This window comes from Panthera leo, chromosome B2 (genome assembly GCF_018350215.1).
Source record: "Panthera leo isolate Ple1 chromosome B2, P.leo_Ple1_pat1.1, whole genome shotgun sequence".
NCBI classification, from domain to species: Eukaryota; Metazoa; Chordata; class Mammalia; order Carnivora; family Felidae; genus Panthera; species Panthera leo.
The window spans coordinates 138,236,535-138,380,713 of record NC_056683.1 but is presented as its reverse complement, the minus strand read 5'-3'; the positions used below and the strand labels follow the sequence as shown (position 1 = coordinate 138,380,713).

General features: G+C 42.7%; 1 protein-coding gene across 5 annotated transcripts; it reads left to right on the top strand.

The window, feature by feature from the left end:
* Window positions 1-59,662: 59,662 nt before the first annotated feature.
* Window positions 59,663-143,708, top strand: CNKSR3 (CNKSR family member 3). Of its 5 annotated transcripts, none has more exons than XM_042940104.1 (13): window positions 59,663-60,351; window positions 112,535-112,698; window positions 118,931-119,133; window positions 119,628-119,715; window positions 124,755-124,796; window positions 127,444-127,563; window positions 129,792-129,851; window positions 134,704-134,772; window positions 135,021-135,254; window positions 135,964-136,088; window positions 138,673-138,881; window positions 139,376-139,465; window positions 142,211-143,708. In XM_042940104.1, exons 1-13 carry the CDS (start codon window positions 60,300-60,302, stop codon window positions 142,507-142,509), a joined length of 1,755 nt encoding a protein of 584 aa, XP_042796038.1. In that variant the 5' UTR covers window positions 59,663-60,299; the 3' UTR covers window positions 142,510-143,708. The 5 variants fall into 5 exon arrangements, with proteins under 5 accessions (XP_042796038.1, XP_042796039.1, XP_042796041.1 ...); XM_042940105.1 differs by having other exon boundaries at window positions 60,046-60,351; window positions 135,021-135,167; XM_042940106.1 differs by lacking the exon at window positions 59,663-60,351 and adding an exon at window positions 110,669-110,954 and having other exon boundaries at window positions 135,021-135,167.
* Window positions 143,709-144,179: the final 471 nt, after the last annotated feature.

The following is a 144,179-nucleotide window of genomic DNA, read 5'->3' as shown; positions in this document are numbered from 1 at the left end:
TGGATTTACTTTTGTGTATGGCATAAGAAAGTGGTCCAGTTTCAGGGTGCCTGGGTGGCTTAGTCAGTTAAGTGTCCAACTCTTGATTTCAGCTCAGATCATAATTTCACAGTTTGTGAGATTGAGCCCCATGTGAGTTCTGTGTTGACAGTGTGGGGCCTGCTGGTGATTTTCTCTCTCCCTCTCTCTCTTGCCCCTCCCCTGCTCACACTTGTTCTTGCTCTCTCTCTCTCTCTCTCTCTCTCTCTCAAAAATTAACATTAAAAAAAAAAGTGGTCCAGTTTCATTCTTTTGCATGTTGCTGTCGAGTTTTCCCAACACTGTTTGTTGAAGAGACATTCTTTTTCCCGTTGGATATTCTTTCCTGCTTTGTCGAAGATTAGTTGACCATGTAGCTGTGGGCTCATTTCTGAGTTTTCTATTCTGTTCCATTGATCTATGTGTCTGTTTTTGTACCAGTACCATACTGTCTTGATAACTACAGCATTGTAATATAACTTGAAGTCTGAAATTGTGATGCCTCCGTCTTTGCTTTTCTTTTTCAAGGTTACTTTGGCAATTTGGAGATTGCTTTCGGTGGTATAGATATTTTAACAGTGTTTGTTCTTTCAGTTCATGAGCATGGAATGTCTTTCCATTTCTTTGTGTCTTCTTCAATTTCTTTCATCAGTGTTTTATAGTGTTCAGAGCACAGGTCTTTCACCTCTTTGGTTAGGTTCATTCCTAGGTTTCTTATTGTTTTTGGTGCAATTGTAAATGGGATTGGTTCTTTAATTTCTTTTTTTTAATGTTTATTTATTTTTTAATTTTTTTAATGTGTATTTTATTTTTGAGAGAGAGAGAGAGAGAGAGAGGCAGAGCATGAGCAGAGGAGGGGCAGAAAGAGAGGGAGACACAGAATCCAAAGCAGTGTCCAGGCTCTGAGCTGTCAGCACAGAGCCCAATGTGGGGCTCAAACCCACAAACTGTGAGATCATGATCTGAGCTGAAGTTGGATGCTTAACCACTAAGCCACCCAGGTGCCCCTATTTTTAATTTTTTTTAAAGTTTATTTATTTTTGTGAGAGAGACAGAGTACGAGTGGGGGAGGGGCAGAGAGAGAGAGAGAGAGAGAGGCACAGAATCTGCAGAGCCCAACACGGGGCTCGAACTGTGAGATCATGACCTGAGCCAAAGTTGGATGTTCAACTGAGTGAGCCACCCAGACACCCCAAAAATGTTTATTTATTTTGAGAAAGAGAGAGATCGAGTGTGTTCATTCATACTCATTTGGGGGCAGGGGCAGAGAGAGTGGTGAGAGAGAGAATCCCAAGCAGGCTCTGTACCCTGACACAGGGCTTGATCTCACAAACCATGAGATCATGACCTGAGCTGAAATCAAGAGTCGGATGCTTACCCAACTGAGTCAGTCAGGCATCCTGATTCCTTAGTTTCTCTTTCAGCTGCTTTATAATTGGTGTATAGAAATGCAACAAATTTCTGTACATTGATTTTGTATCCTGTGACTTTCCTGAATTCATATGTCAGTTCTAACAGGTTTTTTTTTTTTTTTGGTTTTTTGGGTTTTTTTGGTGGAGTCTTTCAGGCTTTCTATATGAAATATCATGTCATTTGCAAATAGTATAAGTTTTACTTCTTCCTTGCTGATTTGGATGCCTTTTATTTCTTTTTGTTGTCTGGTTGCTATGATTAGATTTCCAGTACTATGTAGAATAAAAGTGGTGAGTGGACATCCCTGTCTTGTTCCTGACTACAGAGAAAAAGCTTTCAGACTTTCCCCATTTAGGATGATATTAGCTGTGGATTCGTTTTTCTAACTTAATTCCTAAAAACCTATGTGCTCACTACATTTTTTTAAAGTCTTCTTACATATATGATGAAAACATATAAATGAGTCTCAGGATCCAGATATAAGTAACAACATACAAAATATCTTATATATTTTTTCTGTCTTATATATATTGTTTTAATTTCAGAGAGCGGGGGAGAGGAAAGAGGGGGAGAAAGAATCCTAAGCAGGCTCCATATTCGGCAGGGAGCCCGACGCGGGGGTCGATCCCACAACCCTGGGATTATGACTTGAGCTGAAATCAAGAATCCGAGACTCAACTGACTGAGCCACCCAGGCACCCCACAAAATATCTTATATTTTTAATTTAAAAAATTCTTACTTTCTTATATATAACCTGTGTTCCTTTTGGTCAGGCTTGAAGTTCGAATCCCTTTAGACTTGGCCCTGCTAAATCTGGGATCCCATGGACCTCAGTCGTCACAGACTCTGTTCTGGGTGGGTTCACCACTCACTACTTGTGTGCCTCAGACAGCAATCTGTGTCAGTCTGGTGCTCAGTTCCTTATCTATAAATTGAGGGGTTGCATACATACATTAGTGGTTTTCAGATTGTTCTCTATGAAGTCTTGGTGTGACTGTGGCTACTCTTGGGGACCACTGGGTAGGGTAGGGGCAGTGGGCACATGCTGCTGGGGGTCTGGGCTCCCACACCATCTGCCCCAGTGGAGAGTATTCTTTGTGTCTACTAGATTTCCTGGGCTTGTGTGTGCACTTTCGTTTGATGAAAGAGCTGTAAGGCCAAAAAGTAACGATAAATATTTTTTAAAAAAGATTTGCAAACCCCTAAACTGGATAAAAATTAAGGTTACTGTTTTGTTCAAGAATTAAAGTATTCTACTACAAGCACCTGAGTGGGCCTGGCATGAAATGGCTGTCAGTTAAATACCTGTTGAATTAATGAACAGAGTTCGTGGCCTGAAGGGATTTATAACCAAATGAAAAATCTTCATCTTACAAAATACTGTAGTTAAAACAATGCTTCTTTTATCCCATTGCCATTGTTTCTTAATCTTTGAATTTTATAAGCAGCAAAAGAGGTCTATTCTCCATCTTCAAAGGTGCCCACATTAAAATCATCCCATTTAGTTGAAAACAGATAATAAATTGCAGGCCACAGGATTGTTAGTAATTTCCTTATTAATTTGTGTAGCACCTGTAACAGAGGTAGGCTAGAAATACTGACTTTACTCTACAAACATGGGAAATTTTTTGTGGGATTAATGAAAATCTTTCCTTACAGACGGAAAGCTCTTCCAGTGGTGTTTGTATGTTCGCAGGAGTATAAATGAATATATCATAGTATGTTTTCTAAAGGCCTTCAGGAGAGCTCTCGAATGAGTTGGTGTCAGAACAAGAGTAGAAAACCAGGGCTTGAACGGTGTTGCAGTTCATGGAAGGCAGGGGCTCCTCAGTGGGTGATCGTTCCCTTGTTTACTCTGTGTACGTCTGTGGAATCCAGTTATTCAGAACAGGACATTCAGAACCTAACCCACCCCAAGTTTCATGGTAGTTCATAGCGACACCTATTGCGCCTACCTACAATGCCCTTCCCACTTTCTTCACTGATGTCTGTCTTACTTAACCTTCACGAGCATTGCCTACTCCTGGTTCACTTCCCAAGTCCATTTTTATTGAGATACTCCTTTTCCATGTCCCAAATCCTACACGTATTTCTAATTTAACATGCATCTAGTAGCTGTAACCATCTATTTACTTTTCTTTCTCACTGGCCATAGGAAAATCTCCTTTAGGGTAGGGATCATATCTTTTTTTTTTTAATGTTTATTTATTTTTGAGAGAGGGAGAGAGACGGAGCGTGAGTGGGGGAGGGACAGAGAGAGAGGGAGACACAGAATCGGAAGCAGGCTCCAGGCTTCCAGCTGTCAGCGCAGAGCCTGATGTGGGGCTCGAACTCACAGACTGTGAGATCGTGACCTGAGCCGAAGTCGGACGCTTACCGGGCGGAGCCACTCAGGCGCCCCTAGGGATCATATCTTAACTTGAGTTTGTGTTTTCAGTGCTTAACAAAGTGCCTGGCATGTCATAATTGCCCAGTGAATGATTTTTTTCCCTGAAAAGTGATTGATTTTGAGAATATTGTTCAAAGGTCGCTATATCAATCAGAGTCCCAACTGAAAAGCAGAGACCACTCTGGGTGTTTCAAATGGAACACATTTAGTACAGGAAGTTGGTTTCACATGTATTGGAAGGGCGGAAGAATGAAGAGGAAGTGTTGGAAGAACAACAAGGAATAAGAGGTGATGGTCACAGATCAGAAATTGGAAATATCCCTGGGGTGATCTAAGCCCATGATCTGGAGACAACACCTGCTGTTTCACCGTTGCTTCTGGATGTACCGGAGAGGTCTTCTCTACCAGGCTGCCACCATTAGAGGAGCGGTCACTTCCTGTGCTGCCCAAGTAGCTTCCATCTTCCCGATACTTCAGCAACTGCCTAAAACTGCCAGTAGCTGCCACTAAAACAAAAGGCTTCTCTCTCTGCTTCAGATTAGTGCTTGTTTCTGACAGACCTAATGAGAGAGCTGGTGAGAGGGGCACCTGGGTGGCTCAGCTGGTTGGGTGTCCAGCTTTTGATTTTGGCTCAGGTCATGATCCCAGGGTTGTGGGATTGAGCCCCACATCGGGCTCTGCACTGGGCGTGGAGTCTGCTTGGGATCCTCTCTCTCTGCCCCACCACCCATCCCCACTCTCACTCTCTGTAAAACAAATAAACATACAACCAACAAAAATGCTGACAAGAGTTTGCAGGTTGTGGGCTGCAGACCTCCAGCCCCAGTGGTACAGGGAGCTGGGCACAGAGCAGAGAAACAACACTCACTGAGACTTCTAGGAACTCTCAGTGTTGGAATCCATAGTGCTAAATATATTGGAGCTTTTGAGCAAAACAGTACTGCTTGATTAAAAAGCATGAATGTGAATATGTCAGAGACAGTTTACCTTCTGCCTAAAGACATGCTAATCAGATGCCCCCCGGCCCCCCCCCCACAAAAATGGGGGATAGGAGGCAACTTTAAGAAGCTCATCAGAATTAATATTCAAAAGTTTCTCAGTCGACTAGAACTAGGATTCACAAGTTAACGAGATGCAATCTAACAGGAATAAGTAAATGCAAAGTTTTCGTCTGCACTAAAAAAACTCCCAAGTTTTTCACTCATTTTACGTATGGGAGACTTACGAACTATAAATGTGATAGGAGCCATATGAAGAGGCTTCTAAAATAATTAGCTACAACTGCTGGCTACATTAACAAGAATATGGCTTCTATATCTAGGAGGGTAATGACACCACTGTACTCTATTTTGTTTAGATCCCGTTGGTGGTATTACTCATTCCTTTTTAACTGTGACTCTTCTACCCACAAAATACAAATTAATAGAAATGTACCTTAGAATATCATTTGGGCAAGTGGAAGAAATTGTAGCCTGTACCTATGAGACAGTCCATTTCACTGCTGCTTTTCTACCAGACTGTTGGTGAAGACCAGAGGGGCATCAGCACGTTCTCGTTTTTGCTCCAGAGCAGTGACTCTACTCTAGTATGCCCTGTGCCACTTTTTGTAACCACTTTGTAATACGTCTCTGTCATGAGGTGAAATTTCTTAGTTTACACAGATAATTTCACACAGTTCTGTTTGATACCTTATAAATAATCTATAAGAAAAGTAAAAAGCAATTCAATATAGGGACTCAATTGCTATAAAAGAAGACACAAGTAGTTAGATGTTTGCTTCTTGTTATAATGAATACATTCAGATTTATAAATAAAAACAACATTCAACTGAATATTTCCCATACTTTGTCTTTATATTTGATATTTTGAAGTAAGGGCTAAATAAATGTATTTGTTTTATGGTCCAGAATATCATTTATCTTTGAATGTTCTATGCTGGTGTGGAGTGTTCTATAAACGGTAGTCAACTCTGTTTATAGTGTTGTTCAAATCTTCTGTTTTCTTACTGACTTCCTGTTTATTTGTCCTATCAATTACTGAGAAAGTAGTGTTGAAATCTCAAATTATTTTACTTCTTTTAGTTCTATCAGTTTTCATGTATTATGCTGTTTTGTTACTAGGAACATCAGCATTTAAGATTCCATGTCATCTTGATGAATTGGCATCTTTGTCACTCAGAAACGTGTCCTTTGTATTCCTGGGAATATTTTTTGTTCTGAAGTTTACTTTGCTGATATTAATATATCCCCTTCAACTTTTTTTGGTTAATGTTTTCATGGTGTATCTTTTTCCATCCTTTTAATTCATATGTTTCCTTATATTTATTTTTTATTTTTATTTTTATTTTTTTAATATATGAAATTTATTGTCAAATTGGTTTCCATACAACACCCAGTGCTCATCCCAAAAGGTGCCCTCTTCAGTGCCCATCACCTACCCTCCCCTCCCTCCCACCCCCCATCAACCCTCAGTTTGTTCTCAGTTTTTAACAGTCTCTTATGGTTTGGCTCCCTCCCACTCTAACCTCTTTTTTCTTTTTTTTCCTTCCCCTCCCCCATGGGTTTCTGTTAAGTTTCTCAGGATCCACATAAGAGTGAAACCATATGGTATCTGTCTTTCTCTGTATGGCTTATTTCACTTAGCATCACACTCTCCAGTTCCATCCACGTTGCTACAAAGGGCCATATTTCATTCTTTCTCACTGCCACATAGTATTCCATTGTGTATATAAACCACAATTCCTTTATCCATGCATCAGTTGATGGACATTTAGGCTCTTTCCACAATTTGGCTATTGTTGAGAGTGCTGCTATAAACATTGGGGTACAAGTGCCCCTATGCATCAGTACTCCTGTATCCCTTGGGTAAATTCCTAGCAGTGCTGGGTCATAGGGTAGGTCTATTTTTAATTTTTTGAGGAACCTCCACACTGTGTTCCAGAGCGGCTGCACCAGTTTGCATTCCCACCAACAGTGCAAGAGGGTTCCCGTTTCTCCACATCCTCGCCAGCATCTATAGTCTCCTGATTTGTTCATTTTGGCCACTCTGACAGGCATGAGGTGATATCTGAGTGTGGTTTTTGATTTGTATTTCCCTGATGAGCGGCATCGAGCATCTTTTTATGTGCCTGTTGGCCATCTGGATGTCTTCTTTAGAGAGATATCTATTCATGTTTTCTGCCCATTTCTTCACTGGATTATTTGTTTTTCGGGTGTGGAGTTTGGTGAGCTCTTTATAGATTTTGGATACTAGCCCTTTGTCCGATATGTCATTTGCAAATATCTTTTCCCATTCTGTTGGTTGCCTTTTAGTTTTGTTGATTGTTTCCTTTGCTGTGCAGAAGCTTTTTATCTTCATGAGGTCCCAATAGTTCATTTTTGCTTTTAATTCCCTTGCCTTTGGGGATGTGTCAAGTAAGAAATTGCTGCGGCTGAGGTCAGAGAGGTCTTATCCTGCTTTCTCCTCTAGGGTTTTGATGGTTTCCTGTCTCACATTCAGGTCCTTTATCCATTTTGAGTTTATTTTTGTGAATGGTGTGAGAAAGTGGTCTAGTTTCATTCTTCTGCATGTTGCTGTCCAGTTCTCCCAGCACCATTTGTTAAAGAGACTGTCTTTTTTCCATTGGATATTCTTTCCTGCTTTGTCAAAGATGAGTTGGCCATACTTTTGTGGGTCTAGTTCTGGGGCTTCTATTCTATTGCATTGGTCTATGTGTTTGTTTTTGTGCCAATACCATGCTGTCTTGATGATGACAGCTTTGTAGTAGAGGCTAAAGTCTGGGATTGTGATGCCTCCTGCTTTGGTCTTCTTCTTCAAAATTACTTTGGCTTGGGGCGCCTGGGTGGCGCAGTCGGTTAAGCGTCCGACTTCAGCCAGGTCACGATCTCGCGGTCCGTGAGTTCGAGCCCCGCGTCAGGCTCTGGGCTGATGGCTCGGAGCCTGGAGCCTGTTTCCGATTCTGTGTCTCCCTCTCTCTCTGCCCCTCCCCCATTCATGCTCTGTCTCTCTCTGTCCCAAAAAAAAAAAAAAAAAAAAAAAAAAAAAAAATATATATATATATATATATATATATATATATATATATATATATATATATACAAAATTACTTTGGCTATTCGGGGCCTTTTGTGGTTCCATATGAATTTTAGGATTGCTTGCTCTAGCTTCGAGAAGAATGCTGGTGCAATTTTGATTGGGATTGCATTGAATGTGTAGATAGCTTTGGGTAGTATTGACATTTTAACAATATTTATTCTTCCAACCCATGAGCATGGAATGTTTTTCCATTTCTTTATATCTTTTTCAATTTCCTTCATAACTTCCATAGTTTTCAGCATACAGATCTTGTACATCTTTGGTTAGATTTATTCCTAGGTATTTTATGCTTCTTGATGCAATTGTGAATGGGATCAGTTTCTTTATTTGTCTTTCTGTTGCTTCATTGTTAGTGTATAAGAATGCAACTGATTTCTGTACATTGATTTTGTATCCTGCAACTTTGCTGAATTCATGTATCAGTTCTAGCAGACTTTTGGTGGAGTTTATCGGATTTTCCATGTATAATATCATGTCATCTGCAAAAAGTGAAAGCTTGACTTCATCTTTGCCGATTTGGATGCCTTTGATTTCCTTTTGTTGTCTGATTGATGCTAGAACTTCCAACACTATGTTAAACAACAGCGGTGAGAGTGGACATCCTTGTCGTGTTCCTGATCTCAGGGGAAAGCTCTCAGTTTTTCCCCATTGAGGATGATATTAGCTGTGGGCTTTTCATAAATGGCTTTTATGATGTTTAAGTATGTTCCTTGTATCCCGACTTTCTCGAGGGTTTTTATTAAGAAAGGATGCTGAATTTTGTCAAATGCTTTTTCTGCATCGATTGACAGGATCATATGGTTCTTATCTTTTCTTTTATTAATGTGATGTATCACGTTGATTGATTTGCGAATGTTGAACCAGCCCTGCATCCCAGGAATGAATCCCACTTGATCATGGTGAATAATTCTTTTTATAAGCTGTTGAATTCGATTTGCTAGTATCTTATTGAGAATTTTTGCATCCATATTCCTCAGGGATATTGGCCTGTAGTTCTCTTTTTTTACTGGGTCTCTGGTTTAGGAATCAAAGTAATACTGGCTTCATAGAATGAGTCTGGAAGTTTTCCTTCCCTTTCTATTTTTTTGTTTCCTTATATTTAAAGTGCTTTTGTCATAAACAGCTCTGTAGTTCAGTCTTGTGTTTTTGTTTTTTTTTTTTAACCTGACAATCTCTGTCTTTTAATTGGAATGTTTAGGCTATTTGCATTTAATGTAAATATTGATATGGTTGGGATTAAATCTACCACCTTGTTATTTATTTTCTATTTGTCCTGTTTGATTTTTGTTCCCCTTTTTTCTTGCTTCCTGCTTTCTTTTGGATTTTTTTCTGAGTCCATATTATTTTTTGTTTTTTTTTTTAATATGAAATTTATTGTCAAATTGGTTTCCATACAACACCCAGTGCTCATCCCAACAGGTGTCCTCTCAATGCCCATCACCCACTTTCCCCTCCCTCCCACCCACCATCAACCTTCAGTTTATTCTCAGTTTTTAAGAGTCTCTTATGGTTTAATCAGTTATTGTTTTTTATGATTTTATTTTTTCCTCACTGTTGGCTGATCAGTGATACGTTGTATCTTATTTCTTAATTTTTTGATACGTTTTATTTTTTTAGTGGTTGCACCAAGGTTTACAGTCTACCTTCAAATAACATTATACTATTGCACATAGAATGTAAGTACCTTATGATGGAGTGTCTCCATTTTCTTCCTCCTGTCTTTTGCATTACTGTTCTGTACACAGTGTTGTCATACACTGTGCTATTTTTGTTATATATGCCCCATGATACATATTGTTATTGTGGTTTAAAATAGTCATTCTTATTTATTTATTTATTTATTTATTTATTTATTTATTTATTTAAAGTTTATCTTTTTTTATTTTGAGAGAGAGAGCACAGTGGGGTAGGGGCAGAGAGAGGAGAGATAAAGAATCCCAAGTAAGCTCTGTGCCATCAGCACAGACCCTAATGCAGGGCTTGAACTCACAAACTGTGAGATCGTGACCTGAGCCAAAATCAAGAGTCAGATGCTTAACCTACTGAGCCACTCAGGCTCCCTAGTCATTTATATTTTAAGAAGATTTGAAATGAGGAAAAAGAAACTTTTTTTAATATGTTACCAGGCATTGAAAAGAGGTTTCCATACTCTTCATTCCTTTGTGTAGACCCAGATTTTCATTTGATATTATTTTCCTTATGTCTTAAAGACTTCCTTTCATGTTGCTTGTAGTACATTCTTCTGGTGATGAATCCTTTCAGCTTCGGTATGCCCGAATAAGACTTACTTTGCTCTCGTTTTTGATGGCTATTTTCTCTGGGTATAAAATTCTTGATAGAAAGTTTTATCTTCAGTACTTAAGGTGTTACTCCATTCTGACCTGCAAAGTTTCTGATAAGAAGTCTGCTATAATTTTTGTCTTTGTTCCTCTGTATGTAAAGTGTCCTACCATTTGTCCTCCAGAGTTTTTAATATTTTCTGTTTATCACTGATTTTATGATGTCTCCTAGTTTGGTTTCTTTATGTTTATTCTACTTTGAAATCCTGGAGAATCCTAAATTTGAGAGTTTATAGATTTCACCAAATTTTGACAATTCCAGCCACTATTTCTTTACAGATTTTCTCTATTTCTCCCACTCATTCTATCTGGTACTATCGTTATTATCTTTAGACCACTTGATGTTGTTCCATAGGTCACTGATACTCTGTATTTTTTCCAGTTTTTCTTTTTTTTGTGCTTCATTTTAGAAAGATACTGTTGCTTCAAGTTTACATATCTTTGTTTCTGCATTGTCTGTCTGCTGTCAATCCCATCTAATGTCTTTTTTCCATGTAAGTAATCTTATTTATCATCAGTATTTAGTCAAGAGTTTCAAGAGAACTCTTTCACAGATCTTGGAATCTCTCTCTCTTTCTGTACTGCTTCCTCCTTGCCCGTCCTCTGCCTCACAAACTCTAGCTACCCTGGCCTCCTTAACCCTGATCTTATCCCATTAAGACACCTTGGCTCCAGGCTGTGGCTTGGAAACACCCTCCAGGCAGTAAGCTCGGCATCTAGAGCCCTAACCTTATTTGATCTCTCCTTTCAGGGATCACAGTCTGACTAGTACTGCCAGTTGTCCAAGTCTGAAAACAGTTGTTTCATATAGTTTGTTCGGTTTTCACTTTGTGCATAGTAGGAGGATAATTACTGTAGCCAGTAATTCTTCATGAATGGAAGTGAAAGTCTAAATAAGTACATTTGCGTGTTAATTTAGCATCACTGCGAATACAGCAGTTACAAAAGCAAACTGATATAGGTGGTCTCTTACTGATGCCTCCAATGCTAGAAGCATTTTTTGATGGTGATTTTCTTCAGTGGTCATTTACTTTTGGTATATTTCCAAACACAAGCCTCAGTCTTCCCTCAAGTTACATGATACTTGTATTCCTAGAGAATCCCAGATATATTAAAATGGAGAAAAATACTTTGTGTTTACCTGTAAAATGCAGGTAACATTTGTGTTTACCTGTAAAATGCATTCTATTGCACATAGAATGTAAGTACCTTATGATGGAGTGTCTCCATTTTCTTCCTCCTGTCTTTTGCATTACTGTTCTGTACAGAGTGTTGTCTGGGTTCTGGGCTCAGATAATATAAACAGGTTTTCCCTTTACAAAAAAGTCACATAGGATATGAGATCACAATCCCTTGTGTTGACCTGTGGTATGGCATCTTGACCCTTATTGGAAACCATTGCGTACATAATTAGTACTTTTCACACTTCACATATTTTATCTGTTGTATGCATAACCTTGTAGTAATTTTGAAACCTACATGCTATTAGAAAAGCAATTAATAAGTTATATCTTAGCTGTAGCTCCTGTTATCAGGGAGAGGGGAAGATACTTAATGTTGTTTTACCAAGATTATCATGGTACTTTACAATGAGAGAATCTGTTTTTAGTTCTCCTTCCAAAGAAATGACTCTTTCTCTAAAATGCAGTGCAAAATGCCCCCCCCCCCACATCATTGCCATTCATTCATTAATTCATTCAACAAATAGTTATTGAGCTTCCAATACGTGCCAGGCATTGGGACTGTATTAGCGATCCAAACCGATGAGAATGCCTGCCCTCCAGGAGCTTACATGTTTATTAAGGTTCATGACGGAAAGACGGTGGCTACCAAAGGAAATGCTTCATATTTCTCTCAAATTGTAACGACCGTTTCTGCATCACACATTTCCGTTAACTAGTACAACAAGTTACAAGAATAGTGGAATTTACAAAATGGGAGCCAAAGCCTCCAACGAAAGTTTTGGTTAAGACTTCGTACATGAAAGTTGAAGACCAGACCCTCAGGCAAAGTTTGGATGATTTGCTTCAATTCTATTAATAGGTTCGAAGAGATCTCCAAATTATACTGCTCAACCCACACCTTATGCTTTACTGAGAGAGAGGAAGAGGCCTTCTCTCTCACTGAAGTCATTTGCCAGGATCACCTTAGCTTTCGAGAAATTACTGGGTTGGCTGAGATCTCACTTACAGAACACACTTCCTTAGATCTGGCAACTTGAGTTCTGGATCGATGACCACTTGGCTTGTTTGGACTGATTCTCTGGGCTACTTGCTCTCTGATGGGGCCTCAGCCAGAGTCATGGGTAAAACACGTTTTCCACTGCCCCCAGTCAGCTGTAATACCAGTGTGGGATCACACTGAGAAGTGAGAGATCTAAAACTATGGAATGTGCAGCCACAAAGATAAACCTTGGTGTCAGGTGCTCCAGGATAAAATCCCTGACTTGGGATCTATTTCATGTGGGTCCTGGGTTGAACCAGTTAATGTTTTTCTGTGGATCAGTGACCCCAACTCTAAAACAAGGGCAATAATAACCTTCCTGGGGGTTGATAATAAGGATTGTAATGAAAATGTGTATATCAGAATGATTTGAAAGCCACACAGTACTATGTACGCATATGCATTGCTGTTATGGTGTGTGAGTCTAATGTGATTAAGTTTGGTGCCCAAGATACAGTGATGTAGTTGCACACAGTACCCAGCTTCCCTTCATTAGTATGGGAGCCTCTGCCTGGGGCTGACTTCCTGCGGGTTCGGGGAGGTCCCTGTGTAGCTGTCTCAAACTGCCCATCCTCAAGTAGACCCAGGCGCAGCTGTGAGTTACTTACCTTGCAGGGTGGTGCCTGTCCTGGGGCTAAGAGGGCATGCTTGCTCCTGTGTACTCTGCAGCCTAGTAAAGCATGATTATGGTTCTGCTTGCTGTGTGGGAGTCAGTGATGCGATTACAGCCTCCCTGACAGATGGCAGGCATGTGTTCCTGCACTAACGAGAATTTCTTGCTGGATCATCAAAATGCATTTCCCATTTGGGGATCGGACCTTGTAGAACCTTTATTCCTAGGCTTCAGGCTTCTGCATCTGTTTCATTGTCAGTCTGACCTCTCTTTAAAGGAGATCTGGAAAGACACTTTTCCAGGAAATCATCCACATGCTGTTGACTTTTACTTTCTACTGAATCTCCTTCTCATTACCCCAACAGTTACTTACAAATACTAAATACTGGTCTTTGTACTAATTGGCCTAAACTGGTTTATCAGATCTATTGACAGGTTCCTTTCAGTTTGTTTACTGAGCTTCAATTCCACGTGTACTGTTTTAATACTTTTTGTAGCTTAGACAAAAACATACAAATCACAGGGTTTCCAGCATATGATCAATATAATAATAGTAATCCATTTTCCAGACTCTGTTATGAATCAAGTGCTTTGTGTATGTGATCTGATTTAATCCCCAGATTGCTCCAGAGTAGGCATTATTATTCTCCTTTCATATGTGAGGAAATAATAGCTTGTTTAAAGCCACACAGTTAGTAAGCATTAGAGCTGGAATTGGAACGTGGGTGAATTTAAATCCATGTCTGTGTTCTTTCCACCAAACCACCCTGGGTCTTGAATCTTGGGTTAATCGTTGGCATGATGTTGGAAGTCAGTACTATCTGTGAGCTTTGGGTTAGTTAGGTTCTCATTAGCTTTTCCATGCAGAGGTGGAGGATAGGGTACAGGTGGTTCCAATTTTTACAAATTGAAATGTTTCTAAGAAGCATGTTGTGAAGCAGATTGTCATGAAGCACCCTAAGCATCCAGAGCTATGTTGAGATTATTAATGGTGAGAAGTAAAGCATAGCACAATAGACAGTGTCACATGGGAGAGGGACCCTGCCAGTCTTTCTTACAGTAGCCGGGGCAATCATTTGAAAGCACAAATCCAATTATGTGGATGTATACGTTTGTGTTCATCTGTGTGATTGTTTTTTAAGTTAATGGTAGTCTCTCCCAGTCGACACTTAGCTTGACACAGCAGGGAGCATCTCTCTCATTTTGCCCTGGATGCCTTGCTTAACGCAGCACCCGTCGGCGGTCCTTTAAACATCAGGGTTGTTCCTGATTCCAGACCTTTGTGCCGACTGTTCCCTCTGCCTGAAAAGCCATTCCCCAGAATGCCTGCATGCCCCTGTGTCACTTCATGCAAGATTCGGTCAAACGGTCCCTCATCCGAGAGCCCTCCCTTACCACCCTTTCTAAATAACACTCCCTGCTCCTACCCTGGGTCCATCACCTCCCAGTCCTTTGCTTTTTTTTATTTAAATAAAAAATTTTGAGGGGGCACCTGGGTGGCTCAGTCAGTTGAGCGTCTGACTCTTGATTTCAGCTCAGGTCATGATCTCACAGTTTTATGAGTTCAGGCCCCCCGTCAGGCTCTCTGCACTGACAGCGTGGAGCCTGCTTGAGATTCTCCCTTTCTCTTTGCCCCTCTCCTGCCCTCACTATCTTTCTCAAAAATAAATAAGAAATAAATAAACTTAAATTTTTTTTTCCTAGCACAAATCACTGGCATTATACTACTACTTATAAAAATAGTCTGTCTTCCTCTCCTGTATTATAAGTTTATTGAGAGCAAGGACTTTGTTTCATTTACTGTTGCATCCCCAGGCCTTAAAACAGTGCCTGGAAAATAGTAGGTGCTGAGTAAATATGTGGTGATCTAATCAGTTGCTAAATAATTCAGTAAAGAGTTATGGAATTAATGAACAATTCTCAGAGCGTGCCCCTCAATCCCTGTCTGTAGCGGGTGCCCGTAGTGCCCTGTGTCACATTCCCTCGGTCCACCTCGACCTGAAGCTGTGCACAATTTCTGTGTGTGTCACTGCTGGTTCGCTTCATGTGAGGACAGTCTCCTGCTGTGCTGCAACAGGCTTTCTCAGAAGTTGTTTGGAAAGTTGCCCCACAGCCTGGAAATGCCGGGGAGTTATAATCCCCAGGAGCAAGCTCCAACCACTGGAGGAAGGCAGTCTGCATGAATGCTCTGGGTGACCTCCTTCAGAGGGATGATTCTGTACCTTTCACGGAGTTCGTCTTCAGCAGGCCTGTGTCCCCACTGATAAGTAGCTTGTAAACCCTTTTCATGATGCTCCTCTCCCTCCCCTCACTCTGCCTGCTCCTTTGCTCTCTGGCTTCTCTTACGCCATCCGCCTTCAAGTCCTTGCACCCGGGAAACCCGACTGCCCTTTTCAACACTGTATCAATGATCCAGATGTGAGTATCAATGGAATTATTTGTCAGATTCACATGAAAATACTAATAATATTTTATGTTCATATTGGGTTTTATAGTTGCAAATGCTTTCACCCAGGTTGAATAACAGGTTGCCTAGTAGAATCATGTTCCAAATAAAATATTGAAAGTATCTTGAAAAATGATTTAAATTCAAGACATAAAATCAAATAGGAACAACTATAAAAGACAAGCCTTAGTTTGAAAAGAAATCCCACATATACACATATATAGAAGGGAAAGAAATAACCCATCCCTCACTGTGGTGCTTTTTCTTCAGTAAGCAGCTTTGATATTCCAATTCTAGGTGGCAGTTTCTGAATGCTAAGTGGCCCTTGCTTGGTTCTTTACACATCACTTGGTTGCAGCTGTCTAGACAGCCTCATTGTGGCCAGCACACTTTGCATGGCATCAGTTTCACAAAGGAGGCTTAGAACCAGGCTGTCTGTCAGTGCTCAGCGTCCAGCTGTCTAGAGGAAAATCAAGCCCAAATTTGTAGCATATGCCTATTTCTATGGTGTAAATACTCTCACCGTAGTGGATTTCAGGCTCCCAGTGTGCGGGCACTGAATGTGGAGCTGGAGAGAGAGGCACAGCCATGACTCTGGAGCAGGTTGGGGCCAGCCACAGCTCTCTACAGCAAGCGGCACCCTTCTCCAAGTAGAGAGGGGCATTGTATTTTCTCATCAAGTGCTGCTCCGGGGAGTTGGGTGGGCAGTAACACTGGGAAATTTCAATCAACCCATTCAATTAAAAGCTAGCAACATATAGAGATGGAAAAAAAAAAACCCATCTACTGCGTGTTGGTCTATATTTGGGGAGGTTTGCCTTCTGGTTTTGAGCTTTGTAGTTTTATGGATTTTTTTCCCCCTAAAATCCTGGGTCTCTGTGAGATACTACAGATTACAAATAGAGGATTTCACTTGGTAGTCTGATAGAGGAAGGCCAGATCTACTCAAGCAAAACAGAAGAGGCTCTCATTGTACTCCTCACATAGGAGTTCCATGGAAAAGTCAATGGGAAGTTAACACTCTGATTAATTAGAATTTCCCAATGTGCTCATCCCTCAAAGGACCTGAGTTCACTTCAACAAGAGCCCCCAGTGTTACGGTATCACCGAAATACCGAAACGTCTGTCCTAGCAACAGGCTCGCCTCTTACTGCTCACAGATACTTTCCTTGGGAACTCAGGGGGCATTTCCACTTGGACCACACCTCTGTATGTTCTGTGCTCGTGAGCACAAGTGTTCCCTTGAGGATATGGCTGTGGCTGTCACAGGACCCATGTGCATGGGCCCGTCCCTGCTGGGGAATTATCTTTGTGCACCCAGGCATGCCAAGCCCAGTAGTAAACCACCTCTCAGTGATGAAAACTCCAAAGACAGATGTTTCCTACTGAACACAGCGTGCCACAGAAAGTTCCACGAGTAATGTAAATAAGCAGATTTTGAAACAGTATTCAGTTTTTGAAAGGTTTCTCTCAAATAATCACATCTCATTATTAAAATCAGAACATAAAAAGACAACTGTTGCAGTTAATGTTCTAATTTAGAAGTTGCCCCCACTTATTCCAGGTTGAGAATGAGAGCTTATATAAAACAACAAAAGTGGCCAATTGAAAGACCACCCAAATATTGAATCAGTGATTAAAAGGAGCCTTAGGAAAAAGCCTATGAATATTCTTAATTATTATCAGGTCTCTAGGACTTTGTGTACTTCCACTGAATTTGACAGTGAACAAGAAGCTGATTGTTTGAGATACAGAGCTCTCTTGACAAAGCTAATGTTGATTCCCTCCCACTTTTAATAAATCACTTTTCTTCACGTTTGAAACCATAACTCTTCTCTAACACTCTGTTTGATTTTTTTCCTGAAAAATAATCCCAATACAAAACCCATTAATAAATACAAGAACAATAACTCTTAAGATACACTGAGTACTTGCCTTCTATGATGTTATTTATTTCATGTATACACACAACACACACACACACACACACACACACACACACACACAGAGCCCTCTAAGATGGATATTATTACCTGCAGACTCCTGTTTATGGGTGAGGAAAGTGAAGCTTGGAGACGGTAAGTGACCTGCTCACGGGCATCTGGGTAATAAGTGGAAATGAAGTAGATGGGACTCAAATTCATGCACTTATTTCTTTACTGCAAGAAGTCTTCCTAAGAGGGTAAGAGGAACTCTCTCTGCTCAAAAGCACTGTGTGGGAGATCCCTTGTCCACTTCTGACATTTTTATCCTGGCGAAGATTGCTCCTTTGAATCAAAGGTACCAATAGTGGTGGAGGGCCAGCAGGGTAAAAGTGATGGGAAGCTGAGTTGTTAGAGAGGGAGAGCTAAGGTTTGTGTGCAGACAGTTCTACTTGTTATTAATATTTCACTACATTGATCTTGTCACCTTCTTCTGATCTCCCTCCTCCATCCCAAGTTAAGCTATGGCATCGGCTGCTGGGCTCTCCCAGGAGAGCGTGGTCCTTTAACTCAAGGGGCCACCGGGGCTCCCCCTGAGGCTCTGACCATCTGGAGTAGGACTGCCTCACACAGGACTCCAGCAGCAGATACAGAATATAACAATGCCATTATTTCTTCCATTTCCTAAAGAATGTTCTCAAGGGACGAGTTGGCGCAATTAAATAAGTCCACCATTGTTGAAGGCATCACGGTTTAGTCATCAAAAGCCAGATGAAGGTTAAATGTAATAGCTACTTGACTATGATTGTATTTGATGAAGCAAATCTGTTCTGTGTTTCTGCAAAATTTAAGTTCAGTTCTCTAGTGCCTGGTTTTAAACTGTGTAGTCATGTCTCCTAGGCTGGGGTAAGCCTTCCCCTGGTACCCTGCCCAGCATGCCGGTTGTTGACTCAAGAAGCCTTTTCTCACATGACTGAGGTACCCAAACTCTCCACAGGCGAGAAGCACCTCATCTCCTCAACACGCCCCTGAAGGTGCTGCATGGGTAGTGTCAGGCTGTTCAGAACCGGGTAAGAAACATTACTTTCTGTAGTGTTGGCTGTAAGCTGACTTGCTTGTTGTGGCCATGGTCAAATTATGTCCAAAGATTTGCAAGTGCTTTTTTGTGGACTCTGAGGCAACCTGCATTCAGGGAACCACTTCAGCGCATCTGAAACTGACTGAGTCACTGTTGATGGGTATTGAATGTAGAAACCAGCCATCGAGACAGTTTCCCTCGTGGACACTATGCAAGTATCTCTCTTATCTTAAAATTGTTAGAACTGGAGGAGAGAATTTCCTTCGTTGGCCATGTTCCACTTCTTATTTCTTCTTTTTTTTTTTTTCTCCTACATACGTCTGTCCACTTAAAATGATAATTCAGACTTCCAGTACTTTGGCGTTGACAGACCACATTCACATGCATTATCTTATTGTTCCTCGACCTCATTCTGTGAGTCAGGCTGGCACAACTATACCCATTTAATAAGTGAGGAAACTAAAGGTCAGAGATCTTGTGACCACATCAAGTTCACATGATGTACTGAATGTGCCACCAGCTGGAAGCCAGTCATGGGCGTCCATCTTAGCTTGCTTTCCACTTGACTCGGGGCCAAGTGGTCTGTTTAGTGCTGGGCTTGGGGGTTATTGTTTTGTTTCTGGGGTGCTGAGGTTTTGACCCACAAAGTAAGAACGTAGTATCAGCCAGTCATAAAAACAGAAACTAAAAAATAAATACCACTTTCCACGATGATAGGAGAGCAAATGTTCCATGCTGCACAATATAATACTGTGTCCAACCTCATTTGGCACCTAAATGGAAACATATTTTTAACTGATGGTATCATCATTCTCATGACATTTAACTGGCCAGGTCTGGAGTAATGCATTGGGACAACTCCAGATGTTATTCTTCTAGTGGGTCATTTCCCCTCATTGTATCCACAAAGCGGTTACTGAAACACAAAGCTATCCCTGTAGATTTCTGGTACCTGATTGAAATTTTCCTGGACGCTCTTCTACTTCCTGGCAGCAATTTAACTGACGGAGAAATAAGAACTGAATATGCCTTCTGGTTTTGACATGTCCTTAAGTTACAAGATGCTTTCCCCCGATAGCTAACAGCTGGCATATACAGCAAGATCTGAAAATATCGTTCAGTAAAGTTTGTTCGAAAGTGTTCGCCACAAAATGCTATTTTGACAGCTGTTGAAGATTTTGACACCTAAAACAAACCTACTCCAGCACCCTACGTTTTATATTGTTACATTGATAGATGGTACGAATTTGCCTCTCCTGATTTCATTCATTGTGAGTTCACATTTTCAAACTGAAATATTTATCTGGTATTACAGTCACAAAAGTGTACAGAAATGGTTAGTCATGCTTTTCTTGGGAGTTTTGATGAATTATAGAAGAGATGTTGAATTATAATTCTTTTTTGCTGATTCATTAAGGTGACCACTCATCTGTGTTTCAACTTGGTATATACAGTTTCACTCCTTGGTGTATATATAGGTTAAGAATTTCAGCTCCATGGACAGTTCTTTGAAAAATATAATAGCTTTACTGACATATAGTTTAAGGTTCATGCAGTTCACCTATTTCAAGTGTAAAATTCAGTGGCGTTTGGTAAGTTCACAGAACTGTGCAAAAATAAACATCATCAGTTTTAGAACATTTCATCACCCCCCGAAGAAACCACACACCCATTCGTAGCCCGCAGGCAGTTTTTTGTATATGATGATTATAGCCCTGGAAATTCTGCCTAAATTCAGTAGATTAATACATGTGTTTATGTCTGGGGGAAAAAAACCCATGAAACTCAAAGACAAACACAAGAAGAGGGGAGATACCCGCAGATGATTCTAAATGACTGTGGGAACTGAACAGTGAACAGGTGAGTTGTAACTGACTTCGATTAGGGAACGTTGAAAGCTAGGTGTCTGCTGTGGGTGGGAGTCAGTCAGCAACGAGCTAACTCGTATTGCAGAACCTTAAAAGGCTCTCAAGTTGGAGTCACCCGAAGAGCCTGAAAGCAGAGGTATTGAATGGGTGGGCTGCAGAGTAGACTCTAATTTGGGGGGAATTGGTTGAAAAACTTTAAAGGAGGAGGTGATGTTTCAATTTGAGTCTGATGGCAGGAAAAAAACCACTGTCCTTGCTCAGAAACAACTAGGCAGGAAGGGCGCCTGGGTGGCTCAGTCGGTTGAGCATCCGACTTCGGCTCAGGTCATGATCTCGCGGCTCGTGAGTTCGAGCCCTGCGTCGGGCTCTGTGCTGACAGCTCAGAGCTTGGAGCCTGCTTCGGATTCTGGGTTTTCCTCTCTCTCTGCTCCTCCCCTGCTCATGCTCTCTCTCTCTCTCTCTCTCTCTCCTTCAAAAATGAATAAAAGCATTTAAAAAATTTGTTTTTAATTTAAAAAAAAAAGCAGTTAGGCAGGAGAAATCCCCTCTTCTTCAGGAAAGAACCAGCAATTTTGTTCTGTGCAGGTCTTCAACTGATTGGTTGAGGCCCACCCACATTAGGGGGAATAATATGCTTTACTTAGTCTACCATTTAAATGTCAATAGCATCTGAAAAAACACCCTGACAGAAACATACAGAATAACATTTGACCAGATATCTCTGCATGCCATGACTCAGTCACGTTGACTTACAGAACTAACATTATAGTCACCCTATGAAGATGACTTCTTTGCATTAACCCTGCCTTTAAATGTGGGGAATACATTTTATTTTTCAGTCCTTTATAGAATTGTTACATAGTAGTAAGATACAGAAAGCATTTTAATCAGAGCCGTAATTATAGCTTTTTTTTTTACTTTGATCTGCTAACCTTATACATGGTTAGAATACTGTAGAGCATTTTTTGCTGACGTGAAACAAAGAGAAACAGAAAAACTTTCTCCTTCCCAGAAAATAAATAGTGATAATCGTAGAAACAGTTGCCAATTTAAACTCTAGAAGAAATTGCATAAGGATACCCATCTCTCTCCTCTCAGAAGAGCACTTTTGGTGTAGTGCCAGGCCTAGGGATAGAATGGGTTTCCCAGAGTGTTCTGGCTGTAGCTGAAGAATTCAGGAGTGTTAGATACTCAGTTACCAAAACACTAAGCCTGTAGACAAAAGCCTATGCTTTGGAATTTCTCCCTGAACCATCTGACTTTTCTCCCCCACAGTAGCAAAACAAAGTTCACCTTGGGATGGATATTCTAGCTCTTCGGGATTACACATTAATCCATACGACTCAATTGCCTTGCAACAGCTTAGTTCTCTTAATTGTGCTGAGGCATCTGAGGAATTTGACAGTGCTGGTGGTAAGGTTGGCGTTTGTTTATACCAACAACATACATCATTAAGAAGCTTAACTTAGCGAAAGCCTAATGTCTTAGAAATGTCAGGGTAAAAATGAAATCATATCACCAAGCGTATCTTAACCCAGGTAGAAAGTTGTAACTTTTTATAATGAGTAAGAGAGTCATTCCCCTTGGGCTAGGGCATGGTTAAGTTGAACACAGAAATGACATCATCCTGAGTGTGTTTGGGCATTTGATCACATGTGCAGTCCTTCATAATGGAGAGAGTTATTCTATGTCTCTCACCATAAGAAGGAAAAGACATCAGGTTTAAATTGAATTAAATGCATTGTCAAAGTCTTACAACTGTGGCTACTAGAATTGAACTCGAAGAAGTAATGGTCTGTATCTGAACTCGTTTGGGGAAGATTGGAGGTTGTCTACATTTCCCCATCCTTTACCTCCACATGATACTCTTGATAGTACAAAATATGGGGATTCCACGACACAGAGGGATGCTGAAACCCAGAAACGCGAAGTCTCTGAGATAGCATGGTGACACAGTGTTAGTGGAGGATGTTAGGCATATATATGTGGCTGTCAAAGTTAAAATGTTGAGCCTCCATGGGTCACAAATGAAATGCAGTCTCGTTTTTTTCTGATCATGCATTTTGCTTAGGAAGGGAAAGGCATGGGTTATGGAAAGAAACTTGAAGATGAGGCAGAACCCCAGATGTAATCCTGGCTCGCTATTAAGCGGTTCTATGACTTTAGACATAAAATGGAAGCATTTTGGAAGTTGTAAAACATACACAAATTTGCAAGTTTTAAAAATAAATTGTATTCTCTTTAGGGAGATATAAGATGTAGGAAAATAAGTGGTGTTGGCAACAGAGTTCAGGATCTGAATCTTGGCTCTGTGATTGAATTTCTGAATTGTCCAGGCAAGTTTCTTATCTCCTAGGGATTTCATTGCCTCACTCTTAATAATTACAGCTATCTCACAGAGTCAGTTGTGAATTTATGGCACGGTATTTGTAGTGCAACTAGATCATTGCCTAAAACGTGGGAGGAGGTACTCAGTAAATAGTAAGAATTATTATTATCTGTAAAATGAGCAGGTTGGCTAACATGAATCTCTGGGGTCTTGTATAACTTAGAAAACTTCTAAGTAATCTTATCAGCAACTCCTCTGCCCCCTAGTAATGTCTTTCTTACTTCAGACTTCGCAAGAACATCAACCTTTTCCCCACTACTTTGGAAACTCTTTCCATTCGCCATGAATTGCACCACATTTTACCACGCTGTCCAAGCAAATATAATGTCCTTCTTCTGTTTGATTGCCATCCCTCAAATCCATTTCCTTCTCCCTTTATCCACCGCCATGAACCATTTAGACAGTTATCATCTCTTGTATGAATTATTGCAGTTAGTTGCCTTTTAACTGGCTTCCTGCCTTCCAGATTTGTACTTCATCAGTGGCTACATGGACTCCAGGTGTGTTTATCCCCTCAGCCCTCATGGCAGCTGGGCAGGATCTGGGGCCACTTCTTTCTGTTCCACTGTTGTTCTTTATAGTGTTACCATTTTCTATAGACGTCATGGATGAAAAATCTGGGAGACACTGGTGTCTAATTCACTGTCTACATGGCAGCCAAATTGATCTTTGAAGGAAAACATGTAATTATGTTTCTAACAGTCAGTGACTCTTCATATTGCCCTTAGAATCGATCAAAACCCCTTAGCCTGCCAGATAAAGTTCACTTCGTGAGCTTTAATTTATATCAGGTTGCCAGGTTGTGTTGAGAAAGTATTATCCAAATTCTTTTAATTCCTTTTTTAGCATACCAACAAGTTAGCTTGGAGAAGTGAGCTGAGAGATTCTCTCACAGTATCCAGGAGAAACTCCTGCCCCCAGTTATAGATGGAGTCAGAAAGGAAGAGGATAGGATGGGGGAAGGGAAAGAAAAGGCCACCCATTTTCTGGCCCTAGGGATGGTGGGAAGAAAAGGGAGACAGAGTGTGTGAAAGGGTAGGGGGGTGTGGAGAGCCAAACGTCAGGCCAAGGCTCTGAGAGGGTAAGAGTTCATTAAATCGGTGGGTTATACCAAGAGTATAACCTAGCCCCAGTCTTGCTAGTTTGTGGCTTCAGAAAAACATGGCGGTGTGGATACTTTCTGAGGTTCAGCCTCAGTTCCTGGGCAGGAATGAAGCTAATGCTGATGTATGGCAAGGTAACCTGGCCAGGGCTAGATGTAGCCCAGAGCACTCAGCTCAGGGAAGGTAGCTGGTGGGAGCCCAGGTGAGGTGGAATTAGCCACAGAGGCCTTCTGGTCCAGACCAAGCCAAGAGGACCCCATCGCTTATTCCACCAACACCTAGGATGACAAGGAACTCTGGAATCATGCTCTGAACCCCAGTATCTCCCCCCAAACCTCAAAGACACATCTGTCTCACACCTTGGTTCCTATATACCTGGACAGCTTGTCAAGAAAGAAGCAGAAGAGGGGGAGGCTTCTTGAGAGACTAGACCCTTTTCCCCAAGAAAGACGTGGCCTTCCCTAAATAGTCTTTAGATTATTGGATCAGATTATGCTTTTAATTTGCTTTTCTATTTACCAGGCTTAGGAAAAAGACAAACTAAAGACTACATTTTTCCTCATCTGTCAATTGGAGTGTGTGAAACGTTTTGCACACTTGCTATATGTGCAAAGTTCAAAGAGGAGTGGTGGTATAAGGTGGAACACAAAATTCTCAGTCCCTCTTTCCCATGCCCCCCATTTTCTCCTGTTTCTAATGGTTTACAAAGTCAGCAGAGAATAGAAGGCAATGTTTTGAGGTTCTAATTTGGGCAGCCGATTGAGGCTGCTGGTAACACACATGAGACTGCAGTAGATTTGGAGTTAGGAGGGCAGGATTGCGAACTGGACTTGGTGTAATTATGCATTATCAATGTCAAGGTATATTTTGGAAATTGCAGACCTCTGCTTAAGCAAGGGATTGGGATGGTGGGTATGGACTGGGAAGTCTTCGATTTGTGAGTGATAAGAGAAGCTATTGGAATGGATGAGATCTCTCTGGAACGCAGCAGAAAGAACATATATTGCTGGTGGAGGAAAAGACCAATGCAGGAGACTGAGAAAGAACACTTGTTAGTAAAATGGCCAACTGGGAAAAGCAAGACATTGTTTTGAAAGGCAAAAGAAGAAAGAGTTTCAAGAAAGACACTGTGATAATCTGGGTCAGATGACTTAATTATTGATTCATTCAACAAATATTAAGTGCTTATATAACAAATGCATATAGCAAATATTACATAACACATTACATAGCCCAGTACAGGGGGTAGGCTCTGGGGGTGTAAACATGAAAAGACAAGAGCTGCCAGGTATTTGGGTGGAGCATGAGCTGGGAGGAAGGACAGGGGTGCTGCATTTCATTTCATTTCATTTCATTTTTTTTTTAGCTTTTACTGGGATAAAATTGATAAATGGCAGATAAAATTGTAACATATTTGAAGCGTACAAACGATGAATTGATGTATACACATTGTGACCCCCACGTTGAGTCACTTAACAGAGCACATCCGTCACCTCGCATATTTACTTTTTTTATGGTGAGAACGTTTAAATTCCATTCTCTTAGCAAACTTTGATTATACAGCACAGTGTTATTAACTCTGGGATGCTTCTTTTTAGACGTAGAAGGGGAATGTATAAATGAAAAGATGATCTGTGATGCTGGCAAATTACATAACCTCTCTGAGACATTTTTGTGAAACAGAGAATCACCCTTGGGATTAGATGGGCTCATGCTGCTAAAGGATGAAGGCAGCTGCAGGGATACCTTCCCAGTGGTCGTTACTGTCTTGGTGAAGTAGGAGAGAAAATTCTCGGAGAGCAAGGTCCTGGGGGTGGCTGCTGGCACAAGGGCGGAAGGAGAGAGATAACATTTTGAAAGCTGCTGCTGAGGAGGCTGAGGGGGGTCGGGAACTATGACTTCTAAGGTCCTCCTTAACTCTGTGGTTCAATGATATTTTTTCCCCCTGAAGTATTTTTTTAAGCCAACGGTTTCATCCAAAACTGAAGTCTCTTTGTACAGAGCCCAAGAACAACAGAAGTCAGTGCAAATATAAGACTTGACAGGAAAACAGTACCCAAGGGAACTTTCCCCGGGATGGGGAGGAGGCTTTCTTTAGTGGGTTGTCCTTCCCTGAAATCCCCCAGACTGACCTGAGTCTGGTCCAACCTGAACATTCTGAATTGACCTTACCTTGGAAAGGGATGCCATTAGGGAGGTGGGGGTGGGGGCAATGGTGCCTATGCCAGTCTATTTCCAGGTCCAATCCACATGTGGGGCATGGGATTTGGTTGCATCCAGTAAGAGGAGTGAGGGATAGGCATGATACACAATATTTTGATACACAATTTATATGCACAAGGTCCAATTAGGGAATATTTCAATGGATTTAAATACTCAGTTCATTCTCTGTCTTTTTTTTTTTTTTTTTTTTTTTTCCTATTTAAAAAACATATTTCAAGGGATGCCTGGTTGGCTTAGTCGGCTAAGTGTCTGACTCTTGATTTAGGCTCAGGTCATGATCTTTTGGTTGTAGGATCAAGCCCCACATTGGGCTCTGCGCTGGGCATGGAGCTTGCTTCGGATTCTTTCTCTGCCCCCCCATCCCCCGCTTGTGTGCACGTGAGCTCGCTCGCTCTCTCTCTCTCTGCCTCTCTCTGTCTCAAAATAAATAAAAACAAATTGAAAAACCATATTTTGAAAGTATATAATATTCCTACATTTAAAAATTACTTGTTTTCTATTTTCTTTATAGCTAGTTTTCTTTGCTTAACTAATCTCTATGTAATGTCACCATTAAAATATTGTGCTTTTTTTTCTTAATGCCCACCATCTTTGGATGAAGTCACTAAGTGAATTAAACTTCTTTTGTACTTCCTTTTTTTTTTCTATAAGAAAATAAAGTGTAGAGGTAGTTTCATGTGACTATTAACAAAAGAAGTTAATTTAATCCTTAGTGATATTGATTTCACAGTTTTTCTTCTCTATAAATTGCTGGAGCTTGTTGTAATGAAACAACTTGGGAAATTCCCTGAAGTTCTGTTATTTCCCCCTCTTCCTTTTTCTCACATACTTTCAAATTTAATTTAGGAGCTCAAAACATCTGTATTTCTGTGTCTAATTGTTAAGGTTCATATCCTTCAAAAAGCATCCTTACACAGAAATTAAAAACTCAGAATGAATTTTATGACTTTAGACTCATGTCAAAGTTAGGAGACAATGTCTTGCTGATGGGTGGAAAGATCGTAATGCAGCTCTCTTTGGCCTTTTCTTAGAAAGTGAACTTTTTCTGTTAAATAGAGATTATTTGGAGAATCATTAAGAGAGGAAAAGACACTGTAAAGAATTTCTGAATGATGCTTTCTTCTTGATATGAAGTCTAAGAAATACATCAACACTCCAGACGTCAATGTTCTGTACAGCGTCCTGGTTTAAAATACGATCAGAGGTCGATGTAATTATGGTCTCGGACCAGATAACCCTCTCCCTGGTGCTGGGACTCTTGGCAGTCCAGGTGGGTTCACTTTCTGGACTGTTCCATTTCAGTTTAAATGAAGTTGCAAGCTGTTTTGCATAGGTCTATAATGGCACCTGTGTATTGAATGCCATGTCTGTGAACATACGATACCACATGGGCAAACTGAAAAGTAACTATCTTGCCAATTGCCAGAGTCTTAACCTATATTCTAACACTATTTACTTCAAGCATTTAAAAAAATGTTCTCGCTATTTTTGAACTATGGTCAAATCCAGAAAGTAAACTATGTGAATATTAATTCAGACTGAACTTCTATGCATGCTAAATCCCCATTCTTGGGAAAGTTAAAATATCGAGTGTTGTTGGTCAGTCCTTTTCTTTTGATTACTTTTATGATTCCTTCTTTAAATTCTGCTTTGATGACCACAACCAAATCATAGTTGGCATTTGAACAACAGTAGCACATTAGCTATTTTAAAGAATACAGACCTAGGATGGAGGAAAAGTGAAGTCAAAGCCATGGGAATTTGGGTTTTCTCATCAGTCACCAGGGAATGTATTTTTTTCATCTGGCATGGTGACAATGAGAAAAATTATTTAGAAGTCACGGTCAGAGGGGCACCTGGCTGGCTCAGTCAGTGGAGTATGGAACTCTCGATCCTGGGTTGTGAATTTGAGCCCCATATTGGATGTAGAGATTACTTAAAAATATTTTTTTTAAGTCATGGTCAGAGAATCATGAAATTTCTGAGCTAGAGAGAATCTTAAATTCTAATACAATTTTATGTAAACAACTATCTTATTTTTATAGAAATGCAAGCATAAGAGAGAAGGTAGGTGATTTATCTGTACGTAGCTGCTAGAGGCAACTAGAGCTGAATTCCCTAGCGTCCAAATTCAATGCTCTTTTTACTGTATAACAAAATATGAAAGTTGAAGGGTAGAGAATAGAGGGAATTGGGGCAGGATTTTGAAAACAACGGTCACCGAGTTCCCTTTCCTGAACCAGCTTTGTTTGGAACCTATAACTCAACTAGATGTAGCTAACCCAAGTAGTGTCAAGGGGAAAAGGAGTTGAGATTTGTCTGGATGTGTTTCACACCTTCGAAGTCTGCAAGAGATTTGGAATCCAATTCTCATTTTGACACTAACAGTTTTAGGCTCAGATGCCTCAATTGTGAAATAAATGGCTTGGCCTGAATCAGTGGTTAGGAAGAGAATCGCCTGGAGGGCTCGTTAAAACTAATTGTTTGGGCTCAACCCCCAAGTTTCTGGTTCAATAGATTCACGTGGGGCTTACGAATTTGCCTTTCCAGTAAATCTGCGGTTTGACAGAGGACCACGTTTTGAGAACTCAGGTCTAGAGATCACCTTACAGGTTTTTTTACCACACAAAAGATTCTTAACTTTCTTAACCTTAGCAAACTGAAAGTTAACACTTTGTACTTTAATGGCTTTTGGAAGGGATGGAACAAGGAGGTGTTGTATTAATAAAACCAAATGCTGTGAGCTCTTCAAATGAAAGCACAAGTTATTTTTCAGAACGATTTTAAGATGGTATCATGTTGAAAGTCGCAACTGTTGTTGGAACAAGAACGTGAGATATTCTGACAAAAAGAAAATGTGGAAGGACTTTGCGATACCAAGTGCGTTACAGGCCTCTCAGCAGTCCCTTTCCATGGAAGCCGGTCTCAAAACAAACCATATTTATTTAAATTGGAGTCAGTGGGAGTTCCTAATGAGAAAAATAGTTACGAGATCAAAGCACTAAGTGAAAAACCGTGAAACAAGAATTTTAAAAAACTACTGCCTAAAGAATTCTTCAGGTAAGAACTTTTCAGTTACATCTTATTAATGTTCTTTCATAGTTTAAAGTGGCACGAGGCCAAGATTTTAATCTCACTTTACTCCTTTCTTTTTTAAAAAAAAAAAAAGTTTATTTTGAGAGAGCGAGAGAGTGGTGGAGAGGCAGAGAGAGAGAGAGAGAGAGAGAGAGAGATCCCAAGCAGGCTCCACACTGTCAGCACAGAGCCCTACGCAGAACTTGAACTGAAGAACCGTGAGATCACACCGACTGAGCCACCCAGGCGCCCCCACTTCATTCCTTTCTTAATCTTTAACACAAATACGCTCGGTTGTGTTACTGAGTTAAAGGCAGTTCTTTAGTCATACCAAAAATGGGTGAGTCCAAATGTATAGTCAATTCCTCGTTCCTGTTGTAGATCCACAGTGGTGGCCAGAGCAGTCTTCAGGAATGTGCATTAGCTGAGGTGGCTGTGCTGGGGTGTTAGCTCTTACACTTACGTTCTGTAACCCAGTTGCGAAATGGATGCACCGCTTAAGTGTTACACACTGTTTATTTATTTTAGGCCCTGTTGTCAAATACGCATACGAGTTGGAAAATGTGCTTTAAAAAGTAAAAATTGCATTTAAGATGGAAAAATGTAGGGCCAATATAAAAAAAATTTATTATTTTACATTAATTTAAAAGTGACTCCAAATCTGATTTAAGTCACTTAAGAAGAAGTAACTTTTTTTTTTTCTGGTAAAGCTCTAGTGCACTGGTGATCTACTTTTGCCTTAATGAGGGGTCACCCTTGTCAAATGTAAATTTGTAGAAAATAAAGAAAATAAACACATACCTCTCAGTTGGCTGTCTCTTAACAGTTAGTGTTTTCCCTGTTTTTTTTTGTTTTTTTTTTTTCCCCACCATGGGCCCAGCAGGGAGGAAGATGTGTGTCTTGCAATGAAAAGTAGCCCGACTGATCATTGAAAGACCATCTGGGAAACTTCCTCCGAATAGCTGGAGGGTATCCTGGACACTGAGGGCCTGGACAGCCACTGTCCCCACGGAGCCACAGAGGAGTTCTCCTGCTGACATCAAGATTAATTGGAGCTCATTTTTTCTTAATCTGGTTGATTTGTGACATCATCCAATAGTGTTTTAGAAGTTAATTATGTCTGGGGTTCCTGGGTGGCTCAGTTGCTTAAGCGTCCGGACTCAGCTCGGGTCCGATGTCAACGTTCTTCAGTTCAAGCCCCACATCGGGCTCTGGGCTGACAGCTTGGAGCCTGGAGCCTGGTTCCGATTCTGTGTCTTCCTCTCTCTCTCTGCCCCTCCCCCCCCCCCTCAAAAAAAAAAAAAAACATTAAAAATTGAAAAAAGAAGTTAATTACATTAGAAATTGAAAATGAGTCTCATCATGGCTGTAATTAAAAACGAAAGTCAGATAGTACCAGTCGTAGCCAAGGATGCAGAGATGTTGGGACCCACATACTTTGTTGGCGGAATGCAAAATGGTGCGGCTGCTTCGGAAAACAGTGGCACTCCCTGAAACGGTGACGCCTGGAGTTACTGCGGGAGTGGGCGGTTCCACTCCTCTTTCTCTTTCTCCCACTCTCCTTCCCCCTTCTCCACGTGTACTCTCAGACTCCCTGCACTAGAATAACCCCTGTGAGAGTCCAGGTCTGCTGTGTGTGGTTGCTGCTGTGTCTCTCCAACACCTGGAACAGAGTTTGGCACACAGAAGGTGCTCAGCATATCTCTTGAACAGACCAGTAAGACACGGGCATACAGTGAAGTCCTTAAGAGCACAGGCTCTGGAGTTACCCGCCTCTGTGTGAATCTGACTCAGATCTTACCAAGGGACCTCACATTAGTGACTCAGCCTCTTTGAGCCTCAGTGTCCTTATCTCTGAAATAGGATAGGGATCACACATAAGATTTTTGAATGAGAAGCGCTCAAAAACACTTACTAAAAATAAAGAAAATTCATTTAGCAAGGGGTTTATAAGGATTGACTGTAACACTTTGCACCATGGAATATGGGCATCATTTCTGTAGATGCTGAAAATGTGGCCCCTGGCCTCCAGATCATAAGGAACTTTTCCCTTATTAGGAAAGAGATCTGTCTGTGGAGAACACAGCAAGGTGAATGTACCACATTAGCCAAACACAGTAGGAATCACGGATTAGCCAAACTTTACTCCCAGTTTTTCATATTAAGGAGACAGTAACTTTTAAATGACTTGATTTCTCTAAAATATTGTGTTGTTTGTGGAAATATTAATTTTTACATATTTAAGTAGACTAGTCATCAAGAGAAAATTATGTTCCATGTCTGTCTGGCTGCTTTAAAAACAATGAAAATTAGTGTGGTGAACACAGGAGATATTAAAAATACCACTTTATTTTTGTCTCCCACTCTTCTTTTAAAATGTATTCCGTGGCGGGGTGCCTGGGTGGCTCAGTCAGTTAAGCGTCCGACTTCAGCTCAGGTCATGATCTCACAGTCCCTGAGTTTAAGACCCGCGTCAGGCTCTGTGCTGACAGCTCAGAGCCTGGAGCCTGCTTTGGATTCTGTGTGTCCCTCTCTCTCTGCCCCTCCCCTGCTCATGCTCTGTCTCTCTCTGTCTCAAAAATAAATACAAACATTAAAAAAAAATTTTTTAATGTATTCAGTGGGAGTATTTTACCCCTGCCCCTGGATCTTAGCTTAGGCAGGTCCCGTGACTAGGAGGCTTACTTTTAGATCACTGTAGTTCTGTTAGGTGTTGATCACAGTAGTATGTTGTTGTGCCTCTGTTGACTTAAGTTCCTCCTAGACCTAAGTTCCAGCAAATACTATAGTAAAGAATTCACAGTTACGAAACTCAGTGCCTTATAGGAAAACAAAATAGACAATGGGGACCATGAGTTGATATATTCTGTCCTTAGAATCCTCCATTCATAAACTGTAGCTAGTGATGGTCAAATCTGAAGGATTAATCAGCACAAAACAGCACAAACTTCTGCAAGAGTTGAAAGGTCACTGTAGTTGGATAACTATAGTTAGGATAGTTTGCAAAGCTTCTCAGAAGATTATGATGCTATACAGATGATTCCAGATGTGGTGGCAAATGGAATCATTGCAGGATCTGCTGGTGTGGGTGTTCCCCACCTGGCTGTCAAACCACATAAGTGTATCACCAACATCCTTAAAAAAGAGAAGATTCCCCTGGGAAGGGAGAGTAGCAGCATGGGAGGTGGTATATTCCATTTCTTACAGGATTGATATTAGGAACTTCTTTTTTTTTTAATGTTTATTTTTTTGAGAGAGAGGGAGAGTGTGTGTGTGTGTGTGTGTGTGTGTGTGACAGAGAGAGAGAGAGAGAGAGAGAGAGAGGACAAGTTGGGGAGGGGCAGAAAGAGAGGGAGACAGAGGATCCCAAGGGGGCTCAACACTGACAGCAGAGAGCCGGATATGGGGCTCGAACTCACGAACCATGAGATGATAACCTGAGCCAAAGACAGATGCTCAACCAACTGAGCCACCCAAGTACCTCTGGACATACATTTTTTTTTTAATGTGTTGTAGGAAAAAGCTAAAGCAAAAGTTGTTGTTGTTAAGAAAATCACTATAACTGTAGAATGTCTAGATAATGGTTTACTGTTGTTACTATCATACCTAAAAATTATCTCATATATATATATATATATATATATATATATATATATAGTGTGTGTGTGTGTGTGTATCTATTTATAATCCTAATATTGGCTAAGAAGCCAAGGATCAACATTCTGTTTTAAACTTAAATAGTGGAGACCCTGTCACCACTGTCTATTAACCCTGGAAAGTCTGGGCTTGCCGTCTTTATAGGAGAGGCCCAACACAGCTTTTCTGGATAAAGCAAGAATAATTCTGTACAGAGCAGGTCCAATTAAGTAACAATGTTTGTGTGATAAAAATTTACTTAGCCTTTACAAAGTCCTTTATGCATATTTTACAGTCAATAAAAGAGTTCACCACATAAAAATGTTTTTGGTGGCATTCTACACAAGTGAAACTAATTATAATGAGTAATAAACCATTCCTTGTCAAATACTGTAGCTAGAAACTATCTCCCCCTCCTTCTCTAACTTAAATAAATTCATTTTACTCTGTAACAAAATAGATCCCAAGAGTGTCTTTTTTCCCTTTCTGTTCCTTCCTTCAAATGTTCAGTGCCTCTGCTAGGAATTTACCCAAGGGATACAGGAGTACTGATGCATAGGGGCAGTTGTACCCCAATGTTTATAGCAGCACTCTCAGCAATAGCCAAATTACGGAAAGAGCCTAAATGTCCATCAACTGATGAATGGATCAAGAAATTGTGGTTTATATACACAATGGAGTACTACGTGGCAATGAGAAAGAATGAAACATGGCCCTTTGTAACCACGTGGGTGGAACTGGAGAGTGATGCTAAGTGAAATAAGCCATACAGAGAAAGACAGATACCATATGGTTTCACTCTTATGTGGATCCTGAGAAACTTAACAGAAACCCATGGGGGAGGGGAAGGAAAAAAAAGAAAAAAGAGGTTAGAGTGGGAGAGAGCCAAAGCATAAGAGACTCTTAAAAACTGAGAACAAACTGAGGGTTGATGGGGGGTGGGAGGGAGGGGAGGGTGGGTGATGGGTATTGAGGAGGGCACCTTTTGGGATGAGCCCTGGGTGTTGTATGGAAACCAATTTGACAATAAACTTCATATATTGAAAAAAAAATGTTCAGTGCCTCTCCGGCTTCATCACCCAGAGCTGTTGACTCTGGTCTCTTAGGCTTCAGCTCGGCCCCACCAGGAGCGGGCCTCAAAGCTCACGATGGGAAAGTTCAGAGGAACCTTTATGTCAGACGTTTGATAGAATCAAACACATCTCAGTTTCCCAAACGTCGCCCCCACTGCAGCCAGGACATGGTGTTGCATACTCTCAGCTCTGCCTGTGAGAACTGCTTGCCAGTGTGTGCGTCTCCCTGGCCTTCCCAACACGCTAGCAGTTGTGAGTGTGAGTCTGCATTCCCAAATGCTGTCATGTTACTTTCATGCTCTGTACAAAGCTTTCTTACAAAAACTTAGCTCCTCATCTACCTATTTCTTTTTTCTAGTCCTCACTCACAGTATCTACTCTTCTAACTGCTTCCAAAAGAATGTCGTGTACTGCACTGATTTTTTGCCGTCACCTAAATGGCGGATGAAAGTAAATCCGCTGTACCTGAAAATGGCATCGGAAAACTTAGGGCTGAGAAAAGAATTTAGTATGTGAAAGCTAAAAGCAAATTAATGAATGCACACAATGAAACAGAAACTCTCGTTTCATGGATTAGCTTCTTACTATAGGATTTGCCACTTAAAAATGATCATCGATGATTGCTAAATCTGTTCAGTAAATTTTGATTTACTGTGATATAAGCAGGTTTTGCCTTCCTCTTCTGTTTTTTAACCTAAAACCTAAATGAAAGTGGAAAACTTTTTGTCTTGCAGTTTCTCTGTGTTGTCACATGGGCAAAGACCATATATCTCCTTCTGTCATGTTAACAGTACCCACAGCTGCCTGACCCTTGTACTGCATTGTAATGCCTTTGAAATCAGGGCTGGATTTTATTTATTTTTGAATTTCCCCCTGGCTCTTAACGTGTCACATAAATTATTAGGGGGAAAAATCTTTCTCATCATTGCTTCCCCCCAACCCCCCGGAAGATGATAATAAGGTCATTGTCATCACATACCCTCCAAAAAGAAATAAAGCTTCATTTGTGCCAATTAGTCATTCATTTCAGTAGCTTTCTGGGCAAAAATAAGAGGGGTTGAATCAGGACAGTCTCTCTAGATTCCTTTATAGCTAAAACTCACACAAGATCTTTTTGTTTGAATGTTTTAATTTGCTGCTGTCATTTAACTCTCAGATCATGACTCCAGATGCAGTTATCGTGGGCAGGTATTCAAGACTCGCCAAACTTCGCTCTTCTTTAAACTGAAGCTGGTCAAAAGAGAGAAGACACAGAGAAGGTGGACACACACACACACACACACACACACACACACACACACACACACGCACACACACGGGGCTGCCTCTGCGGCTGCCCTCTGCAGGCTCAGCTGGTGTTTTATGGCCTTTGTGGGTCTTGCTGAGGACAGCGAACTGATGACCGTACCTCATGGTAAGTCATGGACACACAGATGCAGCTGGTGCTATATTGTCAAAGAAAACAACAAAAGTGAGCTCACACATCTAGTAACATAAACAACTGTCACAGAGGTGCAAGGCAATTAAGCATAAATGTTTAGCATTTTACATAAATTGCTTTAATCATTATTATTATATTTTTACAAAAAGATAGGCTTTTAATTTCTTGCTTCAGTGTATTTGTAATCAGTCCAGAATGTTCCCTGTAAAGCCTATCATTCCTTTCTGTCATCATCATTACCAAATCTAACTGCATTTACTCACAGAGTATTTGGGATTCCTTTGCCTTCTATGGCATTCCCCGATGTCCCCAAGCCAAAGTCCTGCTTATGTGCTTGGACCCACACCCTGCTTCCTCCATCCTCCCCTACGGTGCTCTGGCCCTCAGAACCAAGGGAAGAGGCATGAGTTAGAGGGCTGTGGATCCCAAAGGAGGGTGGGTGAGAATCAATGCAATGTTGTAAAAGGGACGGGAGGCCAAAGTTGAGGAACAGTCATATATGAATAAGAGGATTCATTGAAATTAAAAGTTGGTTCCCCTTGGGGTGCCTGGGTGGCTCGGTCAGTTGAGCGTCCGACTTAGGCTCAGGTCATGATCTCGCAGCTCGTGGGTTCGAGCCCCACGTTGGGCTCTGTGCTGACGGCTCAGAGCCTGGATCCTGCTTCGGATTCTGTGTCTCCCTCTCTCTCTACCCCTAACCCATTCTGTCTCTGTCTGTCTCAAAAATAAATAAACATTAAAAAAAGTTTTTAAAGTCGGTTCCCCTTAATCTTGAGTTGTGATCAGGTGTGTTGAAGGAGAGGCATTAGGAAGAAAGGAGAGGAGAACAGGTCTGTCACAAGCAACATATTAATCCTCTGGCTCACCACTTCTACCTGCTGACCCAAAGCTAACTTCTTTTCTTTTCTTTTTTTAATGTTTAATTATTTGAGAGAGAGCGTGCACTTGCACACGCACACGTACACACACACACACACACGCACACATGAATGGGAGAGGGGCAGAGAGGAGGAGAGGGACAATCCCAAGCAGGCTCCTTGCTGTCAGAACAGAGCCTGGTGGGGCTTGATCTCATCAACTGTGAGATCATGACCTGAGCCAAAACCAAGAGTCAGTTGCTTAACTGACTGTGCCACCCAGGCGCCCCCCACAGTTAACTTTTCTGTGGCCCACATTCATGCCACACAGGGAATCAGGGCCATCTCTAACACCCTACCTAGTCGGGAGTATGCCTAGTATGAATATTCTATGATGATGGGGATCTTAGGGGGTTAATAATAATAATATACCAATTTTGTTTGGAGCTGTACAATTTATGAAGAGCATTCTCATTTAATCCTAATAACCCTGTGTGTTAAGCATTATTCATCATCCCCATTTTTTAAAAATGTTTATTTATTTTGAGAGAGAGAGAGCGTGCACACAGGTGGGGGAGGGGCAGAGAGAGAGAGAATCCCAAGCAGTCTCTGAGCTGTCAACACAGAGCTGCATGTGGGGCTCAATCCTACGAACCATGAGATCACAATCTGAGCCAAAAGCAAGAGTCTGACGCTCAACTGACTGAGCCACCAGGTGCCCCACCAACATCCCCAGTTTTAGATAAATACTTTTTAAAAATTTTCAGCTTTACTGAGGTATAATCGACATATAAAGTTGTAAGGTATTCAAACTGCCCATCATGGTAATTTGATATATGTGTACATGGTGCAAGGATTCCTTCATTAGTGAATTAACACCTCCCTCCCTTCATATATATGTCCTTTACCCCCCTGGTGAGAACACTGAAGTTCCACCCTCCCAGCACATTTTATTTAAAAAAAATTTTTTTTTATCACTTTTGTTTTTGAGAGACAGAGCATGAGTGGGGGAGAGGCAGAGAGAGAGGGAAACAGAATCTAAAGCAGGCTCCAGGCTCTGAGCTGTCAGCACAGAGCCCAGTGTGGGGCTCGAACCAGGAACTGCAAGATCATGACCTGAGCTGAAGTCGGATGCTCAACTGACTGAGCCACCCAGGTGCTCCCAGCACATTTTAATTATACTCAATTTTAAATGAGTAAATTTGGGCTCAGGAAGGCGATGTCCCACAGCTACCTGGTGGTCCAGGCAGAAGCCAGACTCGGGTCAAGAAAGCCAAGAGCCCTGGGAGATGGGGAAGTGAACTCTGGGTAGAAAGGGAAGGAAAATGGGGAGGAAGACCGTGAAGGTGAAGGAGCAGAGAAGGAAGCCCTAGAGGGACAAACTTGTGTCCCTCCCATTTTGTGGTGCTGGCTTCGTTTATCTCTGCGTGCAGTCAGTCAGGACCTGTACGCACAGTGGTTCAGCAGTCGGGCCTTTTGAGGGCGTACTCCTTCATCTCAGCAAGAATTAATAGCTGCAGTTTTGAAAACCTGTAAAAAGAATCCATCCTAGTTTTGGAAATTGTCTCCTACAGTTTTCATTCTAATCATATTATCAGACTCTGTTTATAATGAATTTGAAGTGACTGTAAAAATCCTTCCGCTGTGCTGACATCTGGCATTGAAATGTTGCTTCTATGAGAAATATTAGGAGGCTTTGTTTCCTTGGAATAGCTGGGTTCTATTGTTTTATCTCTGTGTCACCTATAAAATTATCTCTGTGTCACCTATAAAATATTTTACCATAGATCATTAAGTATTGAGCTGCTTCCCTGCTAATCCTATTCCTTTCTCATTTTATTTTTTATTTTTTTTTTTGACGTTTATTTATTTTTGAGACAGAGAGAGACAGAGCATGAACAGGGGAGAAGCAGAGAGAGAGGGAGACACAGAATTTGAAACAGGCTCCAGGCTCTGAGCTGTCAGCACAGAGCCCGATGCGGGGCTCGAACTCATGGACCGTGAGATCATGACCTGAGCCGAAGTCGGACGCCCAACCGACCAAGCCACCCAGGCGCCCCCTTTTCTCATTTTAAAATAAGAAGAAAAAAAGTTCATTTAGTTTTTAAGTGGCATTAAAAAATCTATTTTGGGGTGGCACAATATTCTTGGGCCACTCTTAGCAGTTAGGGAACAGTTGTTTTTCTTATGGTAGTTTTCTCTTCCTACTCTTGCCTTGTGACTTCCATGTTCAGATCATTTTTCTATAAGTAGAGTTGGGTTTATATGTTACTTACAATGTAGTAAGCAAGCAGGTCTCTAAATTACCAAGTCAGTGGTTCCTGGAACTTTTTGGTCTTAGGATCTCTTTTACTCTTAAAAATTATCAGAAAACCCAGAAAATTCTTATGTGGGTTTATGTGAGGTATATCTACCAATATTTACCAAAATAGAAATTAAAGCCAAGAAACTTGTGAAATATTTATTTATGATTCATTAAAAATAACAGCAATAATGTTAAGTGGCATAACATTTTTTAATAAAAAAGAACTACCTTAAACAAAAAAGAATTTATGAGAAGAATGGCATTGTTTTACGTTTTTGCAAATACCTTCAATATCTGGCTTAATAGAAGACAGCTTAGTTCTTGTATCTAGTGCTGCATTCAGTCTGTTGCAATATTACACATCATGCAGCCTCTGGAAAATTCCACTGAAAAACAAAGACAAATAACATCTCAGTTTTATTACAAACATAATTTTGACCTTGTAGAGTCCCTGAGAAGGTCTTAGGGACCATAATGTGTCCCCAAGCCACACTTGGATAATCACTACACTAAATCATCATGATAAGGTTTAAGGAACCAAAGAGATCATTGCTAACAATCATGGTCATACTTAAACCACTCCAAAATGTTGGTTATCTGAAGGTGTACTTGTAGATTGTCATTTCTTGCCAATGTTATATATGTGTGATTTTTGGGGGGAGAGGGTAGTAAGTTCATTCGTTTACCTATCATTAGAAGAGCTCAACATTTGGAAAGAAGCAATATAATCTCGTGGTTAAAAAAAATAGCTTTACGAGGTGCAGAATATTGTGTGCTTAGTGCTACCATTTGTGTTAGAGATAAAAAGAGTGAGCAAGAGTTGCTTTTTGACCTTTCTAGAAGCATATATAAAGAACTAAAAATAGTGGTTCTCTCTGAAGTGAGGACTGGGGAAAAGGACAGCTACCACCACTTACGTAGCCCATGAGTTGTTTTTTACAGGTGTATGTATTGGTTTCTCAAAATATGTAGTTAATGACAAAAATAAAAAACCCACAAAATCTTTAGATTCAGAAAGATTTAGGTTAGAGCCTTAGTCTGCTACTTATTACCTACATAACCTTAGCCTAATTACTTGACCTGTTTAATACCTATTTTTTTAACCTGTAAATTGGAGTTATCGATAGTTCCTACCTCATAAGATTAGTGTGAGTGCTAAATGAGAAAATCTCTTGTTCCCGTAGAAGCATATGTTTTACTTATTATTATTGCTAATCATACTTATCATCACTTTATAAATCAAAGGCTTATTTTGAAAGTCAATCTTTCCTTAATTTTCCTTTTACCTGATTCTGAAACTTCATTAGATGAAAATGGTAATGCAATTACAATCATGATCTGCTCATTGAGGGGTCCTTGAAAAGTCTAGATTATTCTAGGAGTTTTGGCTGCATCTTATCTTTCTGCTTAAAATCGTTTGTACTAGACTTCCACAATCACACTTCTACGCATCACACCTGTCTTTGGCAACCTTAACTTGGGCCTGGCACATGATAGGTCCATGGTTCGTTGACCCTAAGCTACAATCCCTAGCTCTAGACCAGCCAGTCTGAATTGGCCTCTTGTCCATTTTATTTTGGAATGTGCCTCATTCTGCCCTGTCATTCCTATATTGGATTTGGAATCATCTATTTTTAGTAACCTTTTAATTTCTTGATTATTCTGCTCAGCTAGGATAAATCTGTAAGTTCCAATTCCTCTGGTTTTGACTCTATGTGTGTTTCTGTACTGAATGCATTACTCATTTCCTACTTAACTTAATATCCATATGATTATTTCCTGCATGCTTTTCATCCTGTCATTGGGGTTTGATCCTTGATGGTCACTTCACAAGTGTCTGTCTGAGCTTCAACTGATGATTCTTGGTGCGTAATGAATCTAAAGTCTCCTATATCTATAATGTATAGGTTTATATAAGAAGCAAATTACTTAGCTTGGTGAACAATGGAGAACATAGAAATATTCTCTGATGCCTATGAAATACATAGTGTACTCTATCAGAGATAACTCTGATTGAGAGAACATCCTATAAAGGGTGCTGTTTATTAGATTTTGCCAGAATCTTTAAAAATTTTTCTTTAATGTTTATTTATTTTTGAGAGAGAGAGAGAGAGAGAGAGGGCATGAGTGGGGGAGTGGCAGAAAGAGAGGGAGACACAGAAGACACAGAATCCAAAGCAGGCTCCAGGCTCCCAGCTGTCAGCACAGAGCCCAATACGGGGCTTGAACCCACGAACTGTGAGATCATGACCTGAGCCGAAGTTGGACACTTAACTGACTGAGTCACCCAGGTGCCCCAGATTTTTCCAGAGTCTTGACAGCAATTCCCATGAATTTACCAAGACCAGATATCTGTATAAAATAATAGCTACGACATTATTAGGAAGACAGAAGGATTTATTGGGTATGAAATGAGAAATACGTGCATTTTTCTATAAGCTTATCATAAATAAAGTGTGATGGATTTACAGTGGATTCAGATACTCATCTTCATGTCCTTTTTAATCAGGAATTGGTGATAAACTTGAGCATAGCTAAGAAAATAGCCTCTCTTTTAGACTAGGTCAGTTTCTCAGCATGGACACTCTTGACAGTTCGAGTGCATGATTCTCTTGTTGGGGCTGTCCTGTGCACTGATGGATGTTTAGCGGCATGCCTGGCCCGGCCTGCTAGGTGCCAGCAGCACCTGCTTTGTCATGGCAGTCACAAATGTCTCCAGACTTTACCCAGTGTCCTCTTGGGGGTGGGGGAAAAGCACTCTCTGTTGGTCTAGTCTTTATAAATTTATTACAATGTGTCTAACTTTTGATTTCTTAGCAAAACGAGTGGAAGAATTTCGGACTTAATTTATTTTTTTTATTTTTGTGAAAATATTTTATTATTGTAACTTTTTGTTTTCATTCTTTACTGTATAGTTCCCTTTACCGGAATATTAAATTATTATTTTTAGTACATATTCTTGTGAAATTGTTTTATCATCATTATTATTAGTCAATATATGTCTTCCCCACCAGATTCTAAGCACCATGAGGAACAAAACTTTTTCCGGACCAAATGTATGTTCTTGTCTGTGTTAATGACTGTCATTTGGTAGATAACTTAATAAGTATTTGGGGATATAAGTGAATGAATGAATTCTTATTCTTGAATTGAGAGCCAGTATATTTGTGGAAGACTAGAAAAAGAGTCCAAAGATCTGCTTTCTAGTCTTGGTTGCGCTGTGGTATCTTTGACAGATCTTTTTATTTTACTGGCTTTCGATTTCCTCATAGGGAAAATGATGACCCATGAAAGATCGGATATTAGTTTCGTAGGGCTGCCATAAAAAAAAGTACCAAGTACTAGGTAGCTTAAAACAGAAATTTATTGACTTACTTTGATCTTAGCCTGGAAGTCTGAAATCAAAGTGTCTGCAGGGCCATGCTGTCTCTGAAACCCGTAGGGGAGAATCCTTCCCTGCCTCTTAAATACTGATGTTTGCCTGCAGTCCTTGTAGTTCCTTAGCTTCTAGATGCATCTAGTACTCCAGTGTCTGCCTCTGTTGTCACAAGGTCTTCTTCCCCGTATGCGTTTCAGCTTCTGTGTCTCTTCTTGTCTCATGAGGACACCAGTCATACTGGATTAGGACCCAACCTAATGACCTCCTCTTAACTTGATTTCATCTGTAGAGACCCTATTCCCAAATAAGATCACATTCACAAGTAGCAGGGCGGAGGTGGGTGGGTGTTAGGACTTCAGCATATCTTTTGGGGGGATACAATTCAACCCATAGCGGATTCCATTTAATCTGTATGTTGCTATTATGGTTTCTGCTTTTGTCTATTGCCCTAAAGTTATAGATCACAATCAAGATGGAGAACAGAATTATAATTTGAGTCCAGTTTAGAATTTAGGCCCCTTTGAAAGAAATGGCTGAAATCTAACAGTGCTACAGGAATATCTGGGGAATTGCTGTTGTTTAACTGTAACCTACATGATAATGCTGAGCCCACCAACCACACTGCTTTGCCTCTGTGTTTCGTCAATACCGAACCGTGACCATCAGTAAAACGTCATCTAACAGTGACAATGGCCAATGGCAATTCTATGCTCATTGCCTGGCTGCATTGTAGTCTGCAACAATTTCACCTAAAAATTAATTATAGAAAAGTATATGATAGAATATTACCTGACGTGGTTAAAAATGGTAAAGTTAGAGTTAGCCATATTTTTCTTAATGGCGAGTTATCATGGTGATTAAGAGGTCAAGCTTTGTAAATAGATTACCTGGATTTGCATTCCAACTCCATCATTTACCAAGTGGCCTTGGGCAGATTATTTAACTACACTAAATACACTTGTAAAATAGGGGTAATAAATACTATCTACAACATAGATTGCTTTGAGGATTTAAAGACATGGACATGATGTCAAAATGACTCACTGAGCTGATTTGAAGTTCTCACTGACCAGAGATGGAAAAATTTGAGCATCAACGAAGATAAGAATTGCAAAGTATTCAAAACTATCAAATATATTTAAATCTATGATTTTGAAAATGGGTATAATAAAAATAAATAAATCAGTCTCCTCTTAAAATTGGCCAAAACAAAACAGCAATTTACTATTTTGAAAACGGCTTAAGGGAGAAAAAAATCAAGCTTTTATCTGCCTTACCCATATAAACTATACCACTAAGTAACTGAATAGTAGGAGAGAGGAAGAATCATCTTATATAATTAATTCATTTAATAAATAAAAATGGCAACACTGAAGCATCCCTATTTTATAATTCCAATTATTGAATAGATCTAGGCATAGAGCATCAGTAGCTGCTGACGTAAAGAATGAAAACCAGATAGTCCTTCTAATGAAAAAACACAACACTTACTAGAATTTCCAAAAATATCACATCTAAATCTGAGTTTAATAAAGTTTCTGGATCTGATTTGTAGAAAATGCAGAGGACAGAGGAATGTGTTAAACTGTACCGTGAAAATGCAATCACCACCATTGAGACTGTGGGAAACTCCATGTCAGATGAGCTGAAATGTTGAACAGACACATTGTAAGGAAAAGAAATAGAAAGCAGAGAAAAGTAGTTTGTAGATTAAAAGATTTACCAGGTTAAAAAAAAATGGACAAGACCAAACTATAGTATCTAGGGATGAATGCTTGGGTGATAAAGCCAATGAAGGAAATGATTATTCTACAAGTCAAGATAGTGCTTACTTTTGGAAGGCGGGTAGCTATGATTAGGGTATGGCACAAAGAAGGGGCATCTGGGGGAGCTGGCAAAATTCTATTTCTTGGGTGGTTTCATAGTTTTTTTTCTTACAGAAATTCACTATCCTTCACATTTGTTTAGAGTGGTTTCCGGTAGCTGTTTTATTTTAAAGGTTAAATACCTCTCCAACACCAAAATATCATTTGGAGACCAGATTTGAATATAGAAGTCCTTGACTCCTCAGAATTCCATTGTGGCACAGTGTGGTCTTGGAGAGTTTGCCATGGCCCCTGACTTAACCCACTTCTCTCTCACTCCTAGCCCCATCTCATACTTGAAGGCCTTTCATGCAAGCATGTGAGTACCCAAGCTTCGTCTACACCTACCCTTCAAATTGCTACCCCTTAGAACTAGGGAGGGCATGCTAGTGGCCTGTTCACATGTGGGTGGATGGACTTGAGAGCCCTGCACAGGCACTGACCATAGACTTGGGGCTGTGTGGTCGGTGTATTTGTTTCCTATACTAAGGGCTGCCATAACAAAGTACCACAACAGTGTGGCTTAAACAGCACAAATTTACTGCCTCATAGTTCTGGCGGCTAGAGGTCCAAATCAAGATCTCTATGGGGTCGTTCCTTCTGAGGACTATGAGGCCTCTCCTTTTGGCTTATGGATGTTCATCTCCTCCTTATATCTCTTCACATCATCTTCCTTCTACCTGTGTCTGCCTCTGTCCAGATTTTCCTTTTTATAAGGATACTGGTCATATTGGAGTAGGGCCCACTCTAATGATATCATTTCAATTTGTTTATCTATATAAAGACTTCGTCTCTAAGGTCACATTCTGAGGTACTGGAGGTTAGGACTCCAGTGCATTTTTAGTTAGGGGACACAATTCTACCCTTACCAGACAAGAATTCTGGGATTCCATGGAGCATGGTCTAGAGGGGGTTCCATGGGCTCCAGATGGCCATGTCCTCTTAGCTCCATGGACACCTTCCTCTATAGGGAGGCCCACAGCCAGAGGAGAGCCCTAGGGGTCCAGCTGATAGTGTTCCTGTTAGTAATGTATCCTATAATGTAGCACATATAATTATAAACTATAGCAAACTCTGCTCCACCCTTTTCTCTCAGCCTTACCATTTCAGAGCAAGCTGGACCCATGACCTACTACCAGTATCTACATCCCTTTGCCTGAAGGTTTTCTCTGGCTCAAGGAGCCTGCTCTGTGCCGAGAAATAACACTCCCCTGGGAGCAGCCCTTAATCCATGACTGAAAAGAGTTGGGACATCCAGTTCCCTGGCTTGTTAGGAAGGAGAATTCTGAGGAAAGGGTAAATACGTAGGTCAATATCAAAGGCTTTCCCCATCATTAAAAAATCCCATTAAAAGATACTAATATTGAATTGTCATACATATGTATTTTTCCCTTGTGTATTTCATTTATTTTTTGTGTCCTACACATTAAAGAGCAAACTCCAAGAAGATGGTTTTTTTTTGTTTTTTTTTTTTTAATCTGTTTAGTTGGCTGCTGTATGCCCAGGCCAACACAGGGCCTGGCACAATGCTGTGGGGGATGTGGACCCTCAGAAGAGAAAATGGCAGCACTCATGGGGTAAGGAAGGGAGATTAGGAGGCAAAAAGTTCTGATTACAGGTGATGCTGCATTTTATCATCTTGCTTTATTTTGACCATGATTTTCATGCCCTGTCACAAATACTATGATTATTTGAGAACTATTTGTACTAGGCTTATTTAAATTTCCAAAATAACTGATCAAGGGAGAAATATGATTGTTGCCTGACTGGGTCCATCCAAGTAATCACTCTGGTCACAAATATGTCCCTCAATCTCCTCCCTGATACTTCTAACATAAGATCATTCAATGTTTCTTTTCCTTTTTTATTTTCTTCTCTTTTCTTTTCTTTTTTCTTTTCTTTTCCTTTTGAGTAGGCTTCATGCCCAACACAGAGCCCAATATGGGGCTTGAACTCACAAGTATGAGATCAAGACTTGAGCTGAGATCAAGAGTCAGATGCTTAACCAACCGAGCCACCCCCAGATGCCCCTCTTTTTTTTAAATGGAGGTATAATTGACATTATATTAGCTTCAGGTATACAAAATAATGATTCAGTATTTGTATATATTGCAAAATGATCATCATGATGTCTAGTGAACATCTGTCATCATATATAATTACAAAACGTTTTTTGTGATGAGAACTTCTAATTTACTCTCTTAGCAACTTTCAAATATACAATATGGTATTATTAACTATGGTCACCATGCTGCACATTATATTCCCAGAACTTATTCATTTTATAACTGGAAATTTGTACCTTTTGTGTATCTTTTGACCTCCCTCTCCTCTTTCATCCACCCCTCACCCCTACCTCTGGCAATCACCAGTCTGTTCTTTATATCTATGAACTTGTTTTTTTTAATTCCACATGTAAGTGAGATCACATAGTATTTGTCTTTCTCTCTTTGACTTATTTTTTTTAAGTTTATTTATTTAATTTGAGAGAGATAGAGTGCAAGCAGGGAAGGGGCAGAGAGAGAGAGAGAGAGAGAGAGAGACAGACAGACAGACAGACAGAATCCCAAGCAGGCTCTGCACGGTCAGTGCAGAGCCCGATGTGGGGCTCGAACTCACAAACTGTGAGATCATGACCAGGGCCACAATTGAGTCAGCCGCTTAACCAACTGAGCCACCCAAGTGCTCCTCTTTAACTTATGTTTATTTCACTTAGCATAATGCCCTCAAGGTCTATTTATATTCCTGCACATGGCAAGATTTCATTCTTTTTAATGGCTGAATAATATTCCTGTGTGTGTGTGTGTGTGTGTGTGTGTGTGTGTGTGTGTGTGACATTTTCTTCATTCATCCGTTGGTGGACACTTAGGTTGTATATCTTGTCTATTATAAGTGATGCTGCAATGAAAATGAGGGTGCATGTATCCTTTTAAATTAGTGTTTGCATGTTTTTTAGACAAATGCCCAGAAGTAGAATTGCTGGATGATATGGTAGTTCTATTTTTAGTTCAAAAAATTTTTTTCAATGTTTATTTATTTTTGAGAGAGACACAGAGTGTGAGTAGGTAAGGGCAGAAACAGAGGGAGCCACAGAATCCGAAGCAGGCTTCAGGCTCTGGGCTGTCAGCATAGAGCCTGATGCGGGGCTCAAACTCATGGACTGTGAGATCATGACCTGAGTCGAAGTTGGACGACTAACTGACCGAGCCACCCAAGAGCCCTTATTTTTAATTTTTTGAGGAACCTCCATAGAGTTTTCCATAGTGGCTGCACCAGTTTACATTCCTACCAACAGTGCACAAAGATTCCCTATTCTCTACATCCTTGCTAGTACTTATTATTTCTTGTCTTTTTGATAATAGCCTTTCTAACAGGTGTGAGGAGGTATTTCATTGTGGTTTTGATTTGCATTTCCCTGATGGTTAGTGATGTGAGCATCTTTTCCTGTACCTATTGGCCATCTGCATGCTTTCTTTGGAAATATGCCTATTTAGCTCTTCTGCTCATTTTTAAATTGGATTGTTTCCTTTTTGCTATTAAGTCGTATGAGTTCTTTATGTATTTTGGGTATTAGCCCTTTATCAGATACATGATGTGCAAAGATTTTCTCCCATTCAGTAGGTTGCCTTTTCATTTTGCTGATGGTTTCCTTTGCTGTGCAGAAGATTTTTAGTTTGATGTAGTCCCACTTACTTATATTGCTTTTGTTGCCTTTGCTTTTGACGTCAGATCCAAAAAAACCATTGTCAAGCCCAGTACCAACGAGCTTACTGCCAATGTTTTTTTCTAGGAGTTTTGTGATTTCAGGTCTTGCATTCAAGTATTTAATCCATTTGGAATTAATTTTTGTATGTGGTGTAAGATAGTGGTCTAGCTTCATTCTTTTGCATGCGGCTGTCCAGTTTTCCCAACATCATTTATTGATGTCTTCCTCACTGTGTATTCTTGACTCCTTTGTCATAATTGACCTATTGCATGGGTTTATTTTCTGGGCTCTTTATTCTGTTTCACCGATCGATGCATTTGTTTTTATTTTATTTTTTTATTAAAATTTTTTTTATTCATGTTTATTTTTGAGAGAGAGAGAGACAGAGTGTGAGTGGGGAGGGTGGACAGAAAAAGAGGGAGACATAGAATCTGAAGTAGGCTCCAGGCTCTGTGCTGACAGCTCAGAACCCCTTGCGATGCTCAAACCCACAAACTGTGAGATCATGACCTTAGCCAAAATCCTACACTTAACGACTGAACCACCCAGGTGCCCTGTCGATGTATTTGTTTTAATGCCAATACCATACTGTTTTGATGACTATAGGGTTATAGTTTGAGATCAGGGAGCCTGATGCCTCTAGCTTTGTTCTTTTGTAAGATTGCATTGAAGATATTTCAATAATCCTAATTCTTTCCCAAGGAACTAATAACTCATAAAGCGTCAAGTATCATTTTTCTATGAAGAGTGGAATTCCGCTATTAAGTCAAGCTTTATGTCTCTGATTTATTTATTCATTATCACTTTTTTTCTGTTCATTCTTTTTCCCTTTTTATTTTCTAGGGTTTTTTTTCTTTCAGGACAGATGTAAGCCAATTTGGCTGTAGCTCACACAACCCATACAAGAACTGGCATTAAACTTTTCTCCTGCTGACACGTCTGCCTATTTCTGATTTCACTGAAATCTGATTTCCATCTCTGTGACACAACTCAGCCCGGAGGTTGAATTATTATACTGTTCCCCCAAGTGCCTAACACAAGGCTAGTGTGGTGATCTTGTCTACTGCTGTGACATTTTGGGGGATGGGTTATATATCTTTTAGAAAACATCTACTTTTTATTTTATTTATTTAATATTTTTAAAGTTTCTTTATTTGAGAGAGAGAGAGAGAGAGAGAGCACATGCCAGCAGGGGAGGGGCAGAGAGAGAGTCCCCAGCAGGCTCCATGATATCAGCGCAGAGCCCAACACAGGGCTCTATCTCATGAACCATGAGATCGTGACCTGAACCGAAATCAAGAGTTGGATGCTTAACTGACTGACCCATCCAGGTGCCCCAGAAAACATTATCTAATTTTTAAAAACGTCGTTTTCTTTATGTGACCTAGAACAGTGGAGGCTGGTGGTAGATACTCAACTCCTTGTTGAATTGGTAACAACATAATCATAGATTTTTTTTAAAGCTATCTTGGACCTGAACGGTTAAAACGCACCATAGTTAGTCCCTAAGCATTCCTCTTATGTCCAGTGATCACAAAGAAAGTGAAATGACACAGTGACTGCCACGGAAGGGCACAGAAGAAACGTATAACTTGAATGCAGAGCCAGTTTAGTGGAGAAGGATTTAGTTGGGCACAGGGAGAAAATAATGTTAATTAGACGGGTCTTTAGATGCCAATAGGAAAGCTGCTGAAGGAAAACCAACGGACCTGTCTGGCTCTGTAGTACACACAGGAAAGCAACAGCTTCGCAAGTGTTGAAAATGAGCGCTATGTTATTTATTTTGGCCCTTAGAAGGCTGACCACATTGTACTCATGTTACAGTCTCTCAGCATTTTCAAGTTATCAATAGAGTTAATCATATCCATTCTCCCATACTAGATTCTGGGGAGGGTGTGTGTGTGTGTGTGTTTGGTTATTGTTTTGATTTTTCCTTGCTTTTCTTTCTTTCTCTCTCTCTCTCTTTCTTCCTTCCCTTTTTTTTTTTTTTTTTTTGGCTTGTTTTTCTGTAGAACTCTTCGCATACTTGTTCTTTGGTAGGCACTGCATGGAGAGATTATAGAATTTTATCTCTAGTCTTTTCCTTTTGTCAACAAATAGATTTCACAGATACACTATGTCATAAAATTACCTTAACATTAGAAAAGTTATCCCACCTTTACTATAAATGTTATTACCATCTAGCCACTTCACTGAAGTGGAGTTTCCTAGTGATGACATACTTCAAAAAGGTCTTTTGTGTTTTTTTTACCCTCCACTCTTTATCTGATAGAGATTATGACAGATTCCTCAAATGATCCATACATTGAAGAAATTGAGGCAATGTGGAACCTGCTTGGGATTCTCTGTCTCTCTCTCTCTCTCTCTCTGCCCTGCCCCCACTTGTGCTGTCTCTCTCTCTCTCCCTTAAAATAAATAAATAAAATTTAAAAAAAACCTTCCGTAATTAGTCTTATAATTTTTTTTTTACTCTGATACATTTAAGAACAGATTAAATGGTATGTTTCAGAGATATTTCAAAATTAATTTTGCCTTGTTTTATATACAGCGTAAGTATATTATGCTAGTGTATTATGCCTTATAGCCATTTTTTAATTGTTATTATTTTTGGACAAAGAATCATTGAAAAGTAGGTTTCTCGAGCTTAATTTTTTTCTTACTATTTTGGTTGTTCTGTTACTATGTGTCAATCCTGTTTAGGGTTCCACTAGTGAAAACATTGGAGGTTTCTTTTTTCAGTTATGGGATTAGCTGATGGATTTAAGGTCACTTATTATTACTTCATATTTGTATTGAACACGATTTATCTGAATGACTGAAGCCTGGACTTTCATGACCCAGGGTTAGAATAAAATCCCCTCTGGTTCTCAAAGAAGTTACTTTTGATGGGACATCCATTGCCTATAGAAACAAAGTTCCTGTGTGGCACCCTTAGGCTTGTCTGTTCATAAATGCTGTACAATGGGATAAACATTTAAAACTGTGGTCAGCTAGACTTTAGTTCCAAAACCTGGTGAGAAATTGTGTGTCCTTGTTCAGAGGGTATAAATAACATGCAGAGAAATGAAGGCAAAAGAAAAGAATAATTCTTTGGCTACTTGTCTATAATATTTGCATAATTGACTGCAACACATGAGAGGCTCCCCTTTGTGGCCCGTATTTGATGACAGTTCCTCTTAAAGACTGAAATGGCCAATTTGGAATTCATCAAGCTCAACTTTTCTCTGTGACTGGACTTCCCCTTTGGGCAGCCTTCCATGGGAAGCCTTTATGGAGTCCTTAAAAAGTATGGCAGCTCTACTGGAGATTGACAATGATTTAGCCTCTGTACTTTTGAAGATAAAGGACTCTTGTCGACTATTTAGGACCCCCTTTTCCCAGAAGGGAATGCTTTTAAGTTTCTTAGTGGATTAATTAGTAACTGAAGATAACGCCATTCTTTGAATTGTTCCCAGTTTTACAACAAATAACTACAGAGAGACAAGTGCTATCAGAAGAAGAAATAAGAAAAAAAAATCATATAAAAGATGATCAGATTTCAGACCTTGTCCATTATATGGGGATTTTATTTCTACTCCTAGATCCTACCCTAAATAGAAGAAGCTGGTCATGGAGTCAGATGTTAAAGAGAAAAGGGGGAGTAGGAGAGACACTTTTTCTCTCATTGCACTGGTGGAGGAGTTTAGTGCCTTGAATATCTCAGACTTTATAGTTGTACAGAGACACCGACTGAAGAGGATGGAAGCTCATTGTCTTAGAAAGACATAATATTTTACACAGCAAGTGTGGAATGAAAAAAAAAATCATGATTAAAGCCATGCTTGTATCTGGGAATTCTTCTGGGTAGGAGGCAAACCTCAGATGTATTTATGTTGATTTTTAAACAATGTTAGGCAGTGCTGCAGTGGTTAAATTTATGACAACATAGAGCTGTGCGAGCCTTCATAGATGGCTTGCTTCTTTCTGGTCTCTGAATCCAGAGAGATGAAATGATTTGGTGAATCATAATTTGGTGAAGGGGTATGAGCTAGTATTAAAACATTCCTGTACAAATTTTTTTTTTCCTTCTTGAACTTTAGGGTTTCACTCTTTATAAAAATAGTAACAATTAGAAGTCATCTTGTGGATATGTTTTCACCTGAAGAAAAAAAATGGAAAAAGCCACAGAACTAAATAAAATATAAATTGTTAAAAAAAAAAATCTAGTGAAATGAAAATGTGAACAGTGTTTGCCTGTAAGACCTCCCAAACGGGAGGAAACCAACGTGAAGAGGGCTGGAGATGAGATGTCAGCACAGAGCCCGACATGGGGCTTGACCTCACAAACTGTGAGATCATGACTTGAGCCAAAGTCTGACACTCAACCGACTGAGCCACCCAGGCACCCCGTTCTCTGTGCATTTAATGTTTTTACTTACTTTATTTTAATACTGGCAGAAGTGAAACCCTCAGTTTGGCAACCAAAGTATGATCGGCTGTCATTACATTATTGAGAGCTTCCGACAAATTGCTTATGTTCATTCTGTGGTAAAATCTGTAAATAATATGCAGAATCCTGAGTCTCCTCCTTCGTCTCCTCTCAGCACTATTCTGTTTCCTATTTTTGGAGCCAGTGTCACCAAGTGAATTTATACAGCCGTGGCCAGCCCTCCAGACTTAGAAGAAGTCAGTCAGGTCCCTGGTGGAAAACTGCCTCCCCCTCATCTGGCCCCAACAACCGATACCTCACTATTAAAAAACAGAGAAATTTGAAGCTAAAAGGATTCTTTTTAAAAATTTATTTATTTATTTATTTATTTTGAGAGAGAGAGAGAGAGTGAGCACAAGCAGAGGAGGGGCAGAGGGCGGGGGGGAGAGAATCCCAAGCAGGCTCTGTGCTGTCTAGTGCACAGAGCTCGATGTGGGGCTTGATCTCAGGGAAGGTGGGATCATGACCTGAGCCAAAATCAAGAGTCAGAAGCTTAACTGGGGGCACCTGGGTGGCTTGGTTGGGCGTTGGACTCTTGGTTTTGGCTCAGGTCATGATCTCACAGTTCGTGGGTTCAAGCCCCACATTGGGTTCTGTGCTGATAGTGTGGAGTCTTGCTTTGGATTCTCTCTTCCTCTCTCTCTGCACCCCTCCCCCCCTCCCCCCATAAATAAGTAAACTTAAAAAAAAAAAGAGTCAGACATTTAACTGCCTGAGCCACCCAGGCACCCCAAAGCTAGAAGGATTCTTAAAGTTCCTTTAGAACTAAATCTTCCATATATAGACCCAAAGAAGCTGCCTTGCTCAAGGTTACACAGCTGGCTTTAGACTCGTTAAGAGATTGAGATAATAAAGTTAGTTGGGACCTGACAGAGTTTCCCTTCAAAAGGTGAAGTCTCTGAGAAAAGGACGTTCTTCTGAGGTCAGCATCTTGGAGGGATGAAATTATTGAACCATGAAACATGGGCACAGAGGGAGAGGGGTTGGCCCTTGGAAGAGGAGGCAATACAGAAGGCGAACCTGGCCTCTTTGTGTTGCCTGCATCCTGGCTGGTGAGGCCAGCATCGGAGTCATTCTGATTCCCAGCTTCCCGTGTCTGACCTCCTGTGACTGACCACTGTGTGGCATCCACAGGGGACGTTACATGGAGTGGGACGAAAGTGGAGCCTGCCGGTTCCCTCTGGGGTTGTTCAAGTTACCTCCTTTGTTTGGTTCTGCCCAGCAGCAGGGATTTCCTGGGACTCTAGAGCCCGTATCGCAAGTTTAACCACCAAAGGGCTCTCTCTCTGTTGGCCTCTAAACAGAGGATGCTCCAGCTCTTGGAATCTGTTCTCCCCTGACCCCACAGCTGTTTCTCTGGGACAAAGCTCAGGTGAAAGAAGAAAAAGTAGACAAGGAATGAATTTTAAATTTTTTTACAGTCTTTATTTTTGAGAGAGAGACAGACACAGAGAGAGGCAGAGGGGCAGAGAGTGAGGGAGACACAGAACCTGAAGCAGGCACCAGGCTCTGATGTCAGCCCAGAGTCTGACTCGAGACTTGAACCCACCAACTGTGAGATCATGACCTGAGCTGAAGTCGGATGCTTAACCGACTGAGCCACCCAGGCGCCCCGAATGGGAACGAATTTAACCTCATTCCTCTGTAACTGAAAGAAAAACTTACATGGAGCTCAAATGGAAAAAAGAGGTTTGATCTGGGAGTGCAGTGCATACTATAAAACAATTCCTGTTATTATCACTTGGGAGCTGGTTGTGGGTTTGAACGACCATTTTGCTGACTTTTTGGCAGCAAGTGTGAGTTTTCCTGTTCAATTAGGTCTTTGGGAGTGTTCTTAAAATCCTGTCGAATCATTTGACTCCTACAGGAAAACACTGATTGGTATTAATTTTCATCCTTTGCCTTTTGATGTTGAAATAGACTGAAGCACTTCCTCCTTTTCTGCTGTGTTCTTTTTCTTTCCACCTTTCCCCCATCCCAAATGATTATAGTATTTCCAAATACAAGGGGCCAGTTGTAGAAAATTCAAGAATAGGGTCCTGTTATAAGCTCAAAGGATGAAGGGTCCAAATAGGATCCAAATAGGAGGAATGAATGTGCTGTTAGTGAAAATCTGGTTATGTTGATTAGTAGCGAATGTGGAATTTAAATGCCCTTGGTAGGTTAAAACTTGAAGAAAAAGAAATTGCCGTCCTCTGCATGCAATTGTAGCTACCTAATGAAAGAACAAACATCTTCTAGACTGAACTCCAACTTAATTAAAATTGTTTAATTATAGTTTGGAGCATTTGGATATGTATTTCTATTTGATTTAAAATGTCATTATAAATACTTTTGTTAGGCCAAACTAAAATTAGAAAAATACAAAATACTAAATGGACAGTTTTTTTAATGTTTTTGTTAGCACCTTAAAAATGTTGTAAAATTTTGGGTTAGTGTGTTTATGATATTCAAACCTGTGTTTTCTTTCTCACGTTAAAAGTTGACTTGGCCTAATTCAATTAGAGTTTTATTTTTAGGTTCAAAATGACTTATGTTAATCTTTTTTTTTTTTTTACCCCAAACTTTGGTCTATCATTATCAACATGGAGTTTATATTTGAAACAAAAATCAGAGTCCGAAACTCTTGGTATTCTGTGTACTTGTTCAGAGATTATGAGTCCCACAAAGTTAAAATGAAACCATAAGAACACGTCGCCAATGGCATTCTGTTCTTTTTGGACACTCTGCAATCTGACAGTGGGAATGAAAAGGAGCATAAATCCGTGGGGGAAATGCAGAATGGATGGTTCCTTCTTTGTCTATAGCATAACTGCTTTGTTAGCTGCGGCTTTAGCCCTTGTGGGTAAGGAAGCTCAACTCTTTTGTAGATATTGCTTCATATAACAGCTCTTCAAAAATAACAGCCATAAATCCTGGAAAATAGGATTTAACGGTGTCACTGTTTCTCTTTTGTGTTAGAAAAGTGTAGTCAACACCTCCAAGTCTGATTTAAGATAGGTGAGGTTTTTGAACATTTATCCAATTGACGTTGATCTCCGAGTTAACAGATAGCGTTCAGTAAAAGAAAGCCAAATATCAGCTTTCCTACTGTAGGATGACTTAATTAACCTAACTGAATGATCAAAAGAATTCGAATAAGTAGGGCAGCACTCGTGAGACTTAAAAAAAAAACAACAAAAGTTTGAGGACTTTACTACCTGAATTATCTGATGGGGAGCCTGGGTGTTTAGGAAAATAACTACATTACCGTGGTGCGAAGAATTCAGACCAAATGAAGTTGAACGAAAGACAAGATCATCAACAGCCTGGATAATTTAGTTAACTGATGACTTTGCAGTGAGGTAATGTCATAGATAAGAATGCTTAGCCCTAAATGCAGGATATTTCCCAGGCGGCATTTTGCAGAATTATATGGGATCGCTCAAATAAGAGATAACCCAAGAGACATTCATGAGACAATTATTTGCGAAGGAAACACTGAATAATTTGGAATGTTCTGCAAATAGTAAAGGCAAGGGGATGGGAAGAAAACAATAATTAAGAGGACCTCTGATGGTAAGATAAAGCTGCATTTTTGGAGTAGCTTGTGTTATTTATTTATTTTTTTCTTTCATTCTTTAGAAACAGTGTTTTGGACTGGGGAAGGAGACTGGGTCTTACCAGATTAATAAACTGTTTAAAAGCTTCCTTATTTTTGCTGCTTCCTTGTGTATCAACTAAATTGTAGTGATAACCACTAATCCAAAGAGTTCCAGCCTTAGTTCTCAAATTAAGAAATTAATAAAATATGGGGGTGCCTCAGTGGCTGAGTCGGCTGAGCAACTGGCTCTTGATTTTGGCTCAGGTCACGATCCCAGGTTTGTGGGATTGAGGCCCATGTTAGTCTCTGTGCGAACAGCATGGAGCCTGCTTGGGATTCTCTCTTTACCTTTCCCCCAGTCTTTCTCTTTCTCTCAAAACAAACAAACAAACAAACAAACAAACAAACATTAAAAAAAGAAATTAATAAAATATGGACTAGCTCAAAATGTTAATATCATATCGGCCCTTAAAACTTTCTTGTCTGGGTCTAGCAGTATACTTTCCTTTGATAAAACTACTGGACAAATCTACCCCCCCTTAGAAAATCACATGATGCCTTTTTTTTTTTTAAGTTTATTTATTTATTTTGAGAGAGACAGAGACAGCGTGAGCAGGGGAGGGGCAGAGAGAGAGGGAGACAGAAAGTCCCAAGCAGGCTCTGCACTGTCAGCACAGAGCCCCATGTGGGGCTTGAACCCAGAAACCCTGAGATCACGACCTGAGCTGAAACCAAGAGTCAGACGCTTAACTGACTGAGCCACCCAGTCGCCCTGTGTGGTGACTTTGATCTGTAAATATTACTGGCATCTGTTTCTGATTCTTCCTTGTGCCTAGTTTAGTGCCCTCCAAGTACTGAATAAATGTTTCATTGGTCGAATAAATGACCTCCATGTGCAAGCAGACCCAAAGTCAGAAAAACGAAGGAGCTAGAAGAGAAATCGAGACTTGGGTTTTAGTTATCAGTTCTACAAATTCAGTTCAGTTTAGAAAAGGATTTACTCAGGTACTTGTTATGTGTCATGAACTGACCATAGACATCAAGGCCCAAATGAGTAATTCTGCTTCTGAAGAGGACAGCATAGCTATGCTGTGCAATGCTATAGCAATGCTATGCATTTTGGTACCGTGCATGCGTTTACAGTGGGATAGCATAGCTACGGATTACAGCTGGCAGAGAAGAAGACTTGGCAAATTTATAAATGATCTTTTTGTACCCACTTCAGTTTCCAAGGCTATTTACCTAAAATTCTGCCTTTGTTATGCGCCATTAGTGACTTTGATTGTCTTCAAGTTTGCATTTCAGATAGGAAGGCAGTCTCCCAAAAACTTTCACATGCTAACAGCTGTAATTAAAGTAGAAGGCCTTATTTAAATAGTAATTAGCCTTCAGGACTTGAAATGTAAACAGAACGCTAATTCATTTAGATAGTTAATTGCTCTTCTGGGTTAGAGATCTTAGCATGGCCTTCCTCTTTAGCCATGATGTATTTATGTACTGAGTACAGTCAGTGGGTTGACTCAGTGGGATGAAATTTTGCAAAATCTTGCTTGACTTTCAGAATTTTAGCTTTTAACTTCCCAGTAGTGACTAAGGCAAATGAATTTGAAAACATTGTGAAAAACATCAAGTTAAATTCTATGGCAAAATCATTAACACTTGACTTTTCTTCATAATTACAGGGACCCCATGACCCAATTTTATAGCTCCCCTTTAGAGCTATTTTTTTAAACTTTTAAAAATGTTTATTATTTATTTTTGAGAGAGAGAGAGGAGAGAGAGAATGAGTGGGGGAGGGGCAGAGAGAGAGGGAGACACAGAATCCGAAGCAGGCTCCAGGCTCCGAGCCGTCAGCACAGAGCCCGATGTGGGGCTCAAACTCAAGAACTGTGTGGGATCAGGGAAGTAGGACGCTCAACTGACTGAGCCACCCAGCTGTCCCTGAAAGCTCCCCTTCAGGATTCAGGAATATCCTGGCTTGTAGATAAATTATATGGTCTTCCTAATCATAATTAAAGACGGCACCATACGGCGATCACAGTAACAAAAGGTGTGGAGATGACTGGTTATATCTTCTAGTGACTCTAATGACAAATGTCAAAATCCTTCTCCCTACTTTCTGCCGTAAAGATGGTTCACAAGTGATATTATTAAGTTTAAAAAGGTCATCTTTTTTGAAGGTCATTTACTCTACCAGGAAGCTTGTCATTTCCTTTGACAAGTTTCGTAGTCTGCCAATAACTCTTGCTCAAAAAAAAAAAAAAATCATTGTATCTGATAACTGCATTATCTGTGTGGTTGTGTTTCCTCAGTTCTATAGATAAGTTGCGTGGAAGGTGGGTCTGATGTTGCTTCACTTTTTTAGGTGTTTTTTTCCCTCTTATTCCAGCTCATCGCAGTGTACAACAGAGGCGTAGGCCCGCTGCCGCCACCTTTCCAACATGGGCATCCCAACAGACCTGTATAAATAGTACGTATCACACTAATTCAACAAATATTTAGTGAAAGCAGTGGCTGGCACATAGGCATTCGCAGATATTTATTGAACGAATAAATACTAACCACACCTTGGACTCTGTGTGAGGTGGTACCAGCTAGGTGGTAGGAGGGGAGAGGAGAGAATGCTCTACATAATATTGGGTAGGTTCTGCCCTCGAGGGGTTAAGTCTCCAAGGGGAAGGTGTGAATAAATAATCATAATTGAAGGTAAGAATCATTAAGTGTCAAAAGAATGTCTGTGAGCTCACTCAGGCTGGGGAGGGTGTTGAGGGGGAGGCTTGAAGGAGGAGAGGTAAATATTCACATTGAGGATTTTCCCTCCATGTAGGGTTCATTCTGGCCCCAGATTGAGTCCCATGAAATGTGGAAGGGCCCTCCTGATGTCGGTCTCTGCAGTCGTGCGCTCGCTTTTTTGGTTTTTGTGTTTTGTGTTTTTTTTGGCTAGCTAGCAACCTTTCCTTCAAGATTGATGACTAATCCAAATGAGCATTAGCTCACTTTGCAAGCATGAATATGATAATACAACAATAAATAATGCTAAAAGCTACCAATTTATTATGATTCATTTTAGCTGCGAAGCTGAAATATTGCCGCAGCATTACAGAAAGAAGTGCGTTGAGTCTTGCAAGGCAGTGATTACCACACCAACCCCAGCTTGCCAAGCACCTCAGAGTAACAGGAGGGCAGTCTTTCCTGTGGCATATCAGAAAGTGATTGCTTTCCATTAGCCCAGGGCTGGAGAGGGGGCTGGCCTTCAATCCCTGGGTGCTTGCTGTGAGTGACAGCCCCGTGGCCCCTGCGACCCAAGACCTAAGTAGAAAACCAGAAGGGGATGGGAGTGGATACACAGAGGGTTTTTCATTTCAGATAAGGGTGGGATAAAGCTGAAAATGAAGTGACTACCTCCATCTCCCCAGGCCCCAGAAGCCAGGCCATTTCCTTCCGGCCTCTTCTGGCTTTGCCTCCATGCAAACATTCTGTGCTGGGCACCTTCAAATGCCTTGGCCCTTTTGTCCCCAAGGACCATCTTACAGGCAAGATTCATGGGACTTGAGAACTTGGCCCATGTCCAGAGTTGAAATGAGAGATAATTGCTCTTAGACACTGGCCTTGAATGTTCCACAGGGAAGACTTGGTTTCAGAATGAGTAAAAGGATGAAAACGCATATACACGGAGGGCCAAAGTCTTTCCAGAACAAAATAACATCGGGCTGGCGTTTAGGGCATTAAAAAAATGAATTTAATTGTCACAATGTCACCCAAAGTATGAAGTAAAATAATTTTGCTTTGAGAAATTTAAAGTGAGAAAGGCTTAATCGCAGAGCCATTCTGATGCAAAGCATTGAAAATGAACAGAACATGCAGATCCTACTTTTTTTTTTTTTTTTTTTGTAGTGTATTGTTGCTCAGGCCAAGACAGATTGTTCTGCTACCAATAGGACCCGGGCCTCACCCAAGCCAACGGGCTCTCCGGGATGCACGCAAGATCTACAACCCGCCCCTTGAAAAGGAAAGTAGGGCCCGGGACACTCTCGCAGTGTGAGCGAAAGGCTGCGAGAAGGAAAGTAACCGGATTCGCCCGTTTCGGGCGGAACCACCCCCTCCCACGAGTTTCACAGGGTCCTCGGCCCCGCCCCTCTTTTATTCCGAGAGCAGCGACCGGAGCCGAAACTTTGTAACCCGAGCGCGCCGGCCCCGCGCTCCTCCCAGCCCAAGTCCAGCCCCGGAGGGAGGCGCAGGAGGTGGGACCTGAGGCCGGGAAGGCTCGGGGACGCCAGCGCACGCGGAGCTGAGACCCCGGGAGAGCACGCCGCAGAAGAGGAGGAGCTGGAGGGGGGAGCGGAGCGCGCGGCCGGAGAACCCGAGGAAGCGGTCCCGGCGATCGGCGCGGTCGAGCGGCCGGGAGCAGCTGGGCCCGAAGGCTCCCGCGCCGAGCCGAGGCCAGGGGAGCCTGGGGTCACGGCCCCGCGTCCCCGCAGCTGCCGTCGTCCAGGAGCGGCAGCTGTGCCCGGGCTCCCGGCGGCGGCGGCGGGGGGGAGGAGGAGGAGCTGCAGCTGGACGGTGGCAGCTGGAGGAGGAGCCGCGCGGCGTCCGGGTGCCGGGGAGGGGACCGCGCTGTCCAGGCTGAGCCGCGCTGGGATGACCCGCTGACCGCGGCCATGGAGCCTTGACGGGGCGCTCCGGCGCGCGGGGACCAGCCGCGGGGCGCGCCCTCCCGGGAAGGGGCAGCCGGCCCTGGTAGCCAGACTTTAACCGCCGACTCTAGCCCAGCTGGGAGCAGAGCCCTTTACCATGGAACCCGTGACCAAGTGGAGCCCCAAACAAGTGGTGGACTGGACTAGAGGTGAGCGTGTCCGGGGGGGTGGGGCGCGTCTCCGGCCCAGTGATGGGGTGGGCGGGGAGCCGGGGTCTGGGGGTGCTCAGCCGCTCCAGCGGGCGAGACGCGTGCAGAGCGCAGTGCGGTGGCAATGCAAACTTCTTCGGAGTGGCCTGTGCACCCCCTAGCTCTTGTGCCTGCCTTTGGGGTGCGAGCTGTGGCAAGCCGAGGGGAGCCCCGTCATTAAGCCGGGGAGTGGAGATGGCCTTTTTATGGGGGGGGGGGAGGTGTATCTCGGGACTTGCCGGGCTGGGGGCGCCTTCCCTGCCGGGGTGCGGTGCCCCGCTCCCAGGCTGCCCGTCCTGGAGCGGAGAGGCACAAGGCGCCTTTGTGTGGGTGACTCCCCTCGGACCTCGTAAATGCCGCCTGCCCGCTCGGAGTAGTTCGCAGGCGTGACGGGGCGGTTGGACAGGTAAAGGGAGACGAGGGCGGCTCGCCGAGCCTCTCTGTTTTTGTTGGAGAAGGCGACAGGGCAGCACCGGAGCCAACGCGGAGGCGTTCCCGCCGGCGAGAAGCCTTGAGCCAGACTCCCCGGGACTCGGTGACTTTTGCTCCAAGGTGCCAGGACCCCCTGTGGCGCTGCATTTCTAGGCCACATTTAGACCCTGGGAAGAGGCGATCTGTTCAGAATCACTGTCCTGAGCTGTACGGTATTTGGGACGAGGAAAAGCAGCTGGGTGGGGCGGTCATAGGTGACTGAGCGGGGGTAGAAGCTCTTACCCAGCGGTCTGGCTTACTTTTTAGTGCCTCCCAAGATTTCCAGGGAAGAGTGATGGAGGTTTCTCAAGCCTCTTCTACTCTTCCAAAGAAACAAAGCCCGCAAGAACAACCACTGTGTTTATGGGTTCCTCACCCCCCCCACCCCCACCCCTGGCTTAACATCTCTTTGTTTCAAGTTACTGTTTCTTTTTTCTTTCTTCTATCTGCTCTTCCAGGTGAGGAATGGTGCCCTTTCTCAATAATACTAACTAGAATTGTATAGCGCTTTACAGTTTGCTAAGAACTCTCTCTCTGTTATTGCCTTTGGTGATCACAGTAAGCCTGTGAGGTAGGTAATACTGGTAAGATCAGGTCGCCTTTCAGACCGTCTCATGGCTGGGGCATGAAGGAAACTGGTCATCTCTTACATCTCATTTCCCATGCCTGCCAAGTACACACAGACCACGTGGGAATGGGTGTCCCTCCCTGTATGGGACACATGGCGTGCATCAGTGGGGTATCCTGATCCCAGTGGAGCAGGAGAGGGATACAGTGTCTCCAGAGAAGAGGTTTGTCCAGGGACCAGAATTTCCAGGGCTCTCATTTAAAACGAGGATGCAAACAACACATACTTGTGCATTGGTGACTGGCTTTGCCTGGGGGAGGAGTAAAGAGCATTGCCAGGGCTTGGCACAAAACGCAACTTCAAAGCTGTAAATTCCCAGACCCTGTTTTGAAGTAGGGCGTATTTCCCTGTTCCAGGACACCACCAGATTCCCCACCTGGTGACCTGCCAGGATGCAGTTGGTTGGTCTCTTTTCCCTTGGTGTCCCTTATAGAAGCAGCATAAGAAAAGGATGATTTCAGCGGCTTCTGACCTCCAGAGCCGTTCTGTCCTGTAGGGTCATATGTGGCTCTTAAGCCCTTAAAGTGGGCTGGTCAGAATCGCAATGTGTCGTAAGTGTAAAATTACATGCGTGTGAAGCCGAGGTGTAAAAAAATAATTTAAATTATCTCAGTTTTTTATACTTACCACATGCCGAAGTGAGTATTTTGGATACATTGCATTAAATGTATGATTAACATTAACTTCACCCGTTTATTTTTATCTTCTTAATTGTGGCTCCTAAAAAATGGAAAATTACACCTGTGACTCACGTTTGTGACCTGCAGTATACTTCTGTTGGACAGTACTGCTCGTGGGGTACAGAAAGGGTTACAGTTTATCGCTCTTTGGCTTTCTTCAGCTTCTGCCAGCGTACTTGATAATGTACAACTAGAAAAATGGTAACAGGCACACAGGAAGATTATGGAGTGAGATCTTCACACCCTCAAGATTGGTGTCTTTTTTTTTGGGGGGGGTGTCTCTTGGGATTGGGAGAAGTGTAAATTCACATCCTGTTATGTTTGTTTAGCATCTAAAAAGGAAGAGCAGATTAAAAGGTTTTTGGTCTCCAGTTGCCTTGACGTTATGACTTGAGATTGCTTTCATCTAGAGAAAGTTTCCTACTGACCTGAAAGAGCAATTATCAGCAGTTCAATACCTTGGTATCAGGAGCTCTGGCTACTGATTAAGTTACATACCTGTGGTTAGCATGTGGCAACTTTATACAGAATGCTTGTGCCCTTTTGGACACTTAAGTACAGCCTCATAGAATGACCTGGGTACTTTCCGTGTTAGAGTCTAGGAAAGATAAAAAGTGCAAGTGTGGCTTACGCTTACACAAGAGGCTACATTCTCCCAAATTGCCTGATGCATTACTTGAATATTTCTCATAGTAATGCTGTCAAAGTATTGACTTTTCAATCAACTGTTGGCTTCCGCAGACGTGTTTGCTTATGCGCCTATTTTTAGCTGTCTTTGCTAACATCTCTACCCACCCCCCACCCCCCACTTTATAAATACATCCTACTTACTGATAAGCAGTTCTTCATGTAGACTTTGCCACTCTTGGTATTGCATGAGTATGGTATGGTGGTTGTGAGCCCTGTAGAAAACCTTGGATTTAACCCTGTCTAAACCCGACCACAATTCACAGCTTGATTTCATGTTGACGCTATTCAGCAGGTGCATGCATTAGAAGAAAGGTTTATGCGTATAGCATGTATTAATTCATTTGGCTTTTATTATTATAATTTTTATTTGTATTAGTCTTTAGCTATACTGTCACCAATTTTATCATGATATTAGTAGATCCTCAGTAAATCCCAGCGGTAGGTCAGGCTCCGGTCTCCACATTGTATGAGTATTAACTCATTGAATACTGCATAACCACCCCTTGAGGTAGGAACTGTTATTTCCATTTTGTAGTTGAGGAAACTGAGGCACAGAAAGGTTAGGTACCTAAGGAACTGACGGCAGCATTTGACTCCGCGTGCTTTGGCTTTACTTCATCTTCTCAGGGGGTTCTTTCCAGGGTCACTCCCAGAGGACTTTCAGAGTCTTCACCACATTGATGACCAGACCTCCAGGATTCTCACGGTGTGAGTTCTTAAAATCATGTTAACGGAGGAGAGTTGTCTGGGATATGTGTGTCTTATCCTACCCATTTGGTGTATGTCAGGAGGGTTATTTGTAAATCAAATTAATTCACAATTCATGGCACCTCGTCTTTCAAATAATTCAGTCAAGGCTTTTGCAAAGCAAATGATCTTTTACAACGTGTATCAGGTGAGAGTAGGGTCAGGTGTGCACCACTGAAAACCCAACTTACAGGGGTTTAACCAGATGGGAGCGTTGATTTTCTCGTGCAAATGAAGCCTGGAGATGGAGAATTCAGGAGCGCGCGGGGGCTCTGCTGTGCGGTCAGAGGCCCGGGCTCCTTCTGCCGTCCTGTTCAGCTGTTCTTAGCACGTGGTGCCACAAGTGGAGTTCATCCTCACGCTTAATGCCTTAGTGTGAGGTGGCGAGGTGGCTGTTCCACCTCCAGGACCATGCCCCCTTTGTTCCAGGCAGGAGAAAGGAGACCCAGAGGAGGCAAAAGACTGCTAGGAGCCAGGTCTTCTGGCTTACGTCTCACTTGCCAGAACTATCATGCAGCCCCCCTTGTGCTGCAAGGGAGGCCAGTCACTGTAGTTCTTTTCGGTTGGGTACATTGTGGCCCTGAAAAAAATTGGAGTTTGTTCAGTAAGGAAGGAGGGGAGAATAGATACTGGTAAACTTAAGCCAGTGGTGTCTAACACACAGTAATTTATATGTACTGATCTTTATAGCTTAGTTCTCAAAGGAGGATACATGTCATAATATCCTACTTCTGTCAAGCTCGTGGGTCAGTCCTGTTTTAGAAACAGTGTTCTATTTTCATTCCTGGTAAACTTTCTCTGGTCAAAACTGTAAGTTATATGAAGTCTTTTGTCTCTAAGCTTGATTTAAATTTTTTTTTTTAATGTTTGTTTATTTTTGAGACAGAGAGAGACAGAGCATGAATGGGGGGAGGGCAGAGAGAGAGGGAGACACAGAATCGGAAGCAGGCTCCAGGCTCTGAGCCATCAGCCCAGAGCCCGACGCAGGGCTCGAACTCACAAACCGTGAGATCGTGACCTGAGCTGAAGTCGGACGCTCAACCAACTGAGCCACCCAGGCGCCCCTCTAAGCTTGATTTAAATGTTAGGAGTTGCATGGTAAAATGCAGCTACCCAAGTGGTGTTTCTGTTTTCAGGCCATTGGGGAATGTCTTTAACAAGGAGGAAGGACCACTGGTTTCTCCCATAAGTGCCATTGGTCATGGCTTGGCATGGAATGGGCAGGTTCTCAATAAGTGTGTTGAGGGAGCACGACCCAGCTTTAGTTGCAGAGCAGAAGTCTCTTTGGCCAGCTTCTGGCTCTGCATGGGCACCGTTTCCCCATCACCAGCCAAGAGTAAAGGGGGTTTCTTGCTTAAGGTCTGAGCCTGTGGGATTCAGGACATTGGCTCATTCTCTGTAATCTGGCCACATACACTGTTCTTCCCTGTGGTGTCTGTCTGTGTTTGGTCCTGGAGGGGCTAGAATTTCAGCGTTATCTGTAGAGATCGGGTACATTGTAGGTCAACTCCAGTGTTAGGCCGTTAGGCCCCTGCTGCTGCCGTCATGCTAGAGGTCAGTTCCTCCCATAACCCTGATTTCAATTAGGTTATGCTTTTCCCTTTAGCCTCTGTGGTCAGTGAAAAAGGGAGGTCCTTTCGAGAGCTGTATGTCTCCCTCAGAGGTCAGAAACCCTTCACTTTATTGCGTACACTTCCTGGTCCTGGTCTATTTCCTGGGCTCCAGCCATAGAGTTCTCTTACTCATAATAATAGAAAAACACTTCTTGAAGCACTTATTATGTGTCAGACGCTATGCTAAGTGCTTTGTTTGGACTCATAATTCTCAGGAAACCCAATGAGGTATACAAACCATTATTAACCCATGGTAAAGATGAAGAAACTAAAGCAGAGAGAGGGAGACAGAGAACTTGCTCAGGGTCCCCTATTTATAAGTGACGGGGCTCAACAGCCCTCTTGTTTCCTCCACGACTTCATCGTGTCCATGGCCTGCACCAGGGCAGTGGAGTTCAGTGGTGAGTGTGGGCTCTGGAATCAAACTTGGGGGCTGTGTCCCAGTCCTACCCCTGATTGTACGGTCTTACGTAAGCTCTCTGTAAATTACCACTCGTTTTTATTGCTTCCTCTCTGTTATTCTATAGCTGCAGGTCATAAATTATTCTCTCTGAGCGGTCAGGTCTGTCAGAGGGTTGACTCCTACCATTCAGGGGCACCAGTCAGTACTGAAGAGATTTCCCTGCCATTTGTCGACCGCTCCGAGGAACCAGGGCAGGACTTGCCAGCAGATCGGGAAGATTCTCAGTTGGCCGAGCGATAGATGTCTCTTGCCAGTATCATGAACCTTCTCTGGGTAAAGAAATCCAAACTGTGTTTTCTCAACTTTGTAAAAACAGTAGCTGGACTTCCAGCGAGCACGGCGTTAGGGCTCGTGTGGTGTCGGGTGTTGACTGCTGTCTGGCACCTGGTCCATGACCAACAGGCCACCTCGCCCGAGAGCTTGTTAGAGATGCAGAAGCTCAGGCCTGCTGAATCGGAATCTGCATTTTAACAGGATCTCCTGGTGACTCGCGTGCTCATTATGGTTCAAGGAGCACTGCTCGGGCACGTGGCCGCGAGCACATTTTTATACTCTGCTGCTGGGTTCTGCTCTCCGACCCGACAGGGGCTCCGTGGGTTTTGTTTAAGTCCTTGAAGGACGGTGCTTCGTTTGAGGATGCTTCACTTGGCCACTTACTGAAAGCAAAAAGGTGATGTCAGGGGTGTGCTTCTGTTCATAAGCACCATCTGGCAACAGCATCGGGTCCTTGTCTGCAAACTAAGTGAGACACTTCCCCTGGGATTTCTTACCTACGTTTTGGGCCTCGAAGGGTCCTCGTAACAACATTTTTTTGTTTTTGTTTTTGTGTTTTTCAAAAGAAGGGCGTTGTGAGGTGGTCGGTGGGCGCTGTGGCTCAAGTTTGTCAGTATCGCCAGGGGGACATTGGAAGATGGGTGGGCTTGTGGCCGGTCCTATAGTCTCTGACCACACAGGGGTTTGTCAGGATTAGCAGATCCCAGGGGAGATTGCATAATTGGTAGAAAATGACACAGAATGTTATTTCGGGAACAACCAGAGCAGTTTTCATAATTTAAAAGTGTGTCTTGTGCCAAGGCCAGGTGTCTCCGTCTGTCTCCATTGAGATTGGGAGTGACCTCTTCGTGCCCGAGGCTCGCAGGTGAGCCTTTCTGCGTCCACATCATCGCAGAGAGCTGTGGGGGCCTGTCTTCTCTGCCTCACACTTCTGTGTCGCTGCCTCCAGTGTTGACTGACCATTCCTAGCCTCTTGGGTTCCGGCTCTGGGACATTCGTGTTCTCACCTTGATTTCCCTCTCTACTCTCATTTCGTGATATTTCTAGAGTTTTCACCCCAGGCTTAGCCATCATTTTGGCCTTTAATAAATAAGGCAGGTTTTGTTTATGTAAGCTCTGCACAGCTCCTCCACGTTTGTTCTTTTTTGTCTTTTCACAAGCCCGAGAGATGTTCCGTGAAGGCATATCTCTGTAGCAGATGAGGACATCTTGGCTTTTAGGTGTTAAATCACTTGTCCAAGGTCAAAGGCCAGGAATTGGGACCAGACTCCACAGGCTTCTATTCTGTTGTTCCCTCTATACCTGTCTTCTCCTCTGGCCAAGGCGGGTACTGTTTTCTCCTTGACAAGTGTGGGAAGGGGTAGCTCCAGAGAGCCTCTAACTTTTGTGTTTCCTGATTCTCCCCTTAGGATTTATACTCCTAGGACACAGGCCTTTTCTTTCTTTTTGAAATTACACAGCTTGGGGCGCCTGGGTGGCTCAGTCGGTTAAGCCTCCGACTTCGGCTCAGGTCATGATCTCGCGGTCCGTGAGTTCGAGCCCCGCGTCGGGCTCTGTGCTGACCGCTCAGAGCCTGGAGCCTGTTTCAGATTCTGTGTCTCCCTCTCGCTGACCCTCCCCTGTTCATGCTCTGTCTCTCTCTGTCTCAAAAATAAATAAAACGTGAAAAAAAATTTTTTTAAGAAATTACACAGCTTAAGCAGGACACTGCATATTTTGAACCTGACCTTTTAGTATTTGAGACATTTACGGCTATTTATTTATTTTATTGTAGTTTGTTGATTGTGTTGTATTGTTTCAGAATGCAACTCAGTAATAGAATACATCATTTCTTCTTTTGACACTTCTAATCTTTTATTTTGAGTGTCCTATTGCATTTTTTTGTCTATGTGGTATAATTAACATTTCTATTTGGTAGAATCATACACAGGGACATACATACACACACACACACACACACATTTCCTGCTGCCTTTGATTATTCTTAGTGTCTTCCTTTTAATTGCTTTGAGAGAGAATGTCAAGCAGCTATGGTGAATAATATATAGGCTTTGGAGTAAAATAAAACTGGATTCATGTTCTGTGTTTAACACTAACTGGTTTGAAAGCTTGGATACGTAACTTTTCTTCTTCAAGGCTGCCTTAGTTTTCTCATCTGTAAAATGGGACTGATAATAACCAACACATAGGATTTTAGTTATAAATAAAAGAGGCAGTATAGCGAATGCACGGCATATATATGTTCATATGCTTATTATTAATGATTAATCCATAATAACTCCAAGCTAATATATAGTATAATTGGATTATTTTCGTTTGAATATATAATACTGTTGTGGCTGATAGTCACTTTTCACATGCTTACTAATAACTCACAACAATTCCATAGTGCATAGGTGGTCCCTTTTGTTGGTACACAGGTGGTCTGTTAAATTAACTACATTTTCTGTCTTCTCCTCATGTTTCCTTGGACAATCTCCTTCACCTCTTTTGAGGACCCTGTAGGTCTTAGAGAGTATCATAGAATGGTTTTAAAACGCTTTCTTGGGAAGTCGCTTGTAGTCGCTTTCTTGGGAAGAGCTTAGGAGCAACATTGCAACATTGCAGAAGGAATACTTATTTTGATGACAGTTCCATGCTGTTGTAAAAAGTATTTCTTCATTCATTCAACAAATAATTACTTAGGACCTACCAAGTTCCACATATTCTAGGTGCTGGAAATCCAGCTGTGTTCCAGGTTCAGGGATGAGTTAGACCCCTGCTTTAACTATGGGGCTGATAATGACCACCACAACAAAATAGACGAACGAGAAAATACTACTGATAAGTGCAAAGAAGAAAGTAAAGCTATGAAGGGAAGTGATTGGGTGGGGGACTTCTTTCGATGGTGTCATCAGGGAAGCCTGTCTGAGAAGATGACGTTTAGGCATGAATGATGAGACAGAACCAACAATTGGAAAATTAGAGGGGGGAGAGAGAACAGCTGTTGCAGAGGCCCCGAGGTGCAAATGAATTTGGAGTGTTTGAGGAAAGGAAGTGTGGTGGCCTCATGAAGAACAAGGATGGTGGGGTGGTGGGCAGAGAGGGGGTAAGAGATAACACAGAGGCCAGATCATGGAGGGGCTCCTCAATCTTGGTCAGCTGTTTGCAGTTTTTCCTAGTTGTTGTGGAAAGCAGGAGAGTAACAAATCTGATTTGGATTTGCGGCAGAAGTAAATTTAGGGAGGCCAGCTGGAAAGCATTCTAGAGATGATGGTGTTTTGGACTAAGGCTTTGGTGGCTCCAGCATTGGAGAGGGCAAGTTCTAGATGGAATTGGTTCACTGGTAGATCATTTTGAAATTATATTTGAAATGGTGAGGTATATTAGTGGGTTTTTTTTTTTTCGTTTTTTTCCTCCTGGGGTTAGGAGAGCTCCTACTCTCCCCTCATCCTGATTACTCTCTTGTCATTTAAATAGAGGAGGAAATCTGTCTTTTTGCGTTCACGTGCTTTGTTCCCAGTATTGTTCTTTCCTGGCACATTTTGCTGGGAGCTACAGTTTCTGAAGCTGTTTATTCATCTATGAATAGGGGTTTTGTGAAAGTGGACTTAGCCTAGTTTGTTTTCTTTGACATCAAATGGCTGATTGAACAGTTTTTAACCTGGGATCAGAAGGGCAAATGCAGTTGTGTTTATTAGAGCAAAACAGTTCCTTAGAATGCAGATCAGTAGGTTGTAAAAACTAGAAAGCTTTCTGTAGGAAAACTTAAAAAATGTTTGAGTCAAAGGAACTTGTAGATAGATCTGATTTAAAATATTTTTGCTCCATTGAAAGACTGTCCTAATTTTCTTTAGAAAAGAAAGCCATCATATTTTTGGTAGAATAGATGATGTATTGAGTGATTTTCAACAGGTAAGAATTGAATTCATTTTTAAACATTTAATGCATTACTTATCAGTAGGGTAGAGTGTCAGAGAAATGAGGGTAGGTAGGCTTATATGAGAATAGCCTGGAAGGTTGCTACACATACCTATGCTCCCTTCCCTCCCCTTTTCCCCCAAGAAGAAAATCTGTCAGCCCTTTTAGAGGAGAACCCCTACGTGTTATCTATCAGAAAAGGCGGTGATTATGATAATCTGAATCATGCTTTCCTGAGGAAAACCTTTTAGTGAAAGGAAACATTCTATTTCCTATTTTCAGAGATTTGCAGCAGAGGGGAAATTTCAGTGCTTTTGGATTTAGCAGTGTGTGTGTGTGTGTGTGTGTGTGTGTGTGTGTGTGTGTGTGCGCGCGCGCACGCACGCGCGTTTCCCACTTTAACCTGTGTTAATTGAATAGCCTTTTATGTTCCCAGAGTAATTTTACATTACGGTGTTTTTTTAAAAGTATTTTTAATGTCTTTATTTATTTTTGAGAGACAGAGTAAGCACAGAAGGGGCAGAGAGAGACAGAGGGAGACACAGAAATCCGAAGCAGGCTCCAGGCTCTGAGCTGTCAGCACAGTGCCCGACGTGGGGCTTGAACTCACAAGCCGTGAGGTCATGACCTGAGCTGAAGTCAGATGCTTAACCAACTGAGCCACCCGGGCGCCCCTACATCACAGTGTTATAAAGAGAGTCAAGTCACACTGCCTTGAATGTGATCCTTCAGACAAGAAAACTAGCTTCCCACGTAGAGTGGACCAGCCTTCATGTAATAGCTGTTGACGTTGTGAGCACCTCTTTAACAAGGATTCCAGCTGGAGCCCCACACTGTGCACGGATGAGGTGGCTGTGAGTAGCGTCTGTGGAAACAACAGTCATCCTCCTTGTGAGGAAGATGTCTGGAGACCTATATTATGAAGCGCTTTGGTTGTGAGTACCCCTGGGCCAGGTTGGAGAACTTCTATAATGCTGATCTGTGAAGACCACCTCCGTTTTGGAATTCTCCATTCTTGTCGGGTACCGTCCAATCAGCACACGTGATGAGCACCTATAAGTATAGGAATACTGGACCTGACACCCGACATTTCTAAGCTGAGATTTTTCACGAGACCCTTTCCCAGCCCCATACGCATGGGTCCCCCAGCATCGCATCATCACTGTTTTTGAACTTACGTTTTCAGCATCTGCATCACCTGGGAACTCACACATGTAAATTCTCGGGCCCCATCCCAGACGCACAGAATCAGACACCCTGGGGGTGGGACCCGGGAAGCTGCATGGTAACAGGTCCCTCAGGAGATTCTGGTACCGGCTAAAATTTGAGGACCATTGGTCTGTACCACTCATGCGGCGCATACAAAAACAAAAACAAAAACAAAGAAACCAGACTGTCCCCCATAATTCCTGTCTACAGTTGGTTTTTGACTCGTACAGAGTGATGAGTAAGGAAGGAGAGCTTTTCCAGTAGGGACGGCTGTTGCGTATTTCAGTGGATGAGTTACGGTACCTCTGTCTGTGAGTGTCCTTTCCAGAGTGGGTGGGGGAGAGTCGAAGTTGCTATCCCTGCAGGCTCCTAGTCAGCTGCTCCACCCCGGGCCCTGGGAGCCTTTTGTTGTGGACCTCTTTGAGTGCTCAGCCTTAGGAAAACACAGGAGAGGAATGTTTCGGGGTCTGAAGGGACCTGTTTAGGTTTTGTGTGGAATTTCCAGACCTCGCTCTAATAGAGGCGCACAATGTAACCCCTTCCCCCGTTCCATCTTAAGAGAGAGGCTGGATAGTTGTTCTCTCTCACTTAGCACTCCAGTTTTGGCTTTGAACAGCGCAGGCAGATGCAAAGAGAAGTGAGGGAAGGAAAGCAGACGAGAGAAATACTCAGAGCAGCAAATAAATTGAAGATCAAGGTGAAGAGCTCTTTCATTTAGTACGTGGACACTGAACCCGTGCAGGTGGGGTTCGGGAGCCCCTGCGGTTGTGGAAGGCCAAGAGAGTCCAAACTAGAAGAGACACTACAGAAATGAACACTCAAGACCAGGGTGGGCACTGGGACTTGGAACAAGAGTTACAAACTACAGCTGACGGCAGGGGGCAGGCAGGCAGTGTCGGGAATGGAAATGGAGGAGTACATGTGAGAAGAAGGCAGAAAGTTGTAGAGACTGCCTCCCACCCAAAGACAAGCCGGTTGCCCAGTTTTGGCTGACCAGACCTACGGTTTCCAGATCTTCTGATTTTCGTTGCTTTTTCTTGTTGTTTCACAATGAAGCTGGAGATCTGGCTTTGTAGGTGACATTGTCCAGTTTTTAGAAAACCGCTCACAGGCTTTTTTTGGCAGAGGACAAACAAAATATATCTGTGGGTCAGTTTGTCATTCCCTCTGTGGTCCACTCCGGTCAGGTGTTAGTTGCCCAGGTGAGAAACATACCTATAAGATGTGAATACGGTTAGCTCCACAGTAATTCTTCAGCTGTTTAGTAAATCCGTTGGTTACCCGTAATTTCATTTTGCCATTTAACTAGTTCCGTTATTCCCAACATTGCAACGTGTGATTCCATTGAGGTGTTGTTAGGTCAAAAATAACCAATGCCTTATTGGGCGTAGCAGACCATTAGGTAGTTCCTCTTCAGTGTGAAAAAGGAATGTGGCTTCTCTTGATTGAGTTTATTTTGCCGTTGGCTGTGCGGTATTGGCTCCTGACAGGAACTGTTTGTTTGTACAGAAAGAGTTCATTCATACATAAATTCATTCCTTTGTACAGAAGGATTTCAAAGTAGGGTATATGTTCCAAATTTTTGTGCTAGTTTGTGGGATCCTGTTTGATTTAGTAAGTTGTCAGTTGACTTAAGTTCTTTCTATTTCGTGGTGCTCTGAATTGGGAAACAAAAGAAAACAAAAAAACCAAGAAAAGCACTAGTGTTAGTACTTACACCGGGGTAGAACTCACTCCAAAATGCAATCTACAAATTTTTCGGGGATAATTATGGAATATTTGAATCTTTTGGTTTGCTTTGTAAGTAAATAGTCCGTATATGTGTGTATTAACACATAACATAAGTATACAGACTATACACATGTGTATACAGACACATAATATATTCGTTATAACCTTATGTTAAATGTTCATTAAGTTTTTATTTCAACCCTTAGTTTCCTCTTAACAGATTAAAAAATCTGTCTCTAACTATCTATCTATCTATTTCCTTTTTCGTACCAGTTACTCTGCCTTATGCTAGGGACAAAAAGATGAGCTAGATATAAATGAAGCCTGTTGTCAAGAAGGTCATGGTTTGGTAAGGAGGCAGCCATTACCAGGTGGTGTTTATTGAGATTTCTACGCGCTAGGTCTTTGCCGGGGAGTTTTTGTGGATTATCTCGTTTAGCCCTCAGAATGCTTATTTCACAGGGGCACTTTTATGGTCTTCATTTTGGAGTTAAGAACACCAGGCCCTGACCTCTCTGAGGTTGTGTAATGAGTAAATGGGGATTGAATCAAGACATATTTGATTTCCAGAACCTGACCTCTCAACCTAGCTGCTCTTTGGTGGATGCCAACATAAGTTGGCTGGTAATAAGTCACGAGGGCAAGGGGAAAACATTTGTTATGAACAGTAAGATTTGAATTGACCTTCTTAAATTTAACCTATAATTTACCAACCAATAAAAAAAAGTTCTGGAGAACATCCTATTTCTTTTCTTTTTAAACATATGTGATTGGGCTGTTGTAAATGGGGAAAGATAGTTTTCAAGTATATTTAATAGGGATGATGTAGCCTTTGGATAATCACTTCATGGTTTTAGGTTCTAGTTTTCTCATAAGTTAAAATTCTGAGATTATGAGAATATACATTAAAAGAAGAGACTGGAAGGAAATACATTTACAATGCCAGCATTGGTTGTCTCAGGATGATAGAATTAGAGGTGGCTTTTATTCTCTTGTTTGTACATACAAAGATAATCAAATGGTTTTTCTCTCGTATTCTAAGCCATGGCTACTTTCTGCGTGGCCTCTTGTCTTCAGGATGCTTGGGAATCAGAAAAGCCGCAAAGAGCAACGTGGGAGAGAATGTTGGACTCATTTTCCTGTCTTTCCGGGATCTTGACCTCTCAAGTCCTGGCTGCCGTGGCAGCTCTCTGTTACCTTCAAATAGCTAGCCTGTGTTTTTTTAGTTTTTGTTTTTCAGTCTTGTGTGGGCTGGTTTGTCTGGCACAGCCAGGTGTGTCCAGCCGTGTTGTATGACTGCAAGACTCAAGAGCACTCAGATTTTAGTGGGCATAAGAGCCTCTGGTAAGGACCAGATGGTTCGTGGCCCTAATTGCCAGAGAGTTTGCTAATGTTGTAGGTTCATGGTGGGGGCCTAGAGTCCCATTTGTAGTGGACAGCCCCCGGTGTCTTTTGCAGGTGGTTTGTGAACCACCGTTGGAGAGCCACTGACGTTTAGGAACTTTGTTCTTCATTCACTGGGGAAATTACAGAAGGGTTTGAATGGAGGCGTGTTGCTGCTAGAACTGTAGGAAGTAGGGAAGGCTCCAAGGAGGAGGAGGAGTGATTAGGGGTTAAGAGACCTGCTCTACAGGGCATTCGGGGTCCTGGGTGGAGCGCTGGGGAGGCCTGAGCTAGAAATGAGGGCTTGGGAACAAAAGGAGGGAAAAGAATGGTGAGAGAGGCACCGCCCAAGAGTGATCTGGAAGCCCCAGCAGGGTCTGATGTGTGAGTGGTAGAAGGGACTTCAATGTCCAGGTTTTGTGACTCAGTGACTCCACAGGGAAGCACCAGTAAAATGTGTTGAATTCTGGGAGGAGCTGTTTTGCAGGTTCAAGGGTGAGCACACCTTGTAGATACCAGCTTCAAAAACTCATCCAGTTTGTAGAAGATGCATCTTGCATGATGTACCAACGTCTTGCATGATTCAAACCCTTAAGAAAACACAGTGCCCTCTCTTATTACAGCACTCTGATTGTCTCATGTTTTAATGAGGTGTAAATATCATGCAGCTTGGCACATGAAACGTGTTAAAATTGGATAGTGTTAGCTGAAATTTAGGTTCTCATACTTGAGTGTGAAATGATGCAATATACATGAATATGACACCCAGAATTATTTCTGTACCACTCATTAGAAGGTATGGAATGCAAAATAAAAGAGAAGATTAGAGTCCTACAAGGATAGCATGTAAATGGAGATACAAAATCAGTGCTGATAAATGCAAAATTCATCTTGGAGTAGTTCCTCAAGTTTCGTCCAATGCTTAGCGAGTATCAGCAGTCCTGGCTGACATGCTTGGTTGCAATTGCTGTGTGGGTGCGTGAGCTCGATTCCGTGAGATCAGTGCCTTCTTTGCGTTGCCAAAGCAAGTGGGTGATTCGAAAGACCAACCTGGAGAGAGCCAAGGGTGTGTAGGGCTCTTAAGGGCCCGGCACTAAAGGGAAGGTGGGGGCAGATACGATATGGCCCATTTTCTTATTCATCGTTGACCCAACCAACTTTAAGAAGTAGGTGTGATTTTTTTCTGCGATTTCCCTCAGGTAAAGTTAATAAGTTCTTTGTGTAATAGGGCCAGCTATAAAATGGTAGTTGTTTTTTTTTTTTTTAATACCATCTATCCCAGTGTTCTATGTGGCTGATATTTCTATTAAAACTTGCTAATTTCCCATCTATGACTTTTATATCAGTACTAACTCCATTTACCTGGTATTCGGAAATGAAATCACTTGTATTTCACATTATTTAGTTCTAGAAATGAGGTTTTTGATGAAGTACTGTATTCCTAGGCCACATGAGGAGAAATAGAACTAACTCTTAGTCTGTTCACTAGAGTGTCCCGTTAACGGATATTCCCACCAAGTGTAGCGAGGGTTTCATAGTCACCATGCATTCATTCAACAAATATTTATTGAATGGCTGCCTTGTGCCAGGCACTGTTCTAAGAACTGCGGATACAACCGTGAGCAAAGTAGACAGTAGTTCCTATATTCCCGGAGCTGCTCTGCTAGTGGGGGTAGACAGGATGTAAGTAAAATTTGTAGCACCTGGACGTGGAGGGGCGACGGGCTGCATCGGTGGATGCAGGAAGGGAATGGGGATGCAGTGTTCACTGTGGTGACCAGGGAAGGATTTCAGTGAGCAGTGAGGCTGACGGGTGGAGGAATGTTTGGGCCGACGGAACAGTAGGTGCGAATGCCCCGAGGCAGGAGAGTGCTTGCCGCGTTGGTGAGGCAAGGTGGCTAGAGTGAGCCTCTGGAGCAGAGTGAGCAAAGGGAGGAGCTGCAGGAGGTGAGATCAGAGATCAGACACCAGCTGGTGCAGAGCCTTAGAGATCACTATATATATTGTATGTTCGGCTTTAATTTGGTGTTTGGCGAGCCAGTAGATTTTGAGCCAAGGAGCGCTATCAGATTTACATCGTAAGGTTACAGCGCTGCTGTGTTGAGAAGACTGGAGTGAACACGGGTAGAATCAGGAACAGGATGCTATGACACCAATCATGTGAAAGATGACGCTGGCACCCCATGGTGGCTGTGGCCACCGTGAGAGGTGGCCATGTTCCAGGTGTTCTGAAAGGCCAATCGGGAGAGTGGATATTGGTGTAAGAAGATACCCATCGAGTACTTGGCCTGGGGAGTTGGAAGGAGGAGATGGTTAAGGGAATACTCAGATTTGAAATTTGCAGTGTGTGTTCGTGAAGTGAAGTAGGCAGTTGGATATGTGTTTGGATTAATGGGGTGGTGGGGACTGGTTCAAGACCAGATGGGTCACCAAATGAATGAGCAAAAGAAGACAAATGAAGAGAAAAGAAAACCTGGGGTATTTCAAACTTTGAAAGTCTGGAAGATGAGCGACCAGGACCAGGAAGATTGCTGTGAAGTTGCTGCCAGTAAGTAGAAGGAAAGCAAGGAGAGGGTGGCCCTGGTGGCCAGTGCAGAAAGTGTTCCCAGAAGGAAGGAGTATAGTCAGCTGGGCCAGGCTGGTGAGGGGAGGACAGAGAACTGACCAGCATTTTGAGTGAGCCACGTAGAGGACATGGGTGGACCGGCCGGGGTAGTTTCAGTGCGTTGATGGCAGCAGAAGTCTGAGTATGTCCAAGAACAAATGGAAAAGAGGAATTGATGTCTGAGAGACCATCCGCTTCCTGAAAGAACACAGCTCTGGTTTGTTCTCAGTATGACTGAGGTACTGAATGCATTTTAATTTAATTCTTTAAAACCGATACCCAAATTCTGAAATAGTTAACTGTTTGGTGACTAGCTATTTGATCTATTGGGACGTGTTATGCCAACTGGATAACAGTACAGTGTAGATGATGCAATCTCTTATTTTAATACTAACAAAGCCATTCACTTAGTGAATGACTGTCTACTGTGGCTTCCATAGAGAAGAGTTATTCAGCAGAAATTCTTCCTTCCCCATTTTTTCCCCACATTTTTTGGAAATGAAAATTTGGAAATGAGAGTAAATAGCTACCTGAGTTCTGTGATATTCCCTAGTTAACCCATTTAGGTAGGAAAGATTTGTTATGGATGGATCCTAAACCTTGGGAGAATTCCCTGTTGCTGATCATTTACCTTCATATATTGTAAGATTTGTCTGAAATACTCAGAATGCCATAAAATAATATATAAACAATGTCTGTTACGGCCCATAGGTGGAAGCCATTTGTTAGCAGGAAAACTGGTGCCAATAGATAAACCAAATAACTTTACATATAGGTCAGCAAATATTTATTGAAAACCTGTCATTTATAATATCTCTTATAGGTGTAGTGAACAAGAAAGGATCCCTGGTGTCTTTGACATTTTCTGTCAAGGGGAACACACAGACCAGTCCATCGGCATTTAAGCTACAGGGTGTCCTAGGCGTGCAGAGGAGGAGTATTTAACTCGGGTTTGAATGGGTGATGCGTGAATGGTTTCTTGGAGAAAGCCACTTTCAAATCAAGACCTGTAGTATGGGCAAGAGGTAACCCGGCCTGGATTAGGGAGGGGAAAGAAAATATTTGGCAGAAAACTGAAAGGCAAGAGAGAGCCAGGCATTTAAGTACTGGCTACTGAAAGAACTTGATTGTGCTGTACCTATCAGGAGGTTGAGTGGAAGGAGATGAGGTTGGAGAGGTTTGTATTTGGGGAGAGGAATAGACCACCAGGGCCCTGTTTATGCCTCCGAGCAGATGGAAACAAATGAAGAAATTAAGATCTTTGAGTAGCCTTCTATTCTGGAGGAAGTGCATGTGCCTGTATATACATACATAATATCTGTGTGTGTGTGTATGTGTGTATGTGTGTGTGTGTGTGTGTGCATATATATGCGTACATACATATAGATATGTACTCACACATATACGTATAACTATCCATATATGTGTTTATATTTTTTAAGGATCCTGTATGTTATTTGATTCAGGATCCTGTTGCAGAGGCACTTACTTGACTCTTCTGGAACAGAGCATGATACTGGGTTTATGACCCAGAGTGAACTTGTCCCTCCACTGTAGGGGAGTCCCTGAATTTCAAGAAGTCTCAGTTAAATGCTCTCTGTGAAAATTCACTTGACTTCCTGGGTGTTTATTTTCCTTGATCTCTGAATTGTGAAACCGGTCAGGTTTTTAGCACGAGGAGACATGAAAACTCTTCGTCAACACACAGAGGCACTGCTAAAACACGGACTTGATGAAACAAAGTCTGGTGGTGGTGGGAGAGAAAAGGGAAGGCTGTGAGGAATGGAGAGGAACAGAGCCTGGGAGTTGGGTGGGGCAGGCTGAGCTCACAGGAAGTAAGTGCTTTGGGGGGGAGTGTGGTGTGGAGTTATACCTTGAGCTGTGGGTGTTCTGTGTGTTATCACTTCCAGTCTGCTGCCCATGGCTGATTAATGATTGATGATTGTTTCTAGCTCAGCCTATAATGTAGTCTTTATATATTCAGTCTTCACTCCGGTGGGGTGAGCCAAAAAGCATAGCTTAGCATTTGTAGGAATTTATTATCCAGAAGTGGTCAGAAATCTCACTCAAAGGTTAGGAAATCACTTCCTTCCCAACCCCAGAAGGATGTTCCACCTTTAAGATATACTGTTCTCTTCCTCCCTTTCTGACTTTTAGCACGATGCAATTTATACCTACATCTTGAAAATACAGACTCAGAACATTTCAGACCCAGGCCCAGATGAATCACACTTGCTGTACCAGATCCAGGCGCCGCCACCTGGGCGTTCATCTCCGAGGTCCTGAACTCTGGAAGGACATTGAGAGTATACTTAAAACTAATAGGGCTTGATTATGGTTGGATGAGAAACCGAAGTAAGAACCCACCTCTGAAGGGTGTGGCCGCCCCTTCTCTTGCTTCGCATTGTTTCCCAGATTGTTGTGGGTGGTTGACATTGCCACATCGTCCCAGGGTTAAACATATACTCAGTTCTGGGAAAGCTTCTATCCTTAGCAGTCCACAATTCTAATTCAGTGGAACGTGGTTTAAAAATAATTTGACAAGGTAAAATTTTAGTGTTTTAATAGTTACCATTTAAAAAACCAGTTTTTTTTTGCTTCTCTTCCCACCCCCACCCCCTACCTCCCCCGCAATAATTTCTGAGTATGTGATGGTTTGTAGCACATCTATTATCTATTACTTTAACCAATTTAACATCCTTCTCTTGTGTGCGTTAGCAACCTGGAATTCTGTTTTATAACTTCTTTTTGCATCAGTGGCTGTGTCTCCTATCCCAAGGCGTGTTTTGGGTTTCTCCTTCATTTTTTTTTTTTTTTAAGCCCTAGAATGGATATTGCAAAAATATTTAATTAAGGTAACATGGTTGTTGGTCCCTTTATCGTATTTCCAGTTTAAAAATTAACTTTAACTCGAGATAATGTAATGTTCCAGCTCTGCCATAGAAATTCCGTCTCCTAAAATCATGTTTTAATCAAGGAGAAAAGGAGCATTTCCTAAGACTGACTGTTAACAAAAGAAAAAGTATAAATGCTTATAAGCAACCTTAGGAATTCAGGGTGAAATCTAAGGATCTAAGATAATCTATTTTATGAAATGCAATTGTGGGAGATTTCCTGGAAGTGATCAGTGAGGTGAAATCTGTCTTTTATAATGACTTAATTGTCATCAGAAGATCTGAAAACAATTTTGTGCAGTAAGGCAGATAATTATCATCTTGGTAATAACTGTGTAAGTATATTATTATAAAGACATTATAAGACTATCCTATCTTATAAAAGCAGCCTGTGTACTATAGACCTTATTATTGTAATTGTTCGTTTGTTTGCTTTTTACAGATCCAAAATTATAATGAACGTGACATATTGTTGCTGTGAGATGTTAGGAATAGAGTCGCTTTGGTTGGTTTGCTTTGGTTTGATGCATGCAGTTAACATTCTTTTTCTCTTTTAAGAAGATCATTTTCATCTTAAAGCTAAATGATGGGATTAACGTTTGCACTTGAGATGGTCTGAGACGGTGTCTGTTTTATCTTCTCAAATTGGGGCCAGACAATAAAGGTCTTTGGTAAACACTTGATAGGGAGGAAGGTAAAACCCTCAAGTCTCTCTAACAAAGTTGGAATTGACTTTGAAAAATCCTGGCACTCAGTGGAACCTGTCTGCTTTGGGTGAAGGTTGGAGTACATGCCTGAAGTTAATTGCCCTGCGATAGAGGAACAATTGTTTAACTCTTAAAGATTCTGCCTGAAGGGAAGATGTATTCATGCATTCACTCATAGTTCTCTTCCTTTCTCCGACAACCCCCCCCCCCCCCCCCGGTTGTGTACATTTGTGTGTTTGTGTGTGGTTCATTCCTCATTCAGAAACATTTGTGGCTGCTATAATGCATAGTGGTTAAGACCAGGGCTGACTGCTGACGTCTGGACCCATTACCGCTAGATGTGTGACGTAGGTTAAGTCATATCCATTGTTGTAGTCAACTAGCTTATTTTTAAATTTGGGTCATGCTGTTACTAAATTTTCAGGGTTTATATTGAGGGGTAAGTGAGATAATGCAGGTGAGGCAGGTACCACAGTACAGCACTATATGGCACATAGCAAGTGCTTGATACTCTAGCCGTTGTTTGGGTGCATAGACTACAGGGATATCCTGGGTAAAAATTCACATTTCCAACAGAACCGTTTCGAATTAAACACAGACACGCTGCCTTTTACAAATGGTAAGTTACAGCTCAGTGTGAGGAAGGGCAAAAAGAAAATTGGATATTTTGGGGGATGTATTGATATAAAATGGCATAGAATAGAGGGGATGCTGGTTCCACCTCCTAAACTTTAAGATGTGGATGGTTTCTTTCCTCCTTTCTCTCTCTCTCTTTCTTTCTTTCTTTCTTTCTTGTTTTCTTTTTTATTCCTTCCATCCTTCCTTCCTCTTTCTTTCTTCCTTTCTTTCTTTTCCTTCCTTCCTTTCTTTCCCTCTTTCTTTCTTCCTTCCTTCCTCTTTCTTCCTTCCTTCCTCTTTCTTTCTTTCTTTCTTTCTTTCTTTCTTTCTTTCTTTCTTTCTTTCTTTCTTTCTTTCTTTCTTTCTTTCTTTCTTTCTTTCTTTCTTTCTTTCTTTCTTTCTTTCTTCTAATTTAGAGCACATGAGGAGAGGGGCAGAGGGGGGGAGAGAGAGGATCCCAAGCAGGCTCTAAGCTCAGCACAGAGCCCAGTGAGGGGCTCCATCCCACGACCTTGGGATCATGACCCCAAGCTGAAATCGAGAGTCAGACACTCAGGGTACATGATGGATGGTTCAGTCAGTTAAGCATCTGACTTTGGCTCGGGTCATGATCTCATGGTTCATGAGTTCGAGCCCCATGTCAGGCTCTGTGCTGACAGCTCAGAGTCTGGAGCCTGCTTCAGATTCTGTGTCTCCCTTCCTCTCTGCCCTTCCCCTGCCCATGCTCTGTCTCTCTCAAAAATAAATAAACATCAAAAAAAAAAATTAAAAAAAGAATGAGAGGCTCAACCAAGCCACCCAGGCACCCCAGGTGTGGATGATTTCTTAAATCTCTCCCCCTGGTTATTCCCCTAACTGATTGTTCTGAGAGCTGACAGCTGCTAGCAGTGATCTGTAGAGTACAAGCATTAAAAGTCAGAGGGCAGGCTGTTGCCAAAGGCTGGCCTCTTAAGCCGGTGTGGTGTCACAATTAATGTCCTCGACTTACTACATTGCCTGCTTTAGTGGGGCTTTTGATAACCGGTGGGGTAACAGCAATCCTTGGGTGTGTCCTCCTCGGTGTAGTATGTATTCCACTGAGTAATAGTCCTCTGTCATCATCTGGCTCAACAGCCCCAGTGGAAGGCGCTCCGTCTCACCAAGCCCAGTTAAGAAAACCAGCCCGGTTTCTTCTTAGGAGCCAAGAAGTTATTTCGTAAGATGTGCTCCTGTAAGCACTGTGGGAATAGCTATCAGGATGGTGATTTACTTATGTTCTTTAGTAACCAGAGTTGCTTCCCTCAACTTCAGAATCCTAGAAAGTCACAAACTTCTCAAAGGACTTTTAGGTTCCCTGTGCAAGGGGAGAGGATGGTCCCCACAGGTCGCAGAGAGGGTCCTGGAGTGACATGAAACACTGTGTCATTGGGTTTATGAGCAAGACTCATACCTGGTGTCAACTTTTGGGAGGCATGGGGTGTGAAATAAAAAGCGGAAGGGTTTGCCTGATTTGCTTGTTTACAGAGCAAGTAGACTTTGGTAAGGCGTTTGTGAGGAGGCAAGGGAAGAGGTGTGTTTGTAGTTTAATCCATGTGTACCTGCTCTGGCACAGGATTTCAGCAGTGACAAATGTAGAAAAGTTGTCTTAAAACTGAATAAATCTGTATTAGCCAAAGACATCCCTTTCTCTTTTGAGAAACTGGCACATAATTTCTTCTAGGTCAGTTTTCAACTTCTTGCATTTGTTTAATTATTTTACGTTTATGTATTCAAAAAATATATTTGTGACATATCTATCCATACCACTCCCCACCCTCTCATTACAGCTTATTTTTTTTTTAACGTTGATATTTTTGAGAGAGAGAGAGAGAGAGATACAGAGCATGAGCAGGGGAGGGGCTGAGAGAGAGGGAGACACAGAATCCGAGGCAGGCTCCAGGCTCTGCGCTGTCAGCACAGAGCCCGACGTGGGGCTTGAACCCACGAACTATGAGATCATGACCTGAGCTGAAGTCAGACGCTTATCCGACTGAGCCACCCAGGTGCCCCCCTTCCCCGTTACAGCTTTAGAATTCTGTGTAGGGAGATGCAAGCTGCTGCTTATGCTTTAATGCACGGTGTATTTTAGATGCTGTCAATTTTCAAACTTGTACACCGAATTTAAAAGATTTAAAAAATCCATTGAAGATCCGATAAAAAGAGAGGTAACATCCGTGCTGATTGGTAGCACTGTCACTGGTGGAACTGGCAATTTTGCTAAGAAAGCAGGGGTGGTGAGCCAAGCTAAAAATCCCCACCAAACGCCTGAAGCAATCCGACCAGGCGAGCCAGCAGGCCTGTGTGGCTAATTGACTGTCTGTTTACAAGCCTTAAAGACCCAGGATTGCTGTCAGTATTCCTTTGCTGCTTAAATTGGCAACAGATGTCTTTGCCTCAAAATCATAGCACTTTATTTTTATTTTGAAATTTTTATTCATTTTATTTGGGAGAAGGTATGGGGGCAGATCCTGACAGGTTTGAGATCAGGGAGACCAGAAGGATTCCTTGGAGTGAAGAAGAGGGAGGTGTTGAGTGGTGCTGAGCTCTAATCCTGTTTAGGTTTGTGAACTGGAATATGGCCTGTTTATTAGGAAAATTGGGCTATTTTTTGACTTCTGGGAATATAACAAAGGAGGGCCTTTTTCTTCAGTCTGTGGCGCTGGCATTTTGATTTCCACGTGTTTCTCCATCACTAGCTGTAATTTTGAGCGACGGTGATAACCTTAGATTATGCAGTCCACATACAGGTTCATTTGAGCCAATAAATGGTTTCATTTCACAGCTAAAGCAACGGTGGCCCAGAGAGTTAACACAGCCAAGCTGCAGTGGCAGGACCTAGTCCAGAACCGAATTCTCCATCCTCCCAGCCCAGAACGTTTGTGATCATACTCTTCTCCCAGAGTCACCCTATTCACATCCCGGCTCCCAGTCCTGTTCATTTATAGCCTTGTAGCCCCACCCCCCCGCTGGGTGCAGTGTGGGGCTTCATAGTCCTTGTCCTGTCTACACTGAAGTCCAGATCAGTAAGCCCGTATTCATCACCTGTGATGTGCTAGACTCAGGGTCAGCTGTGGAGATCCAGTGCCCAAGAGCGTCCAGTCCAGCAGGAGAGATGTCAGCACTAATGACTACAAAATATGGTCTGGGACATTCAGTAATGGATATGGGTACAGGTCTAGGAGCACAGAATGCAGCGTGTGTGTGGAGGGGTGGGTGGGTGTGCGCGCACACACGCACACAGTTTAAGGGACAGTTGCTTGAGGATGGTTTTATGGGATAAAGGGGAGTTTTCCAGCCTGTTGGGGAGGGGGGTGGGGCCTTCTAGGTGAAGAGACTTAGGAAACTAAAAACTGTCCGTTGGCAGTGCTGGAGGCTGAAGCTGGTAGTGGGGTCATGGCCAGTTGTGGAAATCAATAAGTTGTACTCACATTGTCTCTTTTTCCAGCCTGTTTCAGAAGTGCTTGAAGGTTTATCAGTAACCCTCTGTTTTCTTTTAGGCCAAGGAACATTAAATGTCTTTGGGTATGATGGCTGTCGTGACTAGGTAGAGGCCGAGACTAGTGTGGACTGCCAGGTGCCTAGAGGCTCCTTGACAATGGCTTAGGTGTATCAGGGAAGAAGGTTCGGGAATAATACTCTGCCTTAGACCCAGAAATATAAAGGCAGCAAGTTGCTATCTGGGGCCTTCCTGCCCTTCCTCCCAAGATGCCATTGGGGTGAAGGTGTGGACGCGGTTTTGTAAGTTCAGCTTCTGGAACCAGACAGAGCTGCCTTGCAGTTTTCACGGCCTTGAAGGAAGCAGATAAGGAGTGATAGGAAACAGCTGCCGCTCACAACGCAGGCCGAGATGCAGCCTTGTGGAGCAGCTTGGTAAGCACGAGAATATTAATGCAGAGTCCTTTCCGATAAGATGTTTGGGAGCCAAGGAATGTGATTTGTTTTCATACGTTTCCCCCGCCCCCCATTGTCCTTCTGTTGCCTACAGATTTGATTTTTGTTTGTCCAGTAATACTATAGAAATACTTTCTTGTAAGAAAAATGTAAACAATGTAACCCTAGGTAATTAGAAAAGACCGTTGCTCTCTCTACCAAACCCTCTCCTTTTCCAGAGTTGAGTGTGAGCACCTCCAGAGCCCTTCCTAGATATTTACATAAATTTTTATACATAGTCGTAGGTAATTTATTTTCTTTTATATAAATGGATTCATGGGTAGTTTGAATCTGATTCCTATCTTTGCTTTTACATTTAATACTCTTTTACAGATCTTTCCACGTCATTTTATTTAAATGAACCTCAAACATTTTAGAAGTAATTTTTATACAGTTAAACTTAATTCAAATCATCAGTCATTTAGGAATGGCTCTATGAAAATCTGGGTACCTCTTAGGAACAGGAGGGTATCATGGCCCACACAGGCTGGTGCTGAAGAGCAGATTCAGGATGTTTTATGGCAGGCTGGCCAGCACCTGGCAAAATATCTTGGGTCAGCCTGATGAGAGAGAATTGATCTCTCACTATGAGACTTTATTACCGTGTCACCTGTTCTGCTTCAAACAAACATTTGGTCATTTTTTTTTTTTTTTTAAATGTCAAGATCGTATTAGAGTGGAAGATGGCCTGATATACAGTCTTTGAAATCTCCAAGGCACAGGGAGAATGTGGAACTTGTACCTTCCTCCACAGCTTGCTTCGTAATTTGGCAAAGCCTGATTAAGAGGGATTGGTTGATTTTTTGACCCAAAGGGCAAGGTCACTTCTTTGAATTTCAATGCTGAGAAGTAGGACTCAGAATTGATGAAGGGAACCCTTTGGAAGGGAGATAGAGGTAGGTCATTGTTTTCATGCTTTCATGAGTTGCTCACACCATGGGAAGCAATTGATGATAAACTCACTAAAATTGTGTTGTACATTTGAGCTTGCTGAACCCCAACAGACCATGGGCCTTTGTGGCCACTCCCCGAAGTGCAATAGCAACTGTCCCGGGAGCAGCAGTCGCCGCTGGAATGCTGTCTTTATGACCTCAGTACGTGTTGTTTAGACAAAGGCGGAAGATGCCTTATTGGCTTGACAATTTGCCAGCCACCTGCTGTCATTCTTTTTCTTTAGTGCTCTGAAAATGACCAGAACCTGGTAGTCCGGTCTCTTAAAAAAAAAAAAAAAAAAAAAAAAAAAAACCCAAAACGTACGCATGCATAAATTCATAAACTCTAAAAAGATGATGCAATCATAAAGGGCACATGGCAATATGTGCCTATTTTCCTAATCTTCTCTGTTCTTGAAGGCACCAGGTCTTTTATATTTTACTGTCGTTTGCTGACTTAAGGAGGGAAATTCTTAAGGAGAGATGGACTTTCTTGGTCACTTAGATCTTTTATAGGAACCGTTATCAAATAAGCAGTAGAAGGAAGAGGTGAGGTCATGTCATGGCTTTATAAAGAGATCATAATCTCTAGACACGATGGCACATACCCAGTTGACTATTTTATTCTGGCTTTCCAGGAAACTGGGGTTTTGTGGGACATAATGAGGTTATGAACATGATTTATCTTCTGTTGGATATGGAATTGCTAGTTGCAGCTCAGTAGTGTCACCTCTTTGACAGTGGACAACATGGACATGCTCACATGACAGTTACTGTGGGTTCCTCAGACACTAGATTTTACATTCTGCATTCGTTCATTTATTAAGCATCAGCCAGTTTGATCGTGTAGAGAACAATCAGGGAAAAAGCTCGGTTTCCCTACATCCATCCTGTTCATGAGACTTGTCTGGGGAGGTCACTGTAGGATGGGAGCTTCACCTGCTGTCATCTTCCAATGGGGGGGGAGGGGCTGAGCCAACCTAGGGCAGAGCAAAAGCCCTACCTGGAATTCTCAGTCCAGTGCTTACAGGTAGTATCACCTTGAGCACTTAGCCATTTAGATCTTGCTTCCCCATCTGCAAATGGGGCCGCTAATACATCTTAGGGTTCTTATGAGGATTAACGAGACACTAGGAGTGGAACGCCCAACTCGTGTTACGGAATACGGAAGGGCTCAGGAAATGGTACTTGTGGTCTATTTATTTTCCTTCTGTGTTCTTGTATCATGAAATGAGATGGCCCCAGCACCAGATATTCTGGTTCTTGGTTCTCAACGCAGAGAAAGTTTACTGCTCCCAAAATTACCCTTCTGGAGTTGCAGCCGTTCTGTGATTTATTTGCTTCTATTCCTCCCCCACCGTGACCACTGCTAGTGCCATAAACCAAAGATCGTTCAAGGGCACAGCTAATCTCAACCACCGTGTGAAGGAGTCTGAGGGCTGGGGGAACAATATACAGTTACAGTTAAGTTGTAAGTACAGAATCTCAAATTACTTTGGCACAAGTTTTCCGTCTCTTCCAGGTGCTTCCTCTTGAACAACAAAAAAGTTAGGATGCCATGGAAAAGGACAGTTCGTTTTTTAAAAAGCCGTTTTGAAACATAAACACCAGCATTTCACAGTAGGGGCGTCTGTTGTTGTCGTTCTTTGCTGCACATTCTTGTATGAATTTTTAGCAGGGGCTCCGTTTGTGCGCTAATCACTGTCAGCCCTCGTTTGACTCACACATTCCTCGCTGCCGCAGTAAGATCTGTGTTTATGTGAAATATGGAAACGATTTTTTCCCCCTTTTTTCCTTTGGTGCTTGAATTGGGGGTGGAGCAGCTGAGGTTTTCTTTGGCTGTATTTAAAGGGTCTTCAGTTCTGGGACTGTAGTTTGGGCTTGAGGGGGGGACAGCTGGCTGCGTGGTCCAGGCCGGTCCTCGTGGGATCTGGCTAACGTTTGTGCCTCGAAAACCCGACTCTGAATCTGGCATCCTCACACTGAAACGGGAGGCTTTCCCTTCTAGAACTTTGATTTGCCCAACGTTGAAAACGAAATGGAAACCATAAAATAATGGCAGAGGGGTCTGCCCTGACGGCGGAATTTCTTACCCTGAATCCTTCCCCTTGAGCAAGAGCCGTATGTTTGGGCACCGCGAGGGTGTCGGCGGGTAGGCTGAGTGTTAAGGGTCCCGAGTGCGGCTGTAGAAAAAGAGCCAAAAAGGGGGTATGCATTCCTCCCCGCCTTTAAACAGTTTATCCTCTGAGAAAGAAAGTTTCATGAAAATCATCCCAGGCTACAGAAGAGTATATGCTGCTTTCATTGCGTCCGTTACATTTTCGTTGTATCTTCAGCAATGTTTCGGTGTCCTGGCAGATAGGGTTTCTTCTTTCGAGCATAAAGTTTTTCTAACTGTAGAGTCATTGCTGCTTCCTGTACCACGACACATGGCTAGGCGTCCAGATAATTTTATAGGGGGAAAAACCCAAAAAGACTTTTCAGCCTTGCAGCTTTCAGGAACAAAAAAAAGTCAGTTTCACAAAAAGAGGTTTTTAAAAAAGGGCATCCATGGGTTTACGCTTTCTTCATGGGCAGATCTTTTCAAAGGTGGCATTATAAAAAGAAGGGCACGCATTTCATTCGTGAGCTGAGTTTCTAAAGGTACAGCTGTCTTGAGGGACGAGGTGCTGGGGTGAGTCTCATACTCGGGACTTTAAGGAGCTACCTCCATTTTACTGAGAAATCAGAGACAGGAATAAAAAGGCCTGGGCCAGGTGGCAGAAGAGAGGGGCCCTGACCTTGCTGGGCTGGGGGGTTGGTGTGGGGCTGGTGTGCAGGGAAGGCCTCATCAAAGAGCAGAAGCTTCAGTTGAATCTTGGAGGGTCAGGAGGAGTCTGCGACATCGGAGAGGAGTGTGGAAGCATTGCAGGCAGAGGCGCAAATGCAAAGGCAGGAAAATGTGAGGCAGTAAATGTGTTCGGAGAAGGAATCCTAACTCAGAGGCTGGAATTGCCTCCCGAATGTAGGGGAGGAGCTTGTCCAGGAAGCCAGGGGCCAACTGGGGGAGGCCTTTGCATGCGTTCAGGACTTTTCCTTCAGGACTTTTCTCATTCCCTTCTTTGACTGCTGTCATTCTTTATTTCCTTTCCCTACACTTAGCCTGCTTCCTGGCACTGACCGCCTGACCTGTTCCAGGCCAGGGTGTTTGTTGCCTGTGTCCTATTAGGATGAAAGCCCATGAGAGCAGGGACTGTCTTCCAGGTATGGCTGTCTTGCCAATGCCTCGGGACAGTGTCTGGTGTGAGTGATGTTAGGGAGTTGGGTTTCATCCTGTGAGTGTTGGGGAACCACTGAAGGGGCTAAACGAGGGGGTGGGGTTCACGTGAGTATATTTGGGTGTTAGGAGGAGCAGTGTGAATGACACATAGGGCTGATGGCAGGTGTTTCGGAAGGGAGCTCACTGGAAGGCAAGGGAATGAGCGTGTGAGGTGACCCTGCCCCTCGGGCTACCTTGGATGCGCCCAAGCTTTGCTGACCTGGTTAATTATCAATAGCTAGTATCCATCTCATTCTATTAGGGATATTTTGAAACTGTACTAAAAATTACAGAGAAGCTCCAAGAACTTTCCCCCCTACTCTACAAAGCCAATAGCTGCCCGGGGATTCCAATAGAAGTCACGATGTCATAATATTATAATCATTTTCTTCATTCACTGGCAATTCAGTGATAGATTCAAGAAATCTTAATGAATTATCTTTGAAATGCACTGAACGTTTTGACATAAATGGATTTTTTATGTAAAAACAGGTTTTACTGGGTGCTAAACAGCTGACCTCATCAGCCATTTGTGTCTTACAGTTAGATTGTTTGTGGAATTAGAAAAGATAAGAAAGTGGACATTCTGTAATTCTTTGGAGAGAATTGATACAATATATCGTGCTTACCGGGCTTGATGAGGGAATGAGCTGTTCCACATATGTAAATTTTCCTGATAACTGAACCTCCTCATTTTAACACCTGGATATTTATTATTTTTCCCTTTGATTTTGGATGGAAATCTTTCTAAAACAAATTATTTACTTTCTGCTGATAAACCAGAGTGCATTCAATATTCCTTCCTTAGGAAGGAATGAATTTTGCATAATTATTGAAGTGAGTGATTACCGTAATGATAATGTTTTGACACTGTGACTGTCTTACCAAATGGCCCCTGGAATGCCATGTTTTCAAAGTTACTGCCCTGGGCTTTTAGGTAGTGGATGGTTCTAGCCTCATACCCATTTCCATAGCACCTTTCTTTTTTTTTTAATTTTTTTTTTTAACGCTTATTTATTTTTGAGACAGAGAGACAGAGCATGAACAGGGGAGGGCAGAGAGAGAGGGAGACACAGAATCTGAAACAGGCTCCAGGCTCTGAGCTGTCAGCACAGAGCCCGACGCAGGGCTTGAACTCACGGAGCATGAGATCATGACCTGAGCCGAAGTTGGACGCTTAACCGACCGAGCCACCCAGGTGCCCCAATCCATAGCACCTTTCTTAAATGTACTCAGCTTATGTGTTTGGAGGCTGGGAAACAAAATAACTTACTTGCTCCTGAAATGAGAATAGGTAGGCTTTGGGTTGGCAGAAGTACATTCAGTGAGTCAACTGAATGTACTTTATTGAAGAGGCTTTATCTTATCTTTAACTTTTCAGAGAAAGGACTCACGTTATGTTTTCCAGGCCTTCCTAACATGAAACCATTCATATATGGAAAAAAAAAATTATAATATCATTGCTTCTACTGGCAATGCTGCTGGTTTTGCAGAGTAAAAGAAAGTAATCCCCAGGCCTCATATACTGTTTGTCTAGAAGCCTCTGGACTTACCTTTGGGCTCTGAAGTGTGGGGTGAGGTTGCTGGAGGTTACTGTAGAAAGGTTGTTTTTCATGATCTTTGACAATGACTATTTATTGGATATCTACCATATGTAAGATATTGTGAACAACACTGGAATGACTTCTTCAGAGGAACTTAAATTCAGTCGTTGGGGCGTCTGGGTGGCTCAGTCGGTTGAGCGGCTGACTTCGGCTCAGGTCATGATCTCACCGTTCACAAGTTTGAGCCTCGCGTCGGTCTCCGTGCTGACAGCTCAGAGCCTGGAGCCTGCTTCACGTTCTGTGTCTCCCTTTCTCTCTGCCCCTTCCCCACTCACGCTATCTGTCTCTCTCTCAAAAATAAATAAACATTAAAAAAAATAATCATAAATTCACAGTTGGAAGAGGACGTAGTGGAGGAGAAAACTGTAGTGCTTCGAATTTGTCAAAAGGTACAGCAGGGTGCCTTTGGCCCATGGCCAAACAGGAGTCCTCCTGTCTCCAGAAAGTTAACCTTTGACTGAGGTGGCAGCTTCCAAGATAAGTCCAGTGGAACCGAGGGGAAGGAAGAGGCCCCGGGGAATCAGCTTTGATCATCAGTGGGGGTGGGGGGGGGCAGGCATATGGCAGCTAAATCTGCGTACCTAAGTTGAAGCCTGTCTGTATATGCCAGGCAGGTAGGGTGGACAGCAAGGCCTCTGGGAGGTTGGGGGAGGTGATCACTTCCACTTGGGGAGGAGGGTGGCTTATGACTACTGGGAGCTGAGAGGATTACTGTTGGCTCTTGACTAATGAGCACAACTGCTGATTCAGAGAAGGCAAGGGAGGGCTGGCCCAATGGAGAATGATGCCCAGGCTGCAGGGCAGGAAGGGCCAAGTGTGTGTCGTAAGTCTGATCTTCTCTTTGGAGAGCTGGCTCATCCTCCAAGCCTCACTGTCTGAGCCTCCCACTGGAGAGACTGTAGCTTGTGGAGTTGGATGAACTTGAGTCTCAAGGCTAGTTCTGCCACTTTCTAGTTGTGTTGTCTTCAATTTTTCTTAGCTCCTTTAACATGAACTTCTTCATAAAAGGGAAGGAGGTGATAAGATTGATCTTGTGGATTCTTCAGAATAATTATGACTCCATTGGGCCATGCATTATGTAAACCTGTTGGGCCAGATGTTCTGCAGGGCCTGGTCTGGAGCCTCCTGGTGCCCACAGGCTGTGCCCACTGACTGACTCACTTATGGGGACAGTCAACTCAGCAGGTGCAGGAGGAAATGCATTACCTCATCTTCTTCCTATACTTCTCTCTCTTTTCATATGTTTGCCCTTTCATCTTGTTGTTCGCTGGGTAGAGTTCGAATTCTTTTTTTTTTTTTTTAATGTTTACTTATTTATTTTTGAGAGACAGAGAGAGAGAAAGAGTTCATGAGTAGGAGAGGGTCAGAGAGAGAGAGGGAAGGAGAGAATTGTAAGCAGGCTTCGTGCTGTCAGCGCAGAGCTCGATGTGGGACTCGAACTCATGAACCATGAGATTGTGACCTGAGCCAAAACCAAGAGTTGGACGCTTAACCAGCTGAGCCACTCAGGCACCCTAGAGTTTGAATCCTTACAGTTAGCCTAATTCACTCCTTGGTGTTGTCTTTAAATAATTCTTGTTTTTCATGTGACATTTCTGGCCCATCATCTGATCCTGTCCATTTTCTTTCTCTTGTGATGCCACAGTCCCCATCTTTGCTGTGCTTACATCACTGCATGAATAAATTGCTCAAAGCTTTCTTTTGAGGGATTCTCTGACTTTATTTAGCTCCCATCCACCTTGCACGTTCTTCAGATACTATCGAACTCCTCTCTTTCCATAGTTCTTTCATTTGGTCGTACATTTCCCACCTAATCTTGATTTTCATTTGTTCCAAACATAGTAATAGCTAATATTTATTCATGCTTATTTTGTCCCAGTGACTTTATTTATATTAGCCCATTTAAAAAAATAATAGCACCATGAAGTAGCACCATTTTGTAGTGGACTAAGCTGAGACACAGGGAAATTAAGTTATTGCCCAAAACTGCACGGCTAATCAGCGTTTGAAATTAGGCAGCATGGCTCCAGACCCTACATCCTTAAGACCAGCTCTGTCTTCCTTGGCTTCCATCGATACATAAGCTTCTAGAGAGCTGGGGCTATGTCATTTCATCTCAACCCATCACCCTGGGTGCCTTGTCTTGACATACGGTGGACACTTCCTAAATGCACGGACTGCTAACTTCCTTATTTCTCTTAAGAGCCGTAGATCATGGCAGGAGGCAGAAGAGGTGCTTCACCTATAAGTACTCTGATAGGTGCTCAGAGAGTTTGGGGTTCAGATCACAGACGCCTACCAGCTGCCTCACCTTGGTTGAGTTGGTTCTCTCAAGCCACAGTTTTACTCTACAAAATGGGGACAGTAATCATGTTCACTTCATAGAGTTTACCTTAAGAATAAATGAAATAATGTTAGATGCTTTAGTCCTGTGTGTAGCACGTGGAGAACGGTCAATACACATTAGCTCTTGTAAGTCGTGTTACGATGCCTTCCCCTTTCACCTGACTTTTGTCTGTTTCTTTTAGGCCTGTTTCACCTGGTGTGTTCTCTGTAACATTTGTGTGACTTCTCACAAAGAGCCGGATAGTTATTCCTGTTTGGCCGTTTGTTAGCTGTGTGACTTTCAGCAAGTTACGAAGAGCTACAAGTCTCAGTTGTGTGATGGTGACAACAAAGGGTTGTTTTTGTTTGTTTGTTTGGTTGGTTGTTTTTGTAGGTTAAATTAGGAATATGCTACACATTGTAACCACTCAGTAAACTTTAGTTTTCTTGCTTTTTTCCCTCCCTTGTCACCAACCCTCTTCCACTAAGCAGGCCTTTCCATAAAGGCTCATTGATAAACTCAAGTACCTGACTAAGTTGTTTGGAAGTTACATGGAGGAAAAAGAGAGGCTTCTGTTGTAGGGGATGGACTGGATTGAGATCCACTAGCAGGAAGCTGTAGGCAGTTGAAGATCCCTGCCTTGTGTCCTTTCGCCTTTTTGAAATGTACTCTTAGTGGTCATTCTAAACACGGCCAAGGCTTATAAATGTGTAATAAAATTTTGACGTCCTTTGAACTCATTCATTCCACAAATAATTCTGGATTGCCAAGGACTGTCTTAGCTGTTGGGGGTATGATGAAGGACAAAAGCAACCTGTTCCTTGTCTTCATGGAGCTTGTGTTTGGGAGACAGACACCAATTATTCAGATATTAAATTGTAAAGAAAGGTGCCATGAGATACATAATTGGGGTTTTGTGTTGAGAGGAAGGGAAATATTCCCATTGGAATGAATGTTTGAGCTGAGATCTGAGGGCTGAGTAGGGGTGCCCGAGTAAAGAGGCAATGGTATACCTTCAAATTTCATACTCACTGTTTTTCTGTTAACGTAATGTGCTATTTAGTGTTTTATGAAGCTTGGATGATGACAGATGATAATTAGTCTTCAAATCTGGAGGTGCCCAAATATGCTGTCACTGACTGTTTTTTATCTAACTTATGTATAAATAGTATGTGTGTCAGGCTGGGTGAGGAAGGCTGAATGTATTTGAGCACAAACAGTCATTGTGTTTTTTATTACACTCGGGGCCAGTGCTGTCAGTCAAGTCCATCAGGCACTTTGTCACAGTTACGGGTCGAGTTGTCTGGGCTTGCCTACCCAAAGGCAGGTGCTCTGAATTTTAATTTGTATTACCTATATTTGCTCTGAAAGCTGTTTTTGTTGAAACTTGAAGAGCCAGATGCTTGCAGCTAGAGTATGGACCAACTTATTGGAAATTTGCTGAACAAAGGTTGTTAACGCGCAGAAGAGACACCCTTCAGCCAAGTGTAACCGGCTACCAAAATGTGACTCTGTTTAGGGCACTCTTTTTTTTAACTCCCCGCCCCAGGATAATCATCACAATGGAACTCCTTTTCTGACCACCTCTTTCGGGAAAGGTATTTCATGAAATGTTACAGCAGAGTGTAACTTTGGAAGCAAAGTGCAAAGTCCCTGATAATAGTGGAGATGACTGTCTGTCTAAGGCCAAGAGAAGACTGTGCTTGTAGACAGCATGTCTTCCGACACCCGTCACTCGCATTTTCCATCTTTCCATGAAGAAACAGGCCCTGGGAGACAGTTATATCCAGCTAACTTTGTTTTCATTACATTTATGTTTCTGATACTTTCTATGTATGGCAAGTGGTACTAATTTATAAATAAAAGGGATTTAAAGGCTCTTTTAAAAATGAATTAGTTTTGATTTTGTCTTCTAAAGTGTATTTAGAGAGAGAGAGAGGAAAAAAATGTGCGTGTGTACGGGGGACAGGCAGAGAGAGAGAATCCTAACATAGACTGACATGGGTCAACTGTAACTTGTGCAAAGCATGATGTTGCATTTTTATATTAACAATAGTGCTCTGAGATCTGGGCGTTGTTCACTTATATTTTTTATATATAAAGGGTGGGATGGGACTTGAGGAAGTTGAATGGTAGACTAGGGACTGGAACCCAGGTCTCCACACTGTGCTTTCTACTACAACGTGTAAACAAGTTGTCACGCACTTGAGAGAGAGCTGGCCAAAGGCCAGAGCTGCCAAATGGGCTTGAGGATGAGAAAGTTCACTCGTGCCAGATTAGCACTCCTGTTTTAGAATTTATTCCAATGAACCTTTCCATTGATGCCACTGTAAACACCGACTCAAAATGTCTTTAAGGATAATAATAAGGCACTTTATCATTGACAAAGTACTTGCAAACAGGACTTCATGATATTTTAGTTTACAGCTAAGAGAACAGAGTTCTGAAGGTTACATAACTGTCCCGAGACCCATAGGAAGTTAAAAAGTCAAGCTTGTGTCTTAAGCCCAGGTTGCCTGACCTCGTGACCACTGTATTTTCATGCTTTCAGCATGCTGTCCTGTCGCTTTGGAGTGTGTGGGTCCATTCATTCTCTGTTCAGTCAACAGTTAACTTACTGTTGCAAAACCATAGGTCATGGTTTTACTATCCAAAAACCATTGGTCGTGTTCTTAAGAGGTAACCTCTTGAAGTGGTTTTGCATGAGCCTCATGCCTCCCAGGAAAATCACATGTTGAAAATGGTATTTGTCTTTTTTTACAAAATTTTTTAAAATGTTTATTTATTTTTGAGAGAGGGAGAGAGAGAAACAGAGCATGAGCAGGGGAGGGGCAGAGAGGGAGGGAGACACAGGATCCGAAGCAGGCTCCAGGCTCTGTGCTGTCAGCACAGAGCCCGACGCGGGGCTCGAACTTGCAAACCACAAGGTCATGATCTGAGCCGAAGTCAGACGCTTACACAACTCAGTCACCACGCGCCCCTTCCTGAAAAGTCTTCTACCAGACCTTTGCTTGCTGCCTTTCTCAGGTCCTCCGTTCTCAACTCAAATGTCACCTCTCAGTGACACTTCAGACACACTCCCTGACCATCCAGTCTACAAAGTCCATCTGTGTGTCACTGTTGTGTCTGTTGCTGCTTTATTTTTTTCTTCAGACATCACCATTTATCACCTTGTTTATTAGGCTTCCTGTCTGTCTTCTCCCTGTAAACCGCCGAGTTGGAGTTCTCATTTTTCTTATTACCTGCTTTCTCTCCAGCTCGGAGAACAGGTTCTTGCTCGTAGGAGACTATCCTATGAGCTTCCGAACTCCTGAACCTCCCCCCCACCCCCCCCCCCCCCCCCCGCCCCGGACTGCTGTCAAGCAGCTCCTAGGTGATGTGATGCTAAATAAATATATCTAAATTGGCTCCGATGGAATGGACTCTTTATTCTGGGGAAAATGTCATTCTTTCAGAACTCTGAAACAGAAGACTTCTGTTGATAGTGCCCCGTCTCTCCCAAACTCGAAACAGGCAGGTAGCTGTGAGTTTTGGGGCAGGGTGGGGGTGTTTCGGGAGGGTGGGATAGGAGGTTCCTTGGAAGATGTTTCAGTAGCTGATGTTTCCCTTGAGGACGCAGCTTGGTAACAACTGTCAAGGTTCATGTGGCTCTCAGTGGAAGCAGAGTACCCGGCTAATCTGTGTTTGCTCTTCGGCAGAACTTCGCCTCCCTCCTCGTTTCCATACTGCCTCCTGTGTTCCTGTCCCGTTGGCTCTCCCTGGTTGACTCTGTCATAGAACAGCATCCCCCACGTTTTCTTCCCCACCAGGAAACAATAACAAGTAGGGGAGAACAGCTTCCCCGTTTTTCCTTGCTCCCCCCCCCCCACCCCCCAGAAGTTCTCGGATCTTTCCCTGAGGGCCAAGCCTGGGCCCCAGACCGCCGGGCCGTGAAGCCTCCGGTTTCGTGGTGTTTCCCAGTTTTCGCAGCATTGCCACTCTCGTGTGTGCTTCTGTAGGGCAGGTGCTGCTGCTGTTTTCGTTTGTGTGTTGAGATGCAAGTCCCTGCACGAGCCCAGTAACTGGCCTGTTCTCCACTCCAGGGAGCACACCGCAGACAGTTGTTTCTCTCTTTTTTCTTTGTTGTTCTGTAGCCTTCAGGATATACGGGGTAGACGTTGACCTGTACCGACAGCGACATTTTCTCTTCTTTGTAGTGTGGTCTCTCTCTGCCTCTGGTTTTTCTGGGATGCTGATGGCCTACAGAAGACTCGAAGCGCACTGCCTAATGTTGCGTGTTTTTATCTGGTCCCAGAAAGAGAAAGCTTGCCTCTTTCCTGTTAAAGTTTTTTGAAAAGTAACTTTGAGAAACACAGGGAGAGAGTCCCGTGACCTCCGCAGATATTTAATGCTTTAAAGGTGGTCAGATTTCTGGTGCATCACTAGCCTCTTATGGTCATAACTGGCCTAAAGGGCCCGTTTCTAGAGCTCCATTCGAAATTGAAAGAGCTACAAAAGAATTCTATCTCGATTTCCTAGGAAAAAAGATGGAGTCCATCTCACCGTGTTTTAGAGTGTTGTTACGGGAAACGTGGGACACGAGTTGATAATGTCAGGGTATTAGCAACGACCAGTCTGCAGGAGCTCTTAGTTTTCTCATCTGACCTATCCAGGCGGGAGGTCATTTGTCCCTACATCGCCATCACAATTTGCAAATGTGATTGCAGACAGTAAAGTAAGTCAGCTGAAATGACTCGTGTTCTTTCCTGTTACACAAAAGTGTATTTTCCTTAGATCAGTTACAGCATCAGTTACAACGTGGGTGAAGGTTCTGCATTGGAGCTTGGAGAGGCAGGATATGGGCATGAAGAGTGCAGACCCTGGTGCCAGCCCCCGGGCTCTGGCTCTGTGTGGCCATGGGTAGGTGACTCGCCCTCACTGCCCACCCTCCGCCCCCCCCCGCCCCCCCGCCCGCTCATCATCTTTGAAGTGGGAGGTCATAGTACACACTCATGGGGATAGGAGGAGGATTAAAAGTTTTAAGGTTTTTTTGAAGTTTATTTATTTACTTTGAGAGAAAAAGAGAGCGCTCACAAGCAGGAGAAGGGCAGAGAGAGAGAGGGGGGGAGAGAGAGAATCCCAAGCAGGCTCCACACTGTCAGCACAGAGCCTGACACAGGGCTCAAACCCACGAACCGTGAGATCATGACCTGAGTCGAAACCGGGAGTTGGATGCTTATCCGACTGAGCCTCCCGGGTGCCCCTAAAGGTTTTATATATATGTCTTGAAAAGGGAACGTCCATGTAATAAGTGACATTTAACTGTTTGCCATTTTCATATGTGTAATTGTGTATCTTTATTCTTCCCGGTTCTAAGTTTATTTTTCATAAGTTTGTATCTCAGAAAACTTGATTTCTTCTCATCGATAGTATTTGGTAAGACATGGGTCGTGTTGTAATTCACATTAAAGCCTTGAGAATTCGAAGCCATCAGGTTTGCAGGTCTTAAGAGCAAACACAGACGTCTCTGAGGTTTTACCTGCATTTGCTCCCAGACCAGGACGTTTCTCATGTAGCATAGGCTTCGTGGCTCATCCAGGGCTTTGACTTTCCTTGGCGGGCTTTTAAAATCTACGCTTGGTACTGTATGTGCATATGAACGTTTCCTCGTGGAGAATTTTCTTTTCTTTGGGAAAGCTCAGACTGCTCTTCAGGTCAGCTCTCTCGCCTTCCCGGGGAGGGAGGGGGAAGAGTGGAGCGGGCAGTGCCCGCTTCATGATGGGGAAGGGCTCCGGGGAGGCCCGGGGCGCCACATCTGCAGTCAGTCCTAGAGGAGCCAACACAGGACCTGTTTTTTGTTTTGTTTTTTTTTTTTGTTAAGCGTAATATATCTTTAAAATTCTGCCATAATTCTGGGCTTATACGAACTTATAATATAGTATCTTCAAAAGTACTACTTTTTCATGTCAGTTACTATATACAAGTGGTGCCAATTACATGCCCTCTTGACGGGGTGCTGGCTTTGATATCTGAGCCCTTGACTTTTCTGTCAGCAGGGGGTTGGATGATGCGGGTGTCTTACTGATTTTGAAGATGGGAAGAAGGACGTAGTGTCCTGAGATCACAGAATCGTAGAAATACAGTGCTGGTGGGACCACGGGGTCAACCTGTCTGCCCTTGCCTGTCCACATTGGTGAACGGGCGTGAAGTGATCTGCACGAGGTCACATAGCTGGTGAGAACAGAGCCCAGGCCTACGTATCTTTCCAGCCCCTGCACAAGACCAAGGTGACTTTATAAGACAAGAGAGCCTGCGATATGAACATCACTCAAGTAACATACGACGTGGAGGCCCCTAGAGTGTAGTAAAAACTGGGTTTTCTGGAGAACGAGGAGAAAGCTTTAATCGCTCCGGGAACTAGAGCTGACATTCTGTCAAGCCGTAAGTATGGCACCGTTTTGGGAATTTTTGTGTGGAAGAACCTAGAAGATTCTTCCCTTACCACACTGTAAGCTGCAAGGGCCGGGACCTTCTGGTTCTGTTTTCCAGTGGGGAATTTCCGTAGCTCTTGTCACAGGGGGTTAAGGAAAAATGGGAGCGGGGGGGATTCGACAGGTTCGCTAAGGAGAGTGTGGCAGGTTGGGGGGATTGTGCAGCCTCATCCGTTTACACTGCTAAACTCTGGTCTTCATCCTCAACCAGAATTTTCCTCATTTTGTCTCTTCGTCTAGCCACTATTTGAGTGCCTGTTTGGGCCAGGCAGTGGCCCTGGGCCCTGGCCCCTGCACGCTGCAATGGGGAATAATTCAGACAGGCGTGGTCCCAGCTCTGTGTTGTAGAGAGGGACAGAGGCAAATGAGGACTAATGAACAAGTAAAAACTCAGAAATTTGCTAAGTCTTACGAAGGAAGCCACCAGGATCCACAGGGAAGAACAGGGGTCATTGGGCTACTTTAGGTCCAGGATCAGCTGGGGCCTCCCTGCGAAGAAGACCATTCTAGGGCAGAGGAACAGCATTCAGGCATGCCCGGGAGTAGAAAGAAGCTTGAGGGCTGGAGGAACTAAATAAAACTGGTGTCCAGCATGTAGTTGGCGGAGAATTTGGCCAGATGAAGCTGCAGAGGCAGGTAGGAGGCCAACAGACCAGACTGGCCTTTGCTGGCTTGGGTTTTCCCTAAGGGCAGTGGGAAGCCAGTAGGGCTTGGAGCAAGGGAATGGCATTTAACTGTGTTGAGAAGGTTTACTGAACCTTGAAAATCTACTACATGAAAGAGGCCGGTCACCAAAAACCATATATTGTATGATTCTATTTATGGGAAATGTCCAGAATCTCTTATGGGAAATAGCCAGGCAAATCCATAGACTTAGAAAACAGATTAGTGGTTGACCAGTGGTCAGGGCGGGGGTGGGTGAAACGGAGTGAGTGCTAACGGGTATGGGTTTTTGTTGCAGGGTGGGTTGAAAAGGTACTAAGATGGGTTATGGTTACGGTTGCATGACTCTGAATCTACCCAAACTCAATGAATTGTGTGAATTCATTGGGTGAATTGTGTGGTCTGGGCATTATATCTCAATAAAGCTGTCATTTCAAAAATCAGAAAAGACTGACGGTGCCTCACAACAGGCTCCATTGCCCTAGGCAGCTGTCCCCAGTTCAACAGCTGCTTTTGGCTTTCCTCCACCCTCCTTGAATAGAGCATCCCCTTGGCCCCCGTCTCCTGCTACTGTACAAAAAAGCCATCAGCTGGTGATGATGTCAGCTTCTTGCCGTCAGACCTCCAGTTCCATCCATCCCAGACGGGCTTCTGTGTTCCCCTTAACAGTGCTAGACAGGCAATGGTTTAAATCCCCAACACTGCCTCTTATTGGCTGTGTGACTTTAGGTCAGTTATTTAAAAGCTCCCTGAGCCTCAGTTTCTTGTCTTTTTTTTTTTTTTTTTTTAAAGAGCTTAAATTTTTTTTTTTTTTCACGAACACTTAAACAGCACTTACTGTGTGCCTGTCATTATGTTGTAAGTGCTTTAAGAATATTTAACATGTTTAATCATCCAGATAACCAGATGACCCCTTGAGGGTAGGTACTGTTATCCTCTCCGTTTTGTAGGTTAAAAAAACCTGAAGCACAGAGAGTTTAAGTAACTTCTCCAAGGTCACACAGCTGGGGAGTAGCAGAACTGAATCCAGGCAGTTTGGCCTCAGAGGCCCTATTCCTTAATTACTCTGCCATGCTGCTGATCCTGGCCTGTAAAATAAGCTTAAGAATAGCCCTTTCCTTGCTTTGTTTACAATTTTTTAGTCTTCAATTACTTGAACATCACTTGTATCTTAGAGCATTTCTGCAGTGCACAGCATGGTCCCTGAAACATAGTCTGTGAATTAATGTACCTAATTAAGTCACTTTTCCATTCTTCCATTTCTTCATCAACTACCTTAGACCCCACGAGGATATGGGTGCCCAGTTGAGGTCTGGGTTCTGCCTTAGCCCTGCCCGTTTTGTTTTTTGTTTTGTTTTGTTTTGTTTTGTTTCTTTTTTACTGGAACAATGTCCTAGGGAGCCCACTCTTTCATTTTGGGTTCCTCATCAATGGAGTGGCGATAATTATAACCTGGCCAGCATCCTCCCTAGGGTCATTGCAAGGATCAATGAAGTGTTTTGTACATGCAGGTGCTGTGTAAAACGCACAGCCTCCTGTTAACCCAGGGGCTTAATTTAACACGCCGCCCAGCTGTTTGGACTGTGCACTTTTGAAGTGCTGATGGCTGTGTTAGTAGACGGTTAGACAAATGGCAGTTTTTCCCTGGAAATCCTGATGGCCCAGGTGAAAAGGAAGTGGCAAATGTATTGTGTGTTCACCTCTGCATGGGGGAGCTTTTCCCCTGGGCAGTATTGACACTCAAGCAATGGGCAGAGCTGAAGCCCAGCTTCTGGGCCACCACCTGGTCCCTGTGCTAAATTGATTCCCCCCAGAGCTGTCAACTTAAACTTGCTGTGTGTGGTGTGCGGGGAACTACTCAGTTCTTCTTTCCATTCGGTGTAAGCACGCCAGTCACAATAGTTGTAGCCAGTGTTTGGTTTTAGAGTAAATCTGATGTATAGTATTGGCAAAATAAGTTGTGTTGGAGGAGGGGAAGAATTACAACTTATATTGAGAAAAGTACATTGTTTTCTCCTCTTAACACATGTTACTCCTCCCCCCCCACCCCCACCCCCCAAGCATTCCAGAATTAGATACAACTGTTTGGTTACTGAATTACACCAACCAACCTTGGAAAGTACATTCCCCCCCCCCCCCCCACTCCCCACCCCAGAGCGTTGTGGAATCCTCTGTGTTCATCTCTACAGCTTGGTTTTGTTTTTAGAATCTGAAAACTTACTTTGCATTTTTTTGCTGAACATCTACTATGATGTATTTGTATACATATGTATACGCACAGACATATGTCGACATCCTCAGACATGTAAGGCAGCGTCAGATTTCTTCCCTGCCCTCAGTGTTACCTTTCATGTTCATGATACTTTTTTGAGGGGGACAGGCAAGGGAGGAGGACTCAAAGCTGATCATCTATCTCTTTAGACCGTTGGTTCTTTGGTTGATTCTGATTTGCATCAGAATTTGCATTTGTCAGTTCAGTGATTTAGGTCAGCCTAAGTATTTCCTGAAAAAGATGATTTCAGACAATGCTAACTTATTTCATTTCCCCTGTCCCCACTCTGGGTACCTCCCTTTGCGCCTGGGCTCAGGATGCTGAAGGGATGGCAGGATGGGTCCTTTACACAGTGTTGAGGTTGTGCTGGAGCTGTGGGCGGGGGTGGGGGGTGGGGGGGGGGGGGGGGAAGGGGGGGTTGCGGTGAGACAGGGTCAGATTGCAGGGCCTACAACTTTGACGCAGAGTTTCCTGGTGCAAATTGCCAGCTGGAAGGCATTACTTACCAGTGTAGAAACCTCAAATGAGGGCAGGCCATTTACTTGACTGTTTTCTGGGTAACTTGAATCCTTGAACTAAGGTAGTCTTTCTATTTTTACTTCCTTAAATTATCCTGGCATGGATATATTTGCTATTTCCAAGTTCTTTTTCGGTAACGGATTGTCTGCGTATGTAGTGAAACCCGAAGAGTGGTTGTTTCTTGGTTCCATTTTCTGATGTCTTTGGGGTGACATAAGTCCTAGAAGGCATTAGCTCCCGGCAAGAAAGCTAGGTTTGCTTTAGAAACAAAATACTGACTGCCCTCTGCTCTCCGTGTTGTTGCTTCTTGTAAGAAATTGAGGCTTGGGTTTGTTGCTATGTATTTGGTGCCTCTTTAGTGATGTGTGGACCAGCTTTTCCCACATGGTTAAGAGCACAAATTTTTATTTTGTCTTCAGCACTATTGTGCTTTAAGCTCGCTACTCTAGAAAATGCCCAGGAGCATATCCCTCCCCCTCAAGATCACTTGCTCCATTCCATAAATACAGTGGAAGAGCTTGGTTGGTTCTTAACTGGCCTTCCAGGGCTCTCATTGCTGGCTCTTTCCATGTGTTTGGATTTCCTGCAGCTTCTGCTTTGAAGGCAGTAGAGGCCTCAGCAATGGCTTCATAGGCTCAGACTCTAATCAGGGCAGAAAACCTCACAGCATCTTTCCCCAAGACCAAGTTCATTCACTTGATAATTATTTTAGCTCTGAGGATGTTTGAGATTGAAGTTTCTGGGCAGTTTATTTCCTTCTTCATACTCTGCTATGGTAAATGAAGGTAACTCATACTAGTTCAGATACTTGTAGGCCTGGAAGGAACTGAGAGATCTTCTGATCCAGTTCTCAGACGTTGTGTTGTGGTACCCTTTCTTCCCATTGCATTGAACCAGAAACCTGGCAAGATGACTGAGAAAATCAGAGCTGTGAGTGGTAGGGTGGGTGTCAGTTTTTCTTTCTTTCTTTCTTTCTTTCTTTCTTTCTTTCTTTCTTTCTCTTTCTTTCTTTCTTTCTTTCTTTCTTTCTTTCTTTCTTTCTTTCTTTCTTTCTTTCTTTCAGAAGTGTTATTTATTTACTTAGTGCATGAGAGCGAGTATGAGTGGGGGAGGGATAGAGAGGGAGACAGAGAATCCCAAGCGGGCTCCACGCTGTCAGCACAGAGCTGGAAGCAGGGCTCAAACTCACAAACTGTGAGATCATGACCTGAGCTGAGATCAAGAGTGGGACACTTGAGTAACTGAGCCCCCCCAGGCACCCCTGGGTGTCTGTTCTGATCAAAGCCAGCTCATCCATGTGTGAGGAGCCCAAGAACTGGGAGAAGTGGTTTCTAGCCAGTATAATGCAGTAAGGCCATGGAGTAAAGCCAGAATAAGCCCTTGGCTGTCAGAGGTTGTGGGGAGGGAACTCACCAGGTTGTACCCTAAAAATTGGTGAATTTTAGTAAGTGGTCTCCTAATGCATGTTTAGGATTTTTTATAGGGGAGGGGAGGTGATACCTTCTCTGTTGTTAATTCAGTGTAATTCTATAAAATGACTCTTTGAAAAATATAAAAAGAAAAGAAAAAACCAGATTCACTTAAATCCTGGTCGAGTCTATTTCTCCACTTGGCAGATTTATCATCACTTTGTACTCGTCACTGCTGTTAGTTATACCAAGGGTTGGTAGAGGTCCAGGTAGTAAATATTTTAGGCCTTGTGGGCCGTTCGGTCTCAGTCACACCACTTAGTTCTGTCACTGTAGCGTGAAAGCAGCCGGAGGCAGCATGTAAGTGAAAGACTGGCTGTGTTCCTATAAAACTTGACTTACAAAACCCGGCAGTGGGCTGAATCTGGCCCGTGAGCTGTGTTGGCTAACCTGTGAGTTGACGCTTTTGTTCCTTTTGGAGAAACTCCACAAAAGGGGCATTTTTCTACATTCTCACCAGAAGGACAAATGTCCTAGGAAAGTGGGAGTCTAGGGAAGTTTGGAAGAGGACAGACCCTCCAGGGCTTAGCCATGAGACGCTCCCGGACTTGGATCTGTGAAGGGTAGGGTGGTTTTGCTTACACGGAATTTTGGAGGGTGAGTTAGGAGGAAGAATTGTGGGGGAAGAGAGGACTGAGTGTGGCAGCCCGTTTCTAGATTACCATAGAAACCTAGGCGGGAGAGTTTAGCTGCGACAGTGACATGGGATGGAGGGGACCTTTTGAAGGGATATTATAAAACTTAACATAAGAAATAGACATTTCCAAAGGAAAAGTGAAAGATTAAAACATTGAAAAAAAATCGGAAGGCAAATTGTGATTCTTCGTTAACAGGGAATGTGATACCGTTTCAAGTGATTCTCATTAGATCTGATCATCATTGCTTAGAGACGTCAAGTCTACCGTTTTTTTATTTAATTAATTATTTTCATGTAAAAAAAAAATTTAGTTTACTTATTTTTGAGAGAGAGAGAGAGAGAGAGACGGGTGTGGGGAGGAAATAAGCAGGGGAGGGGCAGAGCAAGAGGGAGACACAGAAGCAGGCTCCAGGCTCTGAGCAGTCAGCACAGAGCCTGATGCGGGGCTCGAATCCATGAACCATGAGAACATGACCTGACCCAAAGTTGGACACTCAACTGACTGAGTCACCCAGGCACCCCTGCTTATTTATTTTTTAATGTTTGTTTATTTTTGGGAGAGAGAAAGAGACAGAGTGCGATCAGGAGAGGGGCAGAGAGAGAGGGAGACGCAGAATCTGAAGCAGGTTCCAGGCTCTGAGCTGTCAGCGCAGAGCCTGATGCAGGGCTTGAACCCACGGACCACGAGATCACGACCTGAGTGGAAGGATGCTTAACCATCTGAGCCACCCAGGTGCCCCAACACTGGTTGTAGTTTTGATTCTTTAGGGAAGGCCAGTCAGTCAAGGGCCTGTCCAACCAGGCAAAAAGAATTCCTCAATCCTTTAAAATTATAGAGCTGAAAGTCAGCACACCCCTGTGTTTCAAAGGTGGTGTTACTGTCTAAACTCAGATTGCTATATTTAAACCAGTTTTATCAGCTACTTTTAAAATTAAGGCCTGCAGACTTCAACAAAACAAGGGTGACAAAAGAAAGTCATTCCAAAGGGATATACTTGGATGGCTCACTTCCTAAAAGGGCACTTGGAAGTCCCACCAGTACACCATGCTTCTGAATTTTGGCATGCTCTGATTAGGTTTGCTTCATTAATTGTATCATGCCCATCGAGAAGCCAACCGTATTGAGTTTTTTTAAATCCTTAGCAAAGGGCCATGTTTGGGAGACATTATGACATATTGGATCAGGAGGGTCAGCAAGTTGGGAAGGCAGAGGAGCTTTGATGTCAGGTCTTTACTGTTTTTAAAAGTGTTGAGAATTCTAAGAATATTTTAATTAGGCATAAACGTATCACCCAAGTCTGGTTTCCTTTCCTCTGGTTCAGATCGTGGAGAACTGACCTCTTCCTAAGCCCTCATCTTCATAGTGGAAGGCCTTGCATGTGAATTCAATGAATGAAATTGAATTTGTGTGATCTATAATTCATTCTCCTGGTTGAGGAACCTAGTGTACCCGATTCTGTTTGGATCATCTGTCACTTGTGGCCCTTAAAAGTCCTGACTGAGACACGAGCTTATAACTTTAGTTGAACCAATTTCTGAATCAAACAAAACAAAACCCTCTGGCTAAAACATGCTTCAGTGATCAAAAGTACTGCATGTAAAATGCTGTAAGACCACTCTGTATTTGTGGAATTACAGTTTTTGCTGACTTGAGCATAGGCCAAAAGCATAGCCACTGAACAGTCCTTCCAGTGGGGCGCATGTACAGAAAGAGGGTGATGTAGCCCATGATCTGATTTTAGTCTCCTACAGAAAATAGGAAGAGAATAGCTCTACATTTTTTGTGACGGAGCATTTCCTCTACCTTCTTAATCTTCCTATACACAGGCCTTGTCACCTTTTAGAGAGATTAATTAAGAAAAAATAATTCTTAGTATGGGACAATGATTCTTTATCCTTAAGGTAGAAATGACCTTCTTTAATCCTGAAACATTGAGACTTGAAGCAAATCCCTGTAGATACCACAGTCCGTAGTTTCCTTATCTTTAGTTACCTCCACGGGAAAATAAAATCAGGCGGCTTGTACGTTGGTGTGACATTAATATTTTTGTGAAGTTCTTTGTCTTTCTTCACGCATTCACTTACTTATTTCACACATATTGTCAAGTGCCAGCAATGTTCTAGATGCTGGGGGCCAAACAATGAACAAAAGGAAACCTCTGCTTTCATGGGGCTTATGTTCTGATGTCCATCAGAAAACACTTTTAGGTGGAATCGATGATTATGGCAGGCTCCCGTCTTTGGGAATACCTTCCAGGGGAGATGATAATGTGGGCTGTTGAGATCTCATCTCCAATTTACAGTGTTCCCGAGGGGGTGCTACCTACGCCTTTGGGGTTTCTCTGTCTCTCTGGCAACTTTTATTCTGAACACTTAGGAAAGTGAGGACCTGAATAAATCACATCTTTGTATTTAACAATATTTATAGAGTATTTATTGTGTGCTTCATGGTGTTCTAAGCCCATTTATAAATATTAACGTTTCATTTTCGTTACAGATCCGTGCAGTAGGCAGTGCTTTTATCCCTGTCTTACAGGGGACTGAGTAACTTGCTCCTGTGGCAAGAAGTGGGACTCGTATTGGTGCTCAGGCTCTTAACCATGGCCCCGTCTCGGTCTACATCTAGGGCGAGAGGTTTCTTTTTTTCCTTTTCACGTGTGGGATTTCTTTGAACGTTTGAGTGTTTACTGCCAGACCTGGTGACAGCAGAGGGACGCTGGGCCTCTCCTTCCTTCTCCTTCTTGGTTCTTCCACATCGAGCTATGTGCTTAATTTGTGTAACTGGAATGTGTTTGATCTAATTTTATTTAATTACGTGTTTGTTTCGGTGCTGCTGGACATTCTGTAAGTTCCTCGAAGCAACAGGTACGTGCGACAAATAGATTAAAGTGGATCTTGCAAATTGTAAAACGATTAGACCAGTTTACTTGAGTTGGGGATTTTCCCCTCCTCTGTGGGGCTGTGTCATATTTCATTTAGCTGTTTGCGAATGTTTGTATTCTGATCAGTGGGATAACTGAAGAATAGGCCATAACATGTTGGAATAATAAAGCCGGGGACGATATTATTTAAAATCTAGCATATTCAGGGGCACCTGGGTGGCTCAGTCGGTTAAGTGTCCAGCTTTGTCTCAGGTCATGATCTTGTGGTTTGTGAAGTCGAGCCCCGCGTCGGGCTCTGTGCTGACCACTGGGAGCCTGGATCCTGTTTCGGATTCTGTGTCTCTTTCTCTCTCTGCTCCTCCCCTGCTCATACTCTGTCTCTCTCTCAAAAACAAATTAACATCAATTTTTTTTTTTTAATCTAGCCTATTCAACATACGTGTTCCTTGAAAAGAAGTCTTTATGCCACTATAGAAACTGTTTTTAGGTAGGTGGCAACATGCTATTCCTTCTTGATAATTCTTCTACATGTCGGGGATCTTTGGATTATTTGAGGTCAGGTCCCGTATATTCCCTCAGAATCCTCAAGGACACTCTGGCTCCCTTTTCAGGGAAATGTTCTGTATTCTGCATCCTTCAAGTTCTCAGTCTCTGATCATACATGCAGCGTTTGTCCTACAAGGAGCCCACATGGGCCCTTCCATCTCCGCTTTCTCTGTGTCCAAAATATTTCCTCAGGCTCTAAAGCTACTTCTGAAATCCTGTTTCTTCAGTGAAACTTTTCAGTTAATTAAAAGAGAAATCTGGCCTCACCTTTATATCAACTTTATTATTCAGGGATAAAGTTTAACCATCTATGATGCATGGCTTCTTCACTTTAATTTTAATGGACGCATTTATTCTGTGCATGGAAACTGACACGAGTCTCTGTTTTATGCTTATATTTTAAGCAGTGGACTTGCTTGGCACAGTAAACATGAATTTCAGTTCTGCTGGTCCTTGGTCATTTGTTTTGCTTAAGAAAGAGTTTATGATCGCTTCTCGGCCTTTTGGCTAAGGTTAAGTGAAGAAAGAGTTTATGACCTGTGGATGAATATGAAATAAAACGCTGTTACATTTGTGTGGGTTTTGTTGGGGCTGCCGTAGAAAAGTACCAGAGACCGGGTAATGAAACGACAGAAATGTATTCACTCGCAGCTCTAGAGCCTGAAGTCTGAGATAACGGCGTTGGCAGGGTTGACTTCTTTTGCAGCCGTGCTCCTTGACTTTCTTCCCCCTGTGTCTTCACTAGGCCTTCCCTCCATGTGTGTCTTCTCTATAAGGACACCAGTCATACTGGATAAAGGCCCATCCTGATGATCTCATTTTGACATAATCACATCTTTAAAGCTTTTCTCCAAATACACTCACTTTCTGAGTGCTCAGGGTTAGGACCTCAACGTATAATTTTGGTGCAACACAATTCAGCCATAACGAAGTTTAAATGTATAACATGGTTGTCCTAAACTTTGATGATCATTAAAACAAAAATTGCCTTTAAATTTTAAAAATAGGCGAAAGGAGAGGACATCCTGAAGGAGAAGAGATTGTAGGATATTGGTTGTGATCTGGCTTAGAACTGGCTAAGTGATTTAGGGTGAAATTCATAGTAGTTAAGACTTTTGTTCATACTTTCCAACTGTTTGGATTCAATGACAGTACCTTCTAAGTACCTCTAAGATGTTGTGATTCTCTCTTAATAACTGTTTGCAATTACAGTAAAACTTTGGTTGGCGAGCATAATTTGTTCCACAAACATGATTGTAATCCAAAGCACTTGTATATCAAAGCGAATTTCAAGAACCATTGGTTCAGTTGTGATCATGTGATGTTTGGAATCACGTACAACTTGTATTGCAAGACATCGCTGGCTTTTCAAATTAAAATTTATTAGAAATGTTTGCTCATTGGGGCGCTGGGGTGGCTCAGTTGGTTAGGCGTCTGACTTCGGCTCAGGTCACGATCTCATGGTTTGTGAGTTCGAGCCCCGCATCGGGCTCTGTGCTGACAGCTCAGAGCCTGGAGCCTACTTTGGATTCTGTCTCCTTCTCTCTCTGCCCCTCCCCACACGTGCTCTGTTTCTCTGTCTCTCAAAAATAAATAAATGTAAAAAAAATTAAAAAAAAAAATGTTTGCTCATCTTGCGGAACACTTGCAAAACATGTTACTCGCAATCCAGCGTGTTACTGTAGACCCTACTGCTTATTTAGGAAGATGCTTGGAGAGGAATTTTTATAACTCCGTGTTTCCTGGGTGGAATGTTGAAGAGCAGAGCTTGTGTCAAATGGGCCTTGATTTGAATTCCAGGCCTTTCCTTCTATAGCAAAGCTGAAGAAAATGACTACAGAAATCCTTCTCTTGGCATCTTACCAGCCGTGTGGCTGTGGACGGGTTTTGTAGCTCCCTTGTGCCCTAAAGTTAGTCATCTATAAATTGGGAATAGAGGTGTTAGGAGGCTCTCCTTAGCTCTTGGCCCTTGTCGCTGTTGTTTACTGCAGATAGATACTGCCCATCTGCAGGTGGCCCTGGGTGGCAGGGTGCTGGGATGCAGCCCAGGGGCAGGGGGGCACATCGGTCTCCATACCTGCTGACTTGCATGGCCTCCACTGCCTGTCTGACTCACGTGTCACAATGGCCACTTGTGGCTCAAGGCCGTCGAAGTGGAGCTGGGTTTGTTTATGTCACTGTCCCTAACCTCGCTTGCTGTGTGATGGAGCCCCTTGGCTAGATGGGTGGCACTTGAGGGAAGATGGGTGGGTTCCAGCTGGTTACCAGAAAATAATTTTTTCTTACCTCCTCTTCCTGTATTTGATAGTCCCAAATGGTTCTAAGAACATCGGTCTTCTTTTCATGTCTTACCAGGAGGCAAATGGTGAAAGTTTACGGGGCAGAGGTATCATTTAGCCTAGCACGTCGGCTTTTAAGATCCATAGATGACGTTAGTGTTGCCAAAAGCAAGTGCTGCGCCTTGTGTCTACTTTTCCTAGTCCAGAGTACCCACGTGGCAGAACTTTGGTGAGGGGTCAATGAAATAAAGAGTGTGTGTGTGCGCGCGTGCACGTGTCTGTGTGTGTGTGTGTGTGTGTGTGTGTGTATTTGAGGGTGACCGAGCACAGCAGTGTGCCTTCCACATATTTTATTCTAGTTAACTTGAATTTTCACCCTTTGTGTTGGGATTGATTTATATAAGCCTCATTGTTGGAAACACTAAGGGTGGCTTTTATTATTAGGCTTGAATAGAACAATTGATTCAGTATAAGATTTTATTCCAGTAAAACCCCTGAAACAAGTTGACCAGAAAGTTCTCTATACAAGAATAAAGAAACCCAAGTTTTGTGAGGCTTACCTATTTTAGTCATTATGTAAGAACATTGGGGCGCCTGGGTGGCTCAGTCATTTGAGCCTTCGGGGTTTCTTGATTTCAGCTCAGGTGTTTATCCCACACTTGTGAGATCGAGTTGAGCTCTGTGCTCGGCATGGAGCCTGCTTGGGATTCTCTCTCCCCATCCCAAGCACACACCCTATCTGTCTCTATCTCTCTCTCAAAAAACAAAACAAAACAAAACAAAACAAACAAACAAAACATTAAAATACAATTCTGTTGACAGTACTATTTGACCTGGAAAAATTCCCGTAAGCTACCCCTTTTAGTTAACATTGCCTTTCTCTGGTGCCACTGCTGGTATTTTCTCCTTTGGATTCTGTATTCATGAGAACTTTTTCAGTCGCAAGGCGCAGAAACCCAACACAAACAAGCTTAAGCTAGAAAGGGGATTTAGTTCAGTTTAAGTGAAAAATTGTAGGGGTAGAATTACCTTTAAGCAGGGTTACATCCAGGGGCATATAGCATATTATTGGAGCATTTTCTTCTTCTCAAATGGATGTATTTTCAGGAAACTGATCAGAAAAAAGCCAGCATCCCCAAAGTTATATCCTTATGACTTCCAGCTGGAAAGGAAGAACTTCTCTCTTCCTGTGTCCATATATCAAGTATCAAGGAAGATTTTGATTGGTTTTGCTTGGTCATCCTTGAACCTGTAACTGGCTGGTGGGTAGAATGTTGTGGCCAACCGCTGTGGCAAAGCATCTTGACTGGCATGTCTGTGGGATCACATGGGCTGGGAGACAGATGGACAGTCTCCAAAGGAAGACTGCTTAACAAATATCTAGTCCACATAACTCGCATTTCCAAGTCAGCAAGGGTTTAGTGTTTATTCTTTTAGTTGAGAGGGAAGGGGAAGGTAACCGTCGTAAAATTGTGCCGAATCCATTTGAAAATTTAAGCTGCACGTTGCAAATCTGTTTGAGATGAGAAAATGAGGACACACCTGAAAAGTGTCCCTCGGGTGGGGTATACATTGTGTAGACAGTCAGGTAGTTGGGGCATAACTGGAGATTCCTGAAGTTCATTTAAACGTTTTTTGAGTAAAGGAAACAAAATGGCAATAATGGACTTCTGCCTTCTTTTGGTAGGGCTAGATGATTGCCTACAGCAGTATGTTCACAAGTTCGAACGGGAGAAGATAAACGGGGAGCAGCTGCTGCAGATTTCCCATCAGGATCTTGAAGAGCTGGGGGTCACGCGAATTGGACACCAGGAACTCGTGTTGGAGGCTGTCGACCTTCTCTGTGCACTGGTTGGTTCAAGAGATCTGTGCCATGATGATGTTCTTTAGAACCTTATTGTCTTAAATCTTCAATGTTTGTGATTTAGAATCATTTTCTTATTTGTTTAGACAGTGAGAGAGAGCACGAGTGCACTTGAGAGGGGGAGGGGCAGAAAGAAGGAGGGAGAGAGAGAGAGAGAGAGAGAGAGAGAATCCTGAGCAGGCTTTGCGCTTCGAGCACAGATCCTGATGCTGGGCTCAAACGCACAAACCACGAGATTGTGCCCTGAGCCGGAACCAAGAGTCAGATGCTTAACCTCCTGAGCCACCCAGGCGCCTCCATTTTCTTAATGATCCATTGAAATGAAACGTGAGCTGAAGATAACCTAAAAAGGAAGAAAAGAAATCATTTTCTAGATAAAGAGGTGGCAAACTGTGGCCTACACGTTAAATCTAGCCCACCGTGTTTGTAAATAAAGTTTTATTGGCACACAGCCATGACCGTTCATTTATTTGTGGTCTGTGGCTGCTTTCATGCTTTCAGGGGGCCGTGTGGCCCCCGCAAGTCCAATATATTTCTTGTCTTGCCCTTTAAGAAGAAATCCGCCTGTCACAGAAACTGAGTTTGCCTTTTACAGAAAAAAATCTGTTAGTTTTCTTATCTTCTGTGGAGAATAAAACACTGGAGATAATCCCGAATGAAAATGTCATATTCTAAGCTGAAGTGAGAGACAGGTTCTGATTTCATGTGTGTTTTTGGTACTATCAACAGCTTTTTTATGTTTCACAGGTATTTGTGATCTTTAAATAACTGATGTGTTTGCTCGTCGTAGTCAGCCTGTGGAGTGGTAACTAGAAGGGAAAAAATGTGAACTTTGGTACCCTTTGCAGATGATTGAGCTTTGACTTGCACGTTGAGTGAGTTAAACCCTGCCAGGTTCTGACTCTTGCACTACACCCGTGGCCGCCCGAGCAGCTGTTTTAGGTGTGGGATGACAACACCTGTGAGGACATTGTGTGTCCACACTGGTTGCCACACGGTGGGGATCCACGTGTGTCCGTTAGGATGCCGTGTGAAGGATGCAGCGCCCCGAACCGTCAGGATTTGGACCCAGGCCGCAGCATTCAGTCTGGGTTAAGTAATGCTGTGAACCTGAGCCAGGGGTATATACAATGACATCACTGAGAACGGTGGGGAAGAATGTTCCCGATTATTCTGCCATTGCTGGTCTGCGTTCCGTTGATTATGTAACTCTTACTGCGCTGTGCATGTTCTTCTTCTTAAAATGGACAGAGCTTTGTCTCCCGCTCTGAGATGCGCTGCTCTTGTTTACAAAACTAACGGGGAAATTATTTGTGGTTGATAAATGAGCTGCCACCGGGGAGACGCTGTGGCCAAGTGGTGTGAGTGTTGGCCTGGAAGGCAGGCGTTTTGCATTCTGATCCTGCCCCTGCGACACACTCCTCGCTCTGCGACCTCCAGGGAAACGGTGGTGTCTGTTTTCCCCATCTGTACAGTAACACTCCCTAGATGTGGCTGCACACTAACGTGTGTTTTGGACGGCCCAGAAGATGTCTTAGAGTCTTGTTTGTTCTTAAAGCTGCATTTTTTTTTTTTTTTTTTTTTTTTTATACAGGGCAGCTTGTTTGAGTTTACTTTTGTTACGCTTTCTGGGAAGATCACTTTTCCATCTTTTCTGCTAAATGGATTTGTCTCTTTCAACTTGAAGGAAGGGGTTTGAGGACAGGCAAATTACTTTGCAGTCCACAATAGGAGAGGTAAGGAGGAAGGGTCTGTTAGAGGCACACGGTGCACAGCAAGCCGGATAATAAACCTAACAGCTGCCTCTCTTTGCTTTTGCCCCTTCCCTACCTCTTAAAATATTGGATAAAATGAACAAAGCTGGACAAATGCCAGAACCTAAAGCTGCATTTTATCTCCTACAATTTCCTTCTAATTTCCTTTGTAGACAAAGTTTGACCTCAGACTCATTCTGGACATGCCTTCTGCAGCAGAGTGCTGGTGAATGTGTTTGACAGGAGGGTGATAGGAGAGTTCTCAAATGAGGGTGCCTTTTCCGGTTTGGGGAGGGTTTTAGAGAGCTTTATTAAAATAGCTTTTCATCTTGCTGTAATTTCCCCTTTAAATGTTCTTATTGTAATGCATATATTAATTATACTATCTATTTAATCCATTTATACTGTATAGATCTTTGTATATATAAATTGGTCATAATTTTTTGCCTTGAACAACTCCTCCCTTGGGCAGTTAATGTATATTTGCAGTTGGCCCTGAGGTTGTATAAAAGAGGTTGTCATGTAAACTGAGTTTAGTGAATGTTGGTTTTGTGATAGACAGGAAATGAATAGAATTTAGAAGAAAGGGGGAGGAAAAAACAAAACCACTGGAAAATTCTGGAAGGAACAGGGCAGATAGAATGGATCAAAACCTAAAACTAGCGAACAGCTGTTGGTAAAGATTCCAGAACTGGTGAGCAGATGGCCCACAGATAGGTGGTCATGGATAGAGAGCAAGGGAGGGAACGCCACTGTCTTTTACAAGTGACTGGTATCGTGAGGTAGAACCAAGATCACTCTCGGGATTGAATTCAGAGTCCGAGCCCGATTTTTCTCTACCTGTCAGGGGCAGACTCTGGAGCTGCTCTTTCTAGTAGGATAGCTATTGGCTACATGCAACTATTTTCATTAAAATAAATTAAAATGAGAAAAAAAAATTACCTCCTCGGTCGCCCTAAGCTACATTTCAAGAGCTCATAGCTAGTGGTGGCTAGCAGCTGCCATATTTAGACAGTGCAGATGAAGAACATTTTCATCACCGCAGCAAGTTCTGTTTGACTAGCACTGGTCCGGAGAGTGTGACTGAGAGTAATAAACTATAAACTATAATTGTAACCTATTTTCTTGGGCAAATCAACCTGTCAAGACCAAGGCAGGCGCAGATAGATTTTTAAGGTTGGTGTAGGTTAAGAAAGTGAACAAAGTTGGGATCAGCACACACGTTAACTGATGCCACCCAAGTGTGTGATTAAATGAAATACTTGTAATGTGTTTACTTGTCCAGGGTGCTTCTGCGCACTTGTATACCCCTGAGATTATTCATTGTCCATAATTTACCCATCTATGGCAAGTCATTAAAAAATGTTATCCTTCTTTTTGGGGAGAAATCATGCAGGAAGAGTGATCTTTGCTGTCAGTTTGTATTTAACTTGATCCTGCTCGTGAGGTTATATTAAAATGCCTTTAGGGAAACTGCGGAATATATGTCTTAAGTTGTGACCTAATAATTGACCCAAGTCAGTGAGATGGTTTAGACTGTGTTCTCTGGCCCTCCTCAAACACATATGTTAGATCATGAACAGGGTGCGGAGGAATGGGAAGAGGAGGTAGAAGAGAAGTAGAAGATTCATCTTTAGCTAGAGTGTGTATAATTCAGGCACCGGAAGAGTAAGAATCTGCCTGTTTCCTCTTCTCCTGCCTGCTGTGTGATTTCTCCAACCAGACCAGGAAGTAATCCCTGATGGCTAGCCTCTAATGAAGTGAGATCTCAGTGGAAGGGTTTCTGTAGGTATATAGAATTTCAGAGACTCCTTTCATTTCTTACTCGGTGTGTGTCTTGTTGATACTTTTAATGCAGTTTCTGAAGGAGATAAGTTTTAGGGAAAAGATTAGTGGAGATAATCAAATCTGGGCTGAGAAAGTATTCATTTTCTGTCTTTTGTTGTGGGTCACTTAAGTCAATAATACTTCCCTGATTATTTTTCTACATTAGAGGCTCTCTTGAGTTCATGTAATCAGTTTCTTGTTCTCTTCTTATTGTGGAATGGAGTGGAAAGGGAAGGTATTTTCCTTCTTCTTTGCTTCTTCCCTCTATCTTGTTAAAATTATACTCCATTATAGCTGCATCTATCTATCTATCTATCTATCCTTCTAGTCCTATGATTTGTTTTGGGTGGGAAAACAGAATCAGAGCACCTTGAGTGGAAATGAAAAGAACCAGTTAACAAGAAGCGACACTTCCCCTTTGTTTTAATATTAAAAGGGGTAGGTTTGTAGGAGATTGAGGTTTAAAACTTCTTGCAACACTAAAATGCGTTTAGTCCGCTTTGAATTCAAGAAGTAAATGTTGTGTACGGTAATAAGAGTTCCACTAATTTTTGGTGACGTCGATTATAGAAAGCTGACTCTCTTGCTTTAGTTCAGAACTCTTGATAGAAGTTGGCAGGCTGAGTAATTGACTGAATGAGGGGATAGTTCCCTTTAATCAGTCACAAGTGCTTCAAAACAAGCTTGTCATGTGGCTCTTTATCCATTCACTTGTGAGTCTTTGATTCTCTGAATTGAAAAAGCATGATGAAAATCCATCTTTGTAGTTTTGTCTTCTGTGTTGAAGGATAATGTCATATTTTAGCCTGTAGAAAATGACAGAAAAAAATGAAGAATGTAAGAGTTAAATAGAACATTGCCGTTTAATACAAAACACTTTTATTTTGAAATTTTATTTCATAAAATTATGAATTTATTATGAAAATTTTAAGGTTTACAAAAGACAGCTTCCAGTTCGTGGATCTGGGAAGGATTTTTATTTTCTTAGCCTACTTTTTTGTTGTATTCCACTCTTTTCAAAATTCCTATCTAAATTTTTTTAAAAAGCACTTTTTATTGTACTAGAGGAAGCAACATAAATTTAAGCTTCATGAACAATTAACTGCAGTGAAAACCCCACTACGGTGTCTTAGAGTCACTGTCACCAGAAATTACTTGGGACTTTCATTACCATGCAAACATTTCTTTGAACATCAGGGGTGGAGCAGGTCAGGATAGAATTTGGGGGGAGGTAAGCATGTTGTTAGTTTGTGTAGAATCCAGGGCCGCTGGCTGCTTTTCTTTTGCTCGTCTTTATCCAGCCTATTTTCTGTCTTCTCCTTCTGCCCTGCCTTGGGCAGGGAGGGTGAAATGGAAACATGCCCCATGGTGATCCAAACCTTGTGCCCTCCCTGTTGACTACCTTGATTGGAATCCCACCTCTCCACAGATTAATACATTCGATGACTCCGTGCTTCTATTCCCTCACCTGTAAAATAGAGATACTATCATTTCCACCTTCACGTGTTATTTACCGGAGATAATACTTGTTGAGCCCTTAGTTCAATCCCTGGTGTAGAGTAAGTGTTCATTAACGTTGGTCGTATCATTCCCGGCTTTTAAATGGTACCACGGTCTTCTTTTGGGATGCTATTGAAACTGTGTAGTACGCCCCAGAAATATCTTTATTTTTTTTGTGAAAATAACGAAACACCAACTTGGGACATGGACGTGCAGTTCAATACAGAAGTTCATCCGTCCCCTCCCCAGAGTCATCTCAGATTTATGTGTCATCCTCTGGGATTTGTTCTTTACCTGTCACGTGAAATTCATTTTTTTCAAAACACCTGAGTAAGATGAACATCGTCCAGAAAGAACACAGGTTAGGAACTCAAGGGACAGAAATTACATTTCCGGTGAACTGACATTTAGTCAGTGCTGCTCTGTTTCTGGGCAAGTGCATCTCACCTGATGGAAATTGTCTGCTGTGCTGCAGATACGGGTGAACCATACGCAGAACTCGCCCTGTCTCACAGTTTGTGCCCCATGGAGGAAGATGGTTCCTGCCAACCATGGTGGTTCAGGGAGGTGGCAGATAGGTGATGTGCTAGAGAGTGACCTGAGGGGGCGTTTGGCAAGGTCTGGAGACGTGTTCGGTCGTCACAGCCAGGGGGAGTGTGCTGCTGACGGCTAACGAGTCGAGAGAGGCCAGCGGTGCCACCGAGCCTCTTGCCATGTACCAGAATCCTCCCTCGCCCTCTCACCCCAACCAGAACAGAGACTACTGGGCTTTAAATGTCAGTAGGGCTCAGGCTGAGAAACTGCTCTACGTGGTCAAGGAAGCCTCCAAGAGGAGGGAACATTTGGGCTAGTATGTAAATATAAGCAAGAGCTATTCTTGCAAAGATTTGTGGGAGGAGCATTTTGACAAGGGAAGCTGGCGAGAGTCAACTCCCTGAGGTGGGAGGAAGCTGAAGGAGGAACAGAGAGGAGGCCAGTGTGCCTGCGAGTGGGTGAGGTCCGCACTGTGGGTAAATAAGGAGGATTTTGTGGCTATTGTAGGAGTTATTCAAGTTGCTCAGTGGGCTTTTGAGTTCCTAATAGAGATTGGACATTGCTGATTGTTTTGAATTCTTCCCTTTGATTTTATTTTCCACAGAATTACGGCCTTGAAACCGATAATATGAAGAACTTGGTTCTGAAACTGCGAGCATCTTCGCACAACTTACAGAATTACATAAGTAGCAGGCGGAAAAGTCCGGCTTACGATGGGGACACTTCCCACAAGCCCCCCAACGAACTCCTGACCTCTGTGGTGGAGCTAATCGGTGCTGCTAAGGCCTTGTTAGCTTGGCTGGACCGGTAGGTTACGCGTGTACTCCACTGTCCCATCAGAGGAGGCCCCAAGCTGCACACACGCCTGTCTTAGGAAAATGAGCCTCTTCATGTCCCTTCCATTGGGCCTCTCCAGGACTTCTGGATCATGGCGGGATTTTAGGGTCCCTTTGGAAGCTACTGAACAGACGAGTGGCAGGACCAAATTAAGGTCCACTTGGGGAAGAGTGGAACCCCCGTGCCAAAGGTGTTTTCGCTGCCGTTAAACGCTCATGATTATTTCGTTGGTCTGAAGGCCGTTAGTTGACTTCTGAAGGGACGTGAATTCTCTTGGCTCATTTTCTAATGTGTTTTTATCTAGCACTCCCGCGGCTCTTCTGTTCAGATTCCTGTTTTGTGTGTTAACGGGAGAGGAAACCATTGCATAACGAGTCCTTTAAACCAGCTCTGCTTGTCAGCCTGCAACGTGGGATCCCAGTGTCCCCACCCCCCTTTTTAAAAGAATGCTTGTTGCTTTCCAGGGCTCCATTTACAGGGATCACCGATTTCTCGGTAACGAAGAACAAGATCATTCAGCTCTGCTTAGACCTGACCACTACAGTCCAGAAGGTCAGTATGTCGTTGCTTTTTTAACATTGTTTCCTCCCTTTACCCTTGTCCTCTTCTTCAGAGGGCTCACATGCAGGCATGAAGTGCCTTTTTCGCTCTTTCTGTTTCTTGCAATTTTTTTCCATCCGACCTGGGGAGAGATGAAGGGCTTTCCATTAGATGCATTGGTGCCGATGGTTTCTGAACAATGAGCAGTGGCTTTTACGTCAAAGATTACCTTTTTCTGTTTTAAAATAGTTGAGCTAATAGGCCCATACTTTCTCTAAACCGTTAGAGCACTTAATTTTTTTCATAGAAACTCCAGAGCAGCTAAGTCACGTGAAGTTAAGAAATGCTGAGGGAAGGGCCCCGGAAGGATGAGGTGGATACAGTTATGGATATGTGGCTGGAGGGACCCTCTGTTGCAACGGTGACATTTGAGGAATCTGACCAGCATGACTCTGTGCTTGTCCTGATGGAATGGGCCTATTACGTCATCTTGGGGTGTTTTCCTGGTAGTCATTTTTTTTTTTTTTAAGTTTACTTATTTATTTTGAGAGAGAGAGAGAGTATGAGCAGGGGAGGCATAGAGAGAGAGGGAGAGAGAGAATCCCATGCAGGCTCCACACTGTCAGCACAGAGCCCTGCATCGAGCTCGAACTCATGAACCCTGAGATCACGACCTGAGCCAAAACTACGTGTCAGACGCTTAACCGGCTGAGCCACCCCAGCCCCTTGGTAGTCATTGTTGACTGTTGGGAACTGATGATAGAAAAAACATCTCTTGGTGGGAGTTACAGATCCTGATCTGTTCACATCAGGAGCAGGGTGTCCTGTCCACCGAGCAGTCTCACCACACTTGCCCCTGCTTCTGTGGGCCTCAGCTCACCTGGCACATGATAAGTGGTTTTTAAAATTATTTAAATGCGTTTTTAAACAAATGAGATAATGCTTTTGACAAAGAAGCCGATGCAAATCTTTCATGTATCAGGAGAAATTTAACCCAAACTTAAGGGACACTTGAGGTATTGTTTTTGTTTTCCCTTTGGTGCTCATTGAGTATATGCTTCAGAGAGACCACCACAGGTTCAAATCCTGCCTCTACCACTGCTTAGCCCTGGGGCCTCAGACAAGTCACTTAAAACTTAAGAGCCTCATTTTTTTTTTTTTTTTTTTTTTTTTGTCTGTAACATGGGAATCCTAATATTTACTTCACCAGATGATTTGGTAAGATTTCTACAAGTTATTGTTGAATGAGAAAAGAAGGAAAAAAAGTGGAATATAAAAACAAATGGTGACCCCCACCCCCACCCCCCCCCCCCCTAAAATACGAAAACGTAGGAAGACACGTGTTCGTAACACACACGCTATCCAAGAACCTGTGTACAAGGGAGTAAGTTCAGTAGGCAGTCCGGAGGAAAAGTCGTGTTACTTTAGCAGGGAGAGAAGTGGGGACAGAGCCTAGGAGCCAGCCCCCCCCCCCGCCCCCAACCCCAAGGACGAAAAGAAACACTTTTTTTAAAAATTTACAAAGACCATTATGTGACCACATTTATGCATTTGTGTAAAATTAAATACAAATAATGTGAAATATTTTATCTAAAAATAATCACACCTACCTCAAAAGTTTGCTATGAAGACTAAATGCAAAGCGCAGTGCCCACAAGAAGTGACAGCATATAGTAGGAAATCTAAAAATGATGCCTTGTACTGGTTTTCTGGACACCGACTTGATGGTTCCAGGAAAGGGAGTTCACAATATGCTGCTCCTTTTTGGTTTGTTTGTTCTGTGGCTTATTTAAATTTGAACAGTTCTTAAGGGTGAAGACTGGCAAGGCATCACTATACACGGAATATCATTTTAGGAACGTGGGTTGAAAAAGATGGCTAGCTCCTTGAACATATGTTTTCTCTAGCGTTTGGAGAACACAGGTGCTTTGAAACGGGGTGTATTTGCACACAAATGAGAAGCAACTCACTTGATGAGCGAGCCCCATGCCTTTTGCAGGGTGCTGCCTGCATCCTGAAGGGGGCGGCCCTCACACTCCCTCCCAGCCGGGGGGTGGGGGGGGAGTGGGGGGGGCGTGCCGTCTTCAGAACTTCTCGGCGGGAGGTCTGTTGACCTTTCCGGAAGCAACCTGTCTTTTCCGTGTATTCCTTTTATCTGGGAAGTTTCAGGAATGAAAGTTGTGTCCTTCCTTCTTCCGGTGACAAGGAACGTGTTCTCCTTGGGTCTTTATTCCTTTCGTCTCTGTCTGCAAGGAGAGACCTTTGGGTGTCCTTTCGCTCCTTTCTCTCCTCCACGGGTTGCCATCTCCCCTCCTGTTTCTTGTCACTTTGTCTGCATCCTTCCCTTGAAGGATAACGTGTCGGTCTCCTGCGTTGAGGCGTAAATCGTTGCTGCCTTTTCCCCTGGAAGGAGACTGCGCCCTTCTCGTGAGCACGCCTCGTGCTGTCCAAGTCCACGGGTGGATCTTCCGTCAGTTTCCAGTTTCTGGGCTGCGATGTCAGACCGAGGAGACTCCGGGGGAGGGGTGGGGATCTGCATCATCAGTCTGTCCTCTGCGCTGCGAGGCCATGAAAACTGCAGCGGCGGCCGTGAGAGATGGGATGACGGTGGCAGGTGCCGAGTCCCGCTGGGGGAAAACTCGGGGGGAAGGGAGCAGTACGCTAGAAAGCCCAGGAGGACTGGACAGAAAGCTGGGTGGCCACAGAAGCAGAGGAGGAAAAAGCCATGAGAGCATTTGCAGAGCACTGGTTGTGTCTCACGTGTGTGCCGCGTGCTCGACGTGTGTTGTCGCGTTTGCTTCTCCGCTGAGTGAGGTTGCATCGTGCCCGCCTTGCAGAGACAGGAGTGCAGGCAGGGAGCAGCTGGGCAGGTTGCTCAGGGCTACCCCGCTGGGGACGAGGTAGAAGGAGGACGAGCAGTGGAGGGAAGGAGCACCCGATAGCTGCCCTGGCTGGGTCCCTGCCAGGTAGGCTGGTCTGAGGCTGCGAGCCAGGTGACCGAGGAACATGACGGAGCTCAGCCCCGCCGTCTGGCTCCAGAGGGTTGATTTGGTTTCAGGATGCCTTTTTTCCATTCCATTGCCTTTGTGCCAAAAAGCATGAAATCATGCCTGCGGCTGCTTCCTCCCAGTAGAAACGGCTGTGGGAACCCGTGTTCACGGTTGCGGAAGGTAAAAAGTGAGCCCTTTCACACGTTGGCTTGAACAGTTTTGGGGAGGCAGGAGAGCACCTCTCACCCATTGGTTCCAATGCCACAGGGAGCCTATTTTCTAGGTGGCTTCTTGGACCTGTCAAGGAATCAAGTGTCAGGAACCACGAGGTCACACATCCACCTTGAATCGTGGGCTGTGGAGTACCGAGAGGAGCTCTCTGCCAGTGGGTGATTATCATTTTGGGATCTGTAATGAAAAACCATAAATACACATTATTACTTTTATTCCTAGCACAAGACTGCATAAGTGTTCTGTTCGCTAAAAATGGATACTTCGTAAATTCTGTGTTTCCGATGCTGTTAACAGGGGATGAGCCATCCACATCCCATCCATGGTACTTGGTGGTTTAGCTCTGTGGACAAGATGGAAGGTGCAAGGCACATGTTCGAGCTGGAATGATTCTGTTTTGCAGAAGTTGTTGCTCCTGTAGTGTTTGAGTTCATATCAGCTTCACGCATGTAAAAATGTATCGCTAAGTTTCTTTCTTAAAGTGTTTTCTTACTTGGATGCTCTTTTCCTGAGGATAAGTGTAAACTTTGCAAGCAGTAGAGTCACTATTAATGTTTAACACATTTTTAATTTAAGAAGATACCAAAAATCTGATTACAAAATCATAGGGTAGAGTATCATACATTTCTAACTCCTGCCCCCCGCCCCACTCCTCAGCGGTAGCAGAAAAGTGACCTTAAGTGACTTTTGATTGAAGTCAAAATCTTTTACAATTCCAACAGAGTTGATTAATATCTTTCGTGTACATGAAATAATTAGGATGTTCCAGTTTGGGATTATACTTAAAGGTGCAAAATAAACTCTGAAGAATCCAGTTGGTCCCCTTTTTTTCTTTTTTCTTTTTTTTTCTTTTTTGTTTTTAATGTTTGTTTATTTTTGAGACAGAGACAGAGTGTGAGTGGGGGAGGGGAAGAGAGAGAGGGAGACACAGAATCCGAAGCAGGCTCTAGGCTCTGAGCTGTCAGCACAGAGCCCGATGCTGGGCTCGAACCCATGGGCTGCAAGATCACGACCTGAGCTAAAGTCAGATGCTTAACTGACTGAGTCACCCAGGCTCCCCAGTCCCCCTTTTCTCTGCATGTCCTCTGCCATGTAGAGGGAAACCTTTGCTGTAGGCCAGTTAACTGTGAAGGTTAGCAGTGAGAGTTTCACACTGGTGGTTTCACTGTGACCATTTTTAGACAGGACAATGGTGACTCCTATAATCAGCCAGCTGGGTTCATACAGTTCCGAGTCTTTTGTTCTTACGCTGAATAAATAATGCTTTGCACTCCAGCCCTTTATTTAACATCATCAATAGCATACCTCAAGACCAGTTTTTTGGCAGTGTGTTAATGAATGTTTTGTTGAACCTTTTTCATTTATTAAGGACTAAAATATCTGATTTAATCTCAGTGTTGCTTAAAATAAACTTCTGTGGCTACATTTACTCAAGCCTTTATTTGAAAGCTATTCTTATAGAAGCAGGCCCAGAGCTAAAAGATTCCTGACTTGTTGGCCAAGTGCTGGCTGAGCACGGGGTCACATTTGGGAGCCATTGTCAGGTTTCTTTCTTGGACTCGACTTCTGCTTTCTTGCTCTCTGCACGGTATAGATGGTGGGTGGATTTCAGTTCAATGTTTTTCATAGGTTTTCTGATGAAATAATCGGTCAAATGGGTTCCTTGGATGATAAGCTTCTTTGGTCAGGAGAGAGCAGAGCCTGAGAAGGTGTTGGGTGCCGGCTCCGTGCCCTCCTCATCCCATACAGGGCTGTTTGGGCTGCAGGGGGAGGGGCATGCCAAGTTTCTAGCTGTCTTACAATTTTCTTTTTTCTTCTTTCCTTCTTTAGGATTGCCTTGTAGCAGAAATGGAGGATAAAGTTTTAGCCGTAGTAAGTATACCTTTTAGAAGTGACTGTAAAATTCCTTTTCCCAAACGAATGGGACTCACATTAATTCAAGTAAATATTCTGTGGCTAATGACTTTAGGATATACTTTGAAATATTGGCTCTTTGGGATTTGAGTCTATTAATTTAGGTAGAAAGAGAAGAATAAAAGTAATCTAGCAACAAGAAAATTACTACTGTGAAAATTCCTGTGCTTCACTTGGGTATATGGGGGTCTCTGTTTCCTCCGAACATTTCATTAGGTACAATTATACTTAAATTACTAGCCAGCCTGTTAATGAGGGTTACCCTGATCTGTAAATTTCACTTTAGGAACGTTATGATTAAAAAAAAAAAAAAAAAAAATCCTTGGCAAAACCCTTCTGATGGCAGGGGGATGTGCCGTGATTGTTTAAAGAGCATTTTGTAACCATTCATCATCGCTTCCTCCCTTTGACATAAGCCAGCCTGGGCCCTTTTGATAAGGCCTTCCTCCTACTGATGTTGAGGAATTTAGCAGTGAAACTGCTATAAATATATTTTCCATAAATAGGAGGCTAAACAAATTGAGGGAAGGTAAGAAGTGTCACTTCTTGGATTCTCCCCCTTGGGGGAAAAAAAATCACTCTTTGGAATTTCCTGATTTCCTTGGTGGTTTGATTTTGAAAGGTTAGATGAACCTGGGGGAAACAACAACACGTAACCAGCACTCCATGGGGATCTTCATGTCTCAAAAAGTTTACGTTGTCAGTGTTTGGGGTCAGAGAATGTGAACCATTACTAAAAAGATGGTTACCCCTAAACGTAAAATACAAATCTATGCATCTCCTGGATGATAACAGGAGAAAAATCTAGGTTGACCTTGTGTTTGCTGGTGAGTTTTTAGATCCAGTACCAAAGGCACAATCCGTGAAAGAAAAACTGATAGGATAGATCTCATTGAAATGGAAAACTCTGCTCCATGAAGTGCAGTGCTAAGAGAATGGAAAGACAAGCCACAGACTGGGAGCAAGTAGTTTTAAAAGGATAAAGGATTTGTATCCAAAATATACAAAGAACTGTTAAACTCAACAGTGAGGAAACAGCCCAGTTAAAAAGTGGGCAAAAACTCTTAAAAACTGAGAACAAACTGAGGGTTGATGGGGGGGTGGGAGGGAGGGGAGGGTGGGTGATGGGTATTGAGGAGGGCACCTTTTGGGATGAGCACTGGGTGTCGTATGGAAACCAATTTGACAATAAATTTCATATATTGAAAAAAAATAAAATAAAAAATAAAAAGTGGGCAAAAGATGTGAACAGACATCTCACCAAAAAGGTACGCAGCTGACAAATCAGTATAGGAAAGATGTTCAGCATCGTGTTTCATTAGGGGAATTGCCAATTAAAACAACAGTGAGATACTATACACACCTGTTAGAATAACTGAACTCCAAAACATGACAACACCAAATGCTGGCAAGGATGTGGAGCAGTTGGCACTCTTGGTCATTGCTGGTGGGAACCCAACATGGTACGGTCACCTTGGAAGGCACTGTGGCAATTTCTTACAAAACCAAGCATATGCTCACCCCACGATCTAGCAGTTGTACCCAATGAATTAAAAACTTGTATCCGCAAAAACCTGTACAGAATGTTACAACAGCTTTATTCCTTAATTCTGCAACTTGGAAGCAGTCAAGATGTCCTCCAGTGAGTGACCAGATAAACATCCAGACAATAGACTGTTACTGATCAGTAAAAAGAAATGATCTAAAAGCCATGAAAAGATATGGAAGAACCTTAAATTCATATCACCAAGTGAAAGAAGCCCGTCTGAAAAGGCTACATGTTGTATGATTCTAATTATTTGATATTCTGGAAGAGGCAAAAACCACAAAGTCAGTAAAAAGACCAGTGATTGCCAAGGGTTCATAGTGGGGGAGGGCGGGAGAGATGAATAGATAGAACGGGGGTTTCAGGTAGTGAAAGTGTTCTGTGTGATACCGTAGAGGTGGAGACATGACGGTGTGCATTTGTTGAAACCCACAGAACTATATACCGCAAAGAATGAACCCTAATGTCAACTACGGACTTTTGTTAATAATAAGGTACCAATTTTGGTTCATCAGTTGTAACAAATGTACCACACTAAGGCCAATGTTTTTATATCTTATTATTAACCCTGTTATAACTGTATTGGAAATTGTGTTGGGGTGGGAAGGAAGCACATAGAAACTCTGCACTTTATGCTCCGTTTTTCTGGAAACCTAAAACTGCTTTTAAAATAAAACCTACTCAAAAAAAAGCAGGTACAGGCAAAAAAAAAAAAAAATTAACCTTGTGAATATTTGATATGTATAGAATGTGAGCGATCAGGAAAAAACCATGCAGAGGCTAGGAATAGATGATTGTCCTTAACTGCCAAACGGGGGTTTCTGTACAGTCTGTGCTCCTAATTCATATAAGAGCTGCACTCTTTAAACAAAGCTGAAGTGGCACCGTTTCCATGGATCGCAGATACGAAGTCCCAATGCCATGCCTTCGTTAAGTAACATTATTAAAATGATCACCGACCAGAGCTGAAGATTGCAGGTGAAGTGCATTTCTTTAAACTGCACCTGAGATAAACTTGGTTAATGATTGAACCTTTCCTATGTGCCTCTCCAACTCTAGGTCAAGGTTTTAAATGGCATCTGTGACAAAACAATACGATCTGCTACAGATCCTGTTATGAGCCAGTGTGCGTGTCTGGAGGAAGTTCACCTGCCAAACGTTAAGCCTGGGGAAGGCCTGGTGAGATTCTAGAAACACTTGTTTTCTTCCCAAATAAGAACACATCGTCATTTATTAAAGTTTGGGGTTTTTTTTAGTGATTCTTTATTGCTCTCACTGTAATTCTGAATAGAATTAAACTTAGATTGTCTTCCATTATGTAGTTAGGAATTTGCCATCTCGAACTGTTGATAGGTTTTATGTCTTCAAAGTATACAAATAAATATAGTTTTTAAACTGTATTCTCGTATCTTGAAGGGATTGTTTTAACAGTTTTATTTTTAGGACTTAGTGCGAGGAGGTATAAAACATTTACACAAAGGAAAGATGGTCTCGGGGTACAAAACAACATCTGCTCTGAAAGTGTCTATTAGCACTTAGATGAACGTGAGAAGAGGTGGTTGAAAGAAATGATTTCTTAAAAAAAGTTCAGAACTGTTTCATAAATGATGTATGAGCCCTATTATAGTAACAGGCCCCCAGCATACAAATAGGTAGATACCTGGCTTCCTAGATCACAGATCTTGCAGTGCCTAGCATGCATCTCGTGTGATGAATTTCCCGAAAAATTTATTTTTATTTATTTTTTAATGTTTGTGTATTTTTGAGAGAGAGAGAGTGCTCACGTGAGCGTGAGCCGGGGAGGAGTTGGGGGGAGGACTGAGGATCCGAAGCTGATTCTGTGCTGACAGCAGAGAGCCCGAGGTGGGGCTCAAACTCAGAAACCGCGAGATCATGACCTGAGGTGAAGTCGGATGGCCAGCCAACTGAGCCACCCAGGTGCCCCAGTTTGCTGAAATTTAAGTGGAAAAACCATGAGCCTCCTTGATGAGCTTGTAGAGGCTTTGAGTCTGAGAGAGCTGGGTTTAAATCCAAGTCCTCAAGGGTCCTAACGGCTTTACCGGTCAGTTTCCTCATCTGTCATAAGTGAATAGTAATAATTACTGCCTCACAGAGTTGTGGACGGTGTTCAATGAGATGATGGGTGTCAGGTGCCAGCTTCTGGGGCACAGTTCCTGTCAGTAGTTGGTGGCTGTGCAGGTACTGATGAGGATGAGGAAGAGGAGGAGGAGGAAGCATGAAGTAGTCTGTAGGTAGCTGTGGGGAGATATCAAGGCAGTCTCTCTCCTCAGGAAAACAACAATCAACCAGATATCGACAAGCTCACTTTCTTTTTTTTTTTTTTTTAATTTATTTTTTTTTTTAACGTTTATTTATTTTTGAGACGGAGAGAGACAGAGCATGAATGGGGAAGGGTCAGAGAGAGGGAGACACAGAATCCGAAACAGGCTCCAGGCTCTGAGCTGTCAGCACAGAGCCCAACGCGGGGCTCGAACTCACGGACCGCGAGATCATGACCTGAGCTGAAGTCGGCCGCTTAACCGACTGAGCCACCCAGGGGCCCCGACAAGCTCACTTTCTTAGCAAGTAGAAATATGCATGTTGAGTGTCAGCATTTGACGAGAGTCCCATTATAGTGTGGTGTAGTTGCTGAGCCGGGCAAGTCCAGGGTCAAGATGATTTCTGAGGAAGATCTACGTTATTGCAAATCTGATACCAGGGTGAGCAACTACTCTTGGCCCAGACTGCGAGATTTTGCTCTTTCCCCTCGTCTTACAAAAGTTTCCTAAAAATGTTTTGTACGTGATCTATCCAACGGCGGAAATCTTTCCTCCATGATATGGCATTCACCCCTGAGTTTGCCTGTCAGGCCTGTCGGGAGGAGTGTATCTGTCTTTATGCTTCCCTTCAAATGGAGGCATGCCTGTTTCTGGTTTACTCCCTATGTGGTGTTTCTTAATAGTCTTTGTTCATATATCCTGGTCTGGGTTGTTGGTGGCTTCAGTGAGTCACCCCACAATGAGTGCCGATAGCAAATTTATCCGAATACATTGTGTCACCAGACAAAGAAGTGGTCAGGAGAGAACAGTCCCTGTTTGAAATGCCTCATTCATCCTGCACGTCTGAGAAGATGCCTTCTGAGTCCCCAGAGTTATGGCAAAATTCTGTGGGCCCAGTACACAAGTTCTCATACCAAAGAGATCTGGCTTCTGATTTCTTCCACTAGTGTTTCCATTTGTTAGCTCCCCTTCACTGCTTGTGGATCTTGTTTCACAATGTTTCAGAGTCTTAAAAATGAGTGTTGTTCTGAAGGGATTGCCTTTAATGTTTTATAAGATGAAGTCTCCCTGGCGGCCATGTTTCTAAATGTTGGAGTAATGAGTGAATATATTTGCGACTCCCTCTAGGGCATGTACATCAAATCAACCTATGATGGATTGCACGTGATTACTGGAACCACCGAGAATGTAAGTGCATATCCGTTAAATGTAAAAGCCATTGTGTGTTTAAACAGATTTGACACATAGTCCCTATACTTTTCATTTAAACGTGTGCCTCCTGTTTTATTATCTATAGTGAGAGTATGGGTGCTGTTTTGTTTATTTCTGTTGCTAGGCACACTGCTTATCACCAGCTGTTGTAAATTTATTATTTAAATTGTCTTTTATTGCTGTTGTTCACATACCTTGCCCGGTTTTTGCCCCCCAACCTTGTTAATTATTCCTGTTGCACCCTGGAAATGTTAACCCATAAATATAAAAACAGTGATATCTTTGTTGTTGAAAATCACTCTTACAGGAACTGGAATTGGTAGCTGTATGTGTAAAATACAGTTTTTTGTTGTTGCTTAATGGAATTTATATGCGTCACCAAAGCAACTATTTCGAGATTGTTTGCACAATGTAGATTCTTTTTATAGAGTTGTGTTTTGTAGTATTTGATATGATATTGAAATTTAGTTCCCCTGCCCTGCACCCTAATCTTTTGAATAGAAAATGCAGGACTGTTTCTACTGTGAGAGTCTTTGTACACTGTTAACTTCCTTTTGGAAATGCTACTACATGAAAGGTTTTTCTTGAGCCCCTCAAACATTTTGAATTTGTAAAAAGTAGAGCTAATTGAATGCTTTCTTTTTTGCAACTTACAATATGGCTAGTTTTTGGTGACATTGACATGAAGCTAAAAATGTTTGAATAGCTTCCTGGATCTGTATGAAAGAAGTATGTGTCTGTGAAATTAATCTGCTATTTAATCAACTAAGACAAGAGGAAATAATTCCTAAAAATAGAAGAAATTTGGTAACTGCTTTTCTAATCCGGTGCAAATACATGTTGCATTTTGAACTTCAGCTGCTAGATCTTTAGATAAAATAAAATGGCATGGTCTTTGATGAGGGTTTGTGATGCAAGCTTGATTTTTGTAGCAGCAAAGAAATGGCATTGCTTAAAGCAGCCAGTGAAATTTAAATAAGTTGTGTGGTTCTGGCAGACGGTGAGTAAGAAGATGGTAGTATCTTGAAGCATTCTCTGTTGAGCGGCGGTGAAAACGCACTGACAAGCAGTAGGAATTTTTATAGCACATCACCCGATCGGCAGTAACAGCACAGGAAACTCTAGTTTTAGGTCAGGGACGGTGCAAAGGAGAAAACACATCACTCGTGACGCAGTTCATCCCTCATCCTTGTCAGAGACTTAGCGAATTTCAGCTGAACCATAAACAAGAACATACTCATGGACCGTTCATTTCATTGTTTAGGGGCTGGGTGGATTCAGAGGGATGGTGAAGGTCATTTGAATTTTTAAAGAGTTGAAGTTTTGCATCTATCACTTGATAGTGACTGCATTATTTAACAGCCAGACCTGTGTGGTTCCAGACTTTACTGGTCTTCTTAAAGCAGTTTTCATCTTGGATCAGCTTATAGCTCACTATCATATTACTACCAGAAGGCACACATTTCTCCTCTTCAAACCACCCCCCTTCCTTTGGTTTTAAGGATGAGAGTTGAATGACAGACTGGCAACTTAACAAGCTGCTTTTGAATGACGTGGAAGGTCAAATGTAAGGATCCATTTCCTAGAATTCCTACCAGCCTCATAAGACTGGGTGAGAGATTCAGGGTTGACCTGGATGTAGTCGATCCCATACAGGATCAAACAGAAGTCATCCTGGAGACAGGTGGTTTCCATCTTGTTAAAGATGAAAAAAAGGAAAACTTGACTTATTCTATCTGGCAGTCCATTCGAAAATGTCACTCATTGTTTTCAGTCACTCAGCTTGTGTTCACAGAGTACCTGGAATGTGCTAAATCTTGCAGATGAGGGTGGGAAGTTAGGTAAGAGCCCACTTCTCCAGGGCTTCTGAGTATCTCACCCTAAATGCTGGATATTTTACACATAAATGGCAGTAGAAAGTGAGAGCTCCCGGACGGCTTTCCAGCTAGCACTTAAGGTTGTTGTGACTTCAGAATCAGAATGTTTTAGAAGCCTAGTATGGTGGGTGGTAGTGGACAGAAATCACCCACTGCCTTCCTTTATTTCTCCATCTTGGACTCCAGGCTGCAGCAATGACAGCAGACCATCTTAGGCCTACGGTGCATTTTGGGGTGGGGGTGGGGGGGGACGTTACCTGAGAAATCAGGATCATTCCAAGGTCAGCCTAACAGTATCTAGTGATTCTCTTTGACTTCTTTTTTGATATTGTTCAACACCTTGAGAGGAGTCTTAACAGGATCCCATCCATACTTCTATTCCCCACCTCTGAGATGAGGTGGGAATTAGATTAGCCTCTGAAGAATGGATGCATTCTTCTCCGGGTCATCACCCTTCTGCAGAAAACCAGAACAAGCATCATTTTTCAGTAGTCTGGCTCGTGGTGAAGATAGGCAAGAGCCACTGCCCCAGGAAGAATTTTGGTATCAAGCTCTCTCTTTACCAGTGTTCTGCCAAACACATCTCTTAGTCACCTGGTAAGACATTTGAGAAATGAATGCGTGAGGATCCCGAGGAAGGAAAGTCACTTCAGGTCACTTAGGCTTGTTTTTTAAGATTGCATATCTATAAACAGGAACTTCCTGACCTCTGGGTCATCTTTTATAAAGTGAAGATTACCTTAAATGAATCCCTGGCCAGGAAGATTATCTGGGCTGGACTGATTCTTTTTTTTTTCTTTTTTTTTTAATATTTATTTATTTATTTTGAAAGACAGCGCAAGCAGGGGAGGGGCAGAGAGAGAGAGAGAGGGAGAAGAGTCCCAAGCAGGCTCCACTCTGCCAGCACAGAGTCCGATGCGGGCTCGCTCCCATGAACCAGGAGATCATGACCTGAGCCGAAATCAAGAGTTGGATGCCTAACCAACTCAGCCACCTAGGTGCCCCATGGCTAGACTGATTCTGATCAGACTTAGCGAAGTTGGTCTGTAACTGAGGGTTAAGCGTCTGACACGCAGGAGCAAAAAGGAGCCTACGCTCACTCACTTCTTTCTTTAAGTGTCTCAAGAGAAAGAGACTTGAAATAGACCATCTCCCAGAGGTACCCCCTGTGCTGGTCTCTCAGGTGAGGCACCGCTGGTTGTTATGGTTGCAGGTTACATGTTTTGAAAAATAACTGTCACAGTTACTTGTTGGATCTAGATAAATCAAAGAGATTGTTTCTATAGTTTAATGCTGCTTGCTCATTTCTTGCTGAGCCCATCAGAACAGTTGAGTGAGAAGATCCAGCAAGGATGTCTTGGGTTTAGTTGCTGCCCTCCTGACTTCATTCAAAAGTGCTATCTATCTATCTATATAATTTTTTTTAATGTTTATTTATTTTTGACAGAGAGAGAGAGAGAGACAGAGCGTGAGCAGGGGAGGGGCAGTGAGAGGGAGACGCAGAATCCAAAGCAGGCTCCAGGCTCTGAGCTGTCCGCCCAGAGCCTGATGTGGGGCTCGAACTCACAAACTGTGAGATCATGACCTGAGCTAAAGTCGGACACTTAACCGACTGAGCCACCCAGGCGCCCCAAAAGTGCTATTTTTAAAAAAATAATTATAAATGTGTTTGAAGATTAAATCAGTTACATAAGTTACCAAATAAAATACTCTGGCCTAGATAAGGTATGACTATAATTTGAAATGAAGGGTTTATCCTTTGCTTTTGCTCACAGGAGTTATCTTAAACATGAAGAGTGCTAGTTTCATTGATTGAACAAGAATATTATGAGCAAAATATTTGACAAATAAATTACATCTAGGTATTTATATACACACATATTATTTGGGGGAATAAAAATCTGGACTTCTAATACTGAAAACACACTCATTTAGAAATCAACATGAGGGGCGCCTGGGTGGCTCAGTCGGTTAAGCGGCTGACTTCGGCTCAGGTCATGATCTTGCGGTCCGTGAGTTCGAGCCCCGCGTCAGGCTCTGTGCTGACCGCTCAGAGCCTGGAGCCTGTTTCAGATTCTGTGTCTCCCTCTCTCTGACCCTCCCCCGTTCATGCTCTGTCTCTCTCTGTCTCAAAAATAAATAAACATTAAAAAAAAAAAAAAAAAAAGAAATCAACGTGAAAATGAAAAAAATTTAAAGTCATTTTCTCTGAAGAAATATATTTTCTATTGTCATCGTCTTTCTATTTTAATAGCATTGTGATAATGTGTAAAATAAGGTTGAGTAAACAAGGTTTAATTTTAATAATTGCTTAAAAGGAGATGGGATGACAGAGTTACAGTGATGATCTTTACGTGGTAAGCAGTTGGTCAGCTTTTGTAAAATTAATTTTGATAGGGATATATGTAAGATATTTTTTAAAGTTTATTTATTTATTTTGAGAGAGAGAGAAAGAGGCAGAGTGAGAGGGAGAGAGAGAAGCCCAAGCAGGCTCCATGCTGCCAGCACAGAGCCCTACGCGGGGCTCGATTTCACGAACTGTGAGATCAGGACCTGAGCCGAAATCAAGAGTCAGACGCTTAACCGACTGAGCCACCCGGGCGCCCCTGTACGATATTTTTTAGGTGAACCAGCAGCTCTTATCAGTTTGTTGTGTCGACAGTGTGTCCCGCTCTTCCTGAGGGGCTGGATGAACCCAGCCGTTGCAGTTGACGGGTGATCTGTACCAGCTGCCCACGCATCAAGTAGGGAAGTCAGGTGTCCGCCTGTGGGCCAGACTCTACAGACCGTGTAGTTTCAGGGTCATCTCGTAAGTGCGCCGTGTGATAGTTCTTGAGAAAATCGTGTTCCCTTTGCTCTTTGTCTGCAGAAGAAAGAAGGAAGAAGAAATAGAAGCAGAAAGAAATAGAGGGTTGAAAAACTAAGACAGTCTCTGTGTTTGTTCTTAATAGTCTCCTGCAGACAGATCTCAGAAGATTCATGCTGGTGATGAAGTCATTCAGGTTAATCAGCAAACTGTGGTGAGTTTGTTCATCGAGACGAGAACTTTTAATATTCCCCTCTAGAACTTTCAACTAAATCCAAAGCCATTTTGCTTGAATTTTTTTTAATTTGCAATTTATATCCAATTTTCCGTAATTTTAAGTAGTGCTAAGGTGAACATCTTGGTGTCTATTTGCTCGCTCCTGATTTCCTTGAAATAAATTCATAACTTTGATTTTTCATTATTCCTGACTGAGTCCCTTTTCCTCATTTTCCTTCTTTGAAGGTGGGATGGCAGCTGAAAAATCTGGTGAGGAAGTTGAGGGAGAATCCTACTGGCGTCGTGTTACTGCTTAAGAAGCGCCCCACGGGCTCTTTCAACTTTACCCCTGCCCCCCTGAAAAACCTACGGTGGAAACCACCGCTGGTGCAGGTATCCGTTACTGGTTGTGAACTTCACCTGGTGTCAGCATGTGAACGGCGTCATCGTTGTTGGCCTACAGAAGTGACAAAATTGAAGGTCTCACCCAAGATTTTAAAAAATAGGTCCTTCGAGACCAATAACATGATTAAAATTAAGCCGCCAGGATTTAAAGTTTTTAAAATTAACTTATATGTATGTGTATATGTATATATAATACTAAGTAGCATAGAGTTGTGTACTTCCTGCGTGGCAAGCAGTGTGCTAAGCCTGTTATGTGTATTGTGTCACTTAAGTCACCCTATGTTGGTACTATTCTTGGCCCCATTGATTCCCATCTTTATAGATGAGGCACAGAGAAGTTGAGTGGTTTGCCCAGAGATACACAGCTAATAAAAGCCATAGCCAGAATAGTACCCAGACCGAGTCCCAAGCCCACTCTCCTAGTTAGTGATAGCATCGTTAGCGGTTTGTATGAACTAACACATTTAATCTGCGCGGCAGCCCAGTGCAGGACCTCCTGCCAGCATGGCTGGTTTTTGAGGAGGAAACTGAGGCATGGTATTTAAGTGATTTGCTCAGAGCTAGAATTCTGACCTGGCTCCCAAGCCTCTACTTTTTACTGTGCTTCCAGTCTTTCAAAACTCCCAGTTAATTCTGACTGTCTCAAAGAATACAAATGGAGTGTCGCTAATGGCTGTGAACACACGAATGACCTCAGTTCCCAGTGTTGCTTTTGGGGAAGGAGAGTTAACCAAGAATAATCTCTTAAGTTCACTTCCACCCTTTGCACTGGCTTCCGTTTCAGACCTCACCTCCACCCACGACAACCCAGTCCCCTGAAAGCACAATGGATACCTCGCTGAAGAAGGAGAAGCCCGCCATCTTGGATCTTTATATCCCTCCTCCACCAGCCGTTCCCTACTCGCCCCGGTAGGTCACTGTTCCTGTTGGCGGTGTGCGCGTCTCCTGTGCCTGGAGATTCTCAGTGGTGGTGTGCAGGCTGTGAGGGTCTCGAGGGGAGAAGTTGCTGAACTCCCGTGTGACAGCAGGGAGTCTTGAGATCGCAGTTTTCACAAGTGTGATCCTGGGCGTGGGCGTGGGAGGGCTGAGTGAAGGGGGTCAAAAGGTCCCAACTTCTAGTTATAAGATAAATAAGCTGTGGGGTGTAATGTATGGCATGGTGACTGTAGTTAACAGTATTCTATTTTGTATTTGAAAGTTGCTGAGAGAGGACATCTGTAAAGTTCTCATAGCAAGAAAAAAAGAATTTGTAACTATGTGAGGTGATGGATGTTAATGGAACTATTTATGGTGATCATTTCGTACTATGCACGCATATCAAGTCCTTATGTTGTACACCTACAACTAATACAATGTTACATGTCAACTATATCTTAATAAAACCGGGGGACATGTGTGATCCTTTAGGTGGAAGTGTAGGCATGGATCCGGGGTTCACGGGTCTTGACGCTGTGCGGTTAGGTGGGAGCGGGCTCTTTATGAAAGCGTGTGCTCCGGGAATACGTTGTTTTGGCTCCTCCTGGGATATGAGAAGGGGCTGTTTGGGGATCCCTGAAGCTGAAGTTTCATTAGGTATTAGGTAAATCATCTCTGGCGGGGGAAGATAATAAATATTTTTGGGACATGAGTTACGGTTACAGCTTTGTTTTGCTGAGAGAGAGGTGTTCTTCATGGGACTTAAAAAATGTGAATGTAGGTATGATGCTCTGCATTTGTGCATGCATGTGTACTTGTGTGTGCCTATTATAAATTCGAAAAGTCGGTGCCCTCTTAATTGTTACATGGTCAAATTAGCTGCTATATAAGGGATCATTTAGGTGTGAAATATAAGTTTATTTATATCAGTTGACGTATTTAAAGAGATTTTGGCTCATTTATTCAACGTATATTTACTGAGTGTAGGGCCAGAATCACCAACTTACACAAAACAGATGTGGCTCTTGCCCACAGAGAACTGCCAATGTCTTAGTCAACTGTTCAAGAATAAATTGAGAACTGTATAATTATGCTATAATATTTCATAAGACAAACTTCAGGCTGAACTTAACAGTGATATATTACTTTATATTGGAGCTTTTTGTTGGTTTGTTTTTGTTTTAAGCTAGTATTTGATTCTATTGTGTCTCTCCCGTGGGCGCAGAGAAGAATTAACATCATTTTCCTCTCCCTGGTTTTGGGTTGCCCGGAACTTAGTACAGCATACAGAACTTCTCTTAGGCGATCAGAGGCATTCTGGTTAGTAGACGGAACTCTTCCCTGCATTCACAGATCAGAGCCATGTGGTCGCAGGATGTTAAGTGTATTTAAAGTGACAAGTACTTGCCTTTGCACACGGAGAACACAGTTTCACTCATGACCAGGGCATAGGTTGTTTCAGCAGAAACTAGGAGGTCCCCCCCAAACCCCCAACTGTGAATGTTCCCATCTGGGTCTCAGCAAAGGGTCACAGAAGCAGTGGTAGGAAAAAGGTCATGTACATAGTAAAGGGGAAAGGGAACTGGAGCTTTTAATCTGCTTGGTGGGACACACACGCACACTCACACGAGCGCACAAGTACACACACACACGTACACACCATCAATGAAGGAGACTTTCTGAGGAATGAACCCTGCAAATGGTTATGGAGAGTGAGTGGTTGAGTCTTGAAAGCTTTGTGGATGGGGAAGTTAGATTCCAGGTTTGAAAGTATAGAAGGAGATGGGCTCATAGGAGGAAAAGGGGTACACACAGGTGGGAGGTTCATTGGAAATAGCAAGCAGGCAAAGCTGATCTTGAGATCGGTTTTGGACTCAGTTGCTGTTGTATTTTGTCTAGTAGTTTTTGCAAGATCACCTAATAGAATTTTCTAAATGCAAAAAATTTAACTAGTAACTTGGATTCAACTAAAATTAATTTCAAGTTTTATAAAAGCTGACATTTAAAAAGAATTAAGTTGGACTGGTTAATCAATCCAACACTTGCTAGTTTCTGTGCTGAGTTCAGAAAATAGACACCCTCCACTGGGAATTATAAAGGCGCCTTTGTGTTTTTTGACATAATTTTCAAATCTAACAATTCCATTACACATCAAGTGTCTTCTTTGCTGGATCTTGGCAAAGATACTACTTTAGGAATCAGAAAAATGGCTCTATATACCCTAACTAGTGATTTCTGTAAGAAATAGGAGATTTCAGTTATAGGATAGAAGTACAGGGAAACCAGAGCTGTCTTTTCAAAGGTGTATTTCTGCTGCTTAAACATCTATGAAAAAAAATTTCATTTTCCTTTATTTAGTAGGATCATGCTATTTACTCTTATTTAATAGGATATCTGTTAAAGGGGGGTTTACTGAGGGGGTTACTGAGATTGAAAAAGTAATGGTTTTTTTTTTTCTTCCAGTGGAAAGGAAGATTTAAATTGTCTTATGTGTATGTACTAGAGGAAGTATCTCCTGTAATTCATCTGTATGAGAGGATCTTTGTAAGCAACTTAATTATTGCCCACTGTCTTCCAGGGATGAGAACGGGAGTTTTCTTTATGGAGGATTCAGTAAGTGTAAACAGCCCTTGCCTGGTCCTAAGGGCTCAGAGTCCCCAAATTCCTTCTTGGACCAGGAGAGCCGAAGACGGAGATTTACCATCGCTGATTCTGATCAGTTGCCCGGGTATTCGGTGGAAACCAATATTCTGCCCACAAAAATGAGAGAGAAAACACCGTCTCATGGTACATTTCTGGGTGTTTGTTTTGTTCTGCCATTTGTTTTCACTTCCCTCCCCGCCCCCTTCCTTATTTGGAACTGTTGGATGAATTTGGCAGACTTGAAGGGTAATCTGAGGAAAACATAAACCTCAATGAAATTCTAAGTATGAGACCTTTATTCATCTCTCTCAAGTGAAGCCTTGTTGAATCATTACTCTCTGCCTGGCATCAAAGCCCAGCGGAGTGAGATCATGTTACAGTTTTAACTTTCAGTGCCTGCGTTTTAACTTGGAGCTACTTTGCTCTGTAGACACACAACACTTAAGTGCAGCCCGCCTCTGTCCTAATCCCTTGCTGTGGAAATATGATGCTTTAAAATACTTATTTTAAAATAATGTTCTTGCTTATGGGTATGTGAGTGTGATATGGGGGAGTCTTAAGTTATAAATAAAAGGAAAGATTCTCCGAAGTCCCCCAAAGTCTGACAACTTACCACGTTCCTTCCCCTTCCTCCAAAGGCAAGCCCCGGCCTTTGTCCATGCCTGCAGACGGGAGCTGGATGGGGATCGTGGACCCTTTTGCCAGACCTCGAGGTCATGGGAGGAAGGGTAAGTTTAAGCAAACCAAAAAACTCCAGACAGGAGTCAAAAGAGCCAGGGCCTTTGTTGCAACCCTCTTCCTCGCTGTCCTGTAATAACCGCGTAGCGGACCTGGCCTGAGTCCCGTCTTCTCATCTCTGAGGTCGGGGTGCTGAATCTCTAAGGCCCTGCCTGTTTCTGGAATGGCAGAATTATATACTCCTAGTTAGTGACTATGAATCTCCTAATTAGCATTGTGTGCTTTAAAAGGCTGTGGAGGGGCACCTGGGTGGCTCAGTCGGTTAAGCGTCTGACTTGGGCTCAGGTCATGAGCTCACAGTTCGTGAGTTTGAGCTCCGCATCGGGCTCTGTGCCGACAGCTCAGAGCCTGGAGCCTGTTTTGGATTCTGTGTCTCCCTCTCTCTCTGCTCCTCCCCGACTCATGCTCTATTTCTCTCTCTCTCAAAAATAAATAAAACAGTTAAAAAAGTTGTTTTAAAGGGCCGTGGACATTGATCATCTGTAAGTTTCTAAATAAGTAGAAATCTACATTATTCACTAAGCAATCTCATTCTGAATTTTATGACTATTATTTTTGGAATCTCTTTGATTTTTAATGAACAGACATGGATTTTTTTTCCCTCTCTAAATCCTTCTTGTGTTAAAGAGTAATTACCATTGGAAAATAAATTGTGTGAATTCCTCTTGTAATCAAAGTTACTGGTTATTACACTAGTCTTGAGGGAAACGTTTTTGAATAAATTCTTATTTTTTTTGCCAAATGATTTGATTATCAGCACTGGCAAGACATTCTAGCATTGTTCGTGTGTTGCTGAAACAAAGAATAGGTGACAAGTTCAAGTGGAGTAGACCTTAGATAGTCAAAGGAAGAAGAAAAAAGTTCTGGAGGCTCAACTTCCAAAGTGGTCAACCCCTCACTGGGGTTGGAGGGGGAGGGAGGGTCAGCCCGTCCCTGAGACCTGGTAGAGTTTGTCACTTAGGTGTCTGAATCACTTGGAAAAGGGAGATGTCTGTGTCAGGTCCTAGATACCCTTAATTGGCATGTGAAAATCTGTGGAGCAGTCAGCAGGTGGCAGGCCTGTCCTTTGTTTAGATTTAGAAACTTCAACGTATTCGTTGCCATTCTCTTAGGTTTTTAATCCCCAGTTTAGCCCTTTGTTTCCTGTTAGTATTGAGAGATAGAGGTGATGGGAGAGTTAAGCCCGGAAATGGAGACGCACTTGACCTCCCATCTCACCTTCTGTATTTTTGTTGTATGATCATTTTAGAATGAAAAGGTGTCTATCTGCACAAGGGGCACTTAAAAGAAAAAGCCACTTTCTTGAGAGAGAAGTCACATACCATACATCTGCTCGCTCTGTTGAGTGTACAATTCAGAGGTTTTTCATACATTCACAGAGCTGTGTGTCCATCAGCACTAATTCCAGAATATTTTATCACCTGCAAGTGGTCGTTCCCCATTCCCTCCTTCCTTAGCTCCTGGCAGCTGCTAATCTACTTTCTGTCTCTACGGATTTTCCTACTCTCAACATTTCAGATAAATAGACTCCTATGATACGTGGTTCTTTGAATATGGGCACTTTTTTTTTTCAAGTTAGTTAATTTATTTTGAGAGAGAGAAAAAGCACGAGTCCGGGAAGGGCAGAGAGAAAGGGAGAGAGAGAGAGAGTCCCAAGCAGGCTGAGCACTGTCAGCACAGAGCCCAATGCGGGGCTTGAACCCACAAATTGCAAGATCATGACTTGAGCCAGAGGCTCAGAGCCACCCAGGCTCCCCGACAGCAGGCACTTCCTGAAAGTAACTTCCGCTTCAAATACAAAAGCAAAACAAGTACATTGAAAAACATCTAGAAGGTACGAGAACATAAAACTCAACTGTAATCTGCTTCCCCAACCTAGAAATAATCACTCCATTTTCTAATGTTATACACTTAGAAAAAAGGTGCAAAGTGGAAGAAACAGATGTTTGACAATGGGTATTTTCTATAATGCCTGCATTTGGCAGTCCATCTTGTGGCCGTAGTACGTATTTATTCGGTCTGCTGTTGTTGGACATGTAGCTTATTTTTGTGCCCCCCCCCCCATCCCACAATTGTGAATGATAATTCAATAAGCATCTTGTACACAGATCTTTGTACATTTTTAGGAGCAGAATTTCGGGGTCAAAAGAATGCTACATGTTGCCAAGGTGCCCTGCATTTTAGGTGTCTATTCAGTTTCTTAACTACCCCCTACCCCCATCCCAGGAGCTGCCTGTTGGCATTTAGGCCGGGACCATTCTTCCTGGTTCGGAAATGTCTTAAGGATTGCAGAGCGTGAGAATCTTTGAATGCTATCTACTAAAGGTGAAGAGTGCTGGCCTCTTCCTGGAGGGTGACAGTCAAAGGCACCCCTACCTTTCTAAGTTCTCTATGCTTCAGAGTAAGAACCACCGTTCTGGACGTGCTGCAGGCCTTGAACAAGGACAGATGGAGAAGGGGTGATAGAATGATACAGCCCTTTCACTCTGGTTATGAAAGTTCTTAACACTGGTAAGGAAGTGAGGGCCCTCTGCTCTGCCTTTGTGTTGCCTCTCAGGAGTGAAAGAAGCCTATGATGGACTTCTTCCATTTCTGCTCTCTGAGCATCCAGTGGGGGTGGGCCTGGCTGTCTGTGAGGCGCCATAGCCCATCCCTGGGAGGAGGGCATCAGAGGTCTGAGCAGGCCTCGAGTGGATGGTTATTTTAATGGACTTGTGGGCCTTGTCTGAAAACAGGTGAGGACGCCCTCTGCCGGTATTTCAGCAATGAGCGGATCCCTCCCATCATCGAAGAAAGCTCCTCGCCCGCATACCGTTTCTCAAGGCCCACAGCGGAGAGGCAGCTGGTCCGAGGCGCGGACTATGTCCGAGGGAGCAGGTGCTACATCAGTTCAGATCTCCACAGCAGTGCCACGATTCCATTCCAGGAGGAAGGGACCAGAAAGAAGCCGGTGGCCGCGGCAGCCAAGTCCTCCTCTACAGAACCGTCCCTGCTGGTCAGCTGGTTTACCCGCCTGAAACTGTTGACTCACTGAGCCCTGCCCTCCCTGGACTCTTCCCTGTCTCCTGTTCCCAAGTGCCTTGCTTCCTCAGTTGACAACCTCTTCTGGTTTTCATCCACAGTATTACATAGTGACCTTATGCAATTTCGTTGTTGTTTTTTTCTTTTGGAAGTTGTATACTGCCCTTCTTGGAATCTCGAAGTCATTGGATGGGAACAAATCCAGAGGATCTTAGGTGTTGGCTTGTGGAGGCAGAAGGAGAGAAATGAGTAGAGTCGGCTTTTCTTGCTTCCTTAGAGTTGGAACACAGAGACGCTATATAAACTGGGGCCTTGGCCAGGGATGGTATGGCCATTATGAGGCCATTGTCAGCTTGGGAGGCGGGGCCAAAATTGGTGGCCGTTGTCACACAGATGTGTTGGTTTGTGGTCCAGCTTCTTCACCTGAAAGAAAGCCAAGGGAGAAAACCTTTTTGTGTTGATTTTTCAAGCTATGTACTGTATTCGTAAGTGTAGCAGCTTTGACTTTGAAATAACATGTAGCATGTATTTCATGCTGTTTCAAAGCAGTGGGTTAAGTGTAGGCCTGTTACACTTGGTCATACCCTTGTCATAACCATCTCCGTAGATAAGTCAATTAATGCAGAAACACGTGAACACATTTAGATAGGGCTTATTACACACAAGGAAGTTCATGGTTATTTGTGAGGGGGGTGTTATACGTTATTGTCTTTAAGGGAAAGAAGCTATAAGATTTGCTGACAGCCAAAGTATCATGCAGAAAAATGAAGCAACAATATTTAGGTTTATGAGAGATACATCAGTTTGCATTTTGACTGTTTAATGCCTGTCTTCCAGAAAAAAAAAAGGCAGTTCTTCAAAATTGTACATATTTGCTAAATAGAAATCTCTTGGAAAGTCTCACGGTCACTCATTTTCAACTAGCATCAGGTATTTTGGAAAAGTGTGTCTGGATATTAACTCTTGTTTAAACTGAATGTATGATATTTTGTTAGAACAGAAAAGTACTATCTTGTTAATTTAAGTGTTTTAAATATAGTTGTATATTTTTCTTACTCTTAGTCACATGTAATTTGAAATATCTTTGTTTTGCGTCTTACATGAAGTTAATGAAAAAGAGTGTTCAAGGTGTTTTCAGATTTATAAGTGACCACTGTGGCCGATGCCAGTGTGGGCGCTGTCGTTAAAAAACAAAATAAACCTTCCCAAGCATTTTGGGATTTTTATGAATTAGAACTGGGGGGGCGTTGAGGACACGCGGTACAGTAACATTACATTTGGGAACTTTTCCGAGGTATGTTCCTGGGCAGAGCTGGTATCCCTTCCTCAAAAACACGCCCCTCCCCCCACACACCCCTCGAATTGTTTACTTTGCTGAACTGCCTGAAATTCAACAAATTAGAGATTTCCCGGAGTTACTAAACATCTTCCTTTTAGAATGCCTCTGGTGGGGCTAAGGGGATTGCATTCAGTCCGGCTCTTTTCCTGTCGGCCTCTGAGGGAGTTTCAGCAGAAGGAGGCTGAAATGTGTGATTCTGAGGCTTGGAATGTGTGATTCATTGGGTGCTTTAAATACAATGTAAGGGCCAAGCTCGGGGGTGCGGGAGGTCTGGTAACAGGGCTCTGGAGACTAGCAGAGCAGCTATGGAAAAGGAGAAGCGCCAGCCCTGGCCCATTTTACCG

Bases quoted from the DNA above. Each gene is read 5' to 3' on its own strand.
- CNKSR3 (XM_042940104.1), top strand. From the start codon at position 60,300: ATGGAACCCGTGACCAAGTGGAGCCCCAAACAAGTGGTGGACTGGACT. The intron at 127,564-129,791 runs GTGAGATTCTAG...GACTCCCTCTAG, and splicing joins TTAAGCCTGGGGAAGGCCTG to GGCATGTACATCAAATCAAC. The intron at 129,852-134,703 runs GTAAGTGCATAT...TGTTCTTAATAG, and splicing joins TTACTGGAACCACCGAGAAT to TCTCCTGCAGACAGATCTCA.